The following is a 111,367-nucleotide window of genomic DNA, read 5'->3' as shown; positions in this document are numbered from 1 at the left end:
CAGCACCCAGGAGCCCACATCCAATGTTGCTCCAACGAATGCAAGCCCATGGTCCTGCTGGCTCATGAGGCTGGTGTCTCCTGGCACCCCTCCGAGCCCCTGCATCTTGTCCAAGGCCCTCTCCTGGCCCAGGGAAGAAAGGTCCCTTTTCTTTACAGTCTTGCTGTGTTCACAGCTGGATGTGTCTCTCTTCCTTCGCTGTCCTCCAGACCGACATCGCTCCTAGGGCTGTTACACAGCCACCTCCTTCCCTGTCACGGCCACCCACCAGTGATGGGCACAGTGCTCCTCGCGCCTTGTCTGTAACCAGCCATTGGGGTGCAAGTGAAACCCGCAGTAACGTTACTGAATCAGTGCAGGACCCACCAACAGCTGCCCCGTGCAGCACACATTAGTTTAAACATTTATTGTAGGTGTCTGGCTTTGATGAGGGTCTGTGACCTGTCAGCTGCCAGCGTTTACCTTGGTGGATGTGCATGAGAAATCCCAGTCTGAAGGGCTGGGAGTTTATTTTAGTGCCAGATAAACAGCTCTCCTTGAGAAATCACCCCATGACAGTAACCCCCCAAGACTAAAAAAAGATCCAAGGACCACGCACTGTGCTTTAAGAAAACTTCCTGCAGTCGACGCCTCCTCCACTGGCTCCTCTCCGCAGCTGGGACATCCCCAGGAGCTCTGCACTGCTCTCCCCCGCGGGGCACGGGTAAGACCTGCATCGCACCTCTTCCCTTGCTCCGGCTCCCCAGATGACTACAGACTGGGCACATCCAGGTGCACCCAGGAACCCCCCCTGGATGGGGAGGAGAAAGCGACAGAAGGAAGAAAACACCAAATGCAGCCGCACGAAAGCGACAGCACTGAAAACCCCTGCCAGTGAGCTTCCCACCGCCGCCGAGCCTGGGGACAGGGAGGAACGGGGGAACAAGGGTACCTCCGAGACACAACCAGCTTTCCTTTGTGAAGACAGTGATGGTTCACGTGCAGCAGACACCACCTGGGTCCTGCTCAGCTGCCTTTGGACTTCTCTACAGTAGGTCATTTTCAGATGAAAAACCTCTTTTTGACACAAAAATAGAAAGCAGGAGTGGGAAGGAGGAGGAATGGGAGCAACCTCAGCATAAGCAAGAGCTTAAAAAACATTTAAAAAATAAAGTCACGTGTTGGAGTTATGCTGATCCACAGAACAAAGAATGATCCCAAATCCCTTGCAATGATAAGAAAAACCATCAGCCTCTGCTTTGGCAGAGAAAGCAACTTTATACAAAGCTGGAGAAACGTGGTGATCCAGGCGAGTCAGATGGGTGCAGCGACACAGCTGTGACACCTGACACTACGACTAAAGCATCCCAAAGGCTCACAACAGCCGGTTCAAATCTAACCGCGTTTGTCTGCACAAGCTGCGGTCACCTGGATGCGACACCACCGAGCTCCCCGCCGCAGCAGAGAGCGGAGCTCCTCACGGTGAGCTGAGCTGCCGAGCTGGTACCCATTTCTGTCCCAGCACGGCCGGCCTGGGAACAGGGACCCATCCCTACCACCCCAAACCACAGCAGGAGGAAAGCTTCTGTGAAAACCTTCACAGCCATTTTGGATTGAGTGGGGGTAGGCACAGGGGATGAGGTCTCCTCTACTTGCTGCTCCCCTGCTCTCGCAGTGTACGGTAACACCATCTGCCCACTCGCCGCGGCCCTGCGCGGGAAACTGCCTGCCAAGAAATATTTCCATCCTCTGGATGCTGTCACCACAAAATTTCCCAATAACCAACTTACTCTGTGGGCAAGTCAATGTCTCAAGCCACTCCACCGAGGCCGTGAATACTTCTGGCTTGGCCTCTGCTCCCCGTTGTGTAACTGTCTCAGAGCACGAGGAGGATATTTAGCGGCAGAGACTGATGACAAGCATGTGGTTAAACTCTTATTTCCCTTTCCAGCGCTAGCCCACCAGCGGGACACCACCTCGGCTTGCTCCTCGCAGGCCTCCGGGGAGGTGACAGGTATCGCAGTGACCCACTGGCAACAGAGCCGACGCTGCCACCCAGCCAGTGCCCCTCCGGGACAGAGGTCCCCAAGCCCAGAGCCACCGGACCGGGGCGATGCCTCTGCGTCACCGCAGACACAGAGCTTGGAGTTCTCCGTCTCACCGACCTCCGAGCACTCAGCCCAACAGCCGGGTGAACAGCATGTCCCGCTCCCCAGACGGGCTCCGCACAGAATCGGTGCCTCCGTTACCTCACCCGGCTGGAAGCACGCACATTCCTGGGAAACTATTACATGGGTGTTCCTGTTGATGCTTTTCCCTGTTAGAAAGTCTCCACTGAACTTAGGACTTTTGGCATACCAAATCTGCAGGAGAGTTGGGAATTCATTTCCAACAGAAAGGGTAATACGCCGGCATGCAGAGCAGGTTTGGGTTTGCATAGCGCGCTCTGGCACAGGGCACATTCAAGTGCTAATCCCTGAGGAATGCACACCTTGTTCAATATGCCTTTAATAACCTTCCGGGAAAGTTACATACACCAGCAAGGATGTCAAAACCAGTTAATTCTGGGTTTGATCTGAGAAAGCTAATATTTTTCCCTGCGATACTCTTTTTCTAAATGAAGTTCTGTTTACCTATGATTGTCTGACTCACTCACTCAGTCATAATATATTTAGGACACAGCTTTCAAGTAGCTCTGCATTATTTAAGCTCACTGCTTGGCCCTAGCTAGACAAGGACTGGCTCTGGGATTTTACAACTGGACTTGACAAGAGCAGCATAACTTTGCGAAGAAGAAACCCAGCGGTACAAGCAGTCTGGGGGAAGGAAGAAACTGGTTTGCTCCTTCACAATTGCAACCAGAAGAAGGGTCCATCCTATGCATGATTCCTGCAACTGCGAACAGCAATTGCAGCTGGAGAGAGAAGCAAGAGTACGTGAGAGGAACAGCCCCGCAGACCCCAAGGTCAGTGCAGAAGGAGAGGAGGAGGCGCTCCAGGCACCGGAGCAGAGGTTCCCCACGCTGGAGCGGTCTGCTCCTGGAGGGCTGCACCCCGTGAAAGGCACCCACGCAACACAAGAGCGTGGGAACACAAGGTTTAAGTTACAAACCCCCCTGAGATCACCAAGCACAGGCACTGCCACTTCTGCCCCATCCCCAGACTCCAGACCAACACCATCTGGTTCTCTGCTGGCAGCTGGGGCTGGCGGCAGCAGCAGCACGGCCTCTTCGGCAGGTGATCCCGCGCCTGGGGGCCCTGTCCCGCGGCGTTTCGCCAGGCAGGGCAGGAGAGACGCTCAGCGCCGCTGACGCACCGCAGCCGGGGTGATGGAGGACCACAGGCTTGGCCGCCGGGACCCCACTGCCCTGGTCCCAGGTCACGCTCGGCTGCAGGAGCCGGACACGTCCCGTCCTGCCACTCAGTGCGTGCCGACACTGACATCTAGAGGACTGGCCTCAGGGAAGGCCCGCGGGCGATGCAGCCATGGCCACACCGCTGGCCACATGGCTCTCAGGGCGGGCAGGGAAACGCAGTGGTCCGGGACCCGGCCCAGACAGGAGCCACGGTTCCCCCCAGGAAAGCCACCCCGTGGCCCCAGCACTCCTCCTTACCAAACTCGCTGGCGCACAGGTGCTCCACGATGGCCTCCGACTTCATCTCGTTGTCGCAAGGGGGACACACGGTCGTTCCTGCCAAGAGGAGAGAAGAGGAGGTGAGGAGCCAGCTCAAGACGCGCTGCAGAACAGGCCGCCCTCGAGGGGGGAAATGCCCAGGCCCCCTGCCATGGCGTCCCAGCACCGCGGGACAACACGCTGCCGGGGGTCAGGAGCCGTCCACCAGCTCACAGGCCAGCGCTGGCCACGGGCGGCCTCCTGCCAGCCCCGCTCCGGCGCTGCCAGCGGCCCCGAGGCCGGCACGGGCAGGGGCAGGCAGCTGCCAAGAGCGGGAGGACGGGGCTGGCAAGGAGAGGGGTTTCCAGCGCCAGGCGCTCAGCTGAGGGGAGCTGCTTGCCGCAGGACATGGCCCGCAGCCCGCTGATGGTCCCTCCCCGCAGCATGACAAGGCGGGCACACAGTGCCCAAGCCCCGGCATGGCAGGAGGATGGTGCCCAGGGGCTGCCCCCGGCCAGGAGCCACCCTAGAGCCAGGCAGGGGGTCAGGACGGGCACAGACAGCTCAGCACAGGTTGCCCTTGGTGCCGGGGACCACCTCGCGGGCTGCCCAGCATCGCGTGGCGAGGCCCTCGCTGGCCCCCTCCCACCCTGCCCAGAGCAGCACTGCTTGGTGACGGACCCGCACATCTCCCACATGCACTGTCCCCTCCAGAGGCCCCTCCAGCACGACCCCAACAGCAGACATCGTCTCTTTTTTGTTTTCAGCCCGGCTACACCCTGTGGGGCAGCTTGTGGCTCCAGCGGAGGAGAGACAGCTCTGCTCGCCAGCCGACATCCTCCTCTCAGGAGACGCCAGCCCAGAACATTTCATCAGGATCCATCCTGGGAGGAAAGCTCACTTCACCCAGAGAATAAAAATGTGTTTCCAGGTTCCCGTCTCCAGCCGGAGCAGAGACCACCCAGCAGCACAGACGCAGATTTGTGCTACTGGCAGATGAATTTATTGAGCTGGGAGATGCTGCTTCTGTTCCCAGTCCAGCAGGACAGAGGGCTCTTTCCCACACAAGGGAGTTATTCTCGGGGACGGCGCTGCAGCGAAACATCTGCCGGTCCCTGCGTGCAGACGGAGCTCCCGGCCCTTCCAGCCCTCCGCCAGGCCAGCAAAACCCACAGCGTTGCTGCACAGAAAAAACAGAAAGGTGTCCCAGAAACAGGGGTGCAGAGCCAGGACGGCTGGCGAGGGAGGCACGGCCGTGACCTGCGCCAACCACAGAGTCGAGTCTCCTCAGTCACAGATGCCCCACAGGGTTTCAGGCGAGACATTTGTTTTCTGTGGCTTGTTCTTCCCCTCTTGTCCCCCCAAATCTGTTCTGTGCCAGATGCTAATTCCTGGGGTCACACACCGTGTCTTTATTAATCACACGTGCAGAGCAACTGGCCTCCCATCGCACCAATGTGCAAGCGTCAAGGCAACCTTCGCAGCACCCGGCAGACGACTCCACAGCCCCACTCCCGGTACCTCGGTACCCGTGAGAGCCGCCCATCACCTGCGTGACTTCCTCTTCCAAAACCCTAACATGAAATTGCCACTTTCACCCTCTTCACTTAGAGTGATGCTGACAGGAGCCAGCCATTGGGGATGTGATGACATCCCCAGCACTTTATTTTTAAAATCAGCAGTCAGAATATTTCCATCCAGGCTGCGCATTTAACGAGCTCATGACGAGGGAGAGGGGATGCTCGCAGGAGGGTGACAGCCCCAGCGGTCTGTCCCTGCTGCAGTGCCAAGAGTTAGTTACTGTGCTGGGGACCACCCTGAGGAACAAGACGGGGTACCTGCCATCCGTCAGCTCATCTCCGCACATCCCAGTGGGCAAAGCCTTCCATATGCCTCGGCAGCCAAAGAGCACACTAGGAGACCGGCCGAGCCTACACTCGGGCCAGGAAAACAACGTGGAAGCCACCACTGCGTCCACCCCAGGAGCTTTCCAGGCAACCAAAGAAAAAAAAAAAAACCAAAAAAAATGGAAAATAAGACTCCTTGCTCCCTGGTGAAAACACAGGCTTTGTTTTAGCTGTGCTACAGCAGCCCCTGGGAAGGCTCTGGCACACCCAGGGTAGCAGGGACCCCCGCCAGCTGCCATCCCCTCCCCTCACACCACCGCCGCAGCACACGTCTGCCTGCCACGCTGCAGGTGCGTCCTGCCAACGCTCCTCTCACCACGGAGAAGAAGTTTCCTTGCGGCTCCGCGATGCTCCGCAGGGTGAGCGCTGACAGCCGCCCAGCGCCGCACCAGCAGCGGCATCGCCCACACACCCCACCCCTGCCAGGCTGCCACATCCCTACACCAGGGTAAAGCCCCCGGCATGCCACCCCACGCTGGGAGGACCCCCATGGCCTGGCGAGTGGCAGTGGGCACCGGGGCAGCTCCACCTGTGGGGAGCATCCTCCATCCCTGCCTCCCGCACCCTGTCGCAGCACAGATGTGCCTGCAGGGCTGCTGGGGGACACTGTCCCATGCCAAGAGGAAAGGAAATGCTCCTTTCCTCTGGGACGCCCCATCATGCCAAGGTCAGGAACATGAACATCAGGGCCCTGACCAGCTCCCACACAGCTCTGCACCCCAGGAAAACTGCTGTTCCATGGAACCACAGCTATTCTGGAACTGCCTGCCCTTCTAGCACTCCCGGGGCATCATGGCCAACATCTGCCAGTCCACAGCACTGCCCAGCACCTCACCTTCCCCTTCCCGTGCCATCCGGGCAGAAGGAGCCAAGAAGAAGCCCAGCCATGATTGGGGTCCTCCCGCCTCAGGTGGTCCCTGCTGCAGCAGCCAGGGGTGGCCGTGCCAGCATGTGCCCAACCGCACTGCGCCTGCAGCGCCCGGCACAGCTCGTGGCACTGGGGTCCGTCTCCTGCCGTTGACAGCTCCACTCCAAGCACAACCTCCGCCTGCTTCCAGCTCGCTTTGTCCCTCCTGACCATTTTCTACCGCCTGGCATTAGAGCCAGCTTACTCCAGGGGCAGGAGAAGGAATGTGTAATGCTATATTAATCTGCAACTCCCCTGATGCATCCTGTGGGCCTGCAGGCTTTACCGCCTCATGCTTAAGGAGAAAGGAATTCAGCAGGTCAGCTCTTTGAGAGGCAGAAACAAATTCCAATTTCGAGGTGTTAATGGGGAAAAATACTGAAAAGGCTCGTTCTTATTAGTGCCCAGAGAAAAGGGGGGACACTGCTGGGTCCTGACCCTCTTTGAATCAACAGGAAACACACCCCAGTGCCCAAGACCGAAGGGGCTCCGGGACACAAACGGACTGCGGGTCTCCATCAGCAGAGCCCCGGGCGGAGCGGAGGAATGGCAACGGGACGAGGGCCAAAGGGCAGCGGCACAGGCGGGATCAGCCAGGGGCACCCCGCATCTGCACCGGGACCAAGCGCTGGGCACCGTGCCGGGTCCGGCCCTGCAGCCGCCACGCACGGATCCCCCATGGAGCGCAGGAGCACCAGCGCGAGGGACACGGCTGCGTCAGTTCACATTACAGCAGTGGCCACAATTAACTTTAAATTTGCACTGTCCACTCTAAGCTGTTCGGGGCAGGAGCATCCCAGCACACGGCACGTGCAGCACATGGAGCTTCTCCCTCCGAAGGTTACTCGTGGAGAACACACGCCAGATCGCTCTGCCGCAGACCAGCGCTAACGCCGTGAAAGCGGCAACACCCAAGGGAGCAGGGCCAGCCAGCAGAGCACCGGGGGGCTGCCCTCCTCATCTGGAAGAAGCGTTTTCTAGCAAGATCGCTTGTCCCCTGGCAGAGGAGTGCCCCAGACAGCGCGATGGGCACGGGGAGCTCGGCCTGACACCTCCAGAGCTGCTGGGGCTCAGCTACGGCACACGCAAGGGATTCCTCCTGAAATACTCTCAAGCAGCCAAGGGATGTGAAGAACCTTATACTTTTCCACTTTTTTCACTTTTCCACTGAATGCTGAAGAGAGTTCACATTTGCACAACAATTTTAAAAACTTACTTTCTGTAAACATCCTTGCAAACAAATTGCTCATTGAAAAGGGCTTGGGGCATAAGTTTTGCGAAGCTGTTTAGCAGACAGTGGTTTATCTGAGTGGCTGCAATACTTGCCAAACTCACCCAGCTGTGATTTACAGTTCACTCGAAGAACAAGTTCATACACCCTAAAGCTTGTGCAGAATGAGGCCTCTCTGCACCCAAACAGCACCAGCAATAGATCCACAAAGGACTCAAACCAGAGATGATGTAATTCCTTGTAATAAAGTCACTTTAGCGATGCCTGTGAAGGACAGCACGGTGCCCAAATACTGTGCTGATGGGCGCATTAGCAGCACCAAAAGGAAGCAGCAATGTCCCACCCCAATGCTGCTGTCAAGACAGGTCTGAAAGGTGATCAGAAAGTTAGTTGTTAAACCACACAAGGCAAAACTTAGCAGACGCTGCTCATCTAGAATACTGTTCCCAGGTCTTGAGTCATTAATGTCCCTAAAATGAACGACAGCTCAAACTCTGCCTTGGACCTTGGAAGGGGCAGCTCTACAGCAATGGCTCAGACCCAGCTGCCCCAGGAGCACGCTTGGCTGCAAGTCCCTGGGGAATAAAAGCGACCTTTGTACCTGCAACACAGGACGCGGCTGCGGTCTTGACCAAGGGTCTAGGTTCACACAGGACAGATGATTTTTGAGCCTTCCTGGAAAACAAAGAGCTTCCTCCAGCAATCACGTCAGTAAGTGCAAGCCGCGGCGAGGAAGGCAGCATGGCTGTGCTGTCGTCAGTGGGAGCAGCCAAACCTCACCCCCCGGGTGGGCACACGCTTCACACCCCACCTGCCTCTGGATGCCACTGCCAAGGTGCAGCAGAGCTCCCCGTACAGCTCCGGCAGGTGTCGAGTCTGAGTGTCCCCCCCGTCTGCAGCCACTACCCCGTCCCCCCACGCCATCGCTCCCCGTGCGCCCCGCACTGGCTCCTGGGGACATCCCAGGGTGTCACCCCTCTGCCGCAGGACGCTCTCCCTTCCTGCCCCGTAACTGAAGGACTCCCTGAAGTGCGAGTCCTGCTGGGATGAGCGGGATAACACTGCGCAGTCCCCGCAGGCTGTGAGAGGGCTCCCCACCGAGCAGGACGTAAAGCCTTTGTCTGCAAAGGTACCTGCAGGCGAGCGGCCGCAGCGAAGGGCGACCGTCGCTCCCGGTGAGCCCCGGACGCAGCACAGAAGCCACAGCAGTCGCTCGGCCCCACACGTGCCTCCCCGTCCCTGGGCTGCTCCCGAGCGCCTGCACTGTCCCCCTGCGACATCCCTTTCAATGAAGCGCCGCACAGGAAAGCACTGCACTTTTATACCCTCTGCCTTCCCCCTCTGCAAATATCCCTCCTGCCAGCCTTCCAAAGCGCTCCGATGCGGAATGCCGAAGCGACACCACGGTATTTATTTATTTTAAAAGTTTTCAACAACAAGCCGGACTCATTGCAACTCGCACCAACAAGCCAGTCTGACACCAAACAGAGCTGCTGAACATAATGAAAACAAATGAGAATCACATCTATGTTCCCTAGTTGTTCCTTCTAAGTCTCGTGCCCCCTTGCCAGCACCCGAGAGGGCAGGGATGGATCTCCACTGCACATGCAGCCACCACCTGCCCAGCGTCTCACCGAGGATGGCTCGGGAAGAGAGGTACCCCGCCAGGATTACTACCACCATTTACTCTGGTCAGGCAGCACTTTCTGCCATGGGGACCATGTGTCCTATTGCCACCAAGAACATCCCCGCGGGAGTCGGGCTTGGCAGAGAAACTGCTGCCAGGGCGGTGCAGCATGTGCGGGATGAAGGGTCAGAACCCTGGTCCATCAGGGGCCGGAGCCCAGCAGGGTCAGAGCAGCAATGCACCCACCGTGCCCCCGGCGACGGGGCTGGCAGGGCTTCCTGCCTTCCTCGGGACAGGAGCGCTCAGAGAGCACTCGGAGGCTGGAGGAGTTTTGCTGCCGAGAAGCAGAGCTCAGGTGAGCCGCCTCGTGACGCAAGACCCCCTTTAGCCCCACACAGTCCCTCCTGAGCTAACGCCTGCCCCATCAGCTCAGAGGAAAGTGCCAGGAGCAGGGCTGGAGCGCTGGTCACGCCTTACCTTTGGGCCTGGAGACCTCGGTGGCGTTGGGAGCCGTCATGGCAATGCAGACGTCGTCCTGGGGAAACTGGTCACACTTGAGCATCTCAGGCCAGAAGAAGCCAAAGAACTGCATGACGGGCTCACAGGAGTCACGCACAGCCTCACAGAGCCAGCGGCACGGGTAGACCGGCCGGTCCAGGCAGACGGGGGCAAAGAGGGAGCAGAGGAAGACCTGGGTGCCCATGTGGCAGTTCTTGTTGAGCAGCGGCACCCAGCTGCTGGCCTGGTGCTTCACCTCCGCCATGGTCTCGTGGTCCAGCAGGTTGGGCAGCACCATCTTGTCGTAGCCCACACTGTGGCAGAGCCGCAGGTCGGCGGGGATGGCCACGCACTGGTGGGGCTTGGCGTAGAAGCGCCCGCCGGGGTAGGGGCCCAGGTCGGACTGGTAGCTCACGTAGTCGTACTCGCTGGCCCCGCCGCAGGCCAGCAGCCCGACGGCCAGCGACACCAGCGCCCGCAGGCTGGCCCCGCGGGGCCCCCGCACGCCGCCCATCGCCGCGCCCGCCGACGGCGGCCCCGACGGCGCTCCCCGCCGCTCGCCCGCTGCCGGCGGCCGCCCCCGGGGACCCTCCCCGCGGCCGCACCGACGGCCCCCTCCGCTGCGCCTTGCCCGCGGCCCCCCAGCACTGCCCGGGGCGCCGACCCCCCGCCCGGTGCGCGGTGCCCGCCGCCGGCAGCCGCCCCGGTCGGACGCCGCTCGCCCCGCCGCTCGCCCCGCCGCCGCCGCCGCCCCGGCCCCGGCCCCGCTCTGGCCCCGCCGCGCCGCGCCGCGGGTTTGTGCGCCCCCGGCAGCCAATCAGGGCGGCGCCGCCCGCCGCGCACTCGCCCGCCGCTGTCAATCAGCCGCCCCGGCAGCCAATCGCGCTCCGCCCCGGCGCGGCCCGGCCCCGCCCCGCCCCGCCCCGCCCGGCCCCGACGGCGCCGCGACTCGGCCCCGCTCCGCCGGGACCCTGCGGCCGGGGGCGGCCCGGGCGGGGACCCGCCTCCCGCGGCGGCTCCGCGGGCTGCGGGACGGCGTCCGGCGCGGCCCCGACGGCGCTGCGCAGCCCGGTTCGCCCCGGCGCCGGAGCGGGCTCGTCCCCTCGCCACCTGCAGCGGGAGCGGGGCGGCGGAGCCCTGCCCCGACGGGGGCCCGGGAGTTGCCGTGGGCGGCCGCGGGGGCTCGGGGGCACCGGGAGACCCCCGGGCCGCTTCCACCATGGGCGGCCCGAGCCGTCCGGGCTGTGGCAGGAATCGCCCCGGGCAGACCTGGGGGGCCCAGGCGCTCCTGAGCCGCCATTCCCAAGGTGCAGATGTTTCTGAGAACCTGGACTGGACCGTGCAGACCTCATTTCCCTGTGGACAAATTCCAACGAAAACTATGGTATTTGCGAAAAAAAAAAAAAAAAAAAAAAAAAAAAACCAGGAGCGAGAAAGAGTCGGTCTGTTTCTTAAAGAGGTATCGCGCCTGGGAAGCCTGGCTCCAGCCCTGCCAGGGAGGCAGAAGCAGAAGCCGTGCAACAGCAGCACCCGCTGGTCCCCCAGCAGGGCCAGTCCCTCGCCTCCCCTCCCAAGAGAAGGGCACGGGTAAAGCAGACCCGCAGCGCTGCCGGCCGTGGGCCCGGTGCTCCGAGGAGGGACTGCTCCCAGCAGCGACGCCGAGCAGGAGCTAGGCTACCGCAAGCCCAACAGCTTCCAGCCACAGCCGCGTGTCCTGCTCAGAGACAAGCTTGGCAAGGCTCTGCTGGGGAGACAGGACGGGAGCACACGCCTCCCCCGTCCCCAAAGCAGGGACAGGCTGCTGCGCTCCCGAAGGCCTGCACAGACTCGCTGCCCTCCAAGGCCAGGAGCTGGACACGTTGAGGCCTGTGGCTGGGCAGGCGTGCTGTCCGATGGCCGCTCCGCGGCACAGCGGGGTGCCCCTCGGCACGGTCCCCACGTGCACAAGGTCTGGCCATCGAGCAGCTCTGTCCCCCAAGTGCCCGCGCGTCCGTGTCCAAGGGAGCTCTCCTGAGCTCCCTCCTCCGGACTCACACAGAGCTCCCGTTACTGCTGCTGCCTTTGGCTTAAGCAGCTTGTGCTATTTAATACAGGAACTACACCTCATTGAGAGGTGAATGGAAGAGGCTCTGCAGCCTGTAAGCGTGAAAGAGCCACTTTCACCTGAGAGCCAGCCGAAGAGAGAAGCCAGTTAGCACTGCTAATGAAGTGGAGAATTCAGCAGTAAACAAGAGAAATCTTCACCGTAAGGTGCCAGCAGCTGAGTGAAAGAGGCAATTGGATGGAGCAGGCCCTCTCCTGCTGCTTGGGCTCAGGAAATGGTAGCAAAGCACTGATCGCTGTTTGCACTGAGAAACAGCTGCAAAATGGACTTCTCATCCCTTGGGAAAATCTGGCAACCTAGGATTTGCTTTTATCAAAATTAGTTTAGAAACAGAGAAACATCTCGTTTTGAGAATGTAGAAAATACCGCAGTGTCCCAGTGTCCTGCTGTAACGTGATGTACAGAACAGGGCACTGATCCACTCGAGGGCCGTTGGGATGAATTTCTCTCAAGAATCTTTATTTGCACCCGAGTGTTACATCCTCAGGTATGAGCCTCTGGTTGGAACGTGACCCCTGCACATCTGGGGTACTCAGAACCAAATTGTGCAAGTAACTCTTCATTTTTGATTGCAAGATCATAGGAAAGTCTCACAACTTCATTTTCAGAGTGGCAATGGGCGTGTTTTACTTGGGACTGCTGTAATCTTTCTGTTCCAGGATAGAAGAATCGGACAGAAGATGCCCTTCCCACAGCTGGGCAGGGAAGACGGGGACGTAGGAAACTCTTGTTGGAAAGTTGGGGAGGTCCCGAAAGGCAGCCGCAGTAACACTGCGATAAAATGACCGTCGGGATCCTGGTTATCCCCAGCTCAGCAAATACCACATGGAGCAGGGTAAGCACCGTCAAGGTCTCTCCAGAGACGTGTGCCACCACGTACCCGGAGCATCCCACACTGGTTACCGGGCTGGCTGCAGCCCTGTCGCACCGTACAGAGTCGCTCAGCTCGAAGGGCTGCCCACCACATCAGCACCCTTCATCCACGCGGGAAAGCTGCAAGATGGTGTGCCCTGGCTGCTAAATCCATCCACGCTCAAAGCATGGACCGTTCTTGAGTTCAGCCCAGGGAAGGTCTTTGCTGGCTCTCTTCTCTTCTGTATCTGATACCGACATTCACAGCAGCAGCACCTGTACGGGAACCCAAGAGCGAATTGCAAACTGAAACAGAATTGCCTAGGAAACCATCTTTTCTTTAAAAAGAAGGAAAAAAAAAAAAAAGAAAAGAAGCCAAAAAGCCAACAGCTCTGGTCTAGACCACTAAATTGCTTAATACACAGTACAAGTCCTCTTAAATAGCAGCTGCCCAAGAAAGGCTGCTCTTCCAGCAAACCCCTTCCAAACTGGGCATTAACTTTTCTGAGTGAAGCCTGTGCAGCCATTTCCGTTCATAGTTGTGTAGCCCACTGCTTCTTAAATCTCTGCATAGTCTCTAATGTCATCGTTTAACTTTGCTTTATAGCCATTTATTGCTGCGTCTCCCACAGGGGCTAACATATTCTTACTGAATAACAAGATGCTTTGTGAGACGCACAATTTCAGCTATCCCCCATCCTCTCCTATGCTTTGAAAAGCCGAGCCCAATTAACCGTGCTTATTTCTGGCCCCATTGTCCATCCCCGCAGCCTGCGGCACCGTGCGCTCTGGCCCCACCGCAGCCTCCCCTGCCCATCGTGGCTGCCCTCCGCCACATCCCCCCGCAGCGGGCACTGGGCCTCGAAGGGATGGCGGGAGAGTGACGTGCCTCCGCGCCCTCGACACCCCACCTCGCAGCGATGCCCTCCCGCCCCTCCCGGCCCCCCCAGCCATGTTGCCCACCGGGCAGCACCACGGGGCACGCTCTGCCCTGCCCCGGCGCCCGGCACTGGAATGTGGGTTTCCCTCTATGCCGCCGGGGAAACCGGCAGGCGTGGGATAATAGAATATATTAGCCCTGAGCCCATTCAGCCCCAGGCTCTTTACGAACAATGGCTGCTAACTGAGCTGATTTTTGCCAAATGACTGGCTTTCGTGCATGAGCAGCAAAGTAGAGCCCCCAAATAGTCCCATGCAACAATCCGGCAAGCGCTATTGCCCAGGACCCATTGTTTTACTGCTGCATTTGAGGGCATGGAGGAGTCATGGCCTTGCCTGCCCTGGCATTTCTTCCCCGGTTTCCCACCGCTGCCGAGCCCCGTCTCAGCCCCAGCAGAGGTGGCGGTGGTGGGGGAGCTGCGACCAGCTGGCCACGGGCACCCGCGGTCCCTGCCCCAAGCGGGGCCACACAGAAACCACCAACTCGTCCCCAGGCTTGCACTGCCCTGGGCACCCGAGCCCCCACCAAGGAGGGGACGGAAAGGGCTGGTGGGATCAGCCCACCCCCCATGTCCCCGCACGGAGACCCCACCGTGTCACCTCCTGCAGCAGCACAGCTCCTGGACACCCCCAGGGAATATTTGCTTTAGATTAGACACCCCCCGGGCAGCTGGGAGCCGATAGCCCCTGCGGGGTCAGCCTGCCGAGGAGGATGTTGGTTTTGCCGTGTTTGTTTTCTGGTTTTCTCAGCAGAGAGCTCCAAGGTTCCAATAACACTGGTGCAGCCAGGAATGCTCCCTCGCCCCGCGGGGAGGTTTTGCAGCGGTGGGGACAATCTCCGCAGCCCCAGCCCGGTGTCCGTCACCCCCGCGCTGCAGGGGATGCTGACACCGAGAGCCAGCCCGCAGCCTGGCCTGGATCAAGGCACGAAACAATTCCTGCCGATGTCTCCCGTTAGTGTGAAATTAGCACCATTAAATGCTATAACTAAACACAATCAACAAAGGGTTTACTAGCTGAGATAACATATAAAGAACTACAACAGCTAATGCCTTCAGCGCTGCTGAAACTCTGACCGTCTGCCCCTAGTCCCAGGAGGGAACTGATGGCAAATATTTACAGGGGCTTATAAATATTTATCCTGTAATAACTTGCTGCATTACAGCACATTCTTCTCTATGAGGCTCAGCTTTGCCCTGGACCAGGTGCAGGCTGCTGAGAGGGTCTGTAGCATGTATAAAGTTTGTCTGAATAACATACAGCGAGCACTGGCGTTCAATAAAATAGCCAGCAGCTGAGCTGCTTGCGTGAAAGTCATTCCTTACCCAACAAAGAGAAGCGTGGCTGGGGAGCGCAGGTGTGCAGGCACCTCGGCGTGGGCGCAGACCCCTCCTGTGTTGCCAGAGTAACCCAGGGAAGGGCTGCAGCTCACCGGGGAGCTATAAATCACACCACCGGGCCAATGCAATGGGGGCCTCAGCCCAGGAGCAGCCCCGCAGTGACTGGGCACGCAGGGACCCTTGGCTGCTTTGGAGGGGACCCCAACGGAGGGGAGCTGGAGACCTGCCCACCATGGGGAAACATCTCCTCACACTTCTCACTCTGCGGCAATCCTCTGTCTGAGGAACCAACATACCGCACCCTGAAATCACCAGAGATGGCCGAGGTCATCAGTTGGGCAGCAGCTCCCAGCGGTGCCGCGTGCGGAGGGGTCGTCTCCAGCGCCAAGACCCCCAGCGTCAGCAGCAATCACAGAGGGACCAGCCCATCACTGCTCTCCCTTTGGTCCTGCAGACACGGCAGGCCAAACCCCAGGGGGACTACAGGCTCCTTAACAGGCGCCCACATCGGTCACCGGGCGAGTACGTGAATTATCCAGGGGGTCTGAGAGCTCAGCGGGTCTCTCGGCCTTGAAGGAAAGCCGTTGGATGGTGTTTCTGGGAGTTCTTCTTTGGACCCTCCATGACAAAATCCAGAAAATAAATGGGTTTGTAGTTTTTCCCTGACTTTCCCCAAATGAAAGCTTCTTCCCAGCGTGGATGGCCCTGGCGGCAGGTGTCCAGAGCACAAGGCTGGAGCTGCCGGGGCGGCAGCACCCCAGGAGCTCGGGCTGCCCCCGCCAGGCGCTGCCTCAGTGGCACCGCACGCCGGCACCGTGCGGCGTCCCTTCCCCAGCCCGCAGGGAGCGTTCCTCACCCCGCCGTCAGCGTTCCCTTCCTCTGCCGCCCGGTGCAAACCCGACCTGCTCAGCAGTGGAGAGCCTGGAACCAGAACTCAGCTGTGTGGTTGCTTCGTTCGTTTGTTTGGAGACCAGATATTTGTCTTCCCTCTAATAATTTTTTGAGCCATCCATCCACTTATTTATTTATCTTTCTCACGCTTAATGGTTTGCAACAGCATAAGCAGCCTGTGGCTTGGAAACCACGTGACCATCTCCGAGCAGCACCAGAGATGGAGTCCTGAACAACTTCCTAACGTGAATAAACAGCACGGAAAGGCTCCATTGTGTATACTCTAGGTTGCTATTTTCTTAACCGTGTCTCATTAAGATGGATGGAGTTTCTGCTTATTAGTAATTTGGCAAGTTCCTCTTTGTGTACACTCTGCACTTCTCACTAATGACGCTTTGCTTCAGTGATTAACAAAAGAGACTTACAACACAGTGAGTGAAAACACAGCCACGCACTTGGGGCACTGGGACGGAAACCCAGTGTTCTGGAGGTGCCGTTTGTGGAAGACAAGAAACTGCACGGGAACCCAGAAAAGGAAAAGCTGCTGGTCATAAAACCTTTCCTGACATTCAAATAATTTTGACCTGAGGACATTGGTTCTTTGATTAACATGCACAATTTCAGAGCTGACAGAGCCTATAACAAAGTGATTCAGAGCCCTTACGCCGCTGTTCCTAAAACACGTCCGATGGAGATGAAGCTGGCACCGCTACTGCCTGGATTTACAGCTGGCCATTAAAGTATGTTTACAAGCCTTTAGTACAGTGTACACATCTGGTAAATCATTGATTGAAGAAATAGCTTCTGGTGTCATGCTCCCTCTGTCAACTTTTTCCACTACTATGTTACTCAGCACAGAATCATCTGCTCCAGACCCCATTTTCAGCGGCTCCAGCCCGAGGCAGGCAGCTCCACACGTGCCCCAGCAAACTGCCGGGCACGTACCCGGATCTGCAGGCGTAGCCCGGGCTGTCACTGTGATCTGGGTGCTGTTGGACACCACACACAGGTCCCTGGCACACCCGGCTGATCCATTCCTTACCTACGAGCAGGTGTCACTGCACAGGACGGTCCCAGCCACCTACACAATGGGGAAGAAACAGGAGAGGAGGCTGTTCCTTCCTGGGGATGTGTGTGAGAGTGGAGAAGGCAATTGGGATGCCTTCACCAGCCCATCGGCTGCCTCCCGGCAAGCTCGACAGTTGGCAGGCGCCGGCCCACAGGACGTGCCCCGCTCCTGGGCACCGGCCATCGCTACAGCCGGCTTCAGGCTTGAGGGCAGAGCTCGGTGGGGCGAGGGGGATGGAAAAGCACCAAGAGAACATCCCTGCCGCTGGAGACACTGCAGACCCTGGAGCCCCACCAGCAGGCAAGATAAGGGTGCTAGATGACGCCAGACCCAAGAGGACAGCTCTTTCCCTCCTGCAGCCTGGCATGAGCCAAGGGACACACACAGACGTCCCGTCAGAGCCAGCAGCACGGGCACCGTCCCTCTGCACCGGCTGGGAGCTGCCAGACCCTCCCTGGTGCCAAGGGCTCACCCCAAGGGCTGGCACGGCCCCGGGTTTGCTGCGCCAGCACAGGCACGGTGGGAGGAGAGCAGGATGGAGATGGAGAGCAGAGGGAGAAGGGGAGCAGGAGGGAGATGGGGAGCAGGAGGGAGATGGAGAGCAGGAGGGAGAAGGGGAGCAGGAGGGAGAAGGGGAGCAGGAGGGAGATGGAGAGCAGGAGGGAGGTGGGGAGCAGCACCAGGAGTGCGGTGGGAGGCAGCATCCCTCTCCCCCAGCGCTGGGGTGGCACCGCACATCCCCACACACCAGACCCACACCGGAGTCTTCCTTGCAACCAGAGAAAAATGCTGTGTTTGGTGTTTTACCAAGCATGCTGGTGCCTGGGGCTGGGGAGCAGGAGGAGATGCAAGCCCCCACCATGGCTCATTGTGCTCCTGAGAGAGCATCTGGCCAGCTGTGCAGTGATCTGTGGCCAAACCCTCGCTCCCCTGGCCACGGAGCTGGGCAAAGGCCAAAGGGTAAAGGGCAAACCACAGGAGCAGAAACAAAGCTCGATCAGCTCATTCATTCAATCCTTTTCAAGAGCGTTTGGGCGGCTGGAGAGACAGACATGGGAGAGCGGGACTCACCGTCCGCGCGCGAGTCGCCACAGGGACACACGGGCTGACGGGTCCCCTGTGGTCCCTCTGCAGCAGCTGGAGGGGGGTGTGGGATCCTGCACGCACAGCGGCTTTTGAGTAAAATGAGGGTGCAGGGACCAACACCCGCCAGAGACCCGCACAGGCTGCCAGAGGGGCTGTGGAGTCGCCTTCTCCGAAGACACACAAAACCCACCTGGGTGTGTTCCCGTCCAACCTGCTTTGGCAGGCGGTTGGACTGGATGATCTCCAGAGGTCCCTTCCCACCCCCACCATTCCTTGATTCTGTGATTCCGCGAATCACCACGGAGCGATGTCCGAGGAGGGGAGGAGAGACCATGGGGGCAGCTTGGAAAAGGCGACCCAGAAGGCGAGCAGGGGCGAATTCCTGCTGCCATCCCACTGCGAGCCGTGACCCGGGGGAACGCAGCCTGGAAGAGCATTTGCCCGGCTTCCAGCCTGCCCAGGTCACTCCTGCCGGCAAGGTTCCCATTCCCCATCCCGGTCCGTGCTCACGGACACTGGGTGACCAGGGGACCGGGAAAGGCCAGCACAGAGAACCCAGGCAGGTTCCCTCCTGGGAAATTACATACAGGACAAGCACAGCTACTACAAACAATTCTAAAACAAACAACAACAACAAAAAAAAGCAGTCAGATTTAATTGTTAGCAATAACCTCTTAAAATAGCAGCTCATTAGCCCGAGTGCAAACAGCTTAAAAGTGTCGGCATGATTTGTGGGATCCTGTGGGGTCTTCTGGGATTTTCTGGGGTTCCTGTAAAACTAATGCAAAGAAGAAACACAGCCCCTGAGTCCTGAAGAGAAAAAAAATATGTATTTCACTTCACATTAGGACATGAAAAAGCAGCTCTGGTACATGGTAGCTGCCATTTTGTTGCAAACCCGGAATCTCTGGGGCTTCCGAGCATCCTTGAGGTTAAGGTCTTGCTCAAGCGCTTTCCTGAATAAAAACTTTCTAATTCACCAGAAAAGTGCCTGCAGGGCAGGAACAGCCCTGCTCCTGCGCCCTCTCTTTAAGGGGGGGGAAAACGCGGAGGCTTTGCCCCGGGCAGCCCTTGGCGTGGGGAGGGAGGAGGCTGAGCCCTCTCCCGCCGTCCCTGTTGCACCCGCCTGGTGCTGGTGCCGATTCTGAGGGAGATGTTGGCTTCAGGCTGGTTTCCTGGGGCACAACAGCCCCTGAATTTCAGGTTTTTAATGGGCTGGCAGGGCATCCGGGAGGGAGGAGAGGGAAATAGACTTTTCCTTCCCCCATAAATAATTTTATGGAAGATTTTAAGAGAGATTTAAAGAAGAACCTCTTCCCTCCCTCCCCGCCTTCTCAACTGTACTGTGCATTTTAAGCCGTTTGCGGAAGGGAATTAATTAACGCAGGCAGCAGAGCCCAAAGCTCTGCAGCAGCCCGTCCTCTGCACAATGGAGATCCTACTTTTTCTCCCTCGCCTGAGAAACACATGCCCAAAATCCAAGTACATAAATTTTTTCTAACCTAATTCATTTTGTAGATTGATGGAGAAAATCCATAACAAATATTTATGACTTTGCAATAAATAACCCTCACAGAAGTTACCAAGAGCTCTGGCGAGTCTCAAGGTAACTTTCAGCGAGTTCCAGGGGTCAGGGCAGACCGGGATACTGAGTCTATAGTGTTCGAGCCTTTGGCTCATCTGTTTTGAATTATTGGTATTACTCAGTTGAGCAGCACTCTCAATGGAGTAGCTGTGCTGGGATTCCATGCCATATTTTATTTCTATGGTGGGAGAGAAGCTTCAATAATTATTAGTTGTGCAGCCAGCAAGAAAACAGTCCCCGCTGCGCAGGGCTGAGCTGGAGGAGGAAGGTGTCCGTGCCCGAGCCAGACCCGCCTGGGACGGGATTCAGGGCTGGATATTGTGCGTTTTGCTGCCAGTTCAAGACGGGGACCTGCCGGGATGCGGAGGGACTGTCGGTGCGAGTGGGTCCGGTGCTGCTGGGAGGCTCCTGTGTGGCCGCTGCCTTTGCCGGGCAGGGACCGACGCTGCCGGCTGGGCTGCGCCAGGGAGCACCGGGGCAGAGCTGCCCTGCGCAGACAGAGGTAGCCGTTAGACCCCCAATTAAAGGGGTGTTAACGATGTCTCAGCTGCAGCCATTGCTGGCTGCGGCCATGCCCGCCCGGGAAGATGCTGCACCTCGAGGTGCTGAAACCACCTGCCCAACGTGGAGGGGCCGAGGTGCAGCGACGAGGTTGCCAAGCCAAGAACCACGTTTCTCAGCCCGTTTTGGCCGTTTACGCTCTGCTTTCTGTTTTCCCATGGGATCCCCATCTTTCCACGTATGCCGACCCCAAAGTTCACCCGGCGCTGTGCCGGGAACGCCACTCACCCACACTGCGGTGGGACACAGCCATCACCAGGACCGCGGTGCCGCATCGGGCAACACACCGGGCACCGCGGGAGCCGTTGAAGGGTGCGAGCACCGCGGCAGAGCTCGTCCTCCCGCACTGTGTGCCGGCACCGGGCACCGAGCCACTGCCGAACCCTGGCACCCGCTCCCCGGGAGCCAGGAGCGGGGCGAGCCAGGAGCCGGCCCGACCCCGCTCCATCTTCGTTAGCTCTTAATCATCGCAACAGAAAGAGAACCCGCCGGCAGCGTCACGCTGCTCTCCCGGGCGCGGGCTCCTTTCAGGGCTTTCAGAAAACAGGGTCAGACGTGTCTTCTGACCTGTGACCTGTCGCTTCCCTCCTCGCCATAATTATCTAATACAGCGCTCTCCCTGCCAAGTACAATGAAACAATTTGTCACTTCGATTGTCTGTCAGTCAACACTGGGGCCTTTTCAACAGGCCAACACATGTTTTTTGAGAGCTTGTCAGCAAGGGCTGTCTGGCCAGGCACATAACCATGGAAAATGGAACCTTTGTTAATTCTGGTTCTTAGAAAAGTAAATCCATTCACTTGCTTTTTTCAGGCCTTCAGTTTGGAATTTGCACAAGAAGCTGAATTGCCCCTGATCCCTAAATGATTGGTCAGAGGATTTGCATGAGGAAGCAGAAATTAATTATTCTTTTCTTTTCTTTTTATTTTCTGTAATTGTGTGTTTAGAAATGAGATTACATTCTACAGCAGCACGAGGGGCTGGGGGGGGAATTGCTTTGCATTTGTTTAGCTCCTTAGAGTTAAGATCACCTAATCGTTTCAAGCATTTCCTAAGATTCCCTCTCTCTTTTTCTGCTTTAATGACCAAACAAAGATTGTGCTACTTCCCGGGGAACTTTTCTGGCAGCTGAGCTCAGCAGTGGGAGCCAGGGGCTTATCCCTCTGCTGAAATGGTCCCCTCGCTGCTTTCAGCTTGCAGGGCACAAAATGCATCCCAGAGCCCACGGGCTTGGGAGCCATGGGGGCTCCTCGTGGTGGAGAAAGGGTGAAATGGGTGCCCACCAGCCCAGGAGGAGGATGCTGGTTGCTGGAGCCGCGCAGCAGGCAGGAGTCCAGGCTCAGGGAATGGCGCTGGGAGCATCTCCGTGGGTTTGTCTGCGCCAGGACTGACGGACACGGACACGCCGGCTCCAAGCCCCGCAGTCAAACCCCAGTTCAGATCACCACCAAAACAACGTGGGTCCTGGCGAATGCTCCTCACAGGCGACGGGAGGAGGGAGCGCTGCTCAGGGGGGCTCAGGGGAGATGGTGGAAACCAAACAACCATGAGCCACCACCGGGTCTGCATGCGGGTGATGCCGACGCATCGGATGCAGCGGGTCCCGTGGGACGGAGCGTGCTGGGAGCCCCGGGCTGTGTGGGCAGAGCAGCATCCCCCTTCCCCGGGAGCGGTGAAGTGCCAGAACCATGGTGGCAGCGTGGTGTAAAGCGGCGCCCTTTGAAATTCCCGCTTCCTCTGTTGATAGACATGTGGAATCTTACTCCTAAATATTTAATATGAGAGACATACCTCCATTTTCAGGTATTCGCCATTTTCTTAAACCATGCGGAAGCTTCATTTTTGGGTAAACATGGAATATTTCATTTGAAAGCATTGCAGAAATGCTAGATGGCCCCTACTTGATTACAAACGCCCTGAGTGAAAACCTCTCCAGATCTAGCTTTCCAGAATACTGCTATCCAAACCTAATTCAAACCATACAGGGAGCCCTCACTTAGAATCTTTCAAGCCTATAAAATGAAACAAATTGGCTTTGCAAGCATATCTCCCAATCTAAGCTATGCCTGTAAATTCGATTTGTCCTCTTGGATCTATACTGCATTAGGTGGCCTGAAAGACTCTTTGTTTCTGAGTCCTTCTGTCTCCTCCACGAGCCCCGAGTTTCTGCGTTTGGTCACGTCAGGCTGGAAAACTCCATACTCATTAACCGCCAGGGCTTGGTGACCCTCCGGCATCTTGGCTTCGCCCCTGGGTCTCGGCAGGGGACTTTTCTGAGCCTGTGGCTTTTGGGGTCCCAGCTCATCTCACAGCCGCCTCTTCCTCTGAGCTGCACCAGAGGCAGGTGCCACCAGCTCCTGTGCTCCTGCCGGCTCCGGCCGGACCCCGCAAAGGGAGACCGGGGGGTTACGGCAAGGAAAACCCTGCGGTGAGGCCAGGAGAGAAGCGGCTGCAGGCAGCGGTGACGCTGGGTGCTCCTCAGCGGCAGGACCCGCCGCCTTCACATCCCAGATGGTTTGACTTACAAATAACAAACGCGATCCTGTTCTTTCCGCTTGTTTTTCCTTTGCAGACACTGAGCGAGGTACCCAGTGGTAGAGGTTCACATTACCTTCCCCAGGCAGCACCTCGCTGCCTGCACAGTCCGTCCCACGGGGAACCCCCCGGAGCAGGGCCGGGGACACCCCCAGCCCTCGGGACACGCAGAGATGGGGGGCTGCGGGGTTGGGGTTGCTTCGCTGACCTTTGCGTGCTCCCCTCAGGCGCTCCCCGACCTCTTCCCAGCAAGGAGATAAGCTGCCGCCCTGTTTCAGTGTCCCTGAGGCCGTCACCGAGGCTCCGGGGGCTGGGGATGACGAACACCCCCAGGAGCCAGAGGTTCGGGCAAGGGGGCTGGAGGCAGAGCCCAGTTCTCTCTCTTCAACGCAGTAATTTACTACCTTTCTTTATGATTCCATGCACGCTTGCTATATAATTTTAACAGGCTTATTCTAATTCACCATCTTTGAATAGGAATAAGCCTGTTAAAGTTATGAGCTACTTATTACGCACGGAATCATAAAATGCTGTAATGCAAGGCGTGGATCTTTCAGAAACAGATTACACGATCAACATTTCCATGCTTAGCCTTCATGTTCACGCAGCAAATGGAGAAGATTCCCATCGATTACAGCGTTTGCCATCTTTTCTGTTCCAAAAGCACGACAGTAGATGTCTTTACATGAACGTCCATTAAATTCCATTTACCTCCTTTCTTCATTCGGGTTTTCAGTTAAGGCAGGGAAGAAATACATTCTCACTTAACACCTCCAGGAGCCTCCCTGCAAGAGGCTGCAGTCGCCACGGAGGATAAGAGAGAACTATTCTTACGCTTGCCGGGAGATAAGGTAAGCAACTCAGTCTATTGAAGAGTCGCCCTGAGCTGTTAAATTGTATTTTTAGTATCTGATTCAAATACATTCACGTCTGCAGAAGGCGAGCCTTCAGTTCCCGACAGAAAGCAAAAGAAGGTTTTGGTGCAGAGATGGAACATATTTATTCTGAACTGCCCCTATGTTAACCGTTTTCGGAGACGACCAGATACCGGACTGAAGAATTAGCACATTAACCTAATGCTAAAAATTCCAGAGACATCTCCCAAGCAATAGCAATTATATTCCACTGCAAGGGCTTCAGAGTTTACCATGAAGGCCAGCAGCATCTCAGACACCCTGAAAACATATTTTTAATGTTTTTATAAACTCTAGTAAAATTGTAATTGGATAAAACCTTGCATTCAAAAGCACATTCTTTGACAATATTTTATATGCACATAAAACATCTGAGAAAATGTTAACATTATGATCTTAACTGTTTGCACATTGGAACCAGCTAAAGGTTAGGAAAACGCAGTCCATCTGGTACAGCATTTTCAGCAGAATATTTGTGAGTGCATTTCCTTCAGGGCTTGGGTTCATAATACTGTACAAGCCCAGCTACGACAGACCGCGACGCACAGGCCAAGGCGCTGACCCCCGCCTTGGCAGGAAGAATGAGCCCGGTTTGTTTCCACCAGACTTACAACCCAGGTCCCCACAGACGGGACGACACCTGACGGCATCGGGAGGGTTCTGCAGCTTGCACCACGCTGTGCTGGCCGGGGCACGCAGCCCTGTCACAACGGCTTGGGTTGGAAGGAACCTTGGGGATCATCCAGTCCAAACCCCCTGCCCTGGGCAGGGACACCTCCCACCAGACCAGGTTGCTCCAAGCCCCATCCAGCCTGGACCTCCAGAGATGGAGCAGCTTCTCTGGGCAACCTGGCCCAGGGGCTCACCATCCCCAGGCTCCATCAGGAGCTGCCAACAGCGAGTGGGGTGACCCGGGTTGTACAGCGGGAGGTGCAGCCCTCGCTGGGGGGCTCTGGAGGAACCCCCTCCTGAGCAGGAGAAGGTGGGGGAGCCAGGCCACCATCAGCCCAGACGCCGTGGGACCCGTCTGGGGGGCTCGGGCTGCTGGGAGCCGGAGGGGAGAGCGGGGCAGCCCCAGCCTCGCGCTCCCCGCTCTTCCTGCACCCCACCCCACCGGACTGGGGGTTTCCTGCAGCCTGTGCGGAGGTTGTTTGTTCAAGCAAACCCATTAGGTGTTTATTAGCCTTCATTATGGAGTGCTAGAGGGTTAATTAGTTCAGGCTGTTCCTGTGGGAGGGGGTGGGGGGCAGGAGGGTGAGGCAGGATCAGCAGCAGCCAATATCCAGGTTCCGAGGGCAGCCCATTGCTTGGCCTGGATTCTTCCTTTTCTCTTTTTTCGCTGTTTACCTCTTCCCTAAGCACATTAGGAGTCTCATTATCACATCTGCAAACTGCTTAGTGCAAGACATGGTGGCTGGGCAAGGGGAGGCTGTGGTGCCCAGCTCCTCTGCGAGGGCAGGGGACAGGGACGAAGAGGCTCCATCTCCCAGGAGCTGCGCTGGAGGCAGCGAGGGTCGCAACCAGCCTCAGCGTGAGCCCGGCTACAGCTGCCCAAAGCCTTATGAGGCCCATGGCCATGGCTGTGGCCATCCGACTTTGGGCAACCTCTGAGGATGGTGAGTACCTCTCCTGGAGGTGACGCTTGCGCAATGAGGGCATCCTTGGAAGGTGTCCCTTCCCCAGCTTGCAGCCAAGCCTGGCCTCCGCCAGCCTGGCCACGGGCCCGGGAGACCTTCCAGGGAGCCGGCGGGCGCGGATGTGTCCCTGGAGCCTGTCTGGGGACAGTGACAGCACTGTTTGTCATATTATATTATTGCAAAATTGCTGCTTTTGACCAGAGCGTGACATGGAGGCTGCTTATTATATTCTGTAAAAACTAAACTAAATAAATCATTCTTGTGTTTATTTCTTCCTTGTTGAATTGCGGTGCAGGGGACAACAAACGATTCATCAGTCTCGGCACCGGAAGGGATGTAAGGATGATGAACCCTTGCAGATCAGAGAGCCCCCGCAGGGCTCCTGCACCAACCCACCACTTACGGCTGCTCCACCTGGAAACAGGGAGACAAGGGGTGATGGGGAATGCTTGCTGGCCACCAGCAAGCTGCTTCGACAGTTAATCACCCATCCATTAAAGGCTGAGTTCTTCTAGCTTCTGCTTCCAGCTGACCTCGGTAGATATACATTTTTATCTGTTTTTACCAGAAATCTGCTCCCTCTGTAAATACTTGCAGACCATGGGAGAGGGGTAACTTGCAACCTCGCAAACCCAAATCAGCCATGCCGTCCTGACACCTGCAAGCCCTTGTGCCAGCTCTTAGCCAAGCAGGATGGAATCCATCCCTTCTCCCCAGGGAAGGCTGAAATCGACTTGCAACAGTGGAGAGAAATCCAAACCCAGAATTGCCTTGCTAGAAGGACGAGCCTGGGTTCTTCTTGCGTGCTTACGACAGGGGGGAGTCCGTCCCAGCTGCCCCTTGCATCCCTCTGAGGCAGCTGGTGCTGGATGCCCTTGGGGCAGCAGATCTGGGAGAAGCGTCCCTGTGCCTGGGCCATCCCAGTCCTCGCACGTAGACAGCCAAGAGGCTGCTGTAGAGCCCTCCCTGGCAACAAGGAGTCCTACCACCCCAGCCAGGGTCCTCTTACTGCTCGGTGGCCCCCCAAGCCGAGGATTAAGGGTTAATGCTTCTTGCTGCTCCACTGGCACTGAATTCATCTTGGCCATCAAAAGTCCTCTTGCAGAGGAAGCACAATGCTGCACCAGGCTCTGGTGTGATGTGAATGAAGCAGCCCGGCTCGGCCAGTGTGCACAGGGAAATTGCAAATGCTAAAAACGTAGGGTTCATGGAAGCCTTAGAAAGCCGCAGCCTGGGCCCCCCAGCTCCTCAAGCCGTGCTCAGCATATGACCGGAGAGGGATGGCGATACCCACCCTTGCTGGATGCATCCCCTCCCAGAAACCTTCCCAGCCTCCCAGACGAATTAGCGCAGTTTCCACTTCAAGAGTGAAAAGACAAAGGTTAAATGCAAACAGAAAAAGGTATCTTTAAAATGGTGTTGAGCCGTTTCCTTTCCACACGCACCCAGACACTCACAGCCCCGTCTGCCACCCCTCTGTGTATTAGCCCAGCAGCCACTCCGGGGATTTATTTGCCCACAGACTCCACAGACTGACGTGGGGTGCAAGAGCGGCTCCTCTGAGAACAGATTTCTATATCCCTTGTGCTGGGAGGAGCAAACATTATCAGCTTTTTAGCAAAAGAAAATGAAAAACTGGCAGAAAAGCATAATGAAGTAAATCCCTGCCAGGCCGAACTCTGGCAACCAGGTACAAGATAACAATGGCTGTGGCCCAGCTTAATTATTTCTGCTCCACCTAATTGTGAAAAAAACAGTCATTTCCACTTAAAAGACACTCTGTGTGATCTTTAGGAGGGCGATTCCCTTGTGGAGCTGCAGCTTCCCCCAGAGGAGTCAGTGCCGCAGCTCCACGAGGGCTTTGAAGAGGGATTCCCTGCAGGGTGGGCATGAAGCATTAGCATTTTCAAATTACTGTGCGGAGAAGTCCGTCTCGGCAGGAACTCTGCCCTGAGATCGTCCGACACTGTCCCGTACCCCAAGAGTGGCCACAGGAAGGGAGAGACGCTGCTCCGATGGGTCTGGGCTCAACATGTCTCCCCCGGAGTGGCCCGTGGGGGGTCTCGGAGCGCCAGGACCTCCCAGGAAAACTCCCACGGGCCTCGGAGGGCTGGCCCAGACCTCACTAATTGTACAGCCATTATGCACCCAATGTGCAAGCGCTTAGGCATCCGGCTCCCCTGATAATTCCAGCATGAAGTTTAGAAACAGCGTCTGCGAGTTTAAAGGAAATGGAGCTCCCTGGGGGATGTGCACAGAGAGTCCAACCGTCTGCTCGTCCCCCCGCACCCCGGCACTGCAAACCCCGCTCCCAGCACATGGCCATGGCACGGGCCCCTCCGTCCCCTCCTCCTGGCCAGGGGCCTCCCAGACGGGACAAGGACAGTGGCTCACGGCCATTCCCAGCGCTGCCTCCCCACGGATGCGAGAAAGCCTGGCACATACCTTGGGTTGCAACACGCTTTCTCCCACTGCTGTGTTGTATTTCTAAACAATGAACACAAGCTGAGGAGCCGCACTCCTGCAGGCAAAAGCTGAACTCGCGTAACCTGACATTTACCATTACTGCATGTGTCCCATTTTGTAACCAGTTTACATAAATCCTGCGGGAAGACAAAGCGCTTTTCGGCAGGTATGAAAACCCAGATGTCCCGGGAAGCTGTCAGCTCCCGGCACACCAGGGCATGGCTGCAGTCTCTATGCAGGGGTGGCCCTAGGGGACACATAGCAAGGACAAAAACCATCTGCGGTGACAGGAAATAAAGTTAGTCCTCGTTAACCCAAGCCTGATGCCTGGGATCTCTGTAGCCTCCACACCCAGAGAGACCTATTATTATCTGCTGTTTCCCCATATCATCAAACTGCCTCTGACCCATTGATTTGGCACTGCCGATGCTCTGCGCTAATCTTTCCCCATCACTCACCACCCACAACAGCCAGGCACTGCAGCCACCTGTACCACGGTGCCCGTCTACCCCATCCTTGTCAAGTTTGTGCTTTCTGGGTATGCTCAGCCCTTTCCCTTGGGATGATTTACAGTAGCTACAGCTAGAGACAAAGCCGCAGACAAAAGTCTGGGCTGGGTCAAACTTTTCCAAACAGTTGCAGAGCTGAGAGGCCATCAGCACTGAAAGATAAACCTGATCAAACGATTTTCCTCTTACGGCAGTGTTGAGGTCTGCGGCCCTGAGCCAGGAAAGGCCGTCTCACACCGTGGGGGGAGAGACATTTCGGCTGGTCTGGGACTGAAAAGCCATCAGCATCCCTCCGGCTGCCGGGGCACTGGTGACCATTACCAAACATGACACAGCACCTCGAGAAAAAGGCTTGCTCGAGGGGCACAAAGGAAACAAGTGGCAAATAGCGGGGGATAGAAGAGCCCTGAACGTGCTGCTGTCGGTCTTCTCCCGACACTGGCCACTGAGGTCTGGGCAAGTGCCTGCGCCCGAGGGCTCTGAGCCCTTTGCTCTGCTGCGCTCACGGCCGCCCGGTTCTGCAGCCGTTGGTTTATTACCTTCATAAAACAAGAACAACATTGATCTGATATGCTTACAGTCTCGCTCTTAGCCATAAAAATGCACAAAAGCATGTTCAGCAAAGGGATAAAGTTGAACCCTAGAGTCAGATACTGCGGCTGCTTCTAAACCCAGGCTGGCCTGTGGAAAAACACCCAGCCGCACTAAGCAGGGCCAGGTTACCCAGCCAGGAGCATTTTCTGTCTGTAAGAGCACGAATTAGAGACCACATTTTACTACCAACATCTGGAATTTCAAATGCCCTTGCAATAGATAGCATCTGGATTGAATTCTCCTTCTATTTTTTACAGGGCCTTCTTATTTAATAAATAATAATAGTTTATTACTGCATTGTAAAACTTCATAATCCTTTTCTCAGCAAGAATGAAAAAGATTCAGAAAAAAAAACAGGAAGTGCTTTAACCAGGATGATGCCAAGAACTAATGAAGAGAGAGTGTTTCCTCAAGAGAGGTGGGTCAGCTCGCTTCTGCATTTGTGGCACTCGGCTCCCTCTACATTTGCAGATGTGCCAACAAGTGCACCAACAATTCCCGATAAAATCTTGGCTCACGTCAGTTCAGGACGGCAGGACCCGCGCAGGCTGGGTTGCCTCCAAACACATCTCATGCACACGTGCTCAAGAGGGGTTCAAGTTTTCAAACATCAGACATTTTTTATTTATTTCCCAATTTGTAATAACATCAGAGCCACACTGAGAGTTATTAACAGAGCTCTCATCAACTGAGACAACTAGAGTTTTGGAGGTAAAACGGGAGACTGATTTAACCAGTACAATGATGTCTTTTTTCCCAGCTTTACCCAAAATCTCCACTCTCTGGAGGTGTGCCCTGTCCCCCACCAGCACAGGCCCGTCTGTCTCGCTCGGCAGCTGTCAGCACTGCTGTGAGAAGGCGCAGGCAGAGCCATGATGTGGTTTAGGAGAGCCCTGGACATCACAGAGACCTTGGCTCTCCTCTCCCATATGTGCCGGCCCCAAGGCAGCCGGGCACCGGGAGCTCTGGGGTGAGCTGAGATCCCTGGGATTCACAGCTCCCACTTTGCTCAGGGTCTGTGCTCCAGGGCTGGGAACTCTGTCATCCTCCCGTGAGAGAAAAGAGGTTTAGGGAGAAGTAATCCCTACAAACCACTGCAGGGGCATGAGGGGCACAGAGGGTGAGCCCGCGACCCACGGACCTCACTGCAGAGAGAGAGGTGAACACCGTGCCGCCTGGCGAAGGAGAACACGGGCATGTTTCTTTTTGGTGCTTGGGCAAAGGAAGACACCCATGCGCACCCCCTTCTTCCCCTACAGCTTCGGCTCCAGAACAGCAGGACTCTCCCACCCAGCAGCACTCTGCCAGTCTTACCATGATTTGAAGGGAGACAGTTTCAGGGAACACCTGCCGAGGCGGCGAGGGAGGTTAGATCCATGGAGAGGTGGGCAGAGGCCAGCAGAGCCGTGTCCGACCCCCTCCCTGCCTGCACAGTGTCCCGGCAGGTCCCATGGCAGGGAGCCTGGCAGCGCGTCCTCGCTCCGTGAGCCCTGTGAGGAGTGGGGACACCTCCCCATCCGGCACAGCTGCGGTGCCCGGGCTGGGGGAAAGCCGGTCCGGCCCCCTGCGATGTGCTCTGAGACTGACCCCGCCGGGATGGAGCGTGGCCCGGGCCAGCGTGTCTGCACTGGAGTTCATTCCTCCCTGGGACGCTGGGGAACCCTCCTCCCATACATCATCTCCTAAGTGGGAGCTTCGGCAGACTGAGAAGGAGCAGCTGCAGTAAGCAAGTAACGGAACTACATGTCCCAAATGCTTTGCTTCACTTTGTGTGAAACCAAGTGATGGTTTCCAATAATTGTTTAAATAAACATGTCACTGATTAGCTAGCTTCTTCTGAACCTTGGAACAGCATCTTCTGATCATCTGATTTCACAACTGCCAGATGAGAAAGACTCTTGGGAATGCTGAAGGCAAAAGACCGGCTTCATTTGCACAAGTCACAGTGTTAGGAACAAGGATTACTTGGGGAGGATCCAACCAATACACGTTTCTTAATTCTGGCTGATGGTGTGTCTGTAAGACTTTGCCGCCACTGGACCTGAAGCTCCTGCAGTGCTTCTGTGGAAGTACTTCATTAATTAACGCAGACATACACTAAATGATTCACTGACAGCTTTTGCAGAAAGACTTGCTGCTAGTATCTCCCGTGTGTGACCTCAGGAAATACTGGCTGAGGACTGTGCTGCAGCCCAGGCTCAGTAATTGTGCCCATAATTAGAGTCTGCTTTTTTTTTTTAATCCTGTTGTCACAGCTTGCCATAGAGACCTACGAAATCTTCAATTAGTTGTATCATTCTCCAGTTCCTGGATTTCTGAATTAGCTGAAAGGCTGCTGTCATTTTTCAGGGGTTTTGTGGAGGCCACAGCACTTCGTTACACTGAACCAAAGCATTCCACCTCCTGAGAACGTTCACCTTCGCCTTGTTTTGTTCATTTAAAATGTTTTTTAACAGTGTCATTAGATCCAGAAGCCATTTAGCTGCAGCATGTGAACTTTCCCGCTGTCTAAAGAATTTTCAAACTAAGCTGTCTCGTTGCAATTCTAATGTCCTGCTGCCCACAACACACCCCACCAGGCTCCCAAAGGCTCTGGAAAATGTACGGTTCTCTTTCAAGCCCTTTGCTGCAGCTCTGAAGCTGCTCAGCGATGGGCAAAAGTGGGAAATCCTCAGCAGAAGGGTGCTGCCCCCGGCGTCCCCATCTCCCTGCTCAGCACCTCGGATCCACCAGTCCAGCCCTGTCCCATGCGCTGTCCCAGCAGGACAAAGCAGCTTCACAGAGTGCCACAGAAACAGGAGGAGGCAGCGAAACTCCACGGTGAGCCCCAAAGGGCACAACATAACCCCAAAACTGCGTTTGGCCTGGGGGCCCAGGGTGAGGTGCCAGCTCCCGTGCAGCCCTGCAGCAACACCCCTGAGCCCCAGCCGGGAGCTCAGGAGTCCTGGCGTGGCAGGGCCGGGGACTGCCTGGGCTGCAAGGACCAGTGCCGGGGCCATCCCGCTCGGCCACACACTGTCTGTCCCCCGCCAGCTGCCCCCATGCCTCGGGGTGACCAGCATCAGACCGGGAGACGGAGAGGGCAGGGAATCGTGCTGTGGGGCGGTCGGTGGTCAGCGTTTTCCCTCGCTGCTCGCCAGGGTTTGGCGAGAACTTTCAGGTTTTCCTTAAACCAAGCGATTTTTGGCCTTGTGGAAGCATGGCTGCCAGGGCCAAAGGTTGCGGGTCAAAGGTAAGTGGCCTGGAAACGATCCCAGCCGGTGGGAACAGACCCCGCCGGCCCCGATTCCCAGGGAAACATGGCGGAATTCACACCTGAGGCGGCGTGGGGCGGAGGGAGCCGGGACCCCCACGGCCTGCCGGGCGGCAGCCTCGCGGAGAGACGGCGGGACCGGCGCGGCCCGAGGCCGGCCCTGCAGCGGGCCGCAAGCTCCGGGCGGGGGGCCCGGCGGGGGGCCGAGGGGGGCCGGGGAGGGGAGCTGAGGGGCGTCCGCCGGGCCCCCCGCCGGGCCCCCCCGGTCTCCGCCATCTCCGCGCGCGGCGGCACCACCCGTACCGCGTGTTCGGGGAGTTGTCACGTGGGCTGTACCACGCGGTGCGCGGGTGGGGTTGACCGCGCCCGCGGTGGGAGGGAGGAGTCGCGGTGCAGCCAATGGGAGGCTGGCCGGCGCGCACGCGCGCGCGGGGCCCTGCCCCTCAGCGTCCCGGCCGCGCTGCGCCTGCGCACTGCCGCTTCCGCCCTTTCCCCAGCCCGGAGCTGTCACGACGCTTTTGCGACAGCCGTAAGTGAGCGGCGGCGGCCGGCGGAGTGGAGAGGAGTGGGCGGCGGCGGGGCCGCGGGCGGCGGCGGCACGATGAGGCCGCAGCAGGCGCCCGTGTCGGGCAAGGTGTTCATCCAGCGCGACTACAGCGGCGGGACGCGGTGCCAATTCCAGAGCAAGTTCCCGGCTGAGCTGGAGAACAGGGTACAGCAGGGCGGGCCCGCTCCCGGCCCTCGGGGCGCGGCCGGGGAGGGCTGGGCCCAGGAAGGGCCTGCGGACGGGAACCAGGTGGCGCCTGGGTGGCTTTTGCGGGGCCCTGAGCCCCTTCTGCGTCTGTCTCCTGCGCAAACCTGCGCTCTTTCCCCGCGGAGGGAGGGTCGGGGCGGGAGGGAGGCGGCGGGTCTCCTCCGTGTCCGTCTCCGGGAGCAGTGCTCCCGCCGGCATCCTGGCAGGGCGGTGCTCAGGTCTCATATCTGTAAGTTTAAGGAGGCTGGCGCTTCCTAATCCTCTCTTTTTGTTTCAGCCCTACGCATAGTGCTAGAGGCATGATTTCAAAGTTTAAAGGCATATCCTGCTTTGGATGTTGTTTATTTTTTGGCATAAAAGCGTTGTTTGTTGTCCAAATAGCATTTCTGATCAATTGCACTAAGAAAATACTTCTAATTTGCAGTGAAAAGCTGCATGAAAAATAGTTTAAAATGTTTCTCTTCGGTGTTTATGAAATGTTGGTGCTTTGTGCTTTCTTTAATTGTGAGGAAGGCAGCTGTCTTTTGTAGCAGTAAAATAGAATGTGTTCATTATGTCGGTGAGAATAAAGCGCGCGTTGTTGTACTGTGGTGCATTGACACTGTCCTCTCTTGTGGAGCCCAGCCAGTTCTGCTGAGCCTGTTCAGTGGCCTCACAAGTACTGTCTCAAGTACTTTAATGCTGTCAGATGTAATATCTTCAACTGATGGCAAAACAAATACTCTTTGCTAACACCTTTTCTTTTTCTCACTGCACTTTTCTTCTCTTCCTCGTTTGTTTTGTATTGTTTTATTCAGAGCTTGTTTGACCAGTACTGTAGCAGCGGCAAGGCATTATTGATATTAAGATTAGCTCTGTGAATCCACTCCCTAAGTGCTCTTTTTAATCTAGCAGATCTCTTTGCATGTGATTTAAGCTTTTTTTTTTCCAGTGGACTTGCACATTGGTTTAGTTATGTTACTCTTCATTGTTTTGTGTTCACATGGTATTGGAATTCAGACTTGGTCTAATCACTGGGTGGATATTTAACAAAGAACTACAGGTCTGTAACTCAAAGTGTCCTTCAGACTTTGGCTCTAAACGCAGTAGCTGGAAAATGTGGAAGTGCAAATAAGCAATAAATGAAGGTAGATATCTGAAGATACCGGTGAGTTCTGAAATGTACAGGGCACGGCAGCTAAACTTGACTTCTCTTGCAGATTGATAGGCAGCAGTTTGAAGAGACTGTCCGAACACTGAATAACCTCTATGCAGAAGCTGAAAAACTTGGGGGCCAATCTTACCTGGAAGGATGCCTCGCCTGTCTGACTGCCTATACCATCTTCTTGTGCATGGAAACGCATTATGAAAAGGTGCACGTCTTTTGTTTACCTTGTTACTCGGAAGACAGTATGTCTTGTAGAATTCAGTCAAAGACTTATTTCTTGGTAGGTGTTCTGTGACTTGCACCATTGTCATACAAATTCCGTATAGACTCTGGATCTTACTGCAGAGTGATTTCACATAGACATCAGACAGACTTGTCTATGTTAGTCAATTTGAGTAATGAAATGATTGCTTGTACTTCAGAGGAATAATGCAAGTTCCATCTCTAGTTGTGTGCTAGGCCCTCCAGATGTTGCTGTATGTGGGATGTTGCTGGGGCTCTAACTGTAATGTAGCAAAACCTGAAACTCTGACTTCTCTGCTGTTCTATTACCAGGTTCTAAAGAAAATTGCCAAGTTCATTCAGGAACAGAACGAGAAGATTTATGCTCCTCAGGGCCTCCTTCTGACAGACCCCATTGAAAGAGGACTAAGAGTTGTATCCTTCTGTGGTTTCTTAGGTGGACAAAGCAGGAGACAATCTATGAGATGCTACCTGTTTATCTCAGTATGGCACCATCTGCTCATGCTTGACCTGTGATACGCAGAATATGTGATTAGTCTTGTTACTCTCCATTGTGTACCGTTCTCTGGTCAGATTTTAGTACATTAAGATCTGTCACATCGAAAGACAATGAAAGTGCAGTATTGGAATCCATCCTTTCAGACTTCCTTGAAAACACAGCATGTATAAACAGAGTACTTCTACACTTCAGATGCTTCCTTTGTTTCAGTGACGACTGAAAATGCAGTTTGTCCGATTAGGGGGGAAAAAGTGACCAACTTGGTAGGACAGAAATGGATGATGTGAAAGCAAGAGGTGGCTGTTGTTTAATTTGCAACCCTCGGCTCAGGTTCTGGTGAAGATTTCACCATATGTCATCTCTGTAAGTTGATACCAGCCTGGCACTTGCATGGTTCTAGCATGGCTTAGTTCAACCTTTTTTCTTCAACTCTTGAACCACACTGCAGGGATTTTATCTAGTTATTACCTTAGTGGTTGTAAAGACCTCGCATAGCAAATCTGGGGGTAGAATGAGTAACATGTATCATTTTTTGAGAATATTGGAACCAAAGCATCTTGAAACACAGAATGCCAATTATATGCATACTAAGGCCAACTCCTTGCAGTTGGGTTATATGTGTATTTGTCTATATAGCCCATAGCTGTCACCTACACGACTTCATTATTCTGAATATGTTTTCCACATTTTTTTATGCATACACCTCCTAAAAAAACACAAAACATTAAACTTGATTAAAAGCATTTTCAGTTTGGTTAGTGACTTAGTAGCTGAGCTGTCGAAGTGTTAACATGTGTCTGGTACACTGCTTCTCCTGAGATGTAACGGGAGGTGTCGAGGCTCACAAACCCTCCACGCGCAGCGTCTCCTGTTCTCGTCAGAACAGTCCTGAGCTGGACAGACCACTGACTGACCTGACAGGGCGTCTCTTATCTGTGGTGTTCTGTTTGCTTTGTAGCACTGAAACTAGCCTTGAAACAGCAGGCATGGAGCAGAAAAATGAGATTCTGATATCTTAATATTTTATTGCCTTTTTTTAATAATGTTTTTATAGTATGTTTCCTTAACAGCTTTTCTGTGCAGATTGAAATTACCATTTATGAAGACAGAGGTATGACCAGCGGAAGATAAAACTGTGGAGTCTCAGGTACATGTTAACCTTATACTGGATCAGTCTCAACCTGTTTTCTGTGCTCAGAGCGGCAGATTCTGTCATGCTGAGACAGAATATTTTTCAATACTTGGCATTATGTCAATGAATGCTAATAACTGAAATATCAAAAATGATGAAAGACTTGTGTCATGAGTTCTGGATAGTTTGGTGAATTGCCAATATTTATGATCAGTAAACACTGTTGTGAAAGCCATATGAGTACCCAAGTAAGCCTAATATCTGGAACTGGAACTGTATTAGGTATTCATCTCCTCAGCTGTCACCTAGTCATTTGGAGCCTGCACACTGTCCTGGAGAATGTGAATGCAGCCTACACGGGCACTACAAAACGCAGACTGTCTTTCTGTCCTGTGTAGTGGTAGAGGATTGGACTCTGGCTAGGGAGCCAGGACTTCTAGTGGTCTCTGCAACATCTGTGTAAATTCAGAAGAACTCTGAGATCCGCTACTGTCTTTGAGATCTTATCCTACCCAATAGTTTTAAGTGGAAAAATCTTTGCATGTCCCTGAGTGTATTCTAGCATACAAAAACTTCTTATTGCAGTTTTTCAGATGGATGCTGTTCCAGTTCTCATGTCAGTATCTTTACTTGTGATGGAAAAGTTGCTGAAAGACACCTAGTTTTCATGACACTGTGTGGCAGAGTCACAAAGTGAAGAGAGTGCTTAGAGTACTCTAAAGTGAGATGCCAAAATAAAGATCACTATAATTGCGTGCAGTATAGAGCTACAAAATTACTATCCCTGGGTTTGCAGAATACCTATTGAACTTTCATTAAGCTTTGATTTTGAAAAGCTCAAATTTGAACTTTTCTTAGGTGCTCTCCAGACCTTGGGATGGCAGTCTAAGTCTAGGTTGTTGGCAATGTCTGCAGAAAAGAGATTGGAAATATTTATGCCTGTTATGCAGAGAGAAACAAAGTAAAGGTCTTTATTTCTTGTTGGACAAATGAAATCCAGAGTGTTGGCTTCTCTTTCTGCTACTCGCCACAGCACATGGTAACGCTGCTTTTCCTGCTGCATACCTCCTAAGATAACAAAGTATAGCTGTGTCGAGGTTTGTGTAGGGTTTTGTTGGTTTTATTTAGTAATAGTTTCTAATAATATGAAACTTCTTTTCTAGCAGATAGCTCAACAGTGGACTTGCTGTATCAGAGTTCCCCTACCTCCTACTTCAGAGCATCATTCCTTTCTCTGCTGCCAGATCCACAGTGCCATCTACTACAAGGACTAACTTCCTAAAACTGCTCCACATGGGGTGACCTAGCTGGTCAGCATCCATTTTGTGGCAAACTTCTTAGTTTTTTTTTTTTTTTTCAAGAAAAAGCAGAAGTGGTAAAGCTACGTACTCTTCTGAAAGAAACGAGGCACCTAGCCCGACAGAAGTCTAGTTTTAGTCACATAAGTGCAGTGCTGTTCCTCCCTAGTTGTTAAACCCTTCTGTACAACAATCAGGCTTTGGAAGCTACAAGTCAGAGTGGGGAATTTTCCAGAAACGAGGCCTTCCCTCCCGTTCAGTATTGGAGTGAGGGGAGACACAGTGCCTCTGCATGGCGAGAAGGGACTCAAGGCAATGAGCGTTTTATGCTTCCCATGCTGATTCTCGTGGAAAACCAGAAGGCAAAGTGTTATTTGTTCAAATGTTTTGGTTGTTCCTAGAAGGGGGAGGAATAGCTGGACTCTTAATACTGGTGTTTTTTTCTACTACTGTATCTGTGCTGTTACTGCATCTGTCAATGCTCACCAGAAGAGGGGGTCTATTCATTCATGGAACAGTAAGTACAATGAAATGGATGCTGAACCAATAAACATAACAATTCCTACCCTACTCTGATTAATATGTGAAGTGTAAAACTGTTTCTTTATGGGTTTATTATATATAATTTATAGGAAAACATTGATTTGACAAACTGTTAGATGTTGTATAAGATGGTTTCTTAATTCTGTCTGCTGGCACACTATTGAAGCGTAGAACTGTGCGTTATTTAGTATCCCCCATGCATCGACATTCCTCAGCAATACCCGCAAGAGTGAAGTTCCTACAAACCAAGCTGGCTTAATATTTTTCTCTTGTATCCTTTTCCCTTCTGAAAGCGAGGATGTCCTGCTTTAGGTTGTCACTGTCCCGTTGTAGAAGGAATTCAGGAATTTAGAAAAGGAGACTCACGCAGAAGAGATCGAGTTTTGGCTTCGGTGGTGCTGTAGGTGCTAATTCTGGATCTGAAATTCCAGGCTTATTACTCAGCCACTTTTTTTTTTGAGATTTGTTTAATATTTTAATTGTATAAAACTTGCTTTTTCTAAACTGTAATAGTGTTTGCCTTTCACATCTGTTGCAATATTGGCAGAAGTACTAATGGATTAGTAAATTTTTTCTTAAACTGTGTCTGTGTCATACTTGATAGCACCGCTTTGCATAAAGCAGCGCTACGCTGAGATTTTTACTGCTGCAGCAGCAGGATCGGGGCTGTGAACAAAACAGCTAGTCTTGCTTCAAGATCAGTTCATCTGACGCGGTTTATTTCAGGTAAAGCTTGTGTTTATAGCCTGTAATTAAGAGTGTTTGACTGAGAATATAAAAAGCACATCTGTAACGCTGGCGGCTTTGTAACCTGCTCCCCTTTCCATCTCGGCCACTCACAACCGAAGACCTGAGCTCTGTGGCGCAGCGTTCCCCGGGCTGGTTAATGAGCAGGTTAATGAGCAGGTTAATGAGCAGGGCCCTGCAGGCGCTGCTCGGACTTTCTCCTCTCTCACGGTGACAGTAAAACTGCGTGGCCACAGACAGACGTGGTTTCTAAGCCGCAGCCGTTTTGCCCGTTTCTATAACCGCGTTCTTCTCTTCCGCCGCCTTTCACGGTTCCGACGGACCGCGCTCCGCCGCCGCCCCCGCCCCGCCGCCGCCATCTTGGGCGCGGGGCGCCTGCGCGCTGGGGGCGGCACCGAGCGCCTGCGCCGTGGGGCGGGCGGCGCGTGCGCGGAGGCGGTGGCGGGAGATGGCGGCGCCCGGCGCTGAGGGGACCGAGGCGGACTCGGACGGCGGCAGCGAGGAACTGGTGCTCACCCCGGCGCAGCTCATCCGCAGCCTGGAGCAGGTGGTGTGAGCTGGGGAGAGCGGCCGGGGGCCGGGCCCGGGGCTCCTGGGGGAGGTCTGGGGGTGACCGAGAGCTGGGCCTGGGCTCTCTGGGGAGAGGTGGGGCGGCCGGGGCCGGGCCCCTGGGCTCGGTGGGGAGGTGGGGAAGGCTGAGTGTCTGGTCTCTCCGGGGGCTGGGGCGTACAGCAGGTGCGTTCCTCGCTTCTACCCACAGTGTGCCTTCTTCCAGGCCTGGCTGAATGAGAAGTTTGCCCCAGAGCTGCTGGAGAGCAAACCTGAGATCATTGAGTGTGTCGTGGAGCAGCTGGACCACATGGTAGGTTCTGCGGGGCTGGGGTGGTGGTGCAGGCAGGCTGTGGTTACCTGACCTGGCAGGTACACACCTGGGGATGGCAGGGTTGTCTGCTGCTCTGTCCCTGGGATAAGGCTGTTCTGCGTACCTTCTTCAGGCTTGTCTTGGAGGGGGGACTGGGAGAAACAAAGAAACAGTGTGCTTTGTGTCACCAAAAGCAGCTGCAGTCTGGTTTTGTGGACTCTATGTAAAAGACATGTCTTCCTCTCTGGTTCTTGTTATTTAACATTTCAGCTGTTTAACTTTTGTTTGCATTTCCTTGTAGGAGGCAAACCTGAAGCGGGCGAAGAGGGGAGACTTGAAGGTCAGCGTTCACCGCATGGAGATTGAAAGGATCCGTTATGTGCTCAGTAGCTACTTGCGGTGTAGGCTTGTGAAGGTAATTCTCGCAGTGCTGCCCAGGGGATGAAAAAGACTGACTTCAGGCGTGAATTTTAACCATGCAATGCCTCCAGCTTCAGCAAGGCGCTTAGTTAAAGCGTGCTGTCTTTCTGTGTCCTCTGAAGTACAACCCAAAGGAATTCGTTCCTTGGACACAGTTTTCTGTTGTGATGGAGGATCACAGCATTGCAATGAGTGTTTTCTGAGCCCAGGATGGCAGAGTTGAATGCTTGCACGTTCTGCCTGGGTCCTGCTGCGTACATGTATGGTTGTGCAGCGTGGAGACCCCAGCTGGCCATATCCCTGTTAATTCAGGAGCAGGAATTTAGGCAGGCCTGTGGCTGCTGCATACACCAGTACAGCAGTGACCGCTGCTTGCAGGGGAAGCCTCTTGGGAGTGGGGGTTATAGGCACTGAACTACTGGGAGAGGTCTGTTACAGTCTTGGGGATTTTGTTCCAATACCAGATAGAGAAGTATTTCCCCCATGTACTGGAGAAGGAGAAGTCTCGAGCCGAAGGGGAGCCTTCCATTCTGTCACCAGAGGAGTTTGCTTTTGCTAAAGAGTGAGTACGTTTTGGGTGCATCTCTCTCCCTTTATATAAATTATAGAACTTTCCCATGTGTTATGCTGAACAGTTCTTGAGACTGTTATCCTTAGACAGGTTTGCAGTAAGAATCATGGGGTTTACCAGGACGTTTCCTTATGAATAAGGAAAGACCTGAAGTAAAATAACTCTGGTAATCTGAGCCAGTTACCAGGGCAAGCCATTATGCTTGTCTCTGGCCATGCCTGTGGGACCAGGAGATGTCGCTTGCGTTTTCACTCAGTGTTCTCCCTATAAATTTGTATTTGATTAAACCGGTAAATGCTCCAGTGATTTTTTTCAGGTACATGGCAAACACAGAGACCTATCTGAAAAACGTGGCCTTAAAACACATGCCACCCAACCTGCAGAAAGTGTCGCTCCTAAAATCAGGTGAGTACATCCAAACTCCAGGTAATCTGAACATTGTAGCAGCAGGGGTGTGGGGAAAGCTCTGGGGAGCATGAAATGTTAAGGGCTGGTCCTCCAGCTGGCACTTAGTAGAAGCAAAGACGATGTGGTGACAGTGTCACAACGCTGCTCTGCTGTGTGGTACGTGGCATGATGCTGCTATCACTTGGTGCCCCTGTCAGGACCATGTCAGCCCCTGCCATCGAGTCTTGTCTTACCTTGAGGCAGCGCACACTTCATCTGATCAGAAATGTCTGACGTTCCCTTTACTGGCCTTGAGTCTGCTGTCCCTCATACCCCTTTGTGAGCTCAGTGTCCTGCAGAGGAACATAAGTGAGTGCTGAGCTTGCGCTCTGAATCCTTTGTCTGCAGTTCCAAAGCCCAACCTGGACTCCTTTGTGTTCCTCCGGGTGTTGGAGCGGCAGGAGAACATCCTGGTCGAGCCAGAGACAGATGAGCAGAGGTAGGTGGGCGCTTCCCTGTGCAGTGCACATAAGTAAGTTCATTTCACAAAAGCGGTGTGGGTTCCAGCGAAACGGGAGCGGCAGTGTAACATGTCACCGGTCTCTGGCAGGGAGTACACCATCGACCTGGAGGAGGGCTCGCAGCACCTGATCCGCTACAGGACCATTGCCCCGCTGGTGGCCTCGGGAGCCGTGCAGCTCATCTGAGGGGCGAGCGGTAAGCACAGGGCCAGGGCTGCGTGTCGCCGGGGGCCACCACCGGTGTGTCCCGCCGTACCGGCAGGGTGGAACAGCAGATGGCGCTGGGGCGGCGCGGCGGAACTGGCATGGGGCTGGCAGCATCACCTTCAGAGCTGGTGTGGGGATGGCAGTGTCACCTTCGGAGGTGGCGTGGGGCTGGGCCATGTCCCCTTCGGAGCTGGTGTGGATGGGCAGGGATGTTGGAAGGGGTGCCCTTGAAAGCATGCACATAAAACAGCAGGACATCTTTCCCTCTGCTGATGCAGAGGAGCTCATTGCTCCCACCACTCATCAAACTCCTAATTGCTTATGACACGTCTGGAATACAGCCACACTCCTTTCGCTGGTGCTCCTGAGCGAGGGCAGTCTGTGTCATAGCACTCCCTCCAACAAGGCTCTGCAGCAGCCTTGACACAGTCCCCTTGGAGTCCGAAGGGAGGGACAAGTGTAGCTACTGCCTCTCCAGTTCCCAGCTGGTTTGACAGCAGATGTGGACAGAGCACGTCTATCCTCAAAGGCCTTTGTAAATAGCAGGGTGCTCTCTTTTTAAGCCTGCAGGTGTGTGTTCGTTCTTGTTCCAGTTTAGCGCTGTTCTTTAAATTAGGCTATTGACTGGAACCCGACTGACCAAATGGTGTGGCAACCAGCTATGTAAACTCCACCTTCCCCATCAGCTCTGATCTCGTTGCAGTGTCTGTGCAACCCTGGATGTTGTGCAAGTGGCCAGTCGCTCTGAGGTGAACTGGGGGAATACCTCTGCGCCATCTTTGCCACATGATCTGTTGAGCAAAAAACCACCACACATAAGGATATTTTCTGGCAGAGCAAATCTGGCTTCTTGCAGAAGGAGCAGGAGGGATTGGGAACATGTGAAGGATGGAAACTGTAGCTCAGAACAGAGGCAACGTCACGGGCAAGCAGGGGAGAGCCATAGGGTCCTGTGTGAGGTGCTTAGCACCAGCTCGTTACCTGCAGTGGGAAGGGAGGGTGATGAATTTGCTAAGTTAGTTCCCTTTGTCTTTCTGGTGATATCAGCTGGGAGGTAGCCATGAGCTCAGGAGTTCAGGGTTTCTACTTGCCTTGAGTTTCTCCCTTGAAGCATTGTTATGTGGGTCAAACAGCCAGTCTGTCCAGCCTTTGGGGAAGGCAGGTTGCACGAGCTTTGGTCTGCCTATGCAGCCTGTGTCCCAGGGTGAATACAGCTGTGTCAGTACAGCCCCTTCTAATATGGCCAGAGAGGAGTTGTGCTGCTTTTTCCTGGAATATTGGCAATAATAGCTCTATCCTTGTAAAATATCCACGCTTGCCATTACAGGTATCTGAGATTTGCCTGGAGAGTAGGCCTGGATTTGGAATTGCTACCTGGACCTTGTGCTGATAGTGGCATTTCTTGTCCTGGGCCAAGGAGCGAGTGGCTCCAGGAGCCACAGGCAGCTGTGTTGTCTCTGATCAGGTTGTGCATGGTGCGATCATGATCAGAGCTTTGGAAATGTCAGACAGCATTTGCAAGTTTGTCATAAGCTTCTTCCTAACCAGAGCAACCGGTTCATGCTGAGGGTGTTTGTGCCAGAGCCATGGGGTCTTCATGCTGCCCATGTAAAATTTGTGTTTAGGTCTGCTGTTCTGCTACACGTGTAAATCCAACACTAGAGCAGACTCTGCACAGAGGGTTTAAGTGCTGCTATTTCACTGCCTGAAATTCTACATGTAGATCAAGCAAGGGGTTGAGAGACCTTGCTGCTTTTCCAGCCTTTTCCGACCTGCTGCTTTGGACTGGCTGACTCCAGGGAGATTACACCACTATTGCAGCTAATCCTCAAGGCTGCCGTGGTCAGTGAACTCCAGAGCAGGTAGGACCCTTTGTACAGGATGGTCTGCGTGATTAGCAGCTGAGCACTGTGGAAGAACTCTGAGGAATTTTGTGACCTTGTAGGGACTTGTGGTGCCTTCATGTTGTTTTGAAAGATATTGGAGCATGAGGCTGGCAGAGCTTTCCCAGAACAGTCTCTTGCTGCAGGATGAGAATAGGAGGGGGTTTTTTGCCCCGGTTTCTACTTGTGTGTTACTCACACTGCTTCCTATCAGGCCAGCATTCTGTATTTGATTTCTGCAGCAGAGCATTCAGCTCCCTGTGCGGGGAGACTTGGATCAATAGAACAAATGCAAAGTGACAAGTCGGAGGGCCTTTTCTGGAGGGCTTCAGTGTGTAGCTGCTGGGATACCTTATTTAAGACCAGTCATGGCCAGTTTCACTAAACTAGAACAACTATAATCGTGGGTTTGGGAGAAAGCAGCTTTCTGCCGTGCGTGATCTGAAGGCCATCCTCCACAGAGCGAGGGGTTCTGGTACAGCTGATTGTGGTTGTGAGGGTAGAAACTATCAAACTCCCTTCTGCTGAAACAGCTGCTGGGGCCAGAGTGACACGCAATTTCTTTGTGCTAGTCACGCAGAGGAAAAGCTCCTCTGTCCCTGTTGACCTGTGTGTGCCTCTTCTAGTTGGAGAAGCCGGAGTGTGCCGTGCTACCTCAGCTCGGTGCCCGTCAGGTGCATGGACAGACAGTGGCTTGCTCTCCTTCAGGGCAGGGTCTCCCTGCAGGGAGCTCTGTGTGAGTGTGTGAGGGGCAGCCTGGTGCCCCCCTGAGGCTCCCCCTCCTCTGCCCGGTGGGGGGTGACAGTGCATCTTGTAGTGTGAGTGGCTTTGCATGTGTGGTTGATGAATCCATTTAGGTAAAGAAGATTCTTTTAAGTATAGACGTTAAGAGGAGGCTGGGTTTAATCCTTAGGAATCAGTAGCGCATACCTCTGCACAGCCCCACAGGAAAGGCTGTGGATTGCGCTTGCCCGTATCTACAGCCCAGGCAGCTTCACAGAGGTGACTGAAGCTCCCAGCCAAAGCCGTCGTTAATCCGCTGCTGCAGAAGTGTGCTGTAGAAGACCTGCTTGGAGAATGTCTAGCTGGCACGCCTGGCAGACTTTCTCCTTGGCCCTATTAAGTTTGACTGAACAATTGTCCAGGCAGCTAGTACCTGCCTCATGGCTGCATCTCACGTGGCTGCAGCAATGTGAGCATACAGGGTGCCTGTCCTCTTCCAGCAGCTGATTCCTAATGGGGGTCTGATTCTTTCCAGAGTGCCTTCAGTACCGCTCCTCTCTGGAGTCCGACGGCTGGCACACGGCAACATCGTCCCAGGCTTGCAGGACTCTTGAAGATGCCTTATAGGCTGAAATCAGTCAGGCTAACAGTGAGATTGCATTTTGGCATACCTGAAAATGCCACTGTGTGCTTTTTGTGCCTTCCATGACAAAATACCGGGACAGTTCTGGGACTGGATACTGCCTCACGCTAACACTGTGCCTCTGTTCTGTCTGTGTCAGGGGACGGGGAAGTGTCCACAGCTTTGTCAAGGAAGTGATGCTTTTGGCTCATGCTTTTAGATGGAGGAGAAGACCCACTGATCCATCTCGGCTTCTGGAAGGGAATGTGCAGAGTGGGAGCCGCTTTTCCAGCTTCCATGGGGTCTCCTGCAGGGCTTGAGCTCAAATACATCCCCTGTTGTCAGCTCCCTCCAAGGTGGAGATAGCTTGGTTTACTGGGTGATTAGCTCTAAACGCAAAGTAGGTGGATGGTGAAAGAGGTCGCAAGGAGGGCACTGATGGTGAGCTGTGATTTCCCAGCCTGAGCCGGATCTGCTCTCCTGAGTGCAGGAGAAAGTTGGGGCAAGGGGTCTCATTGCTAGGAACCCTCTTTCACGTCTGTGCTGACTCCCCCACGTCACTGAAGTGGGGGGGAAAACGCGCTGTCAGCGTGAGAGGAAGTGATGAAAGGATGGTTCTCGAAAAGCAAATGCTGCAAATTGACTCATCGCAAGTGTTCAGAGGTTCAAAAGCAGACAACGTGCGAGACCATGAGCAAGAACCCTTAGTTCAGAGAAGGGGGGGGGCAGTTTACTGTCATGACCTCGGGAGATATCGCGTGGGTTTGTAACTTGGGCAGTTGCAGCCACAGTTGGACCTTGGTGGGGGCGTATGATGTGGCAGATCCTCCAGCTGCCCTCAGGAAGGACGTGGCCTCAGAAATGGAGTGCTGCTTCCAGCTGGGGCCTGAGTGTGGGCACAGCCAGGGCTTCAGCTCGAGGCTTCTGCCGCAGCGTGTCGGCCATGTGCTGACAGCAGGAGCTCGGGCCTGGGCCCAGCAGAGGGATCTGCTGCGATGCTGGCCAGGCTGGGGGGCTGGTAGCCAGGAGCACTGGCCAACAACAGGCACCTCTGGCTCCTGCAGGCCCGGCCAGGCGAGCGCATCTCGCTCCTGGTCACCCACAAAGATCACGGTCCTGCTCCTCCCCGGGCAGGAGCATCGAGCCAGCAGTGACACAAGTGCCACACGTCCTTCTAGGGGACGGTGTGACTTTGACTCTCTTGCTGCTTTTTCTGATGTTTTTGCTGACCAAGGGCAGGGTTGAACTGCAGTTTTTTTGCCAGCCAGATGCTGGGTTCAGCCTCGCTTCTCCTGGCCATCCTACGAGAGGCGTCCTGCGTTGTGCTGGAGACATGTGGACACGGTGGCAATGGAAAGCCACGTAAAAATACCGATAGGTAGGTTGTGTCATGGGCTGATGAAAATCTGTGCTGTCAGCAGGAATGTTCAGGGCTGCTTAACATAAATGGCTAGACGGCTCTGGAGAGATTAGCAGGTAGTACAGGGCAGGGGTGATCTGATTTGGGTGACAGTCTTTTCTGTCAAGGAGTCACATGTGAGCTAAACAGTGAAGGTGATTTTGAATATAGATGTCAGGGACACAGCGGTGCCTCTTGTCTGCTAAGGCGTGAGTGAATTTCTTTTTCAGGGCAAGGAACCGGGGTGAGAAACTTGAGTTAGATTCACTTTTGATAGAGGACGAGTCTAGGATTTTGTTTGTGCTTGGATGCCCTGGAAATAGCTGTCTTCAGACAAGCATCTGTAAAGGGATGTGTAATAACAGTTCAGACCTTCCAACACTAAAGACAACGTGAGAGGAACACGTTCCTCTTCTTCCTTTAGCCCCCTCGGGGCGTTGATAGCTCAGTAAACGTTGATTTTCCAAAAGCACTTGCATTTTTCTGGCATTAGGAGCAGTTTCTGTGCTGCTGCTCCGGTTAGCCCGCCTCACAGCCAGGCTCTTCCCTTCCCCTCGCCCCAGGGGTGAGCAGGCCGCAGCCCGGACCGGGTACCGGGTCTCTGGGCTGGCTCGGTCGCTGCCCGCCTCCCGGGGCTCCGCCGTTCCGGTCCCCGCTGTCGCCCTCGCTCGGGGGCTCCCCGGCGGGCGGGGCGGGGCCGGTGGGCGGGGCGGGGTGGGGTGGTTCCGCGCCCCTATTGGTCGTTGCGGGGCGCGTCTCCGGCGCCGATTGGCTGCCGTCGCGGCCGCGGGGTGTCCTGGCCGGCAGCGCTCGCACGGCTCCATTGAGAGCGCGGCCGGAGGAGGGGAGCGGGCGGGCGGCGATGAGCTGCGGCGAGTGAGCGCGGACGGGGGCGGGCTGAGGGGCCGGGGCCCGGGGCTCGCCGCCTGACCCCCTCTTCGCCTCTAGGCTCTTCCCAGGTGTATAGCGCCCGGGCCGTCGCCCCCCCAGCCATGCCCGTGGACCTGGCCGTGCGGCTCTGCCTGAGCCACTCACCCCCCATCCGCAAGCTGCTGAACTCCTATGAGGAGCTGCGGGGCAACCGGGGGTGCAAACCCCTCCGGTCCTGTCTCAACCAGAAGCTGAGTGCAGAACCCGAGCCCGAGTGGCGAGACAGCACCAAGAGCTCCAAGGGCCAGAAGAAGAAGAGAGTCGTGTTTGCTGACATGAAGGGGCTGTCGCTGACAGCTGTCCGCTTCTTCTCAAAGATCGAGGAGGACCTCTGTGACTTGCAGCACGCCCTGTCTGACCTCGCCTGCTTCCGACCTAAGCCGCGGGACTCACGCCCAGAAGTGTGCAGGTATGTGCTGGACTTCCCACAGCCCTCTGCGGACTACGTGAGTTTCCGCAGCCGCCTACACAGCAACCTTGTCTGCCTGGAGAACTGCGTGATTCAGGACCGTGCCCTGTCAGGGACAGTGAAGGTCAGAAACATTGAGTACGAGAAGAAAGTGATGGTCCGCATCACCTTCGATGGCTGGAAGAGCTTCCGAGACATCCCCTGCCAGTACATGCATAGCACATACAGCTTGGCTGACACAGACACCTTCTCCTTTGAGCTTGCCCTGCCCAAGCCGTCCATCTCTCGCAGGGCCACAGAGTTCTGCATCTCCTTCCTGTGTGGCCAGAAGACCTATTGGGACAACAACCATGGGAAGAATTACAAGATCTGCCATGTGGGCATGATCCGCCCTCCCTCCCACGCCATGAAGAGCGCCAACAGGGCCTGGGAGCATCTTGGCACCTCTCGGGCGGCCGCACTGGTCCTCTCTCACCTGCAGACCTGGCGCCGCTCAGAGACCCAGGCCCCGTATTGGTAGGAGAGCAGCGTGTGGAGACTTGCAGGTCCCTTCCGCACCCTGACTGCGCCCCAGCGGTGTGGGGGGAGGGTTCAGCTGCAGATGCCGCTCACAGTGTTGTTGGCTCCTCTGTCGGTCTGGCTGACTGCTGTACGAGCAGCTGCCGGTCCCCACGGGAGCTTCTTCAGCGCTGGCCAATGCCGCAGAGGTGTGAGCTGCTGCATGGTGTGACCCTGGCCTGCTGGTCCTGGAGAGCAGGGCAGCGACAAAGGACACGTCTGTGGCCCTCAGCCGCTCCGGGCGGGAGCCAGCCCTGTGGTCCGCGGCCTCCCGGTGCTGCCCAAGTGCCTTGTTCGGAGCTGCAGGGGTGGGGGCATGCCCCACCCCCCCCCTCCATGGGCCTGGGGCTTTGGCGGAGCCCGGGCTGCAGTGGCGGCTTAGGCCGCGCTGCCGGCGGCCCCGAGGAGCGCTCACGGGGGGTGCCGGGGCGGGGGCGGCTCCGGTGGCGGGTGCTGTACCGGGGAGTTTACAATAAAGTGACGGCGCTTCGGGAGTCCCGCCTCTGCCTGCGGCGCGCCCGCGCACGCTCCCGGTATCCGCGCGGCGGCGGGGGGCGCCCCCTTCCGGCGGTGGGGGGGGCTTTCCTGCGGGCGCGGCCCCGCGGGCGGCGCGCTGACGTCAGCGCACGTAGAGCGGTGCGGCGGCGCGCACGGCACGTGGCGGGGGCGGAGCCGGGGCCCGGCGGCGGTGGCGGCAGGTGAGTGCGGGACCGGACCGGTCCTGCGACCCTCCCCCCCCCCCCCCAAACCCTCCCTCCTCGCTTCGTCGGCGCCCCCCCCCGCGCGGCCCCGCGCCGTCACCACCCCCAGCTGCGCCTGCCGGGACCGCGCCGCCGAGCCAGGGCCCGCCCCGCCCCGCGGACCGTTAACCGGAGCCCGCCTCGGGGAGCGCGGCCTTCCCGCCGTGCTGCGGACCGCGCCGCAGCGCCCCCCCCGCGCCGGGCGGGACGGGCCCGGCCCCCCGGTGCCACCGCCCAGCGCGGGGCCTTCCGGCCCTGCGGGGCCCCTCCCGGCGCGGCGGCCCCTCCCGCACACGCCGAGGCCGAAGGTCGCCGGGCCGAGCCCCGGCCCTGCCCCGATTCGCTGCGGCCCCGGGCCGTGCGACGCCGGGCTCCCGGGGAATAAAGCGGAACGCGACGCTGCTCCCGGCCGCGCTCAGCGCGGGGCGGGGCATCCACCGCCACCGTGCGGGATGCGACCGCCGGGCTCTGCGGTCCCTGCCCTGGGGCGGGGCCGGACAGGCTCGGCGTGACCCCCGGAGGCTGCGGGCCTCGAGCAGGGCCTGCGCTGCCACAGGCCGGTGCGCGGCAGGCCGTGGCGCGGTGACAAGGAATGCCGTGACCGAGCCCCTCACAGGGCAGCGGTGCAGGCCCGGGCGGCCGGTCCGACCAGTTCCCCGGCAGGAGTGCCGGTCCTGAGGGGTGACGGGTCCGGCGTAATGGGCAGTTCGGCGTGTGGCTGTGGAGCTGCCTCTCCCAGGATGTGGTTTGTGCCACCGCGTGTGTTCTTTGAGGCACCGACGGTACTCTGCTCACGCCTGCAGCGGTGCTACGCCAGCGGCTGGGACACACGCTAAGCAGGGCAGCAAGAGGATCTTCCTGGCCTCTCCTCTGCCCCTGTGTGCTTGTCGGGTTCCTGTTAGATCCCACCCTCGGGTCGACGCTCCGTAGCCAGGGGAAGGTGGTATCTGGAGGAAAGTCTCCCCCAGGCAGGATCTTCCCGCTAGCCTCAGATGGCCCTGTGTGTGCCCACGCTGCAGAGGGCCTCCTCCCCTGGGGTGCCTGACCTTTGGCTGCTCCCCGTGCCCCAGCGAGTTCCGCTTTAGCTAATCATCGACAGTAATTCTCCCCCTGGGCTAGCTTCCTGCCCTGGGAGGCTGAGGTGAGGTGTGTGTACAGGAGAGAGGAAGTGATTCCTTCCCAGGAATCTGGATACCTGGCTGGCTCAGTGCACTCGGATGCCTCTGAAATGAGAGAGGCAATAAAATCTTTGTCATGAGGAAGGGTTTTTTGTCACTCCATTGGCTCCTTTCCTGTCCTTGGGACCTGATTGCAGCATCCCGTGCTCTGGGCGCAGTTCTGGACGAGTCTGCTCAGCCTGAGGTGCGGACGGTATGGACATACAGGACAAGCGGCAGCCGGGGTGACTCCCAAGTCCATGACAGTGCCCGGCAGCAGCTGGAGGGTGCCAGTCTGAGCTGTGCCTCCGGAGCTGCTCTGAGTGATGTGACCTCAGCCCAAGCACTGCCTTCCAGGCTCCAGAGCCCACTGTCACTGGCCTCCTGCCACCCTCCAAGTTGACGTCTCTCCAAGCGGTGTGACTTGCCTGACTTCTGTTTCTCTTTCCTCCACTAGTGCTGGTGGCATGTGAGTGCCTCGTCTGCCAAGAAGCCAACGCGCTGTTCGAAGAGTTTTCCAGGGACACAGGCTTCATTTGTGTCTGTAACGACCCTTAAGCCTGAGTGGATGCCAGGGGCCTCCAGAATTAAACTTGTTCCAGGCGTCATGCAAGGACCTGCGCTGGTGCCTGTGTCCTCACGGAAACAACAATAATAGCTCCACATACGGTAGGCTCCTGCAAGTGCCAACTCCCTCGATCTCCTCCAATGCAGGCTCAGGGATGGACTCCACCTTGTCCCTGTGAAGAGACTCTGCATGCTCTCAGCAGTCAGGAGGGGGTTCTGCTGCCAGCTTCTTCACAAGCTGCCCCACAGCAGGACTTGCTCGGCAGCGCCTTGGGAGGATACCCGTTCACGCAGATGTGTCACTGCAGTGCTCACTGCACGCCCATGGAGGAACCTGTGTGCGTGTTCCGTCTTCTTTGAGCTCTTCAGCCCGCGCTGTCTGAACTCACCTGGGCTCCGGGCAGATTGTTTGCTTGTTTTCCCAACGGCTCTCCCTGATCCTGTTACATTCCCTCTCTCACAGAGCCCAAAAAGGATGTGAACTTTGGAATGGGGTCTGTGAGCAGGCTGCGGACTCGGTGCATGTGCGAGACTGTTGCTGAATAACAGGAGGATTGGTTAACTGCCGCGGGCAGCCTTTCTGTCTGGCTGCAGGGCACCAGCCTTGCCTGGGCCCTTCACCATGTTCCTCCTGCTCCCCTTTGACAGCCTGGTTGTTAACCTCTTGGGGATTTCCATAACTGTCCTCTTCACTCTGCTTCTGGTTTTCATCATTGTGCCGGCAATTTTTGGAGTCTCCTTTGGCATCCGCAAGGTTTACATGAAAACATTATTAAAGATTTTTCAGGTAAGTCATGTTTTGAGAATTTTCTGTGTGTTTGCAAGGGTCTTGTCAAGCATGGTTGTGCTTTTGCCCCTCAGCAGAGCATTACAGATGGCTGGGGTGGGAGGTTGGTTTGTTGGTGACGTGTTGGTGCCAGATGACCCGTTTGGGTCATCTCAGCCAAATGCAGTTTACTAGACCTCTGTTCCGTGGGCTGCTTTTTCCCTGTGATTAATGCAGTAAGTCTTCAAGTAAAGTGGTAGGATAGTGCGGTCCGTAGGTACACGATAGCACAGTAGGGTCCGTAGATGCGCCGAGAGGAGGTGTGTGCTTGGACGGGTTAATGTCCCAGGCAAGGCAGAGCGCTGTTACAGTTGGACGAGGAAAGGAGCCAAAAGGGGCATAGGGTGTGATGGGGAGGGACAAGGCTACAGTTGGCGGGCGCCTCCTCTCCAGCACATGTTTGGATGAAGCAAAAGCAGGAGGTGAGGCAGGACTTTTTGTACTGCGAGCCCCGAGTGGTCTGTGGGCAGAACCCAGAGTTCTCAACGCCCTTCTGTCCTGGAGTGCCGCCTGCTTATCTGCAGAGTCCAGCAGCCGTGTCTGGACCTGCAGCCTCCGAGGACGACAAGCAACCCTTGCTGACCCTTTTGGCACAGGGAGGCCAAGTGGAATTTTCCAACTTGGGGTCATGCTGTTCCCTTGCCTGCCTTTGGCCGACTAATTTTATGGGCTGCGTCACAGCCAATATTTTCCTTGAAGCAAGTCCCTGGTGAGACCAGAATTTTTGCCAAACTCCTAGTAGATAAAGCCTACACCACCCTACCCTGGCAGCCTGAGCAAAAGGAAAAGGGGTGCCCTGTGCTTGATAGGGAGGTTTTAGGCTCTTAAACGTGGAGTTCAAGCTGTGAAAAGATTCATGGTACAGCTACTGCGGTTTGAATAGGGCTGGTCTTCCCCAGGAGTATCTCTGTACTGGCTGGGCTTGGGAAGGCAGCCATGGAACTTGCAACGTTCAGCTCATTAAATTCCAAGTCCTCCCAAAAGCCTGAGGTGTGAATGGGAAGACCCTGGGCTTTGTGAGGTGCTTCGTTAACACAGATGTCTGAAGACTTGACTTCAAATTAAGTGACTGAACTGGGAGAAAAAATTAATAACAAGTTTGGTTTACCTGAAATGGAACTTTTCACCTTGTTTTCTTTTTTTTTTTTTTCTTTCTTTGATTCAGGAACATTTAATCTCCACACCTATTTTGGTGTTTAATTTTGAAACTATTTTCCTGAAAAGACTCTGAAGTCTATTTCAGCTTTTATCAGAGAATCTTTGTGGTGGGAGAGAGGAGCACTCTGGCACAGCTGCTCACAGATTTGGTGGAAAATTCAGTTGCTAGGTTTGGTTATTCAGAATTTTATTTTTAGGGAATGGTATTTACCCGAAAGATTTTCCCAGCTCTAGCGGCTAGTGTTCCGAACCTCGCCCAGAGGGGCAGCATTCGAGTCTGGCATCTCGTGGGACACGGCCAGAGCTGCATCCCCGAGTGGTGGCTGCGCATCTCTGTTGGTGGTGAGGGACCTGCCTGGAGCTTCCCAGGTGAGAGTCTGGGCTTTCGGCTACTGCAGTCGGGATAGAGACTGCTGGGCTTGCGAGGAACACCTTCTCCATGGGCTGCGCAGCTGCTGCGGGGTCAGAGCTCCTCTTCTGACTTCTCCTGGGATGGCATGTCTAGACAATCATCTGCAATCCTGCAGTTCCTTCTGCTGGCAGAGGATGCTTCTAGATGAGCCAGGCACTCCATATGCAATTAGCGTTCTCACATGGCTGCCTCTTGTTCTGATGCTGGGATGGGCTGAGAGTGGGATGCTGGGAGTTCCCAGCGGTTTCCCCTTCTTCACAGTTCCCTGATGGAGCAGCTAGCCTGGAGTAATAAGCACGTTGTACACAAGAACACAAGAAGCTTGTTCTCCCGGGCCTGTATAATGCAGAAGAGTGTGAGGCTGAGAGGGTTACTCAGAGGGCAGGCAGGAAGACTGTCCAGAAATATGGCCAGCAGTTTTTGCTGGTGTCTTTGAGACAGCTGAGAGAGATTTCTGTGGACAACAGGTAGCCTGGGCATGGGATTTGGCAGCCAGCTGCCAGAGAGGCGTCTGAGGGTGCTTGCTGCTGCTGTTTTGGACTGACTGGTGAGCTGAGAAGCAGCTGAATCAGGGAGGGAAGGGTCCCATCCCATCATCAACCTGATGGTTTTAGCAGCAGCCCAAAAACACAGTTTCTGCTTTGAGCATTTTTTTGAGAAGAAATGAGGGTTGAAAAATGGCACCAGTGCCATGATCGGCTTCCAGCGCTGTGTTGCAGACAGACTACCCAGCAGCTGTGCAGTGGCAACCACGGGCCAGGTGCAACAGAGCCTACAGGACACGGAGGCTGCAGAAAATCTTGCTGTGCCATCTCACCACTGAGCACTGTCCTTCCCTCTGGCACTCGCTGGGACTCTGCCGCGCAGAATGGCACACACATGTGTGTGTGCACGTCATGGCTGTCACCTCCGCCTGCATCCTCTTGTCCCATTGCAGACAAATCTCTGCTGTAAAAATGTTCCTCCCGGGCCAGTCTCTGCTTCCACCTCGGTTCAGCTGTTTTTGTCACTTTCGGTTCTGTACGGAAGCCTCCTGGTTTAGCCCCATTTGTCCCCCTTAACCATGGCCGCCTCTGGAAGTCGACTGTAAAACAGGGATAGTACGAAGTGGAGCTACAGGCTTTGTGAATCTTACTCGTCATGTGTGTCTCTTGCAGTGGGCGACCCTGAGAATAGAGCGTGGTGCCAAGGAGAAGAACCATCCATTATACAAGCCCTATGTCAATGGTAAGATCCTGCCCTGCATGGGCATATGTAAAGTTCAAAATTCCTTTGGGGAGATCAGGGTAAATGTGGTGTCTCTGAGCGAGTGATATTGGGAAGCCTTTTCCATGTCGGTAGATTGGAGGAAGCAATGGTCCATTTCGTGGGGAAAGGGAGGGAAGCATCCAGGGGGTGCTTCATTCCTAGATAGTTGGGAGGACTGGTTTATACTTGTCTGGACTGGAGAAAGGAAGGGGGCTCTGTGGTGGGCGGACAAGGGCAGGCCCCCGCTCTCAGCTGTCTGTGAGCGGGCAGGTCACACGTTGCTCAGAGCTGCCTGTGGTATGTTGCAGGTATCATTGCAAAGGAGCCAACATCACTGGAAGAGGAGATCAAGGAGATCCGCCGGAGCGGCAGCGGCAAAGCCCTGGACACCCCTGAGTTTGAGCTCTCAGATATCTTCTATTTCTGCCGCAAAGGCATCGAGACCATCATGGATGATGAAGTGACCAAGAGGTTCTCCGCTGAAGAGCTGGAGTCCTGGAATCTGCTCAGCAGGACCAACTACAACTTCCAGTATATCAGCCTGCGCCTCACTATACTCTGGGGTCTGGGTGTGCTCATCCGCTACTGCTTCCTCTTGCCCCTCAGGTGAGTGCTGCTGCAGGAGCTGCCTGCAAGTGCCACTGCTCTCCAAGCCCCACGGACCCTGTTCGAGACGATCAGGAGAGACAGGCTGCTTGATGAGTAGGGCCCGTGGCCTGGTTTTGCTAGCGTGTGGCTTCCCTCTTTCTGCAGGATAGCTCTGGCGTTCACTGGCATCAGCTTGTTGGTGACTGGTACTACAGTGGTGGGATATTTGCCAAATGGAAGGTGAGTTCATCTTTGAGGGAAGAGGGGATGGGGAGCCTTCTGTGCAGTTTGAGACCTGATAATCCTGAAGTTTTCCTGCAAGGCCTGTCTGTTCTGCCTGCTGCAGGCAAGGCAGGTGGTCCTGGCATCTGTAGCCTCTCAGGAACAGACACCCTGTAATTTCAGACAAAGGCCCTAGATGTGAGCACTAAGCCTGAGGCGGAGCCCTGGGTTCTGAAAGGAAGAAGAACAGAAAATAGCAAAGGCCAAAGTTTGGTTCTCGTGATTTAAGAATCAGCGGTCATAAGATGATAGCAAAACCCAGGATGAGATGTGTTTCTGTGGGAGAGATGTGAAGTCTCGGTTGGGTCTCGTGGCCTGGGGCAGCTGGGCTGGGCGGCGCCGTTACAGGGGGGATCGTGGGGCTGGGGGGTGATGGTCTCTGTCCTGGGCTGCAGGTGTAAGGAGTTCCTGAGCAAGCATGTCCACCTGATGTGCTACCGGATCTGTGTGCGTGCCCTCACAGCCATCATCACCTACCACGACCGGTAAGGAGGCACTGCCTGCTTCAGAGTGTCCCGTCCCACCAGCTGCTCCATGCCCTGCCTCTTGCAGGCCTCGCGCTTCCTTCCTCCGTCCTCATCGGTGCCTTTCTTTTGCATTTAGAGAAAACAGACCCCGAAATGGAGGCATCTGCGTGGCCAATCACACATCTCCCATCGATGTGATTATCCTGGCCAGTGATGGCTACTACGCAATGGTAAGGTCTGCACCCCTGCCCCAGCGCTGCCTGCCAGGGCCCGGCCGCATGTGTGGTGGGAGCAGCAGGCATATTGCATGGGACAAGGAGCAGGCAGCAGGAGGCTTTTGAGCGTGCAGTACTGCTGTTCCCCACGTGACGTCGCAGGGCTCTCTCAGACCCTGTTCTGTGTGACTTTCCAGCAAGCTTGCCCTGGGACTCGGAGCACCAGGGCTCTCTGGGCACTGCTTGGCAAGTAGAGCTCTGGGCTTTGCTGTCCATGGAAGAGCAGAGCCCTTTTCCAGCTGGGCCTCCAGCAATGTGGAAAGCACTTGGGGCTTGCTACCTCTGTCCTTCCAGTCAGAGCCTGGGACTTTTCCTCTCAGCCTTTCCGGGGCAGGGGTAGAAAGATGAACCTCAACTTGGCCGTGGAGCGAGGAGCTGCTTCGGCCTTCGTGTGTCGCCAGGTCTTGTAACTTGTGTCTTCTTGCCCTGTTCAGGTGGGTCAGATCCACGGAGGGCTCATGGGTGTGATACAGAGAGCCATGGTGAAAGCTTGCCCCCACGTCTGGTTTGAACGCTCTGAGGTCAAAGATCGTCACCTCGTCGCCAGAAGGTGTGACAGTTGCTGGCTGCAGGGGGGGGTCTGGAGGCTGGGAAAGGGGGGGCTGCCCACTTCCCCTGGGTGAGGACGCTGGCTTGCCTCGTGGCTGTTGGGAGCCGGTGCCACTGTTGCGGCACCCTGATAGTCCCTGGTGACTGCAGGATAAGGACTGTATGCTGTGTGGATTGCTAATGACAGCTTCTGTGCCCTGTGCTAATTGGTGACACTCTTCCGTTTAGGCTCACAGAGCACGTCCAGGACAAGAGCAAACTGCCTATTCTTATCTTCCCAGAAGGTGAGCTGTGGAGCGAGGTCGCACAAGCAGCTGGTGGAGAGCACCAGCTCTCTGTTCCCTCTCTTCTTAGCAGCCGAGGGCCGTGAGAGCCTTCACTGAGGCAAAGGCGATATTGCATTTTAGAGCTGACTGAACCCAGAATGTGGAAGTCAGATCTATGACGTGACACATCCTGTGCACACAGAGAGCAGGCTGTGGAGTGCGTGTTGGGGGGCAGGTGCTGGGTGCCGGTCCCTAACCCTTAGACTTCTGAACTGACTTGCAAAGGGAAGTTGAGAAGATTGTGCTTGTCTCTTACAGGAACCTGCATCAACAACACATCTGTGATGATGTTCAAAAAGGGGAGCTTTGAAATTGGAGCCACGGTCTACCCTGTGGCCATCAAGGTATGAGAAGGCAAACATTCTTACAGCGCAAGTAGTTCTCTGCGTGAGAGCTCAGTCTTGGCAGCCCAGTCTTGGCCCTGCTGGGTCAACAGCCTGGTCCGAGGGCACGGGGACGCTGAGGTCACTCCGTGTAGTCCTGTGGGAGGGCTGGCCTGTAGCTGGGCTTGGGGTGGAACTTGGAGCCTCAGGGAGGGTGCAGCCGCTGCCTGACTTCTGTGAGCTCTTCTGCCTCCGTAGTATGACCCGCAGTTTGGAGATGCCTTTTGGAACAGCAGCAAGTACGGCATGGTAACCTACCTCCTTAGGATGATGACCAGCTGGGCCATTGTCTGCAGTGTCTGGTACTTGCCCCCAATGACCAGGCAGGTAAGTAAGGTGAACCTGGCCTGTCTGATCTGCTTCCTCTTTGGCCCTTTGCTCCTGCTGAACAGTATTATTTTGCCACAGCCTGAAGAGGATGCTGTCCAGTTTGCCAATCGAGTGAAGTCAGCCATTGCCAGGCAGGGAGGCCTTGTGGATCTGCTCTGGTGAGTCCAGGCAGGCTTTTCTCTTCCTGGTGCCAGGGTTCCTTTTTCCTGGGTCCTGGTACGTGCTTGTAGAGCTAAGTTTGTGTCCCGCATTGGGCAGAGTAGACCTATGGAGAAATGGAGGTACATATTGGCTGTGACCTCCAAACCTGCTCTTCTGTAGCAGGGACCAAAGTCTTTCGTTCTGTTGTGTGTGTTGGGCACCAGGGCTTCATTCTGTGATTCCAGCTTGCACTGGGATGCCCTGGTTCTGACTTGATGCTGCTCAACACAGTGAGTTGAGCTTGGGAACTTCCTTTTTCAGGCACTAAGATCTTCAGAGCCTGGGAGGCAGAGGGACTGTCTACTGTAGTGGTATCAGAGCAGCTCACACTTCTGGTAGAGCTGCCGTGTTGAGCACAGTGCGGGGCCATGGGTGCGGCTCCTGGCAGAGCAAGGTGTGAAAGTAACTGCCCTTGGGGACAGTTGCACTGCAGTGTGCCCTGGCGACACACGGTATATCTGTAGGTGTCCAGCTGTTGCTGGAGCTCTGACCTGCTCTGAGGAGCCCCAGCTGAAGTCTGAGACAGTGCACGCCTTCAGCTCCTCTGATGATGTGACTCTTTCCCCAGGGATGGAGGACTGAAGAGGGAGAAGGTGAAAGACACATTCAAGGAGGAGCAACAGAAACTCTACAGCAAAATGATTGTAGGCAACCATGAAGACCGGAGCCGCTCCTGAGCCCGCTGCTGCCAGCACTGTTCCTGGGCCTGACCAGAGCCCTTCTGCCTCCAGCACAAGCCAGGGCTTGTCTGAAGTGGCTCTGAATCTTTGGACTTTGGCTACCCCAGAGCTGCTTGGACTTGCTCCTTCATCCTCTGGCTGTTCTTTCCCGGAGGCACTGTTACTGCCTAGAGTCTTTAGGCCCTGAGCAGCTCTTGGCAAAGATGCCTTCTCGTTACTGTTACAGTGAAGCCCCTTGCAGGGGCAATATTAAATGAAACACTTATGGTGTCATATGCTTCCATATGGTGTTTACAGGCCCAGGGGGAGGACTGGGGTGTTGATGTGCATGTGTGTCAGTCACAAGTCTCCCACGGCACAGAGACTGGTGAGCTGCGCTGAAATTAGCTGCCTTGACAACCAAGGGAGTCTTGATGAGCCTGTGCCTCTCACGTCTGCAGCATAAACCTCTTGGGAGCGGTATGTGGTCTCTCAGACCATCTCCAGCTTTACTTCCAGGAGAAACCTTTCCTTTTCCTTTCACCACCCTTCTGTCACAGCCTGACCCAGGCCATTGCTTCTCCAGCACCTGAGTAACAGCCTCTGCTGGGGTTCCTGAAGTGGTGAGGATCATCCTCCTTGGAAGCCTCCCTCTGTCCCCTGGAACTGCAGGTGACGGGCAGTTGTCACTGGTGTGGCACATGGGGCTCTTGAGGAATTGTATGTGCTGTGGTGGGAGCCCAGGGTGGGTAGGAGAGTCCTGAGACTCCGTGGCTGGGCAGGACATCCCCTTTCAAATGTCTCCTGAGGGCAACGGTGGGACCTGATCTTGTTACGGACCAACATGCACATACATCATCTCGGCTCGTTGCAAGGAAACGGAAATCTTGTGCTGGAGGTGGTACTGCGTTCCCCTTCATCTCTGCAAGTGTGTTATTCAGTAAAACAATCTGCATTTGAGCATTCATCCCCTGTATTTTCCAATTTTCCTTATGTTCCTACAAACGTTAGCACTTTCATTGGATCCTCTGCCTGCTCTTATAAGCAAATGCTGTTTCACTGCTGCCTGCAGAAGCCTCTGCGTTTGCTGGAGCGCTGGAGAAGCCAATACTTAAATGCCTCCTTTGTTCCCCAAGGCACAAAGGTGTTTGTTGCGGGAGGGCATCTGCTACCCCCACTTCAGGACAGCTACTCGGTGTTAAGCGTCCTTAAATTGAATTTCCCTGCACTAGCTACCAGCATGGATTCAAGGTAGTTTAGTTCCTGCTTGTTTTTATTTGGGTTAAACACCATTATATCAAGAAATAAAGCAACAGGGAGAGAGTCCAGAAACTTCAGTTACCAAGTTAGCACACTGCCCTGACCTTTCCCAAGAGACATAATGCGCCCACTCACGTAAATTAGTCGGTTCCATGCAGCCTCCTTGCTTTAAACCCCTTCTTTTGGGTCCGTCGGGTCTTTACCTGCTCACAGACTGTGCGAAGCAGCATGAGCACAACTTGTCTTCACGGTGTGCTATTTTCCACCTACCCCAGGACCACCAGTTTATGCACAAATAAACTAAACTTCCCAGGACAATACCTCAGAGGGGACGGTCTTCCTCACTCACAGGGATGTGAAGCTACGTTTAATAGTGTATGATCTGTTAACATACAGTTATGGGATATATTCTTCAATATAATAATATAATATAATATAATATAATATAATATAATATAATTAATATAATATAATTAATATAATATAATATAATATCAATTCCTATACTGAATTGATTTACCTTTGTTTCTTGTAGTGCTTGAAATGTGCTCCTTTACGCGTCCAGCCACACAGACACATGACCTGCACAACCGGCGCTGTCGGTGGTCTGTTACCCCTGGCCCCACCAGGCTGCTCTCGTTTGGTGATGGAGACACCCTTACTGGCTGCAGGCTTTCCACAGTTACCCCAATTTTGTATTCCTTGTCTCTGCCCAACTTCAGCTATGATGAGGAATCTAGGGGGATTAAAAAAAAGAACAAGACGCAAAGCCTGGTACTTTTTCCTTTCCACCTAAGATAACAAAACAAAAGCAGCTGAAGCAGGAGATAGTAACAACACCTACAGGGTTGAAGTGCGTTGCTTACGCTTACTGACAGAAGACAACTGCTCGTTACTAACAGGTATCAGGTACCCCGGCACAGATCCCTCCTTCATGAGGAGTTTGTTGTGGCATTAAGGGTCTATTCACCAGCATTTTGGGTTACGTGTTTTACCCAACTGCTTAGGCACAGCTCTTAACACCAGTTCACCAATCTTCCATATGTGTCTGTTAACCGATGGGGCCGTTGTTTTGCTACTTCAAAAAAAAAAAAAAAAGGAAAGTGCAACCGTTATTTCGTCAGCAGTTGCTACATTTATGCAGAGGTTTTGACCATCACCTTTAAGTTGTATAAGGGATGCTGGGTATAGCGTATGCCTCATGGGAGTTAACCTGCAGCATGGTCAAGCTTCAGTTACCGAGCAGGTGTGTGTTACCGTGCAGTACTGGCTTTTACCATTTAATCATAACATTTTTACAAGCTGTATTTGCTCCAGTACCTGCTTGAGCCACACACTTGCCCAAAAAGCTACTGCTGAGCACCTGGGCAGCCCCCGCTGGGCTGACGGCCTGAGCCAGCCCCCGTTTGGCCTGACTGAGTGCTGCTGCTCTGGCCCCGATGCTCGCAAAGCTCTTCTCGTGCCCGGGGGGCCATTTGGGCTAAGACCCCCCCCTCACCGTGCCGTGGTCTGGCCGGTGCTGGACCAGAGCGTTGCCTTCATGCTCTCCCTGGGCAGGCTCGCGCGTGCTCCAGTGCTGGCGGCAGCACCCCCTGCACCCGCAAGTTTTCTCCCTACAGTTTGCCCCCCCCCAGCCGGCCCTTGCCATGGATGCCATGGTGATGCGTAGGAGGCCGCCTCCCCCCGCCCCAACTCTGCGGGACCCCCATCCCAGGATGCTCCGCAGCCGGCAGGGAGCTGGCTGGACAGGTTAGGAGGCACACATCCATCTTTCCTCGGCTCCCCCTCCCATGCCCCCCAGTCAATATGTCTCTCTCCGATGGGAAAGTTAATAAATTTAGCTCTAGATTAAAAGTATCGATCATTTCATTTGTAAGCGATAAATAACCGGGGGGAGCGCTGGGCGGCCCACGGGGTAGGGGCTGCTGGCGCTGGCTGCCGCAGCCGTGCAGCCCGCTGGGGCCGGGGGCCCTCATATGCATTCTGCCCGGATGCTGGCATTGATTTGCTATTAGTCTCCACGCACCACCCAGTAGCACATCATTCCCGGAGCCGCTATTAATGGCCTTTTGATAAATAATCACTTGTAAGTCAATAAATTTTTATTAAACAGTGTGGCGCTTTGATTTATGAAAATCCGACGGGGTTTGTCTGGGAGAAAAGGGATGCAGAATTGAAGCGGAGCCGCTATCCATCTGCCTGCCAGGCCACCCTGCCCGCGCTCGCACCCACACGCCCCCGGAGCAGCCGGCCCCGCGCTCGGCGCAGCCCTGACCGAATGCCCCTGGGCTGCCCAGCCCCTGCCGCGGGGCACAAGGCGGGTTTGGGAAGGGCAGAGCTGTCGCTCGCCATGTGCCAGGCGAGGGTCGAGCCCCCAGGCTGGCTCAGTGGCCGGTGCCATCTGCGTGGGCAGCAGGAGCCACGGTGGGCAGAGGAGGGCCCCGGCCACAGCTCAGGGCACCCGTCCGGCCGCGGGGGTGCTCGGGGCAGCCGGGCTGCGGCTGCGATTTGTCACTCTGCCCGGCTGCTGCAGGCCCTTTGCCACCTGCTTTATTTGTCTCCCAGCCCTGACGTGGCATCAGACAGGTGTTAAACTACTTAATCACTTTAAAATTGTTTTAATTTTCTGTTTTGTATTGATCTCCACAGCACCAATTAATCAGCTCACTGGACCAGGCAGTTAGTACATTAAAAATTGTCAGCCACGCTGGGCAGCTTAGAAAATGTCAAAAAAATATCCCGACAGCAGCCCCGCACTTCTCCTGCCGTGCGGAGCTGGCTCCTGCCGAGTGCTGGCTCTGCCCACGGACGGTGACGTGGCTGTCCCAGCGCTGCGGCGGGCACAGGGGACACGGGGGACGCAGCCTCCGCCCCAGCCCTGCGCTGGGACCTGGCGAAGGGTCCCTCAGCTCCAGCACCTGCGGCAGTCGTCCCACCAAGGGAGCGGAGGGGCTGCGTGGCTGGTGGGGGGAGCGTTGAGCACCCCACGCTCGTTAGGGGGCTGGACAGGGACCTGTGGGGGAGATCAGTCTTCCCTAAGCCCTGGGAAAGTGCTGCCGAGCGATCAGGGCTCCTTGCAAAGTCCCCCCAGCCCAGCACGTGGTGGAAAGTGACAGATTGGAGGGGACTTGAGGCCAAAGGCCCCAGGCGGACAGGTGGCACGGTGACGATCTGCAGCCCCGCACCCCGGCTCCCCATCACAAGGCTGGTGCTCCGGGTTGCTGCAAAGCCCCAGTGCTTTGGGGGCTTTGGCCACCTCCAGGGGTGGACTTGGCCACCGGCCTGTCCCTGGATGCTGTCCCTGCGGCCACACGGGAGGGCAGCTTGGGTTGCAGCCCCAGCAGCTCCTCCATGCCTGTGCCACGCTGCTAATCAGTATATGATGGGCCGGCAGCACCTTATCTCCTATCGATTTCCTCCCAGGACATGGCTGGTCTGTTTGCTCACACCTGGCTGGCGCTTAGTTGGCTCTCGGCTGAACAACTGCCGCGCTCACCAGGCCCCCAACACTGTGCCAGTGCCACCAGGAGCCCCTTTGGTGTCCTGAGCGGCTGGGGACAGACAGCCCCTTGTGGCACCCACCCTTGGCGTGCCAGGCCTGAGCTGGGGGGAGCCGTTGCAGGGGACGTGCAGACCCACGTGCACACACACGTGTACGCAGCCCCCGCTGCACCGGGGTGCAGCACGGCGGGGGGGAGGCCCACCAGGTTGGCAGCAAACACACAGGGGCTATTGATGCCACATCAATCCTGCAACCCCGACAGGTGAATGGGCTCTCACTCACACCGTTAAGATAAATGATATTTATTTGCTGCTAATAGGTTCCAACAAGAGGCCCCAACGAGTGACTTTTGAACCAGCACCTCTTGCTGCCGGTGCACGCCCAAAATGGGGAAAACCCTGGGAAACGTCCCCAGGGCTGCCCCGCTCCTGTGGGCTCTTCCTGCCCCACGCACAGCACCACAGCCGCGGCCCCTTCCCCTGCCTGCACGCAGACCCTGCCCCATGCGCGCCATCCCAGCCCCTTCTCCGGCCCGGCCTCATGAGGGCACCCTGGACCACACGCCCGCGAAGCAAGCGCTGGGACATGGCTGGGACCTTTATTTCATCAGTGCCGACAGCTCGGCCGCGCCTGACACTGCCCACACGTGCTGCTCCCAGCCCTGCGAGCCACGATCCCTGGGCAGGAGCCACCAGGAGGGGGGGCGGCAGCCGCCCCATCCCCACAGCCGGGCGTCTGTGGGGGGTCACCCCCCCAGCAGGAAGCAGGTGGCCAGGCTGGGTGCCCCATGGCCCAGAGGGGCGGGCTGTGCCACGCTCAGCCGCTGTGCGTGCCCAAGCCCAGCACCGAGAAGGCCGCACGGTGCTTCCTCAACAGCAGCCGGATCTTCTCGTCATCTGAGTCGGGGTCCAGGGGCTTGTTGTACTCGTCGTCCTCGGTCTCAGAGGCTGCCCGCTCTCCGCCAGAGCCCCCCGCCCGCTGTGAGGACGAGGAGGGCTCCAGGGCACTCTTCTTCCTCCATTTGGTCCGTCGGTTCTGGAACCAGACCTGCCGCCCCACGGGACCGGCTCGGTTAGCAGCCACCACGCCACACGCCCCGTGCCACGCAAGGACCCACACTCACCTTCACCTGGGACTCAGTCATACCGAGGGAATAGGCCAGCCGTGCTCTCTCCGGACCTGCCAGGTACTTGGTCTGCTCAAAAGTCTTCTCCAGCGCGAAGATCTGGTGCCCCGTGAAGGTTGGGCGCGTGTGCTTCTTCTTGTGGATGCTGTCGGTCAGGTGAGCCGGGGCTGCGGGAGAGGAGGGAGGCGGGTGAGCCCCCGGGCTCGCCGCAGTGCATGGCTCTGGGCAGCTCCCCCACTCCCGAACATGGCACCAGCCCTCAGCACCCACAGAGTCCCTCCACGCTGGCTCCCCTCCAGATTAAAACCGTAGTCTGGCTTCAAGGCTTCAGCCTCATCCCAGGAGGGCTGAGCTGCCCCCTGTGCCGGCCCCACAGAGACAGAGCTGTGCACCTCCTGCTCGGGGACAGCGCTAATTTCTTGTGCTGAGAGAGGGAAGCGTTGCCAGCAGCAGTGCACGACCCCAGACCCATGCAGCACCGGCAACACCGTGCCCCCATGCCCCACACCTTGCAGGATGCATGACGGGAAGGCAGGCAGTGCTGGAGGGCTCATAGCCACGCCGGGAGCAGGCAGTGGCGCTGCCTGACCCGTCTGCTCTGAGAGCATCACCTGAAGAGGGGGAAAGGGGACTGCGGCTGCAGGCTCTGAGCAGCTGTGCCCGGAGCCTCCCAGGACTCCCCACAGGATGGTGGGTGCACCCACCCTGCCCACCCTCTGCCACGGCAGCAACATGCTCTGCCATCCCCCTGCAAGCTCTCCACCAGGCAGGCAGCACTGCCAGCCCAGGGCCAGCCATCCTGCCTGTCTCTGCCCGAGCTGGGCCAGGCACCGACCCCAGTGCGGCTGCCGGAGGGACGGGGGATCTCCGCGCGGCAGGCTCTGCCTGTCCTTGCCAGCTGTGGCTTGTCTGGGCGCTAAGCAGAGTTAATCTCTGCCACTGGAGCTGCCCCTGCTCTTGAGTCAAAACCTCTGCGGCAGGTTGAGGTCCAGGAGCCCTGACCCCAGGTCCATTCCCACCCTCCTGGGGCCACCTGCAGGGCGACCAGCTGAGAAGATGTGTCCTGGGCAGCTGACCCATGTCCCTGCCCTGGTGCCGGTGGGTCGGGGCTCTGTGGGGTGCCCGCCGTCTGCGGCGCCCACCAACCGCCCTCCCGCCCCGGCCCCGCTGTACTTACGGCCACCGCACTGCCGGCCGCCCCGCCAGTCTGGGGCTGCCTCTGCCCAGCAGCTCCGGCCCCGTGGCAGGTACTCGCCGCTGGCCTTGGGGAGGGCCCCCACCTGGGGCCCGTAATAGACGCCCGGGGAACTCAGTCCATTAAATCCGCCTGCGTGGGGGTAGCCGGGGAGAAGGCTGCTGTTCGGCGTTGCCGCGGGCCGGCTGAGGATGTCGGAGATGCCATGGGGGGTGCCGGCGGCCAGCTGGGCACCAAGCCCGGGGGGGCCCAGCTTGTAGAAGGAGCTCTGCACCGAGTACTGGCAGACGGGTGCCTTGGCCTCGGGGAAGGGGCCCAGTGAGGGGCCATTGAGCAGGAAGGTTCCCGGCAGGTTGGCGTCCATGGCTCTGGTGTCAAGGCAGCCCTCAGAGCCCGGGTCCCCCGGGGTGTGATGGCTGGCCCATCCCCACTGGCCCGGGGGCTACTGGGCCCTGGCACCCACCCTGGCTGGCGAGCACCCGGGTGGCCCTAGGGCCCTGTCAGAGGGCCAGTCCTGGGCGGGCAGGTGGCCACGAGCAGGGCCAGGCCCCGTCTGACCCCGCCGAGGTGGCTCCAGCTGCGGACCCAACTTGGGCTTGGGACGAGCCAACATTTCTCTGATAAAGCCCAGGGCTATTAGAATACGGCGCCCCCATTGGCTCGGCGGCGGCAGGTGGCGGCTCCCATTGGCCGGTTCCGCGCCGCCTCGGCCGCCATTGGCTGCGCCGCGGGGCCAGCGCGGGATTGGCCCAGCCCAGACAAATTGCGCTTTGAAAGGCGGCGGCGGGGGGACGCGGCGCGCGCTGGACAGCGCCGGGCGGGGCGGGGCCGGGCCGGAACGGAACGGGGCGCGGGCGACGGGGACCTGCGCAGCGCGGCCGGGCCGGGCCGGGATGGGATGGGATGGGATGGGATGGGATGGGATGGGATGGGATGGGATGGGATGGGATGGGATGGGATGGGATGGGATGCGGTGGGATGGGATGCGGTGGGACGCGGGGCCGGGATGAGCCGGGCCGAGGCACGGCAGCGCCGGTGCGGCTGGGAGACACACCCCCCCCGCGGACGCCCCCCGGGGCTCCGGTGGCTGCTTCCCCACCCGCCCGGGGAGAGCCCGGTGGGATCAGCGGGGGTGCGCGCCCTCCTACAGCTGGCAGTCCCCCCCGCCCTCCTGGCAACGGGGCACGGGCAGAGGGGACCCCACTGGCCCCCCGCCCCGAGCCTCAGCCTTCCCCACGCGCTCAGAAAAGCAGAGCCGAGACAGGGTCTGTGTTGGTTTCTTTATTAATTCATAGTCTGATAGCTGGTGTACAGGGAAATGATCTATACATCGGGGGCTAAGACAGGGAGATCCAAAAGGCTTCTTTCCATAACAATTAAAAAAAGGAAATAAAAGTAATTTTTAAAATTTCTAAAAAGCTTCTAGTGTGCAGACTGCAGCATTCTCTAGGCTCAATGTCGGGTGCAGCCTCCCCCTACCAGCCCTACGAGCAATCCGAGCGCAAAGCAATGTCACTGCAGGTGCCCGGCACGGTTGCAGCACAGCACATTCCCTAAGGCGTATACAAGGCCAAAGCACAGGACCCACATACAACTCTACGGTGATGCTACGGAGTCAGCTGTCGCAGTGGGTCTAGGGAGGTTATTGTACACAGCGAGGGTGATGGATGGAGAGTCTGTGCCTATATGGCTCAACTTTGGGGTGGGAAGGGGTCGCTTTGCTCTCCAAGGCTAAGCTGGGTCAGTTGCTTCGCTGCAGCCAGGCTTTTTCCTGACTGCAGGGGAGCCAGGGGCTTTCCCGGCAGACGCGCACCCTCTGCGAGACAGGGCTGCCCTGCCAGGGCCACCAGCCTGAAGCTGGAGGTGGGCTCGTTCTGCACATGGCCACAGAGAGCAAACTCGGGCCCTGCGAAACAAGTCCATGGCCACCTCCATGGGAAAGAGCAGGGGGTCCCCACACCACTGTGCTACAAAGACCAGGCCCCCACCTTGTTTAGGTAAAGGACGGAGTTGGGGACATGGGACCTCCTGCCACTGCCTGCATCTGGCCCTCCTGGGGTCAAGTATTGCAGCAGATTCAACCCACTGCACACCTCGGCGTTTCCTGGGCAGCTCTGCCCACCACTGGCCGCCTGCTCGGGCAGCAGCTGGCCCCAGGGCTGCCCTGGCTCCCAGGGTGACTGCTTGGGCCAGGCTGCTGCAGCGGGGCCTTCACCTGCCCACAGCACAGCCACCGGGGGAGCAGCCCCCCACATCTCTGAGGTTGGTCCTGGGAGGGTCAGCATCCACGGGCCAAGGGGCTACGCTCATTTGTGCCCTCGGAGGGAGGCAGGGGACCCTGCAAAGCCCTTACGTGGGGTGCGTAGTGCAGGGCTGCTGGCTCATCTCCTGAGCAGATATTGTGCTGAGTAGACCTAGGCACAACCGCCTGCATGGCACAAGCATCCCCTGCTCTGTCTCACTACCCACCGTCCCTGGGCCCCAAGCACCTCAGCACAGGCCAACAGCTTCACCCCAGCGGGATCTAACCCAAACTGGGGCTTGCACCATGGACAGGCTGGTGGGACTGCACCTGTGGGCCCCCCTCTTCAGGCCAGGAAGGGACCAGGCTCAGCCAGAGGGGCACAGGGCACTGTCTGCTGCCCTTTTACTCCTATAGCCTCCCAGCTCCATTCACCGGAGCTGCTCACCTACTCCAAAGGTTTTGCCCATCCTGCAGCCTGAAGAGGTATTTGGGAGCAGAGCTGTTAGTGCTTTGTACATACTGCTAGAGTGTCCCTAGGGGTTTGCATAGTATTTATTGGTTCATATACACAAGGCTGATTGCTGTACAGTTTACACTTTCAACACAAGCAACGAGCTCAGTGCTCAGCCCAGAGCCCTGCCCGGGCAGGAGACGTTGCACGTGCTGGGGAGAGGAAGGGCCGCCCTGCACCAGCCCCTCTGCCCAGGGCAGTTGTGCTCCCTGAAACTCCCATCTCACACACCCCTGGCAACCGCTGCCCTCCCCACAACCCAACACTCACTGAGAGGGATGAGAGGCGAGTCCAGCAGAGGCAGCACGGGCAATGGGGCATCGAGCCCCTCTCCTTCCACAGTGAGCAGTGCTGTGCTGCCCCACCTTTCCTCTTGCAGCTGGAGCACGGGTGGGGGGATGCATTTAAACACGCAAATGCACGAGGGTGGAGTCTCCTTCCTTCTCGTTTTCCGCCAGTCCAGCTCTTGCCTCCCAGAGTTGCTGAGAGGATGCCCCTGGCGCGTGCTGCTGTCGCTGGGCTCCTGGCAGCAGCGGGGCAGGGACGGAGGCCCCTCCGTCGGTTTTAAGTACTGTAGCTCATGCGTCTTGCAGTCAGTCAGTCATGCGGATAGGACGGTAAGTATGTCTCATACAGAAATCATGCCATTAGCCTATAGAAACATGTACAGCCAGCCCTGCTCCCCTCCACTCTCTGCTTTCCTCTCCTCTCTTCTCAGGTATGTGTCAGAACGTGTGTGGAGTTCAGTGGTTTGGTGTTGAGGTGAGATCCTGGAGACACGCAGAGAGACAGAGATGGGGTTACCAGACACTCATAGTGGCCAGGAGAAAGGGTATGTGCAGTCCCAGCCCCTTCTACACCCGGTGCTTGACCCACATGCACCCATCCTGCCCAGATACCACAAGACAAGTTTTGGGGGGTGTCAGAGAGACACTGACAGAGCACCAGTAACTGCCCTGCCTGGAACCAGCAGCAATGGCATAGATGGCATTGGTGGTGCTGTCCCAGCTGCAGAGAGCAGCAAAAAGCAGGAGCTGAGCTGCACCAAAGGCAATGTGGCACTGGGAAGGAGCTGGGAGGGCTGCTGTAGGCTCTGGGATAGAGGCGGCCAGCCTTGAGCCTCCAGCCTCAACTAGGGTGACCGACTGCACCTCACTCTCACAGCAGCGGGTAGGACCCCACACATTCCTAATGCACACCCTGGGGCACTTCAGCACACCATGGCAAACAGCGAGAGCAAAGCAGCAGGAGCACTGCCCCAGAAAGAGGGAGACCCAGGGACTGTCTGGGGAGTGGGGCAGGCAGTGCGTGCGAGGACACCGTCTGTGTGAATGTGTGTCCACAAGCACGAGCCTCTTGACTGTCATGCACCCACAGAACCGACTAACACAGTGGAGAGAGGAGGGAGACAGGGGACAGACACAGCCATGCACGTACAGCTTGTCAGCTCCTCCCTGGCCCAGCAGCGCCTGGCAGCTGGCAACACGCGTGCAGCACCTTCCCCCAAGTGCTGCGCTGCCAGCCCAGCAGCGAGCGTGCAGAGAGCAGTGATGCAGCTGGGTCCAAGTGCGCTGTGCCAAGCACCCTGCCTTGAGCCTGGTCTAGTCCCACCCAACAGGGAAGGCAGGGGAGCAGGACATGCACAACGCCCAAGGGATGATACAGTGCTCACACCGGGCCTCAATGGGAGAAATGTCCCGGTTCAAGACAGGTTCCCTGCCCTCAACCCCTACAAGCATCATGTTCCTGCACCCCACCACTCCGGCATCCCTGCTGCCCTGATGTCCCCCAGCAGCACCCTGCCATGGCCTGCACCCCCTTTCCTGGCCGCAGGAGCTGCAGCAGACCTCACTGCCGCCCTCTCGTGCCACGATGCATGGCTGGCAGCGGCTCCACTTGCGTCTCCCAGCAGAAATGCTGCAGAGCGGAGGCAGCCGGCCGTGGCCCTGCAGAACTGTGACACCTCTCAGCTGGCTCCTGGCTGCACCCCGGGGGAAGGGGGGACAGGGGCACCAGGCTCCAAGGGCTGGTCTCATCTGCCACAAGGCTGCACAGTTACTGCTCGTGGATGAAGGGGACAGCTCTGCTCAGACCCCACACAAATGCCGTCCACTCCCTGGAGCGGTTTTGGACAAAGCTCATCCCTCTGCTGTAGCCCAGCGTACCCAGGAATAACAACCCCGTGGCCTTGTCACTGGGGACCACTGCCCTGAGGCCCCCAGGGTGCTGTGACTGCAGCAGCAGCCCCCTCAGCGCAGAGGCTGACCCAGCGCCAGCAGCTAGCCGAGCATCGCTGCAGAGCAGGGCACCCCGTGCCCATTGCGCCCGGGCCCTGGGACAGGGAATGGGTTAGCAGCATGGTCATGCCGCTGCCCACCCTCAGCGTTTTGCTGCAGCACAGCAACCCCTCTCTGCAGGCCAAGAGCTGGCAACAGCCCTGCCATACTTTCCCCAGGAGGATGTGCACAACCAACAGCTCGGTGCAGGCAGCAGCACGGGGAGCTGGGATAGAAGGGAGAGCAAAGGTGGGGTTACCTCAAAAGAGGCCATTTGAGGGGTCACTGCTTCCCCCTTTTCAGGCTGGCTCGTTTCACTATCTGAGCCCCCATTCTGCCCCCGCAGACCTCCGGTTTCGGGACACGCACTCGCACCTCCTCCTGAGGAAGCCGCAGGGGCAGGAAGCAGGACATCACCCAGGCGAACGGACAGACATACAGAAGAGGACAGGAGAGGGAAAAGCAGAGTCAGTTGGCAGAACACACCGAGCAAGAAGACTGGTGCAGTGGGCAAGAGCTGCCCCAGAAGCCTTTGAGGGGAAACAGGAGAGGAAAGGAGAGCAGGGCAGAAGAAGGGATAGAGGGTGGCGGAGCCCCAGAGCCTGTGAGTCCTGCAAAGGTGGCGCTGGCCCTGGGCAGGGTGCCTACAAGGCAGGGCGCCTACAAGGCAGGGCTATAAGCCACACCTTACCTTGGCCCCCAGACCGTCCCGGTGCAGGATGGAGTATTTCATGAAGTGATCGTCCTCAGCCTCCAGGTCTTGGGGCTCCTGCAGAGAGCCCTCCAGAATCAGCTCCTCCTGCTCCTGCCTGTCATCCGTGTCACCAGGGCCCAGCTGACGCACCACCTTCCGGATGACCTGCAGAGAAGCCGCACAAATGGGCATCACAGCTAGCCCCGGGCATCACAGCTTGCCCCAGGCACTGTGCCTCCCTCCTCGCCCAGTCTGGCCCTGGACCACACGTGGTGTGCAGCCTCTGTCCCATGCGCAGGGTCTGGCCGAAGTGCCGTGACCGTAACCGAAGACGGCGGGACACGGGTGCCCTGCATGGGCCCCTGGGCTGCGGGGAGGAGCCCGGCAGCCGGGCAGAGGGGAGAGGAAAAAGGCTGCAGCATGCCCTTGCCCACACCATGCCCTTGATCACTCACCTTCTTGGTGATGATATTGCCTTGATCATCTGTGAACTGCTCCTCAGTGACCTGCTCTCCAGGGAGATGAAGGACTTCGTTCCCCTGCAGTGACAGGAGGGACAGCAGGGCATTTCAGGGGGGTGAGGGGAGCCCCTCTGCAGGCAGAACAGTACGCCTGTCACGCACTCCACAGCCTCTGTCTCCCGCCCTGCCCCATCCCTTTACTGCTCTCCTCTGCATCTGCCCCAGGCTGGTTTCTCAGCTCCCTGCTCATTACCTTCACAAGGACACGCCGGCGGACGACCCTGGTGGAGAGAGCCTCCTCGTCGTCCGCCAGCCCCTGGCTCTCCCCGAGCTCCTTGTCCAGCTCACGGTGGGCGTGTTTGAGCAGGAAGCGGACAGAGCCCCTGACGATGTGCATGACGTTCTGGCAGCTGACCAGGAAGAAGGCCAGCAGCACCAGGGCGATCAGCAGCTGGGCCAGGAAAGCCCACATCCCGCCTCAGCGCGCACAGCTGCACGTCTGCCCTGCGGGTCTCAGCCTGCTGCTCAGAGCCCGGCCATGCTCTCCGTCTGGGACGGGCAAAGCCCCTGGGGCAGGAGCAGCCCTGCGGGTCTGCAGGCTGCCGGCACGGTGCCCCGGCTCTGCGGGAGGACACTGTAACCCTAGCCGCCGCAGCTCAGCTGGCTGTGGGCGGCGAGAAGGGAGCGGGCAGGTGGAGCGTCCTTTGGGCTCACAGCCTCTGTCAAAGTCATGGGGCCAGGGCCGAGACAGCACCACCTGTCCCCAGCCAGGCAGTAAATGGACAGCCCTGTCCCCCTTCTCCGACAGCTCACCAACAAACTGTCCTCTTGGCTGTGGTGGGGAGGGCAGCGTGCAGTCCTCTGTCACAGGACAAATGAAGCCCCGGGCAGGAGCCAGGGGTTTGGGGTGTCATTGGAACTGCACGCGACTCAGGAAACACGCACTGCAGAGCTGCGCGACCACCTCCAAGCATGGCCGCGCTGCCGGCATGGCTGTGCATGCCCTGTCCAGGGAAAGGTGCTTACCCTCACCTTGTACCTGCCAGCTCCATGTGGCCGTGGCTGGGTGCCCACCACCCAGCCTGGCCCCCAGACCAGCTCTATTTGTGGCTCCAGCAGGCTGTTGGGCCAGTGGCCAGGGCAGATACTCAATAAGGAAGCAGTCAGAGAGGCTGTCTGGGTTATAAATGGAGAGCAAGAGCTCAGGTATCAAGCGCAGCAGGCTATTCTGGGCTGAGAGGCACTCCCAGGGGCAGAGGGCAGGAAGTGTGCCAGGAGACTTGTGCCTCAGCTAGCACCTGGTCTGCCCGGCTGGCCCTGCGGTAGGCTCAGGAACAGGCTGTCCATAGGGTCCCTACCTCCTGTGGGGCCGGGTCCCCCTGCTCTTATCCTCACCTGGCCAAAGAAGCGGCTGTCTGCCTCCTCCTGCCAGCCGCCTGTGGGGTGCTGGGGCTGCCAGTCGCTGTCCTCTGCGGAGCTGACCCGCATCAGCTCCACAGCTGGTGCCAGGACCAGCTCTTGCTCCTGGCCCTGTGCCCCAGAGGCCGTGGTGTGCATCGGGAGCAGCCTTCGGGTGACCCCCTCCTGCCAGGAGCCCGCTGTCAGGTCCTGTAGGCAGGAGATAAAGGAGCCTTCTGCATTCCAGTCCCTCAGCCTGGGCACCGGAGAGGGACAGGGACAGGGAGAGAGAGACAGAGAGAGAGAGGCAGTCAGCTTTGCCGTGGAGTGCTGCACCATGAGCAGCAGCCTACCTCCGGCAGGCACACCGGCGCAGCCTGCACCCTGCCAGGCGCTGGGCTCCCCAGCTCACGGCGCTGCCGGGCACCCGGCACAAGCAGCACAAAATGCAGATGCACAAAGGGCACAGGCCTCCTCCCCTGCCACGCTCCCTGCCCATCCCACAGCCTCGCAGCCTGGCTGCAAAGGTCTAAGGCAATGCTACGGAGCATCGCCAGGCTCTGCGAGGGACCTCATGGGACTGGTGCCACTGGGAACACAGGAGGATGCAGCCCAGGCTGAGACGGCTCTGGTCGGCACAACCTACATGCAGGGCCTGGCCGGCTGCCGGGGGTCCCTCCCAGGTGCCCTGCACAGAGCCTCCCACAGCATCTCCAGAGAGGTGCAAGGCACTCAGCCCAAAGCCACTGCTCTGTCTGCCGGGGATGCCCAGGCTCCAGAGCTGGAGACCAGCAGAGAAGCAAGCAAAGCTGGGAGATTATTGCAGCTGGCCCAGCACAGGGCAATAGCTGGCGAAGCAGTTCTGCTCCCCTCCCACGGCCATCTTGGCACCCCAGGCCGCAGTACCTGTCTGTGCTCTTCTCCACGATGTGGCTAACGGGAGGTGATGCCGTGATCCTGGCTTGCACCTTCTGCTGAACTGAAACAAAAGAGACTTCACTCTCCAGGTCCTGCTCCCCGGTCCCTGGCTGGTGATCACTGGCTGGCGTCTTCCCCTCTGGCCTCGGCCCCTCCTCCTGCTCTAGAAGGTCAATCAGGCCATTCATGGCATCTGAGTCCACTGTGTCATCCTCAACCAGGTCCATAGAGCCCATGTGGTCCGGGCCATGTGCATCTGCCAGAAGCTGCCCCGGGAACCGGCCTTCACTTGTGGCATCTGAGTCCTCGGCCTTGCTGCACTCCAGAGAGGAGTCCTCAGCAGTCACCAGTGAGGGGGTGAGCCCCGAGGACCACACCTGCATGTCGGACATCTCCATCAGGGCGTCCTGCTCGGTGGCAGCCATGGGGATAGCATCCATGATGGCCACCTCATTCCAGTACTGGTCGGCACGCAGCGGGGATGGCAGCGTGTAATGCAGGGAGGCGGGGGACAGCAGCTCATCCTGCAGCGAAGCGTAACCTATATGGGCAGACAGAGGCGACATCTCCAGCAGCCGTCTCACACGCGCACAAGCACAGGGAGGCAAGAAGGGAAACAGCCTCCAGGAGGGTGCCTGCCCCAAGGACAGCAATAGTCATGCCACAGACCCCAGTGGCTGGGCTAAGCAGGGCTGCGCTCACAGCAGCTGCTGCCTTTGCACGGTCCCTGCAAGTGCGGCCATGCCTGCCTTTGAGTCCTGGGGTTGGTTTGGGCTGGCCCTGGGACTGCCCGCTCCCTGCGGGGAGGACTGGCCCGGCGTGCATATGATGCCCCATCCACACTGCAGGACACAGTGCCTTCTTTGCTACCCTGTGCCATCAGCTCCCAGGTCCCTGCCCACAGCCCCCATCCAGCATCGGCTGGCTGACAGTCACCAAGGAGTTCAGGTGGCCAAGTCTGGCAGGCACTGACTCCCAAAGTCGACCCCTCTCCGCAGCACAGAGGAGCAGGCTGGAAGTAGCACCATGAGCAGGAAAGGATGGCCCTGGTCCATTTCATGCAATCCCAAGGCCCTGCAGGATGCAGCCAGGGCCCTAAAATCCCCTTGGTGTCTCCAGGGCTACAAGCATTTGTCATGTCCTCATCACCTGGGGCCACGTGCACAGCCCAGGGACACCAATATGGACTACAGCCAAGCCAAGCACTCCCACCCAGACAGGTGGCTTTGCTCAGCCTTTCTCAGCTCTGAGCCACTAACCCCTTTTCTACCCTCGCAGATCAGCAGAGAACGCATTCTGCACCCCAGGCAGCCAGGGATTGCTAGCCACAGTCAAGGCTTGGGGACAGCTGGGACCCCCAGTAGAGGAAGGGCACCTCTCCCCTGTGTGGGTGCCCAAGCAGTGCAGGGCCAGCAAGGGACAGAGCGCAGGCAGTGCAGGAGGAGAAGGCCTGGGGGTGGCTGCCTGCAAGCATGACAGCCATGAGAGGGGCAGTCCCTGGTGACATGCAGTCGCTGGAGCAGGACATGGCTCCCGGAGGGCTCAGCTGAGGTGGAGACAGTGGAGACAGGCAGTGGAGGAAGATGAGAGAAGGAGAGGCCAGGATGAGCTCAGAGAAGAGAGGTGGCAAGAAGTGACCCACAGGAGTGCCCGCACCTGATGGCGCTAGGTGGCATGTTTGAGAGAGCAGAACAAGGGAGAGACAGAGAGGGAGAGAGCGATGAGCCAGAGCTGCCCAGGCGGTGCCACAATGCAGGACTGTGGCAGCACACAGCCCTGTCCCCGCCCAGTGTGCTCACTCCTCCGCAGCACACACTGCAGCTGGCCCCGGCTGCGTCCCCACACCCAGGCACGCTGCGGCTGGGACCCAGCCTGGCTGCACCACCACAGCCAGACAGGCAGGACTCTGTGAGCTCCCAGCCACCGCTCAGCTCACACAGCCAGAGGCACCTCTCACTGGCACATCAGGATAAGGAACGTGTGTCTACCCCACCTGGAGAGGTTCTGAGAAGGCAGTATAGCAGGGCCAAGCTTCCTGCAGCATAAGCCCCGGTGAAGAGGCCACATCTGTTGTCAACACCTTGTGCCCACTGAGTTCCCAGCAGGCCACTGGTGCACTGTGGTCAGGCAAGATATCGGCCCTGATCTGTCTGCATGGACTCTGCCCCCAGGGCCCACCTGCAGAGTCCCTGCCAGAAGCTGGGACTCACCATTCATCTGGGACGGCGAGAGGGAGTAGTCTCTGTCCGTGTAGCGCCAGCTGCCCTTCAGGCTGCGGCTCTGCCGGCCGGAGCCCTCCAGCGTGTTGATAATCTCGCTGCGGTCGATGTTCCTCAGCGCTGTGTACAGACTCTCGACTGCAGGGGGAAACCAGCGTCAGCAAACTGGTCACTGGGGGAACACAGCCATGCCCCAGACCCCCTCCAGGCAGGCAGGTGGGCACGAACCGGTGGTGTAAAGCCAGTCAGGGACACCTGAGCACACACATGCTGCTCTGCGCAGCCAGCCCTGCCACCTCCATGCCTCTAACAGGGCACTGCAGATACTCACTCTTGACACTCTTGCCCTCACGGCTGACCCAGAGGTTGAGTAAGGCTATGCTCTGCTCCAGTAGGGAGTTGGGGTTCTCCACACGTATCCTGTTGATGTCATCCACCCCAAACTGCAGCTCACGTGCCAGCTCTGGAGGAGACACCACATCTGAGTATCGCACCCTCCGGTGCCCATCACCAACTCCTGAGCCAAAAAGGCTAGGCGTGTTGTGAAGGGCTCAGCCGGACCCGGAACAGTCCCCCATGTCACATACAACTGAACATGGCAGAACATGCAGGAGCAGGAGCTGGGACGGGGTAGAGGTTGAAGCGCCTCTGCCCAGGCTGGCTGTGACCAGCGTAGCAGCGTCTCACACTAAGGAGAAGCGCGGGAGCTGCCGTTGGGTGCGTGGCTGCGACAACAGGGATGAGCCTCCACAAACAGCAGCGATATGTACAATTCGGAACAAAACCCCAGCCTGGCATCTGTGCGTGTGTGTGTGAATGCACATACAGCTGCAAGAAGGTTCATTTCAGTGCCATGGCATGCTCGGTTTAACAGAAGGTCTGGCAGGCAAGGCCAGCCTGCAGAGGGGCTAGCGCAGAGGGCATGCATAGCTACTGCATCAGGGCCCAGCTCCCTGGGCAGTGTAAAACACATTCACTCCACCCTGCGGCCTGTTTCCAGACTTCCTAAGAGTCGGCTTTCCAAGGAGCGTTGTGCATCCTCAGAGCCGTCAGGTGTGGACTCACCGGCCCAGCTGAGGCCCAGCTGTTCTGCTATGTCTACCATCTTCTGGTCTGCCTTGTCTGTGCTGCTCAGAGAGCCTGGAGGAGACAAGAGGGTCACAGTTTCAGTTGCGTGGGGCCCTGCACCAGGGTTGGGAGGGGAAAGGGGTGCTGGCTGCAGGGGTCTCGCAGCCCCGTAGGCACGGCACTGCCCTGCAGGCAGGATCAAGGAACCCCCCAGGGAAAGGGAAGCTGCCACGAGCGCAAGTACGACAGGGTCAGCCCAGCCTTTCCACTGTGCTTGGGCACTCCAAGTGCAGGTGGTGAGAGTGCTTGGACAGTCCCAGCAGGCTGCGTACCGAAACTGGTCTCACTTAGGATGCTGTATCGCTCCCGCAGAGACAACGGCGTCAGTGTCCTCCTCCGCTCCTCACTGCCGCTTCCCTGTGAGAGTGGGGAAAAATCAAAGGGTCACCAGCTTGAAAAGAGGGCAGCTGCTCTGCCCTGGCACCACTGCTTCTCCCGCAGCCCCAGAGTGATATGGCATGGCCATGTAGAGCAGCCGAGGAAGAAAAGCTGCCAGCGAGTGATGCCTCCTGCACCTGGGGGAGGGATGGGCCCCCACTACCCCCTCCCAGAGGTGCCAGAGACCCGGCACTGACCTTAGTGCAGGGTGGTATGCTGATGTTCAGGTGGCAGAGCACATGCTGGAGGTCCTCATACTTCATGGCCTTGCGCAAGAAAGACAGGGAGCCACTGGCTTCCCGGCTGCTGTCCCGAACCTGAGCACCGAGAGCCCGGTTAGGTGGCCTGGCACAGGGCAGGCACAGGGGCCCAGCTGCAGACCAGCCCTACACCCTGCCATTACCTTGATGGGGATGGCGAGACGATTCTCCCGGAAGGACTGGAAGAGGAAGGTGCGGGGCTGAGTGGCCTTCTTGACAGGCACCAGGTTCCCTGAGAGCTCGACATGCAATGGCATCCCCTCCACCACCTGGCAGGGAGCAGAAAACAGGATCAAACCCTCTGCAGAGCTGCTTCCCCTGCCCCAGGACAGGGCAAGTGACCCCGACTCTCCTCCCTGGGCCAGGGCCAGGCCGCTCCACTGGCATCAGTCTCCCCTCTCCCTGCTGGCCCCCACACATGCTGCTAGGGACAAACCTCAATGTCCCTGCTGCGAGCCACCTCAGTGAAGTTTTCATGCTGCTCTAAAGTCTTGTCAATCTTGTCATCAGTCATGCAGTAGCAGCGCAGCCGGCCTTCCCGTGAATCATTCATCTTGGCAAACACCACGAATTTGGCCATGTAGGGCACAGCCGTCAGCTCCTTGTACAACATCGTGGCGAAGTGCACGGCCTCGGCTGTGCGCGGGCAGTCGGCCAGCCAGAACCTGCAGGAGGGATGGGTCGGGGCACTGCCGGGCAGGTTCCCCAGTGGCACCAGGAGAGCTGCCCCCCTCCCCGACAGCAAACTGCACTGCAGAGGGTGCCCCAGGACCTCTGGGTAGAAGAGGACCCCCATCCGTGATGGGGACCCACCCAAGCACAGAGAATGGCCCCTTCGCTCTGCACGCCCAGTTGGCATAAGCGTTCCCTGACGCATGCCAAGGCAGCATGGGGGGCTCAAGGCTGGAGGCAACTGCCCCACATGTGGGAACGGGGCAGCGTCACAGTGAGCACAGGGGCGGGAGGCTCCTCCTGGCACAGGCTGGCCCCCAAGAGCCCCCAGGGAGCAGCAGATGTCCCCAAATGAGCACGTGCTCGCCCAGGCCTCACCTGGCGGACACGTTGGTGGTAAAGTTAGCACACTCGTTTTCATAGACCAACTTTGTGGTGCCTGTTATGTCTTCCCACTGGGCTTGGTCTGTCCCTCCTGCAGCAGAGAACAAGGGTGAGTATGCTGCCTTTCCATAAACCTGGGGTCTGCATCCCCCCAGCACCTGCTCTCTCCACCACCATAACCTGTCCTTAGCTCCCAGGAGCTGCAGCCCACCAAGGTGACCCAGCCTGCCCCCACCGGAGAGCACGCTTGCCTGCCTGGCAAGGGCTGGCAGCCTCACCGATCACACTGCAGAGCAGGCGCAGGCTGGTGGTGTCACCCTCGCCACTGTCTCGGGGATTGTCCTTCCAGGATGGTGGCAGTGGGATGCGGAGGCCGATGGGGCGGTGGAACTTCCTCCGGCGCGGCTCCACCGTGACAATGGGGCTGAAGGTTGCCTGGTTCCCCAGCAGCTTGGTCACCAACTCATCGGGCACGGGCTGCGCCTGCGGGTGGCACAAGCAGGGGCGTCAGGGCCAGTGGCCCCCTGGCTGGGGGGGCCCGTTGGCCCAGCCCAGACTGGGCCCGTTGCTGACCCCCGGGCTGGGCTTTCGAGGGCTCACCTGCAGGGCCAGCCTCACTCCCTTGGTGACGGCGGTGTCTGGGAAAGTGGCCTGTACCATGGGCACCAGTGTGCTTTTCAAACATCCTCCCTCCGGGCCAATCTGATCACAGTCCTGGCAAATCCGGGACATGACCACGAAGTAGAGAGGGAAGTCGGTGGTGATGATGCGGCAGACCCTCTTCTTCTCCAGCTCCTCCAGGCTCTCCAGCTCTGCAAGGGCAGCACAGCCACCAATGCTCACACACCAAGCCCGCTGCTGTCAAGCACCATGCCACGTTCAGCCCCATCCCACCCTCCAGACCTCTGGGGAGCCGCATGGCGCTGAGCCCCCCCTGCCTGTCATGCTCACCCTCATCCATGCCGTTGAGCAGCTGGTCCATGTAGCTCTCCTCATAGCGGTTGCGGTGCTCCTTCCAGACAGAGCCGTTCTCGTTGCGCAACACCACCAGCTCGCGGTCTCCGCGCCCATATGAGGCAAAGTGCGGGATTTCCACAATGACGGGGCTGCAGACAGCAGAGGAAGGGTGCTTTCACCCACATGCTGCCGCTGGGACACACAGGCAGCAAGGTGGCCCTGGGCAGAACACCTCCCCATGCTGTACAGCCGCCGGAGGAGGAAGGCAGGACTGCTCACTCCCCTCTCTCTGTGAAACGGGGCTCTGTGCGCGGCAGGACCATACTGGTCAGGGCTTTTCCTACTGCAGCACAGCCACTGCTCCATTACGCTGGAGAAACCCACCCCAGAAACGTGCTGTACCTGGCCAGAGGTGGGATGTCTCCTGCACCAGACCCCCAGAAGCAGAGATGGACGTAAGTCTTGCCGCAGCTGGCAGAGACTCCAGAGGAGCACGGATCCATCCCTAGTCCTGAGGGATGGCCACGGTGCCAGCGGTCCCATCTGCTCTGTCCCCAGCTGTGCTCACCTGAGGAACTGGGCGCCAGCGGGCCCCAGGGCAATGATCCGGCTGGCCAGACCCTCCTCCTCAGCCAGCGATGGGGGTGCAGGCAGCTTTTGGGGCTTCACCAGGCGGCAGGTGATGCGGGTCGGCGCTGCGCAGGCACGGGGCGGGATGACCACGCGCAGTCCATGGTGCCGGCTGCCCCGCATGGAGCCGCCACGGGCATCCACCATGAAGCTGACCAGGAACCTGGAGCGGGCAGAGGCAGGGGCAGGTGGGCACCTTGCAACCAGCTTACAAGCAGAGCGTGCATGTGCTGCACGGGCTGGGCACTCACCCTGTGTGCACGGGGCTGGCCACCGGGCTGATGTTATCTGATGTCTCAGTGGCGGGGCTGCTGGGGATCAGGGAGTCCTCATCGAACTCCTTGGAGGGCTGTGTAAAGCATGGAAGACCCTACATGGGCACAGCGGCCTATTTGGAGGTGCTAAGCCTGCCTACTCCTCCACAGCCTCGCAACCCTCCCTGGGCAATCCCATACCACCAGGTTGATCCCCACCACCCACCCCACGTCTTGGTTCTGTGGTGACAGGGGTCTCCCCTTGGCAGGGAATGCCTGGCGCCTGGGGGGGCCATGGCAGGCTGTGTCTCACGCTCACCTCCTGTGGGGACACCGAGGGTGCATGCAGCAGGCTGACTTGCTCAGCTTCTGTCTCCACAGGTCCTACCTGCTCAGTCTCCTCTGCTCTGGTCACCACAGTCTCAGGTGGGACACAGGGGACCTGCAGGACCGCTGGAGACTCCATCCTGGCAAGAGAGGGCAGTGACAGCCACTGAAGTGCCAGGCCAGGGCCCCTCAGCCCCCAGCCATCCCCAAAGAGTCCCGGGACCACTGGACAAAGGCAAACTCAGCAGCGGACCCGTGTCCTGGTACAGGAACAACACCAACTATCTTTGCCTGCTACGCTAGCCAGTGGGGGCTCAATGATCCATTCCTTGGCCAGAGATGTCCCTGCCCTGCTGGGATCCCTGTCCAGCACTAGTCTGGTCCAGTCCCCTGTCCCCTCTCCCTCCCCATCATCCAGTGCCTCTTACGTTTGCTCCAGTGTCGTTGTGGTCATAAACTCTAGCATCTCCCTCTTGCCCTCCTGGTCCCTGGAATCAAGTGTCCTGGGCTTTGGTGCAATCAGCTCCTCCTCTGAAAGTGAGAGTTGGCTCAGCATGTGGAGGCAGAAGGACAAGGGCACACAGACGTCCAAGACCTTGCCCCCACCCCTCCTCAGGGCTGGAGCCAGGGCCCACCTCTGCTCCCACTGTTCCCTACACACACTCATCCCCTGGGTCTCAGCTGGCCACGGAGCGGCTTTGCCCTCTGCCAGACGGGGTCTGCTGGCAGGCGCAAGACCCGTGCCGCGGGTCAGTGGGACAGGCGCTTCGGCTGATAGCCGACCCCTTTCCCACAGCACCAAGCACAGAGCAGAGCCTGACAGGGATACCCTGCCGTTGGATGCCGGGACAGGAGAGTAGGCAACGCTGCGGACATGGGAAGGATGCCCTAACACTGCAGAGTGCATCCGCACCCCGCCTTGGAGGCACAAGCCCAGCCAGCACTGCCTGCTGGCCCAATTAACGCCCTCTAAGGAGTTCACCAGGGTTCGGCTCTTGCCAATGCCCTAAGGGAGAGAGTCCAGCACCTCCCAAAGCAGGGAGAGAGCCCCAGTGATGGGGAGGGGACTGTAGCAGCACGGAGATGCTAGAGCACTCAGGTTCATCCCTGGCCTGTCCAGGACGGCACAGGGCGGTTGTGGAGGGGCACCGGAGTCTGTCACAAAAACAGGCTCTTCTGCCTACTGGGGACAGGGCCTGGGGCCCACAGGGAGCCAGGGCTCCCCCGCAGTGGGGGGATGGCCCCGTTCATGCAGCCACACCACAACAAGCAGCACGGACACAGATGGGCAGGGCGCGATGGCAGGGCCTGCGCTGGGTAGCACCAGCCCAGAGCAAGGTTCAGCAGATGGATGTGGCGTGCGGATGGTTAGTGGCCATGGGGTGAAATGGGCCATTGAGCTGGGGCAGGGGGACACATTTCATACCCATTACTGTGACATGAGCAGTGCCTGCAAAGTAAGAAGAGGCAAAGGTGAGGTCTTGGTGGGAGGGAGCAGGAGCGGACCAGCTGCAGCCGGGCTGGGAGCTGGTACCACCCCGTGGAGCAGGGCACAGTGGGGGGCTCTGCATGCCAAGGGCTCTCTGCACACTGTCCCTGGGGGACCATAGAGAGGTTCAGGCACATCCCTCCTGCACAGCGCAGGGAAGCACCTGAGCCAAGAGGTGGCATGCCAGGAGTCTGGTGGGCTCCCCGCGTCCTCTCCGCAAGACCACCGCGGGGCCACAGATCCCCCCCACCCTGGCCAGCAGGAATGCCAGTGCCCATCCCCGGGGCTGCTGCCTGCCACACTGGCCCAGCCAGCAGATCTCTGTTTGGGGCCCTCACCTTCGTCCTCCGACACGTCCAGAATCTCGTCTACAGTCTCCGGGAAGCTCATGCGGTGCTTGTCACCGACTGACTGTGGGAGCAGAGCAGAGTCAGAGGAGGTGACTTCGCTGTGCAGCCCCCACAGCCCCCTCTTCACGCCCAGGCTCAGCTGCCTCTGCCTCAGGCTGCCCGGCTGCGCCCTCTGGACCTTTGCCCGGCTGCTCCCAGCCCCAGCCCTCCTCCACAGGGTCCCGTCCCAGTCCCCAGGGGCTCACCGGGATGTCAGTTTCCTCTGTGACAATCTTGAGCACATCTGTGACGGAGATGTAGCCAAGCCGCTTTGCAATGGCCAGAGGAGTGGTGCCATTCTGTGCGGGGAGGAAGGACGGGGTCAGCAGCAGCCATGGGGAAGCCCAGGCAGGTGCCAGAGCTTGCCATGGGGCAAGGAGGTGCAGGCGAGCGCCGTACTCACTGTGCTGATCTCATTGGGAGAGGCACCGTGCTTCAGCAGCAGTGTCACGACGTCTGTGTGTCCCTGCTGCGCCGCTTGGTGCAGAGGGGTGTATCCCAGCTGCAAGGGAGGACAGAGGGTGCTGCCATCGGTTCTGGGAGTCTGCTGACCCAGAAATGCCCCAGACTTCACACTGTGCTTCATGCCTGGCGCACGAGGGGCAGCTCCCTCCTTTCCAGGGTAAGCAAAGGGTTCTGCAGAACCCAGCACTTGCTCGGGGCTGTAGCTAGACTACAGCAGCCTCCAGCCATGGAGACAGGAGGGCTTGGAGCTATGTGGAGCAGGGTGGGGAGAAGTGGAAGCAGGGAGGGAGGCTAAGCGTTCCCCAGCAACCTGCATGCTGTTGCCCAGGGCAGAAGGGTTCTTGGAGCACAGGACATGTCTGTACCTTAGTCTTGGCATTGACATCAGCCTGATGCTGCAGCAAAAACTTCACCAGCTTGATGTTCCCATAGTGGCTGGCCACATGCAGCGGGGTATAGCCCATCTGAAAGACAAGATCAGGTCTCAGTCCGCCCTCAGCGGTGCTTCCTGCCCTTCTGGGTTGGGTATGCTCATCTCATGGGCAAGCTTCTATAGATGAAGGATGGGACATGTGTATGGGTGCTGCCTGAGAGCCCAGGACCCGAGCAGAGGGCACGCTGCCGATGACACCAGGTCGTGCCCAGGGGTATAGGGGTGACCTGTGGGAGCAGGCAAGAATCATCCCTCCAGGGAGGTAGGGGGAAGGGGGGGAAGGGACCCCAAGACACAGACAAGATGTGCCTGCAAGAGGGCAGACTCTTGCACAAAGAACAAGAAAAGCAATGCTCCTCCTGGAGTGGGCCCAGAGGTAGTTCCCCTACACATTTTTCACCACAGCCGTGGTTAATGCACTACTTTACCCTGGTTGTTGCGTCCACCGTGACTCCGTGTTTCACCAGAACATCAGCAACCAGCACATGCCCCTCTTGGGCCACGAGATGGAGAGGAGTCAGGCCACTCTGCAAACAGAGGAGGTCTCAGTACAGTGGCAATGCCACCGCTGCAGCTCTACCAGCAGAGACTCTAAGTCAGGTCTCCAACCTGGCAAATTGACTGGCACTGTGCCGTTGGCCAGCACACTGCTGCCCAAATGCAGGGAGGCACTGGGGCCTGGACTACTACCCTGTCTGCTACTCCCTGCTGGGGTGTTCGCTTCCAGCCTGGCAGGATGCACTGGGACCACTTACCTTGTTGCCTAGGTCACCATTGGCTTGTTTGGAGAACAGCAGTGCCACCATGTCCGCATGCCCTTCCTGGGAAGCCAGGTGTAGTGGGGTGACTCCCTGCACAGACTCCGCGTTTGCAGAAGCCCCGTACTGCAGCAAGCTGCTGGCCACCTCCATCTGGTTTTGCTTGGCAGCGATGTGCAGGGGGGTGTACCCATTCTGCGGGGAGAGAGGCTCGTTGCAGTGCTCAGCCCCCGCTGAGCAGACCAGCAGGGACAGAAGGTGCCACCTTGCCTCCCCAGGCCAGGCCTGCCCTTCCTAGTTGCCTCCAGAGCTCAGGGATGCGGGCTCACACCCAAACCATCTCCCTGACAGCAACTAGCCCAGATGCTGAGGCCAAATCCCTCTTCCAGCCAAGACAGGGGTTTCAAAGACCACCTGCTTCAGGTTTGACTGGGATCAGCTGTCCTGGAGCTTTCCACACATGAATTGCTACAGCAGCATTCAGCCACCTGGAGCTGTGAGAGGCCAGGGCAGACAGACGCCTCCCAGAACGTGTCTGGCTGAGGTGTGGGGAAAAACTAGCAATATGCAGGATTAGTATTCATGCAGAGACTGCAGGGCCTTGCGCACTGCCTTTGCCGCCACACTGCAGGAGTGAAGCAGCTGGCAGACAGGCTGTGCCCAGGGTGACGCGCAGGCTGTCGGTGACGCAGACCGACGGGGGACTGGCGCCGGTACCGGCTGCTCCCGACGCCTGCGCAGCGAGTCTGCGGGCAGCCTGCGCCGGGGGAGCAGGAACCGCCAGATGGGGAGGGCCAGCACCAGCAGCCACTTGTCTGTTCTGAGGATGCAGCTTCTGCAAACAACGTGAAAACCAAGGCTGCTGGTCTGCTCTCTGTGGGGGACGCTCCCTGTGCTCAGGCAGAGCGGGGCGACTCTCATGAGCTCGTGGGTTTTCTGACTCACTGCTTCCCAGCTGCATGCAAACATTCATGTGTGGTTTCCCAAACTGCCAGACCACAGCGCTGCTCAGCAGGGCTTGCCATGGAAACACATCCCCCAGCAACAGCCACAAAGCTGCCAGCAGGGACTATCCTGACACAGGCTGGCTGCGGGAACAGGACGCCCGGCACCCCTGCCTGCCCCGTGTGCTGCTGCCAGGCACAGGCGGGCATGAGCAGCAGGCATGGAGAGCGGCTGGTGGTGATCAGTCCCTTGTACACTCCCAGGGTTGAGGTACAATGCTGGCCCCAGGCTGGCACACACTGGCCACAGGATACATCCCCACATCCCCAGGGACACACGGTCCAGCATTACCCAGGCTGAGCTGTGCGGGGAGCTCCCCTTGGGAAGCAGCAGCTTGACGATCTCCAGGTTGTTGTGGTGGACAGCCACGTGCAGTGGGGTCAGGCCGTTCTGGGGAAGGGCAGAGGGCACAGACAGGTGAGACAGAGCCTCTCCCCGCACCACATGCCACACCACTCTTCCCTCTATCACAGGAGCAGCACTCACCTTCCCTGCTGCATTGGGGTGAGCGTCACGTGCCAGCAGCAGCTCTGCCACATCCACCTTCCCGTACTTGGCTGCAACGTGGAGAGGGGTAAATCCTTTCTGAGGAGAAAGGCAGCCCATCACAGGGTGCACAGGGATGAGGAGGAGCGCACTGGCACATGCGCAGAAAGGGATGCTGTGGCATGGGAGGAGGTTGCCCTCCTGTGACAGGGACACTGAGCTGCCAGCCTGCCCAGCCTCAGCCCAGCCAGGTCATGCCTTCAGTGGTGGTGGCCACAGCAGCTTACCTTGGTCATGCAGGTCTGTGAGGCCCCCTTCTCCAACAGGGCCAGGGCTGTGTCCACATGCCCCTCTCTGGCGGTGATGTGCAGGGGCGTGTGCCCCGCTGTTGTGGCCAGGTTGGAGTTGGCGTTGTTCTCCAGCAGGAGTTTGGCCATGGCAGTATGGCCGATGCGTGCAGCACAGTGCAGAGGAGTCTGGTCATCCTGCGAGGGAGGCAGAGGAGCTGTTTTGGCAGATGTGGACCAGTCCCTTGCTTGCCATGCTGAAGGAACCCCAGCCCTGCTCCTGCTGTTGCACAGCCCCTGGCAGACCAGGAGGTGGACTATCCCACAAGTTCTCTGTACTTACCTTGGCCTTGGCATTGACTTTGGCTTTGTTCTGCAGCAGGTACTTTGCCACATCCGTGTGCCCAGCTCTGGCTGCCATGTGTAGGGGCGTCTCTACTTTCTGCACCAAGGACAGGATAAATTGGTGAGGCCGTAGGAGGGGATACGCCTTCCTGCAGTCGTTCCTCTGGTCTGAGCACAGGAGAGCAGTGCCCACAACCTTTTCTGGCCCCTACCAGAGCCTCCTGCCAGCACAAAGCAGGGGGCACCAGGGATTGCTCAGGAGAGCAGGACTCGGGCAACCCCCACCTCCTGTTGGACCCCACCGTGATGAGTTCTCACAGCCCCAGCCAGGGTGGGACTCACCACATTGGACACATTTGGAGAGGCTCCACGCTGCAGCAGGGTCTTGACGATGGGCAGATGCCCCATGAAGGCGGCCACATGCAGGGGGGTCAGGCCGGACTGTGGAGAGAAAGGGGCCAGGGCTTGGGGACTGGGGCTGATGGCCTTGCCAACATCTCTTCCTGCTCCCTCCTCCTCCCCAGGGGCAGAGAGGCAAACTCTGGGTCCCCAGCCCAGCCTCAGCACCCTGGTAGGTGAGATGGGGGGAACACGGAGAGCTGCTGCCTCCCCTGCAGTCCCCCTGCCCTGTAGGGAGACGCTGCCAGGCTCAGCAGGTCCTGAGCTGCAAAGAGCCCTAAGCCGCAATGAAGAAAGTGTCTGGGGACCAGACAAGGCACTAGGGCCACCATCCCCTGCAGCGCTGCCTGCTCCGCACAGGAGAGCTGGGGCTGCGCTGCAGCCCACCTACCTCCGTGACGGCATCGATGGAAGCACCCGTCTTCAGCAGCAGCTCCATCACCCGGATGTGGTTCTTCTTGCAGGCGATATGGAGGGGTGTGAAGCCATTCTGCAGACAGACAGATGGACAGTCATTTGAGAGAACTCTCCCTCTCCCCCACCCCATCCCTGCCTGCCCCTCCTCACTCACCAGGGCTCGGGAGTTGGGCTTGGCCCCCTTCTCCACCAGCAGCTTGGCCACCCGGTGGTGCCCGCAGTGTGCGGCCACGTGCAGCGGCGTTAGGTGGTCCAGGGTGATGTCGTCGATCTCGGCGCTGTACTGCAGGAGCAGGCGTACACAGTCCAGGTGGTCGCCCTGTGCTGCCATGTGGATCGGCGACAAGCCGTTCTGCAACCATGGAGCAGGGCCTCAGGGCTGGGCCAGGAGGGGACCAGGCATCCCAGCCAGCCCCTGCCTCACTGCCCTGGCCACAGCTCTGGGGCAGAAGAGACGGCATGTTCCCCAGGGTGCTACCAGAAAGGAGCTCCGAAATCCCTCACCAAGACTTATAGCTGAGCAGAGGGCAGGGCCTGAAGAGCTGCTGCCATGGGGCAGGCTGTGTCCAGGCCATCCCCTTCTCAGGGCTGGTCCCTTGGAAGCATGCAGCCCTCAGGCAAAGGGCTCCAGCTAGGGCCAAGGAGGAGGTCAGGAAGCTCCTTGCCCCTTGGCAGGCCAAAAACTCAGCCCCAGCCCAGCCACGGGTGGCATCCAGCAACTGTGCACAGCTTGTTACACCCCTGTGCTGCCCTGGGACCTGGCACCAAGCACAACCCCACAGAGTCCCACGGGTACCTTGGTTTTGGCTTGAATGGGAGCCCCGTGGTCCAGCAGGATCTCTGCAATTCGCACGTGTCCATTGCGAGCTGCACAGTGGAGAGGGGTCAGCTCGTCCTGGGGACAGAGAAAGGTTCAAGGGCTCGTCATGGGCAAGAAAAGGCAGGGCTCCCCTCAGGCAGGAAAGTAACAGGGACTTTGGACTTATTTTGGCAAAATAAAGCAAAACTGAGCCTGCCCCCGGCCCCCAGGGCACACCCACTGTAGCCATGCAGCCTCCTCTCACCTCTACATGCAGCAGCAAAAAACCCAGTCCATCCCCTTAGTGCACCAGGGACCTTCCCTCATGCACCCAGCAAGATGTTCACAAGGCATGCACTGGGCAGTGCTCCCTGGACGTAAGGAGCTCGGGGAAGGAGATGACCTGTATACTTGCTGGTGATTCAGAAGCAGTCTCACCTTGGTCCTCGTCTCTATCTGGGCCCCACGGTCCAGCAGCAGCCGTACCATGATGATGTTGCCCCGACGGGAGGCTATGTGCAGTGGAGTGATCCCATTCTGAGAGAAGGAACAGCAGTCTTTTAGAGGGAGCAACCCCTTCTCTTTCCTCCACGGGGCTGCAAGGAGACATGGGGCGAACAAAGGACAGAGGGCAGGGAAGAGCTAAATCCCTGCCCAGGGACAGTGCGGGGGAACAGCTTGTTTCACATGGCTGGGAGAGAGGGTGAGCGCCTGCTCCTGCCTGCAGCTAAAGGCTGTGGAGAGAAGCTGCACCCAAGGGACTGGAAGAGGCATGCGAACTGCAGGGGCTATAAGCTCTGCCCTACAGTGACAGCACCAGCTTTCCCTCAGCCTGGACACAAGGTTCCCAAGAGCTTGCATCCGACATCAGATGCACGGCTGCATCCGACAGAGGGGAGACATAGCAGAAAAGGCTGGTTATTAATGGCAGCTCCCCAGACATACATCATTGTGGTACCTTCTGCACGGCACCTACATGGAAAGGAGGCACAGCCGGCTCCTCTGGTGCTGCAGCAGTACCAGTCCCAGCAGACGTCCCACTTTGCACTCACCTGGGGTGTGAAGTTAACACTGGCTCCACGGTTCAGCAGTAATTGGGCCACACTGAGATTCTCATAGTGGGCTGCAATGTGCAAGGGGGTAAATCCAGTCTAGGAGAAAGAAGGAGGGATCAGCCCAGCCAGACACATGCTCCCTGCTGAAATGATGGATAAATACAGCATACCAAGCTGCTGTTCTCCCTGGGGATGTGGGAAAGCTCCCAGAGACAGGATGGGAAAGCCACACACCTTGGAGAGGACATCAGCATTGGGGTCATTCTGCAGCAGCACAGCAGCTGTGCGAGTGTCATCGTTGCGGGCTGCAATGTGCAGGGCAGGCAGGCGGACCTTACCCTTTGTCCCATAGTTGATAAGGTGAGCAACCACGTTCTCATGCCCTTGTTGCAGAGCCACAGCAAGTGGCGTGAAGCCATCCTGCCACGGAGAGGTGGGTGAGACGGGGAGAGCCGAGGAGCCATGGCAGCCCCTGGCACACCCAACAGCAGCCCCAACAAGCAGGGCCCTGGGGTCCTCCCCAAGGAACTCACCTCTGTGGCTACATTCTGGTTGGCTCCATTTTCCAGCAAGAACTTGACAACTTCCAGGTGGTTTTCCTGCGCTGCCATGTAGAGGGGTGTGAAGCCTTTCTGCAAACACAAGGCCATGCACATCAACACAACTCTTCCTCGAGTTTCTCAAGCTCCTTGCAGACCTACACCCCATCAACGCCCACACTCACAGCTCATTGGACTGGGGCAAATGCATACACAGTGTGGGTGGGAAAAAGGAAAAAACTGGCAATGATGGAACAATCACAGGGAGCTGGAGTCCAAGGCTCCCCACATCCAGAAAGAACCAGAGGAATGCTTCACAACAGTCAGTCCAGGAGACACTGCCTTCCACTCACTGCCACTGTTGTCCCTTGCTTCAGGGACGTTTCTCCCATCAGCCAAAAGCTGAAGAGCTTGCAGCCCCACCAGGCCCAAGAAAGAAGGAGGCACAGCGTGCAGAGCTGCAGGGGTCGCTGGAGACCTCATGGCTGTGCCAGGGAGGCATCGGCCACGAGTCCTGCCAGGATGAGTTCAGCGTGCTTGTGTGTGCTGCCACAGACTCCCTCAGCAGAGAGACCAAGCTGGTCTCCCAATATCCCTCAAGACTCCCTCCCCAACACTCACACACTCGTCTTCTTTCAGGATTCTGGCAGAGCAGTCCTTGCCCCTGAACAGGACTAGAGACGAACTGTAAAGGGCTGCTGAAGCGTCCGTGCTGGGCACAACTCCCACCATGAGGACACCACCATCGAGCGTGCTGGGTGCTTTTCCCACCCCAGCCCAGGTCACTCTACCTGTGACTGCGCATTGACGTTGGCCCCGTAGTTCACTAGTTCCCGGACCACGTCCTGTTGTCCAGCCAGGGCAGCAATGTGCAGGGCTGTGTTTCCCTTCTGAAAGACACCACAGGGCAGCGCTCAGGAGCTGGAGCAGCCACAGCGCTGGGAAAGATGGGCCTGACATGTGCTAACACACGTGCAAACAGCAGCTGGCCAGGGGAAGCCTGGGGGCCAGGCAGCCCTTGCTCCATGCCCCATCCCTGCTACGGAGCAGGCAGCTACCCTTCTCGTTTGCTGGCCAGGGAAGAGAGTGATTTCATCTCTCCCATGAAGTTACTGGCAGCAAAAGCTGTGTGCACTGTCAGGCTCTGTGTATCTCCAGCACCAGGAGACGAGGAGGGGAGGGAGGATGGGGGAGCTGAGCTGGCAATCTTCAGGCAAAACTGCAGTGTGCGCCCTGGAAGCCAAGGCACCCCAGCAGAGCTAAGGGATGATAAGCAGGATGGAAAATGCAGACACGGGCTCTTCCAACTTGTGCCTTTGGGTGGTGTGGCAGAATGCCAGGCTCTGCTCCGCGCCCTGAGCGCTGCCAGAGCAGTGGGGAGGTGGGAAGCCAGGCCCCCTCCTGCTCTCACAGCCCTTCAGATGGTGCTGGAGGCTGCTCATTTGTCAGCCCTGCTCGCTTGCGCATTGTCTCTCTTGTCACTGAGCAAGAACCACACCCCGCCGCGGTGATGCAAGGACAGAATGATATGTTATTTACGGAGCACCAGAGCTCTCCGGGCTTGCGACAACGGTACCAAGACCATCTCAGTGTTGCAGCACACAGGGCTGACCGGAGCTGGCAGCCAGTGCCAGCAGGGGATGCGAGCACAGACAGCGCTAGCACGTGTTGTGGCTTCTGTTACTCCCCTCTTGAGCTCACAGTGGCCCCCGTTGCCCACATGGGGAAGAGGCATGGGTAGAGAGGAACCTCCCACCCACTTGGAGGTTCCCAGCACGGCTTCCACTGGGCTGAAATCAGAGCCACGTCTCCAGGCCCAGCCCAGCAGCACCACTACCAGCACAGCCCTTCCAGTGGCTGAAAGCAAACAGCATGATTCACCGCTCAGCTACTGCTGGCGTGTCTGCCAGCAATGGCAGGGTGAGGCGTTGTGACTAATGTGACCAGAATCCCTTGTCCTCACCTTGGTCGTTGTCTCCAAAACGATCTCCTTGTGCAGCAGCTCCACCACCATTTTCACATGGCCCTCCTTGGAGGCCAGGTGCAAGGCATTCAGCCCATTCTGGAGGGAGAAAAGGTGGGAGAGGGGCATTAGTCACCTGCTGGGGCTGGGGCTCTCCAGGGAACCCCCTACTCTGAGCTCCTGTTCAGACACAACTGTGGGCACTTGGCCCACGCTGGAGAAAGTGCAGGTTGGTGGGAGCAGGAGCCCTCACCTCGCCCCCGAGCCCTGTGCTGGCACCCAGCACGACCAGCCATGGTTATCTCCACGCTGCCAGGGCAACCGCGTGCTGAATGCTAAGCTGCTGACTAACGCTGGAGGTTTCTCACGAGCAAAACATGCAGCCCCTGTAGATGATTTCCTACGGGTGGGTGGCAATACAGCTCAGCGTGTGTGTTTGATGCCACAGGCACCGTTTCAGTCCTCCCTGCCCATGGTACATCCCTGATGTCAACTCCCATCTTTGCTCAGGTGACTTTCCTTGGGGTGTCCCTCCCTGCGATTGCCTGTCCGCAGCCTGGCTTTCCAAACCTAAAGCACGGAGCAGAGCTTTGTGTATGGCCCAGATTGAGGATGGACCAGAGCTCCTGTGTAAGTGCGCATACAAACATTAAACTTTAACATTTACACAGGCAGAAGTGCAGTGAGTGAAAGAAGCTCTGCCTGGGACAATGATTTTATCAAGCAGCAGCCGAATTTAATTCACACCAGTTCAGGAGCTTCCTCCTGGCTTCGCAGACTGCCCACCAACAGCCCCATCCTGCAGCCTATGCTCAGCAGAGGGTCAGCTTTGCTCCCTCGGAGTTTAGCTGCAGCAAAGGGTGCAGAGAAAGTGTTGGCTGTGCCACTGCTACGCTCCACCAGCTCCAGGAACCTCCTGAACAACTGAAGTGAATTCTCAGGAATATCTCTGCGTGTGCCCCAGTTTAGCTCGCCTTTTTCCTATACGTGGAACTTGTGCTCCAGGAGCAAAGGGCTGCCCAGTGCCCTTTTAGCATCTCTGGGCTGTCAGAAGGAGGTATCAGGCCAGTCAGCGCCCCAGAGGCTGCTAAAACAGCTTCTGCTCCATTATTTCTGACACTCTCTTCTGCTTCCCAGATGTCAACAAAAGGGCTGGGATATTTGCTGGCAAAGAGGTGAAATACTTGCAGGCGATTTCAGATGTCACTTTTTCCCCATAAGGCAAACTTCCCGTGTCCCTCACTTCTCCCAGGTGGATGCACTATGTTTACTCATCCCTACGCAATGCTGTCGCGCGGCAGAGCCGCCAGCTCCCTGGGAGCACACAGTCCTGCCCAAGTACTCCACCTCCCAACCATCTGCTTCGGCTCCTGTAGAGTACTGGAAGGTCACGTCACAGAATTGCTTCATCCCTACCTGAATATAGGTAGGGGAGCAGAAAATTCCCAGGGAGGCTCCAGTTCCAGCCCTCAGTACTCCTTTTATGCTTAGAACAGCTTGAAGACTGTTACCGTACTGGAAAAAGGTTTTCCACCCTCTCTCAAAGCACTGGCTATCCAGGATCACAGTCAGACTCACAGATTCTTTTGCTCAACTCTGATTACACCACAAAGAGCAAAATCCTAAAAACCCACAGGCTTCTTCAGCATACCAACTCTGAAGTCTCCTAGAGCCTCAAGCACAAAAGGCCTGCTTCCAAGGGAAAATGAAGCGAGAATTCTGCAACACCCACAGAAGAGAGCCACCGAAAAGAAATGCTCCCCAACCACTGAGCCATCACCTCGGTCAAGCCCAGCTTCTCTGACTAAGACACACCTACACGACTCCATGCAGATGGTCACTGACACCTTCATCTTCGTGACCTCCCAAGTTGGATATGGCCACAGACACACGCGCTTTTTCCCAGTTAGACTCACAAAACAAACGCCTGCAGTGCAAGACCACAGATGCTCGGTTCCTCTCCTCAGCACATATGCCCTTCTACACAGGGGATTCATAAATAACCTTTTGAATGCTAAAAACCTGTGAGGAATCATTATTCTCTGGCCTTACAGCAATAAGCACAATGTTTGCAGAAGATCATTTCCCAGCGGCCCATCGATATTTCTGCTGCTGGAACAATGCGGGCTGTTTTGCGCATTTCCCTTGGCTTGACAGCTCCTCTGACCCAAAACTGCCACAGGATGTGCTTAATTTGAAAGGTGCTGTATTCTCCTCACTAAGTGCCGCAAATGCTTCCCAAAAATCCCAGTCACTGGCTGTCAATGTCACTGACAAACGCAGCCCAGAAAACACAAAAGGCGGACTTTGCACTTCGCCTGTACCAAAGCGGGACCTGGCCCTGGCTTGCCCATCAGGACTGTGAGTGGCCACCCCAACAGAGACCTGCCGGCTAGCACAGCGCTGTTCCCTGCTAGTGAGGGTCCTGGCAGCAAGGCGCGCTCATCTCAGGCCTCCGGCTCCTCATGGATGAGATGGGAGCATGCAGGAATTCAAAACACGAGAGAGGTGAATGATGAAGACAGCGATGCAGATGGCAGCAATGAAGGCGATGAAATCGGCGGGATGAAGATCAGATGGCATGTCAAGGTCTCTGCACTTCAGTAAGAATACAGGGCCTGTGGGATAGGTCTGACCACATATATCCCTCTTTATTCTATACAGGACATGTGAGGTTGGACCTTTCCCACAGGTCTGATATTCCTCAGAAGGAAACCCCAAAGTGCCATCTAACCTCAGGGAGATGGCAGGAACCAGCGCAAAGATGTCACTGAAAGAAGTGCCTCATACGTCGACTTGCTTTCCCAGAGGCCTGTAAGGGAGCGGCGGGTGCATTAAACACCTATTTGTCTCTGCTCATTCGTAGGTAAGCGTTCGGAAGCAGGAGCAGCATGACTCATTCACTTCCAGCGACTGGCCTGCTGCTGTGGCTCAATTACAGGGGCTTCTGCTCCCCCAGGAGAGACTACAGGAGCAGCAGTTGGGTTTAATGACTGGGCCAAATTCTGAAATGAAGCACAGCAACTTGGCAGATCCTGCCAGGTGCAAACACGCGATCTGCTCAGTGCCGAGCACAGGCCAAGTCCTGCAGCCCAGTGCTGAGAGCATGCTGCATGGCCTCTCCTCTTCTCAAACCCTGTGCATCTCCAAAATGGTTATGGGGTCAGAGCCTCTAAGCCACCAACAGGACCCTATGGAAAAGCTCATCTTCAAAGGACTCTGAAACTGAAAATCTTCTACCTCTTCTCCCTGCAAGACCCCTCTGATCTAAATCCCATATGTCCCCGCACAGCCCCAGGACAGAAATCTGTGAGAGTATCTGGATGCTCATTATGAATTAATAATGCAGATAATACAGTGATGAACAAAACGAGCATCTCCTGAGCTTTCCCCAAACCCCATCTAGTGTCCCAGAAAGGAGAATGCAAGCTGCAGTGTGCCCCAGGGGTCTGCAGAAGCCCAGCATCCCTGCATGGTACCATCACTAAGAAAAGAAAAGGAGACGGTGACATTTCCTGGGGGAACCTGTCTGCAGTAACTGCACGGGCCACTGCAGTGCACAAATCAGTAGGTCTGAACTACGCTTGGTTTGGGGACTTGATGCTGAACCAGGTGAACATAGATTTGTGCTACCTGCCGAGTCAGCCCCCGCAGCATCACTTTGCTCTGGAACGCAGCTGACGGTTCGGTTGCTGTGCCCCCTGCTCCGCCCAAGCCCCCAGAGTCTCTCCCTACAGCACCTACCCCAATTCAGGCTGAGCCACTTGCATTTGGCAGCTACACAGATACAAAATGTTCTGTCGCTTATGTGCAAACAGTTCCTCTGCGCCTGCAGCTCTCCTTTCCTGGGACAGACCTGTCTGCGTTGGGCTGGGAGGGGCTCCACCTGCCCAACACCTCCCAACCCACCAAGACTGGCATTTTGCAAACATCCCCTGCTTTATTAAACTGCAGCTTCTGGGAATCTAAAGCCTGAGCACTGCAGGCGAGGGGAATATCCCCAAGAGTGATTCCTGCGACAACCCAGCCACTGTGCTCCACTCTTCACAGTTACTTATCTGCTCTGCCCTCTGATAAGCGGCTGAGCCCCTCCCAGGTGTCCCAGTTGCTTGTCACCCTACAGGAGCCTCAGATCTCCCTCTCTGCTTACACCTTAATGCCCTTTGCTACGCTCCAGCCGGTACTGCCAGGCTCCCCAGGTCTTTATGGCTATTGCTGCCCTCCCTGCCCCAAAGACACTCGGTCCAGATCTGCCTTCTGGTCAGCCGCTTTCCTCCCCAGCACAGGACCAGTTTCCACCCAGCTCAGCTGCGGAAGCCTCCCCAGCAAGGGGCAGCTCTCAGGCTGGTCTGCCCTGCGTGGCCTCTCCCTGAGCCCAGTTCTGGTCAGAAGCCCCTGTGCCAGCAGCCTGGAGCCTGGCAAGTGGGTGGTGCAGATGAGAGCAGGATGGGATCTGCCAGCACATTCACCTCTGCACCCCAGGGATCCCCCACCACACCGGTGGTTGCGGCTCCATGCTCTGTGCACCCAGCCCTGAGCCCTCCACACCTCTGCGCACCCAACCCAGCCCTCCACAGCTCCGGAGACACATGCCTGGAGACTGCACAGTGCCTTTGCAGAGCAGATCGTCCCCAGGAAATCACCTACGCGCAGCAGAGTTGCTGCTGCCCTCCACCACGCCGGGCACCTCTTTTGTCTCACCCCCTCGACGCTTCATCAGGAGCCAGGCACATCAGGCGTGGGAGGGGAGCAGGGTCAGGACAGGCAGCCTCTCCCACGAAGTTTTTGAACTTCCTCTGGCAGGCAAGTTATTACCAGCCAACTTACACCCTGCTCCATGGCAGGTAGGACTGTGGGATCAGGGCAGGTGCTCCCAATCGGATACGCAGAGCAGTGCAAGCAAGCAGACATGGGGAACCTCCATCCTATGGGAGCAGCGTACGGAAGGGGAGCAGTGACTGTCGCTGGGCCTGGGGGAGCCACCGCGTGGCACATTTTCACATGAACTAGAGGTGGTACCAGAAGCCCTGCGGATTTCACCTACCTGGTTGCAGGTGTTAATATCTACCCCATTCCTGAGGTGATCCAAGGCTTTGTCCAGATTCCCGGATCTTGCAGCTCTCAAGAAACTGGTTGCAGCGTCGGCCTTGGGGAAAAAAAGAAAAAGCATGAGACTGAGTCCCCCTGTTCTCCCCCATCACCAGCACAGGGTCAGCTCTTTACTCGGTTGCAGAGAACATGACTACAGAGACCAGGCAGAAAAGGCAGAGGCTAGGCAGGTCAAGGTGGGAACTGCTGGGACAGACCAAGGTGCCCCAAATTAGACAGGAAGAAGCAGGGCTGGGACCTGGACTTAGAGTGAAGAGCATCCAGGTGATGGGGTAGGAGAGCCACGCGAGGTCTGCAGCTCGTCCCAGCACTGTGGGTGCAGTAGGGAGGAAGCTCTAAGGGGACTCCAACCATGGCAGCCTCCCTTGGCCTAGGAAGCGCCTCCGTGTCCTGGCTGAGAGACTGCAGAGATGGACGAGGCTTAGAATGCAGCTGTGGTGAGCACACCCTTGCGGGCCTCCAGAAACTGCTGGGTAGCCGCGGCGGGGAGTTCAAGGACCAGCATTGGGGAGAATGACTGTGGCCGAGCACCCTGCAGCCAGGAAAGTCACAACTCTCGTTTCCAACAGAAACAAGGCCGTGCCTGCCTGCACCACTAAAACATAACCACCACAGGCAAGGCACAGCAATACTTCAAGCCACGCTATTTAGCAGTGTAAGGCAGCAAATGAAGGCCATGGGATGGCTCACCAGAAGCTGGAGAACAACAAGGTGGAAATGCAGTGATGTGGCTCTGTGAGGCTGGGACCTTGGACTGGTAACTACGAGCTGGTGCCTGCCTGCTAGGTCCAGCCCAAAGGGCTATCTGCAGGAAAGAGCCACGAGACATCCATGGCAAGGGCGCAGGACACACTCCTCTGCCTTCAGCTCCAATAAAAAATCAAAACCCCTCTTGTACCACTCACGTTGGGACTGACCAAAGGACCCCCTGTGCTACGAGAGCCTACATCCTGCCATCCCAGGCCACCCTGTAGCACCCACAGCCTGGATGCCGAGGAGCACCCAGGATGAGGAAGCTCCTGGAGAGGATCTGGAAGCAGCATGAGCACAGAGGACTGGAGGCAGACCTGGGCAGGATGATGCACCAAATGGGTTCAGGGTTTCTCTCTTCCCTTCTCTTTGCAGCCTCAACTATCCAAATTCGGACTTTGGAGCAGCGCAACTCAGCCGCTTTCTGCTCTCCTCCGTCTGCCTCCCCCAGCCCATCCTTTCTGTCTGACCCTCCTACCACAAAGAAATGCAGCCCTGTCCTGGGCCCACCACCCTGCAGCAGCCAGGCCCATGGACAGGGTGTCCCGGTCTCCACCATGCCAGGAACACCCTGCAGGGGTGGGCCCAGGCTCCCGCAGCAGTGGCCAGGTGCCATGGCCCCTCCTGGGCCGCCCCTGGGGCAGAGGGACAGGCGGAGCAGGGCAGCACCACCATGCCCCATCCCGGCGCGCAGGCTCCGCGTGCGGGGGGAACACGTGCCGATTGCAAGACCGCCTCTGCCAGCTGGCTCCACTGGCTGCCGCCTCAGAGGAGAGCCCTGTCCATCCAGGAGAACCCCCAGATTCACGGCAGAGCTGACGGCTTTGAGGAGGGCTGTAGGCACAGAGGAGACACGATGTGGCACCTCAGTGCTCTGCTCGTAGAGGACGATCTGCTGTAGGAGGCAGAAGGCAGCTCCAGCACTGTCCCTAGCAGTGCACGTTTGTACTCTGAGCCCTGAGTGCTATCTGGGGTCTAGCGAGGAAACACCGACAGCTTCAAGCAACAGGCTGAATGCAAAGAGCTTTTCCAACTCCAGACCCTGCTAGAAGCCTCTACATCTCGGTGAGGATCAATGACAGGGCAGCACCTCAGCTGCGCTGCCAGCATGCCAGCCACAGCACAGACCTTCGACAGCAAACCCTCTGGAAAATCAAAGCACAGCTCAGCCAGGCTCTCCCACCCATGGGACACACGTGGAGCTGAGAAGATTTAAAATGGTAAAATTGTACGAGCTCCAGCAGCAAAGGGGCTCCTGAAGCCCCAGCATGCCCACCAGCAGAGACTACAGGCAGAAAGCAAGCAGAAAAGCGAAGCGGAGGTCTCCGACGTTACGAAGGAGAAGTGCATTGTATACTCACAGCCACGTCTGGAGCGGACCTGCCCTTTCGTGCTGCCATAGTCCTCACTTCAGCTGAAACCTGAGCCCGGTGTCCCCTCTCTCCCTCCTTGGTTATCTACTCCCCAGCTTTGAGAGAGCCAGTAAGTTACATTGCATTCTATCTAAAAATACAGGCTCCCTCCTCGCTCCAACGCAGACCCTGCAGGGATCGCCAGCCGCTAATGGAATTTGTTCATTTTCTCTCCATTACTGTGTCAGACAGGATATTTAATACCAAGCCGCCTCCGGAAAGCAGCTGACTGCTGCCAAGTGCAGGGAGCGGGTCAGAGCTGCAGGTACCATCTCGGGAACAGCACAGACAGAGCAGCCCTGCAGACGTGCCCAGGAGCCCAGTATTTCACAGGTAACGCCTGCCATGGAGGAGAGGGGTCGCGGTTCCCCCTCACCCCGCTGGGTGCTGGGGCCAGGGCCTCGGCGAAGATGCTGAGGCTTCAGAGGTCCTGCCCTTCTGCTGGCCGTGCTCAGCAGGCAGCTCTTAGAGATGCACAGAGGGATGCAGGACACCAGGCACCAGCAGACAGACAACACATGCAGCCACGGAAGAAGGGATAGCTCAGCTCAAATGGTAAAAGCAAGGGAATAGATCTGCAGTCACACTGCCCTTCTGATGTCAGTGTGCATGTTGGGACTGCCTACCTATCGCTCAGGGGCATTCGTTCACAACAGCTTGCCTTACTTTGGGGTGTCACAGAGATCAAGACAACACTTGATTAGCCAGCGATTCAGCCCAAACTGAAGTACAGATTGGGTCACTGCCATCTCCTGAGTTTCAGCAAAAGGGAGCAGTGACAGCAAGAAATGCAGAGATCTGATGGACACAAGTAGATGTGCATATCAAAAAGATAGATATCCCAGTCAGCACACCACCAGTGTCCCTAAACACAGACACACACACATCGCACAGTTACCATCCACTACTAAGCACAAAGCGTGGCATGGGCATGCTACATGCACCCCCCGGTATTTGTACACATGTGCACACGCAGTCACTTGCTACCCACGTGCCCTAGGATACACAGCAACTGCTTCCAGATGCAAAGACTGCCTCTACTCATTTTCCTTTCTTTGGAGTTTGTAGTGTTTCTTTCCATTTTCCTTTGCCCTCCATGAAGGAGTTATTCCAGGGGAGAAAATAAGCCACCTCTCTTGCTATTATGTACCTCCTGCACTCCTACACAGATGCTAAATCCTACACACAGGTGTCATGCTCCACAGACTTGTGGACATTTGAGTTGCAAAGTGTCAGGAGGCTCCTGCCAGCAATTCCCCAAGAGAGAAGCCTCAGATTAGGACTTTGCAAAGTGCTCCAAGACCTTCTAAAGTAAAAAACATAGCACAGCAATCGTACTGTGCTTCTATTCTCCTTCCCTTTCTCTTCTTTCAGGAAAAAGCTCCCCTTGTCTGCTGACAATCTAAATTTTTCCCTTTCCCTCTCCTGGCCCTGATTAGTGGCTTCCTCTGCTCCTATTCATAGATGTCCTCCTGCTCTCACAGCCTTGCACCACAAAGCATCACTGCCAGTGGATGAATCTCCCAGCTCCTCACCCCAACATGAGAAGCCTGGCCCTGACCAAACCCATTGCATTGCAGTCGTGGCTAAGGCAATAAGCAAAGGGGAAATTCTGCCAAACCAGAAGCTCAGGCTGGATTTCAAGGGCTGCAGTCCGAGGTTCGGTAATCCTGCTCTGTCTTCTGGCTGTGGTCGCAGTCCTGCTCTAATCTCCTCTGGCAGTGCCAGGCTCTCGCTCCCACCCAGGGAGGAGCTGCCGCCAGCGCCTTCTGCACATCACTGATAAAGCAAGGGAGGGTCCCAACATTGCCTCCTTCTGGGAAAGGTGGCCACTTTTGTCAGGAGCCCACTGTGTACAAGCTGCTAAATGCTGCAAATAGATGATTCCCAAGCGCAAATGAGTTCAGGGACTTGTGCTGATCTCACAGTGTTTTCTGGGAAACAAAGACAGGCAAGAGGCAAGTCGCCACACTGTTCCAGACTGGCAAAAGGCACATGTGCATCCTGCTACACTGCCCTCTTTACCCCATCTGCCCACTTGCCTCCTCTACCTGCAGTTCTGCTGGAGCAACAAGGCAGCCTGAGCAGGGACTGCAACCCTTTGGCTGTTCATACAGCGCCCGGTGTGAGGAAGGGCTGCGCCAGCTTCTTGCTGAGGAGCTCCAGAGGAGGTGGGATGCGCGCGCTGGTACGTGTGACTGCCTGGGAAGGTGTCCTGCTATGGAGAGGGCCAAAGATGCCAAAAGAAAGGGACTGAGTGCCCTTTCCAACAGGTCTCAGACTCCAGCCGTCCCCGGAGAGCAGTGCTGCCCATGCCGCACAGACGCAGGCAGTGAGGGCAGTGCACCCCCCCCAAGGGGCTGCGGGCATCCACGGGACCATCTCACTGCCTGCAGAAACACAGAGCTTTCATGCTTGAAACCAGCTGATTCCCTGCTCCATTGGAAGAGCTGCAAGGACTAGTTACAGAGAGGGAAGAGTGGGGGAGCTTGAAGTCACTGAGGTTTTTTGAAATGGGCTGTATTTTCTTCACTGTCTACCTAGAGGTACCACGCAGCCAGACCTGCTCTGCAATCGAAATATGTGGTGCGACAGGGAACCCAGAGTCTCAATTCTCAGATGGTTCGGTCCCTGCCTTTACCCTTCCCTGGTCTCTGCCGTGTATCTTCAGAGCCTCTGCCCTCACTGAAGAGCAGTGCTGCTCTTAACACCAGAGAAGAGGAATTGCGATACAGACTTCAAATAACAAATTACTTCCTATGCCTTGGGGAGCAAAATGCGTTCTGCCAAACGGCAAACCCGGTGGCCAGCAATTTTGGGTCTGCTCTGCTGCTGAGCAGCATGGCCGCTGCCTGCATGTGAAGGGAGGGAAGCTGGCTGCGTGGTGGGTTTGCCGTAGTCCCTGCGTGCCGGAGGCAGGATGCAGACCAGGCCCATGTACATCGTCCTTGGGGCAGGCACCCTCCTGCCAGCCCTGCACTCGTTCAGGTGTGTTTCTTCCAGGCCTGCCAGTGAAGAGCAGCAGGCTCTGCTGCATGGAAAGCTTCCTGTGGCTGCTCTGTAGCAAAGATCTTGAAAGCAACTACGCCCAATTAAACCAGTACGCAGGTTTCTTGCTGTCTCCTGAGTTTTGCCACTAATGATAACTCTGCATCTTCAAACCCTTTTGTCTCTTTTGTATTCTTTTGAAGCCATGTGCTCCTTCCAGCAAGGAGCTTAGCAGCTCCTGCTCCACACACTGCAGGCATCTGTTTGCAGCTCCATTGTTCCAACACTGTCGAAACCCCTTACCAGAAGCAACATGTGCCACCCTTTCTCTGGGATACATTAGGAGCAAAGTCAGCTGAGGCATATTGCAAACTGGGAGCGCAAACTGTGTGAACAGCAGAAAAACAGCAGCAGGAGGGCCACAATCCCTCCTGAGCATCATGTGCTGCTGCTAAGGGGGAGGCACAGTTTTAGCACTGGCCCTGTCTGGGGAGGCAGCAGTGGCTTTTGGCCTTGCCAAGCAGACACACACACCCTCCTGTATGTGGCCAGTGTGATGGTGAACAGGGGGAAACAAGAGCCAGACTGACACAGGCTCATGGAGCAGAGGACAGGGCAGGCTGGGCACCACACAATCACTCCAACAAACAAAAGCCACAACTGGCAGTGAGATGCAAACCTGAAGCCTAGCACCAAAGCCATGTACTGCTATGGGTATCCCACCTGGATGGTGGGGAAGGGTCTAACTCGCATCAAGGAGATCATCCAGCCACTTCCAGTTGCAATGCCAGGGTGCTGGAACCTAAGGTTGGCGCTGCCAGCCAGAGAGGTAGTGCAATAAACCTGGCAACAGCCCTTGACGCTTGCTGTGACATTTCTTTGCCATGTGGGATTGTGTCCAGTAGTGGGCACGATCCCCACCTTTGAGGCATTATTTCCAGCAGAGAGAGCAAAACTTTACCTCAGTGGTTTACTTTTATGCCTAACCAAGGGATTTCTCTGGAGCCAGAGCTCATTTGGACCTCCCTGCCTTGCAGACATCACGTGCCCAGGTCTGCAGGTGATAACATGGATCCCTTCTCATCAGATAAGAAGAATATCCCAGTCCTGGAAACAGCAATCAAAGATGGCACCTAGGGTTTGTCTAACATGATCAGGGAAGATCAGGAAAATTGAATCAGAGATTCAACTCACAATGCCCAGAAACAGAAATCACGCTGTCTGCCTTACAGGAACTTTCTCTCCTATTCACAGAAACTTGACAGTCTCAGTGGTGCCTGCAGTGGAAACAAAACCTACTGGCAGGTCTTCTGCCAGAGCAGAAGACAGCATTCAGCAGAGCACGGCATCTCCAGAGAGGCCACAGTAGCAAAGCCTCAGGCAGGCAGCCAGCGGAGCACGGAGAACAGGCTACCAGGCACATACTGCAAACCCAGATGAAAGAGAATAGCAAAAGCATTGGGAAAATTCATCAGATAAAAGGATAAACCCATATACCCAAATTCTGTCCTCTCGTCATTCTCGTCCCCTGCCCACACAATTTAAGACATAAATCCATATGCCCAAGTTCTGTTCTCTAATCATCTGCACCTCTGCCCACATGATTTAGGACAGGTCTGCAGATCCTAATAGGACTGATGAGAGTCAAGGCACAAGAGGTCATCTCTGGAAGCCATCTGCCAAGCGAGTTTGTTCCCATTTCATGCACCATCCTGAGTAAACCCTTTCCCCACGCCCCCTTCTGATGAGCGGAGATTTCACAATAGCCTCAGGCCTCCCCAAGGCAGTACCACAGAGCCCAAGGGTTTATATGCCCAGCAGAGATCCCCAGACCAGAATGCAAGGGGGAGCCCAACCATCTTGCAGCAGTTGAATCGGAGCATGCAGGAAATTAAAGATGATCTCGTGTTACTGTGGCACGGGGCTGTTAGAGCTGGAAGAGCACTCAGCATAGCGGGCAGAGGAGAAACCCCAAAGCAAAAGAAGGAGGGCCCCTGGCAGGTTTGTGGGAAGGCAGGCAACTTGTCAATTAGCATTTTGAAAGTACTGAAGAAGAGGCAAGCTTTCATGGGCAGGCACCAGAGTAGCCTCTCCATCATGCACGATCCTCCATCATTACATAGTCATGAGTAACTAGCTTTCGGAAAGCCTGTTTTTAGGCTCTTTTAACAGGCGAGGCAGTTCTGGACTGTCACTGGCGGTGCAGTTCAGGGCCAAGGTTAACTCGGCCCCTGCTGAGCATATTCAGATACAGACAGCATCTACATCGCCATTTGGCTCCTTCCTTCCCCCCTCACAGGTCCCCTTTGCTAGCTGCTGAAGCTGGAACAGGTTCAGGACTGTGAGCAGGGTGGATATCAGAAACAGCTTAATCTGCATTGAGCAAGGACTTGGGAGCTGCCCCTGCACAGCAGACTGATCCTTCTGATAAGGATCCCCTGGTGCTACAGCCTACAGCTCTATGAAAGGTTGCCTCTGTCAGTTCCCACCTGCTATCAATGCATTTTCTAAGTAGTAATATCAAGATCTTGTTCTGTCATTTGCAAACCACCACTTCTCTAATGAAGTACGGTGCTGGGTCCAGCAGCAGTGAGTGGAGTGAGGAACAGGGGCTGGTCAAGAGGTCTGAGCAGGGAGCTGGTGACCAGGACATCGTTCCTTTCAGACATAGCCAAAGCAAGGCAAGAATTAACACATCTATGCTCCTGCCAGCTGAGGCCACGCACACCCAGGGGAAAGCTGTCACTCTCCTTTGATGTTAGCAGGAGCCTCTGCTCTCTGCATATCCTGAAAAAGAAAAGCTATTTTTACCTCACCAGAAAATATATAGACTGTGACTGGAGACAACACACGAGAGCTTTTTGCTCCAGCACTACACCTCTTCTAACAACATAACAGGGTTTACAGCTGCTGAGAAAGATGCAGCAGCACTGTAACTGCCTTTTATCTCCTACTTTCCTAATGCACTTCCTTCCTTGGACCGTGACATAGCTCAGGCAGGTGTGTGCACTGAACACTGGGGAGCTGAGAGGGCTCTAGCAGGTTGCCAGTGCAAGGGGAAAGCAAAGACATGCTCTGAGCCTGCCTGACGCAAGCCATTGCAGGCCAGCCTCCAGCCTGCCCTGGGCAGTGCCCTGGGGCTCAGGAGATGTGCTGGAGTCCAGACTGTGCCATCAGGGTCTGTCCTGGTGCCTCCTGGAGAAACTTATCTTTTCTAGTGATGCCTATAAACCGCTCCTAATTTCTGCAGTCTGTTCTGACTCACTCTCTGCCTCTGCTTCAGCAGAGCTGATCCACACCTGTTTTTCTGCCCGCACGAGCAAAAGTGCCGAGAAGGGGGCTTTCTGCTGGGACCCGCATGCGCTGAGGAGCGGCAGAACAGTCCCTGTGCCACGGCTGCGATGGACTTACTGCCAGCAGTGTTCAGCCAGGCTGGTCCAGCCAGCACTCAGGGTGCAGCCTTTGGAAGCCATGCAGGGAAGAAAGCATTGACAGGAAAGCACCTGAAGCCCAGGCCTGGCCATGTGTCTCTGCCAGCAGCTCCCTGGTGAGGACACGCCAGCAAAGCCGCCGCAGCACAGCCACCTGCTCCTCCACAGAGCCTGTGCTGCACTGTGCCCAGAGAGAAACGTCATCCCGTGCACCTGGCCCAAGCTTCGTGTGGGGAAAATGAGAAAGATGACAACACAGAAATCAACATTTACCATTACAATAGTGCAAAAAAACCACTTGAGGGCACCTTCCTTCTGCCAGCAAAGCAGCGGTGAGAAGGACAGGGCAAGTACAGCACCACGGGGACCTAGCCCTTCTGGATTCAACAGCAGGCTCTGCCACTTGCTCCCAGCATGACCTTAGGCAAGTTCCCAGCGAACTAAGAAGGGCAGAAAACCCTTCCTGCCATTCTATGGTCCATTTGGCTGCAATCTTTTCAGGACAAGGGACGTTTTCTCTGCACCAGACTTAAGTCCATGTTACTGGCCAGGACATATCTAAACTCCCGCATGCAGACCAGCACCCTGAGAACTGAGCTGATTCCTCTCCCCCTGGTGCTGCCTAGCGAGCCCCTTACCATGCCCAAGTACTCACCCTCAAGTAATGCAGGCATGGCATCGCTGCAGGAGGAAGTCAGCCCGCCCCAGGCAGCCAGGGTCTGCAGCGCTGGTCAGCACGCTCACACTGAACACTGCAGCCCCACCAAGTGCGAGCAGCCCGTCTGGAAGAGGTTTATCAGCAGCAGGACTGCACCCTATCACCACTTGCAGTCACTGGCCTACATGCCGGCCTGGCGGGGGGGGTCCTGCCTGGAGTCTGGAGATTACAGGTTGTTCCACGTCAGGGGCCTGGGGAGAGCTGCCAGGCTGGACACGAAGCGTTTGGCCAGTGCCATGCCCCAGAATACTGCATAAACATGTCTGCGAGCTGTAAACAGGGAGGAGCCCACGTGCATGAACCTGCTCTTCAAGCAGTACGAGGGAAGATGAAACTTCAGAAATACAAAGCAAAATGAAACAGCTCAGTGGCCAGCACCACGCTGTCTCTTGGTCTGTGCTGTGCAAAGCAGGCCAGGCCAGAAGCAGTTAGCAGAAGACCCCGGATTGTTCTCTGGTCTCTGCAGACCTTGGCTGGGCACAGTCCCAAACGAAGGACACCGAGATGGAACTGAAGTGGCAAATGAGGTCTAGCGACAGCAGCTCCAGGCCCTTTGTAGGGCCCGGGGCCTGCTGCAAGACAATGAACGCGCCCCTTCCCCCCTTCTACCTGCACAGCAGACTCCTGCTCCAGCATCCCTTCAGGAGATCCTTGCTTGCAGCAAGAAGGCAAGGGGTCCACAGTGGTTGGTGCATGCCCTCTCTGAAAGACACGCAAGGGAGTCACACCGATTGTTCAAAGGAACAGACCTCCTGGAGACCACTCCCGTCCCACCCTCTCCTTGGCTCCGGCTCAGGGTGCCATACCACAGGGCAATGCTCCTGGCTGGCAGGAGCCATCCTTCTGCTGGTGTTTCGCTAACCCCACCTTGGATCCAGACGCTAAACTGGGGCCATCCTGACAAGGCACCGGGGGACTGCAGGGGAGCCACACAGCTTGGTTTCTATTTCTGGCTGCCATTCAGCTGGCCCTCTTTGCCAGTTAGAGGTTCAAGAAGGCCAAGGCACTTCCCCCCAGGCACTGGGGGCAAAGCAGTGAATGCGGGGCCATGAGGTCATCACACCTGGAAAGGCCTGGGCAGCATACAGATAAATACGGCTTGTGACATTGCAACTTCAGAGAGAAAACACAACAGCTCTGCCAGTTGTATCTCCCTAGGGAATTCCTATAAAACAGCACAGCCCACCACTGGGAAATATATCAGCTGGGAGGCAGGAAAAGTAGATCAAGAGAACCTGTTAGGATGAAAAAAAGCTTTGCATTACATAGAAATTGAGATTTTTATACTGAGCAAAGGCCACGCTGAAGCATTGCAGCAAAGTAGTCCTTACCTCAGTCTAAGGAAAACACCTTCCCCTTGTCCAGTGCAATTCAGCACTTCCCTGGAAGTCTGGGATCCCTCTGGCATTTCAGCTATAATAGACTCCACCTCCAGTTCAGGTAGAGCTCAAATGTTAATTGTCAAAACGATGGGCACTGCAACTGCTAGCTGGCACACTACATTTGCTCTAAAAAGTGAACCTACAGAGCAACATCATCAATGTCTTAGATCCTGCTTTCCCCCCCCACCCCCCGCATAACTGCATGTCATGAATGCAAATACGAGTCCTCTGCACCCTGAAGACAGGACCTTACCAGACAGAGCTTTTGAGCCTATTCAAAATTGCTGCCTCGGCATAATGCAAACTTTCCCCAGGTTGTGCAGCCACCAGGATAACATACACACTTGACAAAGCCCTAGAAAGAAGTCCTGTGCCCTCCAATCCACTTGGGGTTACCTCCTGCCACACCTTGGGGCAAAGCAGTGTAAAGATGCCCGTGAGATTGCTCCACCTGTTTGCTGAACAGGTGCCCACCACATGCGGCGATGCCACATCTCCCATGAGGGTGGGGAGGCGAGCCCTGCACGGTGCAGGAGGGGACGTGGCCTCACATTTTGGCTCCAGGCCAGGAGTCTCTCATGCACATCATACGCCCACAGCCACAGCACGGCCGTGGGAGGGAAACGGCTGTGGTGCTGTGGGGTCCTGTAATGGCGGTCACAGGGTGCTTTGGCACATGCCTACAGGCCGCGTGGTGGGCGGTAAGAAGGAATTACCCCAGGGTCCCCACCACTGAGGCACAGCCTTTCTGCAGCCGTGAGAAATGAGAAAAGTGCCTAAATTCTAGAGCTGCCGACAGGGATGTTGGCAGGTCAGAGCTCCTCTGAGGGACAAAACAACCAGGCACGGTCCTGGTGAGCCTGGCCAAGCCATAAGCCTTTGCTCCCCCCTGAGACCTGGAGTTTGGCCTTCAAACAGCCCTTCAGCGACTTCTCCATACCTCAGAGGAGGTGCTTGGCAGCAGCAAGAGCTCAGGTACCCCAGGCTATCGGTGACATCCGCAGGCTGGCAGGTACCGAACTGTGTCAGGCCCACGGATCTGCATCCGAGGCATATGACAGGGCACTAGGTATGTGTCTTGAGGCAACTGTACGGAGCTCACAGGGTTAACGCTACTGTCAGTCACATTCCTACAGCTCTACAAGTGAAGGTGATTATCAGGGGCATGAGTGAACAGGGCCCTGTGAGGTGGCAGGTACCTGCCTGCTGCCTCCCTTCCCTGAAGAAGGGGGAGAACAGACTTCAAGACTTTGCCTTGAGGTATGTAATACACTAGTAACCATTTCTTTCCTTGGCTGTTTGTGGAGCTGGTGCAGGCTCCATCTCTAAGGGAACCGGTCTCTTTGCTACATTAATTGCTGTCCCTCATTAATCATATTTTTCTGAACACTTCCCACTGATCCCTCTACTTGGTCTCATTCACTCATTACTACCTCAGGCACCTCTCCTTACTGACATCTAGGCATATGAATGTCCCCTTAAAGGCCTCTGAGATTGTACAGGTCAGTGTCATGTTGCACTCACAAAAGCTATCACAGAGTTAAATTAGAGCTCTGCAAAGGGAAATGATTCACGATGGACACAACAGGAATATTCTCTAAGAAAGAGTAAATCCACTTTGAGAAAAAGTGGCCAAGAGTTACAGTGAATAATAGCTGTCAACTCCTGCTTAAGCCACTGTGCACCCTCACGGGCTTCAGGGGATTTTTGTGAGCCAGGGTTCCAGTATTGTCTTAAGTGCTGTTCCCTGGATGCTATAATATCTATCATACACACAGGAAAAATAATTTCTCCCTCTGCTGTCCTGAGATGGCTCCTGGGATGGGCTCAGCAGCCCTGGTGCCTCAGCGCCTCTGCAGTCCAGGTTTATACCCGAGATAAAAACATTGAATTCCAGCAGCAAATGCAGACAAGAGCTGGTTGGGCAGAGAGAAGCTCTCTGTTAGACATTGAGAAGGAAGAGGAGGTCTCTAAAGAAAACTACTCCTTCAGCTACAAAAAAGTTTTGCTTTTTCAAGATACAAAATTCTGCCTCTGACCTTTGGAGAAACTCTTCAGCTGCACTATGATGTAGCTGTGAAGGAATGCAAGGCTCCTTCCTCTGTGTCGTTATCTTCCATGTAACTAGAGAAGTGATCTCCCAGCACCAGACACTTCGCTGGCTGCTGCTGGTCTGTCCTCAGCTGTTCTTTTCCTTTCATTTACGGGAATAGTGTGCGCAGCGGAGGACCTTAAGCACATTGCCTTGGAGAAGAGTAAATAACTTTCTTTAACAGTGGGCTTCAATATGCTGAGGAAACTGCGTGTGCTTTTGCTCAGGGAATGAAGTGCATTCAGCAGTTAAAGAAATGATGCCAGGACAGGTCCGGGCCTGAAGTCACTGAAGGAGAGCTGCTCCTCTCTGAGCTCTCACGGTGCCCTCCTGCTACAAGGACACGGGGTGCATGTCCCCTTTCTGCTTACAGAAGAAAACACTCCCTGTGCTCCTGTCACCTGCTGAGGCTTCCAGGAGCAGCCAGGCTCCCTGGTTCTGGTCAACAAGCTGTTATCTTAGGAAATCTGATGCAGTTTTAAAGCTGCGTCAGCAACAGAAGCTGAATAATTTAAATCCTTAGCAATTCTGCTCCTGCTGCCCAGCCATGGATAACGGAAGGTACTCAGATTCACGCAAGGAGAGAGCTGGAATGAAAAACAGTGCCGCTGTCACGCTGCTTCCTCCTGTTAAGAGAGAACAGCAGTGATGTAGGCATAAACAAGCAGATAACAATGCTCTGCAGTGCTGAACTAGGCTGCTCAGGGCAGGCAGTTGTCTGAGCACAGCAAGGTTGAGGCTTGCCTTCCTGTGGCATTTGTGGTTTCTGGCATGGTGATCCATAATTCCACAGGAAGTCCACAGGAGCTGCTGGTGCCTCACCTCTCAGATGGCTAATCCTCAGCTTCCAACGTGCTGGAATCATCAGCCATGAGCAACAGAGGAAGCATGTGAAAGGTCCACACTGACACCTGCTCTGCAGCTTTCTGTCAGAGGAGGAGCTATTCGATGTTATCTGGTGGGAGGGGGACAAAGATTTGCATCTCCTTTATTGCAGGGGTGGGGGGTGGTGGGGAGCCAATTTACAACTACTTCTCCCCAAATCAGTCCAAAAAGCAGCACCCAGAAGCATGGGACAAATGAAAACTTGCAAGAAATCCAGTGGACTGGGTTTGCAAAGCTCAGCAGCTAATAGACATAAGAAATCTCTCCCCATCATACCCCTGATCTAAGGAACCGTTTCATAGTCATCCATCAGTTCAGAACTATTTGAGCTGTGAGGTTCCCAAAGGAAATCTAGAAATACAAATTGAATAGATGTTCTTTAGGTTGTGTTTCTTGAACTGTGCACGGTTGCCTCCAAAGGCATGATTTTGGAGATGAAGCAGCCTGCGCTCTTACTCCAAGAGCCAGCTACCTTGTACCAGCATTACCACGGTTCAGTTCCTGGAGAGGAAGCAGTCAGAGCCCAAAATCAGGACATTTAGGCAGCCCTTTGCCCCTCCCTGGACGCATACTGAGCAGACAGCCAGCTTCATAGCATGTGCCTCTCTGGCATCTTATGAGTCATAAGGTGTTCTTTTTGCTTATCATTTGGATGAGCCAGGCAAAACAACTGAAATTTCATCACACCAATTTATCTTATTTATACTCATTCAGGCACAAAAACTCAGGAAGTCAGGTTCAGAGTGAAGACATGAAAGAGTTGCAGAGGTCCCAAAGGAAAGGAATATTCACACCCTATTGTTTATGCTGTGGCTTAGTTCTGTGCTATCCTGGTTGCAAAGAAGATTTCTGCACA

The 111,367-nt window shown here is 56.7% G+C and overlaps 7 protein-coding genes and 1 long non-coding RNA gene across 17 annotated transcripts in view; 5 read left to right on the top strand and 3 right to left on the bottom strand.

Moving 5' to 3' along the window:
* SFRP1 (secreted frizzled related protein 1) overlaps positions 1–10,307 on the bottom strand; it is an 18,112-nt gene extending 7,805 nt beyond the window's left edge. The window contains exons 1-2 of the mRNA XM_054224906.1: positions 9,742–10,307; positions 3,593–3,670 (exon numbers count right to left, since the gene is read on the bottom strand). Coding sequence (XP_054080881.1) covers positions 3,593–3,670; positions 9,742–10,276 — 613 coding nt within the window. The 5' untranslated portion in view covers positions 10,277–10,307. The remainder of the gene's footprint in view (positions 1–3,592; positions 3,671–9,741) is intronic.
* Positions 10,308–32,620: 22,313 nt separating this feature from the next.
* On the top strand, positions 32,621–38,298 carry GOLGA7 (golgin A7). Of its 2 annotated transcripts, none has more exons than XM_054224913.1 (5): positions 32,621–32,809; positions 34,051–34,203; positions 34,554–34,655; positions 35,824–35,887; positions 37,039–38,298. In XM_054224913.1, exons 1-4 carry the CDS (start codon positions 32,699–32,701, stop codon positions 35,869–35,871), a joined length of 414 nt encoding a protein of 137 aa, XP_054080888.1. In that variant the 5' UTR covers positions 32,621–32,698; the 3' UTR covers positions 35,872–35,887; positions 37,039–38,298. The 2 variants fall into 2 exon arrangements, with proteins under 2 accessions (XP_054080888.1, XP_054080887.1); XM_054224912.1 differs by having other exon boundaries at positions 37,036–38,298.
* Positions 38,299–38,856: 558 nt separating this feature from the next.
* On the top strand, positions 38,857–41,418 carry GINS4 (GINS complex subunit 4). The gene is made up of 7 exons (XM_054224911.1): positions 38,857–39,007; positions 39,236–39,322; positions 39,624–39,737; positions 40,207–40,304; positions 40,630–40,718; positions 41,109–41,199; positions 41,311–41,418. Exons 1-7 carry the CDS (start codon positions 38,909–38,911, stop codon positions 41,405–41,407), a joined length of 675 nt encoding a protein of 224 aa, XP_054080886.1. The 5' UTR covers positions 38,857–38,908; the 3' UTR covers positions 41,408–41,418.
* A 5,629-nt stretch (positions 41,419–47,047) lies between these two features.
* On the top strand, positions 47,048–48,437 carry LOC128919575 (protein phosphatase 1 regulatory subunit 3C-B-like). The gene has a single exon (XM_054224909.1). It carries the CDS (start codon positions 47,048–47,050, stop codon positions 47,912–47,914), a length of 867 nt encoding a protein of 288 aa, XP_054080884.1. The 3' UTR covers positions 47,915–48,437.
* A 132-nt stretch (positions 48,438–48,569) lies between these two features.
* Positions 48,570–58,414, top strand: GPAT4 (glycerol-3-phosphate acyltransferase 4). Its single transcript, XM_054224899.1, has 13 exons — positions 48,570–48,650; positions 50,307–51,203; positions 53,970–54,039; positions 54,369–54,666; positions 54,814–54,888; positions 55,326–55,415; positions 55,534–55,627; positions 56,107–56,222; positions 56,450–56,505; positions 56,806–56,891; positions 57,129–57,257; positions 57,339–57,418; positions 58,030–58,414. The coding sequence occupies exons 2-13, from the start codon at positions 51,039–51,041 to the stop codon at positions 58,136–58,138; spliced, it is 1,368 nt and encodes a 455-aa protein (XP_054080874.1). The 5' UTR covers positions 48,570–48,650; positions 50,307–51,038; the 3' UTR covers positions 58,139–58,414.
* A 4,754-nt stretch (positions 58,415–63,168) lies between these two features.
* NKX6-3 (NK6 homeobox 3) lies at positions 63,169–65,798 on the bottom strand. Its single transcript, XM_054224910.1, has 3 exons — positions 65,186–65,798; positions 64,006–64,175; positions 63,169–63,929 (listed from the first exon to the last, which is right to left on the bottom strand). Exons 1-3 carry the CDS (start codon positions 65,565–65,567, stop codon positions 63,699–63,701), a joined length of 783 nt encoding a protein of 260 aa, XP_054080885.1. The 5' UTR covers positions 65,568–65,798; the 3' UTR covers positions 63,169–63,698.
* A 671-nt stretch (positions 65,799–66,469) lies between these two features.
* ANK1 (ankyrin 1) lies at positions 66,470–108,050 on the bottom strand. 9 transcript variants are annotated; one of them, XM_054224885.1, is made up of 45 exons: positions 107,931–108,050; positions 106,762–106,854; positions 96,789–96,890; positions 91,745–91,843; positions 90,573–90,671; positions 89,776–89,874; positions 89,477–89,662; positions 89,240–89,338; positions 88,626–88,724; positions 88,185–88,283; positions 87,543–87,740; positions 87,363–87,461; positions 86,915–87,013; positions 86,571–86,669; positions 86,228–86,425; positions 85,941–86,039; positions 85,746–85,844; positions 84,447–84,644; positions 84,120–84,218; positions 83,624–83,722; positions 83,197–83,295; positions 83,000–83,092; positions 82,743–82,815; positions 82,342–82,365; positions 81,344–81,446; positions 80,908–81,055; positions 80,586–80,683; positions 80,273–80,497; positions 79,699–79,853; positions 79,348–79,559; positions 79,026–79,230; positions 78,742–78,838; positions 78,128–78,356; positions 77,835–77,960; positions 77,629–77,748; positions 77,326–77,410; positions 76,991–77,065; positions 76,257–76,388; positions 75,917–76,063; positions 73,695–74,247; positions 72,786–73,044; positions 71,385–71,468; positions 70,927–71,094; positions 70,495–70,616; positions 66,470–68,729 (listed from the first exon to the last, which is right to left on the bottom strand). In XM_054224885.1, exons 1-44 carry the CDS (start codon positions 108,033–108,035, stop codon positions 70,518–70,520), a joined length of 5,976 nt encoding a protein of 1,991 aa, XP_054080860.1. In that variant the 5' UTR covers positions 108,036–108,050; the 3' UTR covers positions 66,470–68,729; positions 70,495–70,517. The 9 variants fall into 9 exon arrangements, with proteins under 9 accessions (XP_054080860.1, XP_054080863.1, XP_054080861.1 ...); XM_054224888.1 differs by lacking the exon at positions 107,931–108,050 and adding an exon at positions 107,216–107,251; XM_054224886.1 differs by lacking the exon at positions 107,931–108,050 and adding an exon at positions 107,020–107,127.
* On the top strand, positions 98,956–102,144 carry LOC128919579 (uncharacterized). The gene is made up of 3 exons (XR_008469906.1): positions 98,956–99,085; positions 99,204–99,348; positions 101,073–102,144. It is a non-coding gene; the product is annotated as an uncharacterized LOC128919579 (long non-coding RNA).
* Positions 108,051–111,367: the final 3,317 nt, after the last annotated feature.

This window comes from Rissa tridactyla, chromosome 20, assembly GCF_028500815.1.
Source record: "Rissa tridactyla isolate bRisTri1 chromosome 20, bRisTri1.patW.cur.20221130, whole genome shotgun sequence".
Taxonomy (NCBI): domain Eukaryota; kingdom Metazoa; phylum Chordata; class Aves; order Charadriiformes; family Laridae; genus Rissa; species Rissa tridactyla.
This window is presented reverse-complemented; position numbering and strand designations above follow the sequence as displayed.

What these genes read in the sequence shown, in the direction of transcription:
- LOC128919575 (XM_054224909.1), top strand. Translation starts at nt 47,048, where the DNA reads ATGCCCGTGGACCTGGCCGTGCGGCTCTGCCTGAGCCACTCACCCCCC.
- ANK1 (XM_054224885.1), bottom strand. Translation starts at nt 108,035, where the DNA reads ATGGGAGATGTGGCATCGCCGCATGTGGTGGGCACCTGTTCAGCAAAC. An exon ending in AAGTCAATGCCAAGGCCAAG is followed by an intron (nt 86,426 to 86,570) that starts GTAAGTACAGAG and finishes CCTCCCTCGCAG; the next exon opens with GATGACCAGACTCCTCTGCA. An exon ending in CAGAGGAAACTGACATCCCG is followed by an intron (nt 82,816 to 82,999) that starts GTGAGCCCCTGG and finishes CTGCTCCCACAG; the next exon opens with TCAGTCGGTGACAAGCACCG.
- GPAT4 (XM_054224899.1), top strand. Translation starts at nt 51,039, where the DNA reads ATGTTCCTCCTGCTCCCCTTTGACAGCCTGGTTGTTAACCTCTTGGGG. An exon ending in CGTCACCTCGTCGCCAGAAG is followed by an intron (nt 56,223 to 56,449) that starts GTGTGACAGTTG and finishes TCTTCCGTTTAG; the next exon opens with GCTCACAGAGCACGTCCAGG. An exon ending in TATTCTTATCTTCCCAGAAG is followed by an intron (nt 56,506 to 56,805) that starts GTGAGCTGTGGA and finishes TGTCTCTTACAG; the next exon opens with GAACCTGCATCAACAACACA.
- GOLGA7 (XM_054224913.1), top strand. Translation starts at nt 32,699, where the DNA reads ATGAGGCCGCAGCAGGCGCCCGTGTCGGGCAAGGTGTTCATCCAGCGC. An exon ending in CGGCTGAGCTGGAGAACAGG is followed by an intron (nt 32,810 to 34,050) that starts GTACAGCAGGGC and finishes CTTCTCTTGCAG; the next exon opens with ATTGATAGGCAGCAGTTTGA. An exon ending in TTGAAAGAGGACTAAGAGTT is followed by an intron (nt 34,656 to 35,823) that starts GTATCCTTCTGT and finishes TTTTCTGTGCAG; the next exon opens with ATTGAAATTACCATTTATGA.
- GINS4 (XM_054224911.1), top strand. Translation starts at nt 38,909, where the DNA reads ATGGCGGCGCCCGGCGCTGAGGGGACCGAGGCGGACTCGGACGGCGGC. An exon ending in TCATCCGCAGCCTGGAGCAG is followed by an intron (nt 39,008 to 39,235) that starts GTGGTGTGAGCT and finishes GCCTTCTTCCAG; the next exon opens with GCCTGGCTGAATGAGAAGTT. An exon ending in GAGTTTGCTTTTGCTAAAGA is followed by an intron (nt 40,305 to 40,629) that starts GTGAGTACGTTT and finishes GATTTTTTTCAG; the next exon opens with GTACATGGCAAACACAGAGA.
- NKX6-3 (XM_054224910.1), bottom strand. Translation starts at nt 65,567, where the DNA reads ATGGACGCCAACCTGCCGGGAACCTTCCTGCTCAATGGCCCCTCACTG. An exon ending in CGGCCGGCAGTGCGGTGGCC is followed by an intron (nt 64,176 to 65,185) that starts GTAAGTACAGCG and finishes CCTCTCCCGCAG; the next exon opens with CCCCGGCTCACCTGACCGAC. An exon ending in TGACTGAGTCCCAGGTGAAG is followed by an intron (nt 63,930 to 64,005) that starts GTGAGTGTGGGT and finishes GTGGGGCGGCAG; the next exon opens with GTCTGGTTCCAGAACCGACG.